The 144,179-nt window shown below is 40.3% G+C and overlaps 1 protein-coding gene across 3 annotated transcripts; it reads left to right on the forward strand.

The window, feature by feature from the left end:
• Positions 1–2,047: 2,047 nt before the first annotated feature.
• Positions 2,048–71,959, forward strand: cip2a (cellular inhibitor of PP2A). 3 transcript variants are annotated; one of them, XM_060833623.1, is made up of 22 exons: positions 2,048–2,157; positions 4,831–4,934; positions 16,343–16,490; positions 19,173–19,282; positions 20,079–20,173; positions 23,992–24,088; positions 28,308–28,430; positions 30,491–30,636; positions 32,070–32,145; positions 35,014–35,238; positions 36,295–36,454; positions 39,133–39,274; positions 40,430–40,529; positions 43,749–43,867; positions 55,383–55,563; positions 56,905–56,979; positions 59,352–59,462; positions 59,831–60,027; positions 61,254–61,367; positions 61,511–61,593; positions 67,346–67,485; positions 70,838–71,959. In XM_060833623.1, exons 2-22 carry the CDS (start codon positions 4,833–4,835, stop codon positions 71,006–71,008), a joined length of 2,715 nt encoding a protein of 904 aa, XP_060689606.1. In that variant the 5' UTR covers positions 2,048–2,157; positions 4,831–4,832; the 3' UTR covers positions 71,009–71,959. The 3 variants fall into 3 exon arrangements, with proteins under 3 accessions (XP_060689606.1, XP_060689607.1, XP_060689608.1); XM_060833624.1 differs by lacking the exon at positions 2,048–2,157 and adding an exon at positions 2,605–2,624; XM_060833625.1 differs by lacking the exons at positions 2,048–2,157; positions 4,831–4,934; positions 19,173–19,282 and having other exon boundaries at positions 16,419–16,490.
• Positions 71,960–144,179: the final 72,220 nt, after the last annotated feature.

Below are 144,179 nucleotides of genomic sequence, written 5' to 3' on the forward strand. Positions count from 1 at the left end.
CTTGTAATCCAAAAAGGGATAAGGTTCCTTATTTGATTTTTCCCAGAGATTTGATTTGAGTACACAATCACTTCAGCTATACCTAAGGAATTAAGAGATGCCATTCAAAACATAGCAATCTTGTCTGTTCTCTTTCCAGGTTCTACCTGACAGCTTCCTATCTCCACCAGTTTTCAGATCTTGGTCCAAACTCCATTCCCTGGCTACTTGCTCTCTCATTGCCCTGAAAGCAGTCTGTGATTAAGTTATGCAGTTCTCAAGTTTTCTGTCACATTGATGCCGAAATGAACTTTCGACCTCATATGAATGTCATCACTAAGTCTGCATAATCCACCTCTGTAACATCACCAACTTCGGTTATCTTGTTAAAAACACACACCATCATGTTTAGACTGCTTTAATCTAAAAATGAGTTAACAGAGTCTTACATGGATTAATGCATTTTTTGAGCAAAGTACAATATAAACTCATTGTACTCTGTTAACTCATTTTTTAGATTATAATCAGTCTAAACATTATGACACAGACAACAGAACACAGGGGGCTAACACCTTCAACATCTTATTTGGCTGACACCAATTGTTACAGTTAACCTGAGAATGTAACTTTTAAGTAAAAAATGAGGTCTGCAGATGCTGGAGATCACAGCTGCAAATGTGTTGCTGGTCAAAGCACAGCAGGTTAGGCAGCATCTCAGGAATAGAGAATTCTCTATTCCTGAGATGCTGCCTAACCTGCTGTGCTTTGACCAGCAACACATTTGCAATGTAACTTTTAAAAAAAGTTTTGTGATTTACATGTGAAAAAAGTGAAACTATTATGGTCATTCCAACAGATGAAAGACTTAACAAACAATTAAGGTATTTTTCAATGTATAATTTCAGTTACATCACACTGTAAACTTTTGCTATACATTCTGTGTCTTACAATCTTATACTCCACAACCACCTGATGAAGAAGCAGCACTCTGAAAGCTAGTGCTTCCAATTAAACCTGTTGGACAATAACCTGGTTTTGTGTGATTTTTAACTTTGTACAGCCCAGTCCAACACCGGCATCTCCAAATCATTTCGGTTATCTCGGTTCATCTGCCGCAGAAAATCCTCACTATTCTTTATTTCCCTCAACCTTGACGATTACTACACACTTCTGGCTTGCCTTGCATGTTTGACCATGCGTGTATTTAAGGTGATCCAAAAAGCTGTTATTCTTGAAAATTCCATTTCCCCGTCATCTCTGTACTTGCTGACCTACAGTGGCGTATGGTCAATTAATCTTGATTTCAAAATTGCATTCCCACCATAGCCTCACCGATCCCTTGCACTCCTAAAATTTCATACCACCTCAATATATCTGTGTTCAAATGACTGGCCTCTGAGCTACTCAATTTTATGTGCTGCATCATTAGTGGTTGTGGTTTGGGCTCTAAACTCTGAATTCCATTCCCAAACCTTTAGCAAAAACATATTTCCTTGACTTAAGTTTTGACAAGATGACTCAATATCCCCTAATGGGTGTGCTTTGTCTCATTGGTTCTGAGTATGTTTCATTATTTTAAGGTGCTGTAGAAATCTGTTGTAGTTGTTAAGCTGCCAGAGAATTCCCTACTCTCAGCTTTGACAAAGGGTCAGTTAGACTCAAAACGTCAGCTCTTTTCTCTCCTTACAAATGCTGCCAGACCTGCTGAGATTTTCCAGCATTTTCTCTTTTGGTTTCAGATTCCAGCCTCTGCAGTAATTTGCTTTTATCCCTAGTCTCAGAAGTGGAATCTCTGGACTGTGACATCAGAGCTGAAAATGTGTTGCTGGAAAAGCACAGCAGGTCAGGCAGCATTCAAGGAACAGGAGATTCAACGTTTCGGGCATAAGCCCTTCTGCCCGAAACGTCGAATCTCCGACTCCTTGGATGCTGCCTGACCTGCTGCGCTTTTCCAGCAACACATTTTCAGCTCTGATCTCCAGCATCTGCAGACCTCACTTTCTCGACTGTGACATCAGTGCCCTGACCACCACACAAAGGAGAGAGCGACTGCGCATGCGTTCAGCCCGAGAAGGCAGCAACATGGTGCGATTTGTAACGTAAGCGAGCGACATCGATTCGTCACCGCACAAATTTATTCTTGCAGCGTCTCCTGTGAAAACAAAAACATTCTTAAAGGTTAGAGATTCACTTACCCATTTTAACGTCGAATAGTGATCATACCAATGCTTGTACTTGCGGTTGTACAGCCTGTCGGATCGCTGCGGGTGAAAAGTCAAACCGTTGGAATATTGTAAACTGTCAGGCTCGAGGAGGGGTGGAGGTGATGAGTTTGGAAACACAATATTTACAAACTTTTTTTGTTCGTACCAACAAGTGCATTTATTAATTATTAGATCTGCTATGTAAATAGCTGTAGCAGTTTTGTTTGTGTGCTGGCATTTTGAGGGTTTACTACCATCCCTGATCTCGCGCAGCCCCCCTGTTTGGCAATAGAAGGTGCCGGTGATTTTAAACTTGGAGCGCGAGGTGTGACCGTTACCAGGAGCTGGTCGCGGGTCAGCGCTCCCGTTCTGCTGTTCCATCCCCTCCCTTCTAGTCACGTGCTGCATTTTCAGTGGATGATTTGGACATTGGAATACGGGGTAAAGTTTTAAAATTTACCGGCCGGATCAAACTTGGAATCCTGACAGGCAGTGTGGATGTTGACGGTCAATTCTCGCAGAACAATGTGAATAAGCTAATAGAGCGGCCAGATAGAACTTAACAAAGAGACATTTGAGAGGATATATTGCCTGAAGGGATAGGGAGAATTAATATAGATTTTAAAAATCTAGATTTATGCAGGGGGCTGGTTCCTATAAGTTCACCTTCCAGCTAGAGGCACGTTGAGAGGGTAGATTGTACAATTGAGTGTTTGATAATGTGACATATCAATAAAGTGACAAAGATCAAAATTCAAACTGAATAAAACAAGCAGGCAAATGGGCTGTTTAATTCATAGGAGGTTGAGAAGTGATCTGATAAAAGTTTGTAAAATAGTGAGAAGTATGGATAGAGTTAATGATAGTTGTCTTTTCCATAGGATGGGGGATTTCAAGACTAGGGGGCATATTTTTAAGGTGAGAGGAGAGAGATTTTAAAAAGACATGATGCAAATTTTTGACACAGGGTGGTCCATGTTTGGAATGAGCTTCCTGAAGAAGTGGTGGATGAGAGGACAGTTATGATGTTTAAAAGACATAGATACATTAATAGGAAAGGTTTGAAGGGATATAGGTCAGGAACAGGCAAGTATGACTAGATTAATTTGGGAATATGTTTGGCATAGATTGGTTGGATTGAAGGGTCTGTTTCTGTGCTCTATGATTCTATAAACTCCAGGACAAAATGCCAAAATTATATTTTTTTTCAAATAGCAAAGTTACAGCAATTATGTTAAATCACATTCTGGTTTAAGCAGAATTTAAAGTGATTGTGCTGTTCTGAGTGCCTGCAAAAATTGTGGACAAAAATTGTAAATTTGAATTGCATTCCATCATAATCCAGTATTGTAATTTACATCATAATGTCAAAAAGGTGGCTGCATACATTCTACTTCAAAAGGAAAATAGACATGAACAATATCGGAGTAAGATTCTGGAGGAGGGTCATGCCACAGGTGCTGCTAACCTTGCTGAGTTTCTCCAATTTCTGCTTTTATAGAATTTCCCGTATCTGCTGTTCTTTGTTTTGTTTTAAATAACGTATTCATGTTAATTTCTCAATGATCCTAATAGTCATTGTACACTGTGGCAGCAGCAACATCATACCTTGCTGTCATAGTGTACAATGACTATTAGGATTTGTATTTTGCTACTCTTCATTGATCGATCCCTTTTTGTTAAGAATTATTGACTGCGCTCTGATCATATTGTTCTCCTAATGGATTATTTCAGCTGTCTTAATATTTTATCTTGATTGCTTTACTTTGAAGTAGATTTTTCAATGCCACTGTGATGCTCGTCTTTGGTAATTAATGTAATTGAATATCAAAGAAGATACAGTATTCTTTCAACATGCAGGATTTTATCTGGCTTATGTTTTGTCATTTTAAATGATAATGATTTTAATGTCCTTTTATTTTTCTCTGACATTCATACATCAGAACAATTTTAAACTGAACTATTTGATTTTCTGCAGAACTGTTAAAACACTCATAATCTTAAGCTTGACAAATGGTGATATTAGTGCAGAAGCAGGGATAGGCCAGAACTCCAGATTAACGTCCAGATTTGGTTACCACATTTGGAAGTGTGTATAGAAATTTCGTAAAATGCATTCACGAATAAAAGAAAATTACATCAATATTATGTTGAAAAAGCGGGGTTTATTTTCTTTGGAGCAGAGGAGTTTGAGTTAATTTGATAGGTGTGTAAGATTATGACCAGTTTAAGTGAGGTGAATGAAAGCTATTTCCATTACTTGATGGCATTAGAACAAGGGGAGGTGGGTTTAAGATTTAGGGTAGGAGATGCAGGGAGCATGGAAGAAAAAATTTTTTCTTACTCTAAATGGTAATGACCAAGAAGGTGTTGGAAGTTGGGATAAATAATTCTAAAATGGGCATCTGAGGCTAATAAAGTTACAGGATGATGGCATGAGAGGAAAGGAACTCATTGAATTTCTCTGAAGAGAGTCAACAGGACTAAATTTGCTGAATGGCCTCCTGTGCTTTAATGTTGTTTTGAGATTTGTTGCTATAATGTATGTTTACATAGTGATGAAAACAAGTAGTGATTAGAGATTTTGATATTATCGCCACTAAAATTGTGAAATATGTCTGTTAAATTCCCTTTTCTTGTTACCTAGAAATGGAACCAACTTCTTCCATGAAATCTTTGTTACTGGCTATTACCCAGTACAAAAATGCGAGAACTGAAAGTAATGTTTTGCAACTAGAAAGACAATTAGGTGTAAGTACAACATTTTATGCGTGGAAGAAAAATTTAACTAATGTTCTGTATAGACATGAGATGTTTGTGTTATTTTTATATGCATGTGTGTGTGATCACCTTCAAATATACAAAACAAGAGTAGCAATGAGCCATTTAGTCCCTCAACCATGCTCCACCTTTCAGTAAAAGCATGGCTGAACTTTTTGTTGAATTTGACATTCCCATTTCCTCTGGTAACCTCTGATTCCCTTGTTTAATGAAAATCTGTCTACCTCTACCTCAAAATATTCAATTACTGCACTTCCACTACCTTGGGACCGAGTTCCAACGTCGGGTAGTTATGTTAGGGGATTTTAACTTTCTAACCATCGACTGGGATTGCCATAGTGTTAAAGGTTTAGATGGAGAGGAATTTCTTAAGTGTGTACAAGACAATTTTCTGATTCAGTATGTGGATGTACCTACTAGAAAAGGTTTAAAACTTGACCTACTCTTGGGAAATAAGGCGACTGAGGTGTCAGTGGGGGAGCACTTTGGGGCCAGCGACCATAATTGTATTTGTTTTAAAGTAGTGATGGAAAAGGATAGACCAGACCTAAAAGTTGAAGTCCTAAAATGGAGAAAGGCCAATTTTGACGGTATTTGGCAAGAACTTTCAAAAGCTGATTGGAGGCAGGTGTTTGCAGGTAAAGAGACGGCTGGAAAATGGGAAGTGTTCAGAAATGAGATAACAAGAATCCAGAGAAAATATATTCCTGTCAGGGTGAAAGGGAAGGCTGGTAGGCATAGGGAATGCTAGAATGCTAAAGAAACTGAGGGTTTGGTTAAGAAAAAGAAGGAAGCATATGTCAGGTATTGACAGGATAGATCAAGTGAATCCTTAGAAGAGTATAAAGAAAGTAGGAGTATACTTAAGAGGGAAATCAGGAGGACAAAACGTCGACATGAGGGAGCTTTGGCAAATAGAATTAAGGAGAATCCAAAGGGTTTTTACAAATATATTAAGGACAAAAGGGTAACTAGTGAGAGAATAGGGCCTCTCAAAGATCAGCAAGGTGGCCTTTGTGTGGAGCCACAGAAAATGGGAGCTATACTAAATGAATATTTTGCATCAGTATTTATTGTGGAACAGGATATGGAAGATATAGACTGTGGGGAAATAGATGGTGACATCTTGCAAAATGTCCAGATTACAGAGGAGGAAGTGCTGAATGTCTTGAAACGATTAAAAGTGGATAAATCCCCAGGACCTAATCAGGTGTACCCGAGAACTCTGTGGGAAGTTAGAGAAGGGATTGCTGGGCCTCTTGCAGAGATATTTGTATCACTGATAGTCACAAGTGAGGTGCCGAAAGACTGGAGGTTGGCAACCGTGGTGCCACTGTTTAGAAAGGGCAGTAAAGACAAGCCAGGGAACTACAGACCAATGAGCCTGACCTCGGTGATGGGCAAATTATTGGAGGAAATCCTGAGGGACAAGAATGTAAATGTATTTGGAAAGGCAAGGACTGATTCGGGATAGTCAACATGGCTTTGTGCGTGGGAAATCATGTCTCACAAACTTGATTGAGTTTTTTGAAGAAGTAATAAAGAAGATTGATGAGGGCAGAGCAGTAGATGTTATCTATATGGACTTAAGTAAGGTGTTCAACAAGGTTCCCCATAGGAGACTGATTAGCAAGGTTAAATCTCATGGAATACAGGGAGAACTAGCCATTTAGATACAGAACTGGCTCAAAGGTAGAAGACAGAGGGTGGTGGTGGAGGGTTGTTTTTCAGACTGGAGGCCTGTGACCAGTGGAGTGCCACAAGGATCGGTGCTGGGCCCTCTACACTTTGTCATTTGCATAAATGATTTGGATGCGAGCATAAGAGGTACAGTTGTTAAGTTTGCAGATGACACTAAAATTAGAGGTGTAGTGCACAGCGAAGAGAGTTATCTCAGATTCCAACAGGATCTGGACCAGATGGGCCAATGGGCTGAGAAGTGGCAAATGGAATTTAATTCAGATAAATGCAAGGTGCTGCATTTTGGGAAAGCAAATCTTATCAGGACTTATACACTTAATGGTAATGTCCTAAGTGGTGTTGCTGAACAAAGAGACCTTGGAGTGCAGGTTCATAGCTCCTTGAAAATGGAGTCGCAGGTAGATTGGATAGTGAAGACGGTGTTTAGTATGTTTTCCTTTATTGGTCAGAGTATAGAGTACAGGAATTGGGAGGTCATGTTGCGGATGTACAGGGCATTGGTTAGGCCACTGTTGGAATATTGTGTGCAGTTCTGGTCTCCTTCCTATCGGAAAGATGTTTTGAAACTTGAAAGGGTTCAGAAAAGATTTACAAGGATGTTGCCTCGGTTGGAGGATTTGAGCTACAGAAAGAGGCTGAACAGGCTGGGGTTGTTTTCCCTGGAGTGTCGGAGGCTGAGGGATGGCCTTATAGAGGTTTACAAAATTATGAGGGGCATGGATAGGATAAATAGACAAAGTCTTTTCCCTGGGGTTGGGATGTCCAGAACTAGAGGGCATAGATTTAGGGTGAGAGGAGAAAGATATAAAAGAGACCTAAGGGGAAACTTTTTCACGCAAAGAGTGGTACGTGTGTGGAATGAGCTGCCAGAGGATGCGGTGGAGGCTGGTACAATTGCAACGTTTAAGAGGTATGTGGATGGGTATATGAATATTTAGGGTTTGGAGGGATATGGGCCGGGTGCTGGCAGGTGGGACTAGATTGGGTTGGGATGTCTGGTCAGCGTGGACGGGTTGGACCGAAGCGTCTGTTTCCATGCTGTACATCTCTGTGACTCTGAAACAGAAAATTTCTCCTCATTTCAGTCCTAAATGATAGCCCCTAATTTTGTGTCCCTTATTCCCACCCTCGTCATTTTCACCTTCTGCTCAGATTTTTGAAAATAGGAGTTGGGACATCACGTTGAGGTTGTACAGGACCTTGGTGAGACTTGTCTTGGATTATTGTGCGCAGTTCTGGTCACCCTGTTATAAGAAGAATATTTTAAACTGGAGAGGGTTCAAAAAGACTTACCAGGATGTTTCTGGTATTGGAGGGTTTGAGTTATCGAAATAGGCCAAATAGGCCAGGCACCCCTTTCATTGTGCATAGGATGTTGAGAGATGACCTTATAAAATCATTAGGGGTTCAGGTAAGGTGGAAAGCAAACACCTTTTCCCTAAGGTTGTGGAGTTCAAAACAAGAAAGCATATTTTTAAGGTGAGAAGAGAAAGATATTAAAAGGACTTGAGGCGCAACATTTTTTACAGAGTGGAATGAACTGCAGAGTTGAATACAGGTCCAGTTAGAATGTTTAAAAAAATATTTTGGTAAGTACATGAATAGGAAGAATTTGGAGGGATATGGGTCAAATGCAGTCAAGCAGGCCAAATTTAGTTTGGGAACATGGATTAGTTCGAGTGAAAGGTCTGTTTCTATGCTGAATGACTCTATAAGATCATTCAGGATCTTTAAAAACTTGATCAAGTGACTCCTTTCTCCTCTAAACATCAGTAGGAATGTATCCAGCCTGTCCAATTTATCCTTATAAGACATCCTACTCGTTCTCTGTAACAATCATGTTAAGCTTTTTTTGAAAATCCCCAATACATTTAGATTGTGTCTTAAGGAGACAAAAACTGCATGCTGTATTTCAGTTGTGATCTCTCTAATGTTCAGTACAACTGAAGCATAATACCCTTCTGTAATTCCTTTCCTAATAAAGGATATTATCCCATTAGCCTAACATTTTGAGAACACTTGAACCCTCCTGCAACTTAGAATTTAAAACTAGTCTACTTTATTAATGTTTCTGCCAGATGAACAATTTCACATTTTCCCACATGAGAGTCCATCTGCCAGTTTTCTGCCCACTCAACCTATTTGTCTGAGAGAAGGCAAAATCAGATGTAATGGTGTTACAGTTAAATAAAGGTAATTATGAGGGCATGACAGGAACTGCCAAAAATAGACTGGAAGCAGAGCCTAGCGGGGAAGACAGTAGAGCAAAAATGGCACGAGTTTGTGGGTATAATTGAGGATACTGTACAGAGGATCATCCCCAAGAAAAGAAAGATTATCCGGGGAGGGATTAGACAGCCATGGCTGACAAAGGAAGTCAGGAAACGTATTAAAGAGAGAGAGATCTTATAAAGTGGCCAAGAGCAGTGGGAAATCAGAAGATTGGGAAGGCTACAAAATCAGACAGAGGATAACAAAGAGAGAAATAAAGAAGGAGAAGATCAAAAATGAAGGTAGGCTTGCCAGTACTATTAGAAATGATAGTAAAAGTTTCTTTCAATACATAAGAAACAAACGACAGGCAAAAGTAGACATTGGGCCACTTCAAACTGATGCTGGAAGCCTAGTGATGGGAGATAAGGAAATAGCAGGAGAACTTAACAAGTACTTTGCATCAGTCTTCACAGTGGAAGACATGAGTAATATCCCAACAATTAAAGGGATTCAGAGGGCTGAGTTGTGTATGGTTGCCATTACAAAAGAAAAAGTGCTAGAAAAGCTAAAAGGTCTTAAAATTGATAAATCTCCTGGCCCTGATAGGATACATCCTAGAGTTCTGAAAGAGGTGGCTGAGGAAATAGCGGAGGCATTGGCTGAGATCTTTCAAAAGTTACTGGAGTCAGGGAGAGTCCCGGATGATTGGAAGATCGCTATTGTAACCCCCTTGTTCAAGAAAGGATCAAGGCAAATGATGGAAAATTATAGGCCAATTAGCCTAACCTCGGTTGTTGGTAAAATTCTAGAATCCATCATTAAGGATGAGGTTTCTAAGTTCTTGGAAGAGCAGGGTCGAATTAGAACAAGTCAACATGGATTTAGTAAAGGGAGGTCGTGCCTGACAAACCTGTTGGAATCCTTTGAAGAGGTGACAAGTAGGTTAGACCAGGGAAGCCCAGTGGATGTGGTCTATCTAGACTTCCAAAAGGCCTTTGATAAGGTGCCACACGGGAGGCTGCTGAGCAAGGTGAGGGCCCATGGTGTTCGAGGTGAGCTACTGGTATGGATTGAGGATTGGCTGTCTGACAGAAGGCAGAGAGTTGGGATAAAAGGTTGTTTTTTCGGAATGGCAGCCGGTGACAAGCAGTGTCCCGATGGGTTCAGTGTTGGGGCCGCAGCTGTTCACATTATATATTAATGATCTGGATGAAGGGACTGGGAGCATTCTAGTGAAGTTTGCCGATGATACGAAGTTAGGTGGACAGGCAGGTAGTACTGAGAAAGTGGGGAGGTTGCAGAAGGATCTAGACAGTTTGAGAGAGTGGTCTAGGAAATGGCTGATGGAATTCAACGTGAGCAAATGTGAGGTCTTGCACTTTGGAAAAAAGAATAAAAGCATAGACTACTTTCTAAAAAGTGAGACAATTCATAACGCCAAAGTACAAAGGGATCTGGGAGTGCTAGTCGAGGATTCTCTAAAGGCAAGCATGCAGGTTGAGTCAGTGATTAAGAAAGTGGATGCAATGTTGTCATTTATCTCAGGAGGATTGGAATATAAAAGCACTGTTGTGCTACTGAGACTTTATAAAGCTCTGGTTAGGCCCCATTTGGAGTACTGTGTCCAGTTTTGGTCCCCACACCTCAGGAAGGACATACTGGCACTGGAACGTGTCCAGTGGAGATTCACACAGATAATCCCTGGAATGGTTGGTCTAACATACGAGGAACGGCTGAGGATCCTGGGATTGTATTCTTTGGAGTTTAGAAGATTGAGGGGAGACTTGATAGAAACTTACAAGATAATACATGGTTTGGAAAGGGTGGACGCTAGGAAATTATTTCCGTTAGGCGAGGAGACTAGGACCCGTGGACACAGCCTTACAATTAGAGGGGGTCAATCCAGAACAGAAATGCGGAGACATTCCTTCAGCCAGAGAGTGGTGGGCCTGTGGAATTCATTGCCACAGAATGCAGTGGAGGCCGGGACGCTAAATGTCTTCAAGGCAGAGATTGATAAATTCTTAATGTCACAAGAAATTAAGGGCTACAGTGAGAATGCTGGTAAGTGGAATTGAAATGCCCATCAGCCATGATTAAATGGCGGAGTGGATTCGATGGGCCGAATGGCCTTACTTCCACTCCTATGTCTTATGGTCTGCAACTTATGGCATCTTCACAATATACTCTCCTACCCATCTTTATGTCATCTGTGAATTTAACTGCCATGCTTTCACTCCCTCATCTGAGTCATTGATTTAATTGGAAAAAGTTGAAAACCCAGTATCGTCCCTTGAAAGACTCCCTTCATCACATCCTGCCAAACAGACAAGAGTCCAGATTTCATTCTGTTTTCTGCTGGCCAACCAATCTTCTCCCTATGCTAGTATGTTATCCCATGCACTATGCTCTTTTATTTCCTATAATAATATTTAGTGTGGCATTGTTATCATGAGACCCAAGGTGGGTTGCCTTAATTCGTTACAGTTACAGACAGGATATCCCAAACTGCTAAGCTCCCAGGTGATGAGGGAAGAACTGGCCCCCCTTCTTTATTCACCCAGCTGCTAAATTGGTTGCAGCAAGGTTGATTTAAAAAGAATTCCTTCCCTTGGTAGATAACTTATTTTTCTAGATAACATGAACCTATGTTTTAAGTAAATCCAATTTCACCAAACTTTCCTCCATTAACTAAAATGTGAATCTATTAAGTGTCAAACATGAGAGGAAATACTAATGCAACACACATTAGCAATAAATAGAAGATGGTTGTATAGATCTGTCTCTAAATTGTTTGGAAAGAGCAGTTAATGCAACACCATGGCCATTATTAGGTTGCATTGGTACTGTTTATACTAGCAGTTGTAGGCTGATTGAAATTCCTTTGTCTTAATTCTTTTATTTTGACTAGTTTGTAGTACTTAGTATGAGATAGTCTTCCTGTTTTTACCTGTGGTCCAGAAACACTTCTCAAACTGTGGCTTCCATAGCATAAAACTGTCCACATTGGCAGACTAATTATAATCATAATATAGAAGCTCGCTGTTAATCTCATTTTGTGTAAACCTAGAAGGAGAAACCACGAAAATGTTTACAAATGTTGGAAAAAAGGGGACTAGTCAATGACCTGAAAGGTATCTGGATTGATACATGAATAGGAAGGATTTAGAGAGATATGGGCGAAGTGCTGGCAAATAGGACTGGATTAGGTCAAGATATCTGGTTGGCATGACAAGTTGGGCTGAAGGCTCTGTTTCCGTGCTGATCATCTCAAGACTCTTTGACCTTACTATCACAAGTCATTCTTTGAGATTTATTTGATATCTCTAGGTATTGTGTTACATCAGTCTCGCTCAAAGTCTTTGCCACCCCAACACTGAATTTACACCTGTCATCACTGTCACTGTAGTACTCCTCTTTAAAAAGAACATAGAGTCATAGAGATGTACAGCACAGAAACGTTGATAAAGTACAGATTTGGGACCGGCCAGGGAATCCCTTGTGAATTCAATCTAAAAACCTCTCTTTGTTCGTCCTGGAGATTGTATTATTGGTAGTTTGGAATTTAAAAAAAAACACTTACAGACAGATTAGTTTAATTTTAGTCATCCTCTTTATTTACTAAGACCATCACTGTTATAACCTAACACTGATGCCTATAAGCCAGACTAACTGGGTTCTAATAACCCAGGACAGTAGGATATTCCTCTTCCTTCAACAGCCCTAGCAGGCTACTCTCTTGTACTACCACAAACAGGCTACCTTTAGACCAAAGCTTATAAGAGCTGTACTGTCATGAACAGACTTTCTTTGTACAAAAAGTTAACAAAAGCACTGCATGTTCTGAACTAGACAGATAACCATGAAGGACAATAATTTGGGTGCAAAGTTAATTGATACCGAGTTTTGTTTCAAGGTCAGAATCAAACACTGTTATTAATTTCACCAAAGGAACAGCAGGGAATGTTATCACTTGGTGTCCTGTTTATACAGATTCACTGATGTTAAGACAAATGTTCCTTAATTGCCTTACCCTCCCTGCCTGTCTATTTTCTAGTGTGCAGTAAATTTGTTCTATAGTTCAACATTACATTTTAGTCTAAATGTTTAAGGACAAGTTTTAAGGCTATAATCCAGATATTACTACCCTCGAGGATTTTTAAAAAATTCCTGCCGAACTTTCTATATTGTCCCTTCAGAATCTCATCTTTTTCCCTTACTATATTGTTGGTTCCAATGTGTACAATGATCTCCTATAAGATCCACAACAACCTGATGAAGGAGCAGCGCTCTGACAGCTAGTGCTTCCAAGTAAGCCCATTGGACTATAATCTGTGTGATTTTTAACTTTGTACACCGCAGTCCAACACTGACATTTCCAAATCATTCTCTCGGAATGTCATTGAAGATCAATTGTAGCATCATACTAGCAATTAATTGCCTGTAGAATGCATTTGAAGTTAAAAGATTGGTTCATTTGATTTCGGTTAACTTGCCCTCGTTGCTGCTCTTGTCTCCTTTCTCCACTCTTTCCACTCCTCCTTTGCTCCCACCCCACCCTTTCTCCACCTCTTCCACTAATCACCCTCTTACTCCCCTTCTCCCCCACTCTTTCTCCACCTCTTTCACTAATCTCCCTCTTACTCCCCTTCTCCCCCACATTCCTCCTTCACCTCAGTTGGGTAAAATGGTAGGGTCATAACTGTTTTTTCTTCTTTTTGGATTTTGCCCATATTCTAGGCAACACTCAAGGCTTTACAAATTGGACTTGTAGCTGTCTAGTTCGAGGAACTGGGTTGCACAGTTATCTGACAGCAAATGGCACATTTCACATTTTGCATGCTTTGTATTATGTTGTAGTGGTTCTGTTCGCCGAGCTGGAAGTTTTTGTTGCAAACGTTTCATCCCCTGGCTAGGAGACATCATCAGTGCTCTGGAGCCTCCTGCGAAGTGCTTCTTTGATGTTTCTTCCGGCATTTATAGTGGTCTGTCCTTGCCGCTTCCGGGTGTCAGTTTCAGCTGTCCGCTGTAGTGATTGGTATATCGGGTCCAGGTCGATGTGTCTGTTGATGGAGTTTGTGGATGAATGCCATGCCTCTAGGAATTCCCTGGCTGTTCTCTGTCTGAGTGTGTGGCTACTAGGGTATTTTACATGAGCAAAACTAATGTAGTTTATAAAATACCATGCAAGGACTATACAAAACACTATATAGGACAAACAGGAAGACCACTAACAATCCGCATACATGAACACCAACTAGCCACGAAACGACACGACCAGCTATCCCTAGTAGCCACACACTCGGACAACAAGCAACATGAATTCGACTGGGAAAACACTACTATCATAGGGCAAGCCAGACAGAGAACAGCCAGGGAATTCCTAGAGGCATGGCATTCATCCACAAACTCCATCAACAGACACATCGACCTGGACCCAATATACCAATCACTACAGCAGACAGCTGAAACTGACACCCGGAAGCGGCAAGGACAGACCACTATAAATGCAGGAAGAAACATCAAAGAAGCGCTTCGCAGGAGGCTCCAGAGCACTGATGATGTCTCCTAGCCAGGGGACGAAACGTTTGCAACAAAAACTTCCAGCTCAGCGAACAGAACCACTACAACAAGCACCCGAGCTACAAATCTTCGCACAAACTTTGTATTATGTCCTGTGAGGGGTAAAAGTTGATATATTGCTTAAGGATTTATATAGAATTGAGACCCATCATTTATGGTTGTCACAGGATAATGGAGTCAAATGCTAGCAAAATATCTAGAGTATCCATTTGGTACAACAGGGATTTGAATTTGTTTTCATTTGATTCTGGTAGTAGTACACATCGTGTCCTACATGGCTCAGGATTCCTTCTGATAAAATAATATCTTTCAACTGTAACATTGTCACGGAAGTGCATGATAGTTGTCTCGAAGTTATTGTTGCATTATTGCGTATTCTTACTCTTAAACTGGAGTGTTAGTGATCATTTGAAGGATGTCTAAATCCTGATGTTTTAATTGCAGTTTAACATGCTGTCATTTGCATATACAGAAGAACCTTGATTATCTGGTATTGGATTATACAAATTTCAGATAATCCGGCAAGATCACAAGGTCCTGATGCTTGGCTAAACTATGTAATCCAGCATTCAATTAACTGAATAAAATACTCCCCATGTGTATCCTTCAGATAATTGAAGTTCCTCTGTATTCCTCAATGAAAGATAGAACAGTGGAAGATTATAGCTTAAAAAAGCTGAAGAGCCAATAGAAAGTAAAGGGTACTATCCTAAAGGGTTTCCAGCAGCAAAGACACCTAGATGTGTTGTTCATAAGTCCTTAAAGGTAGCAGGCTAAGTGGAGAGCACAGTTAAAAAAAATCCAGTATCTTAAAATTTATCAATAGGAAATAGAGTACATTGAAAAGGGAGTTATAAAAATTCTGCACAAGACAATAGTTAGACCTCAATTGGAATTTTGTGTACAGTTCACTTGAAGGTTGTAAATGTTTTGAAGAGTGCAAAAGCTGTTTATGTGAAACAGTTCCAAGGATAAGAAACTTCAGATATCAGGATACCAGTTGGGAAGGGCAGTCACTTGGCCCAGCTTGGTGGTCTCTCAGCCTTGCGTTGCCTCAGCGTAGACTTCCGGTCTCGAAGTGATTTCCCCCTTGGCTAAGTACTTAAGAAAGACTGTAATGTTTGAACTTTTAACTTTATTTTCTACTTAAATTTAAGAATGTCTGCGATGTGTAACATTTAACCTTATTTTTTATGCTTTACATTATAATATAATTACAGCAATGTTTAACTCTGTTCTTTCTTTTAACCTTAAGATTCTGTATCTAGGTATTTGTACCCAAGATGGCGGCAAGTATGGCGACATTATACTTGAGTACATGTGACAGTAAATCAAATGAAAAGATTGGAAAAGCTAGGCCTGTTTTCCTTGGAGAAGAGAAGGCTATGGGGATGTTTAGTTTCTGTTAAATAGATATTTAATAATGATTTGCAAAATCATGAATGGCCTGGGCAGAGTAGAGATGGAAAAACTGTTGTCACTTATAAAAAAAATCAAGAGAGGGCTCAGTTTTAAGGTAATTTGGTGAAATAAATACAACGTAAGAGAAACATTATCCTTACAGCTCTGATTTGTACTGCACCTGGAAGTGAGTTGGAGGCAGATTCAGTTGAGGCATTCAAGTGAACATTGGATGATTGCTTAGATAATGCGTAAGGTTACAGGGATAAGGTAGGAGAATGACTCATGCTTATTCAGAAAGCTGGTGCAGACATGATATGCCAAATGGCCTCCTCTTGTGATTCTGAAAATGGCTACTGATTTAGAAGCTTCTAGACAAACAAATATGAAGTGCTGTCATGTATATTCAACATACAGTTCTTGACAATATTTATTTCTAATTCATATGTGTCAGTTATGAATTTGTTTTGTCTTTGTAGGTAATCTGTGGGACAAAAGCAGTAATGATATTTGCAACAAATCAAAGTTTGCCAAGTGAATGTCTGAATAGCCTTGTGGAACTTGTTGGTGATCCAAATGTAAAAGTGACACTGACTCTAAAGATTATTGGATTGCTAACGCAATTGGGTATGATTTTATTTTGCTTGATTAACTTGAATGCCCTGGTCAATTACAGCTATTTATGTTTGGGAAGATAAAAATATAATGTGGCATTCTTATAGACTTAATATTGTAATATCAGCATTTGAATAATTACTTTTTACACACAGTTGTATTTATACATGTAAGACAGAAACTGATTGTGCTTAGAACAAGAAGTAGGAACAGAAGGCCATTTGGCCTCTTGAACTGCTACACTATTCAAGATCTTAATAGATCTGATTTTTAACTTTAACTTCACGTTCCTGTCTGTACCCTCTACGTGCTTCTCTTGTTCTAACTCGACTTTGAATGTATTCAGTGACCGTCTCCATTGCTGTCTGGCTCATAAAATAAAAATAAGTCCTCGGGAATTAAATCACTGATTTTGGGCAATTGTGTTGAACAGGTATATAATACAAATTCTGTCACTTTTGAAAAAGTCAAGTTTAGAAAATAGTTTGTATTAATGGTTTGCAAGGTGGAAATGTTTCTACAAATGGTGAGACGTACATGGAGTAATGTGATTAACCATGATCAAAACAAAATTGACAGTGTGAAGGAAATAGAAGGGTAAAATTGCAACGATTTAAAACATTAGTTCAGATATGAAGCTGAAAAAAATGATATTAAACACCAAAATACTTGAAAGCCAATGCAAATAGTAATAAGTATAAAATAACTAGTGGAACGCGCAAAGTTGTTTTAGAACTTTTCTTGCAGGAGCTGCTCTGAATAGTTTTGAAAATAGCTTGTTAGTTTATGTACTTGTTGAGGAGAATTAGTCCTCCTATTCTGATGGGACTTCATCATTACTCCATTATTCATTCCCTGCCACTTCCAGCATGATACCACCATCAAACATGTCTTAGTCTCTGCATTCTTTCTGGGCCACCCTGGATCACTTCTCTATAACTGCAAACCCTCCATCACCATCATTTCACCTTCCCATACAATCACAGAAGATATAACACTTTTTTTTGTTTTCCATCTCCTCTTTTTCATCCACACTATCCAAGACCCTAAACCTTCCTTTTGAGATTTCTTCCCACTTATGTTGGTTATTCATCTATCACTGTATGTCCTTTCAACAACATCCAGGTTTGTAGCCTTAAATCATAGAATCCCTACATTGTGGAAACAAGCCCTTTGGCCCATCAAGTCCACACCAACCCTCCGAAGAGTAACCCACCCAGACCCATCCCCCTAACTCTATATTTACCCCTGACAAATGCACCTAACCTGCGCATCCCTGAACACTATAGGCAATTTAGCATGACCAACTCACCTAACCTGCACATCTTTGGATTGTGGGAGGAAACCCACGCAGACACGATGAGAATGTGCAAACTCCACACAGTCAGTCGTCCAAGGCTGGAATCAAACCCAGTTCCCTGGCACTGCAAGGCAACAGTGCTAACCACTGAGTCACCGTGCTGCCCCTTCATTAAGGGCATCCAATTCTTCTACACCTCCATCCTCCACTGGAATGGTGTGAGAGCTCTTTGCTTCTTCCTTAGATGGAATCCCAAATAATCCTACTCCTTTACCATCGCCACCACAACACCTTTTCCTCCTGGCTAAGCATGTTCACCTGCTAAACTATTTCTTTCATTTGTCTCCCTTCCTCCAAACAGAGGTTGTGTCTATGGGTATCTAACAGGGCCTAGGCTGTTACATTATTGGGGTCTATGGAATATTTATTGTTTCAGACATGTGAGCATGTTCCTACAACACACTCTTTTTTTTGTTACATCGCACACTGTATCAGTGTTACTTACTGTGCTCACCTGGAATGAGGACCATTCATTGTTTTGGTTCCATTTTTCATCATTCTCTCCCCATTCACCTATTCAGTCTCTGACTCTTACTTGACTTAACTGTCTTCATTTCCTGCAATAGGTTCTACAAATTTCATTCCAAGACTACGAATATCCACAGATATTTCAACTACATTTCCTCACCATTGCTTTCTGTGTGGATTACATTCCAATGTTTCAGTTTCCCAGTCTGTGATCTGATGATCCTACCTTCATTGGTGCTATTGATGTACCTGTCTTCCTTTTACAGCTAGCTTCCCCCAGCCCCACTTGTGGTTGATACAAAGGTGTCTGACCCATTTCACCTGCATATGTATTCTTCCTTTCCCCACACTCCCAGAACTGTGATATAGTTTTCTTTGTCCTCACTTTTCAATTTCACTAGCTTCATTACTTCATTATTCATTCTCTGCCACTTCCAGCATGATGCCCCATCAGATACATCTTGGCCTCTGTATCCTTTCTGTGACACGTTTCTATCATCCCTAAGCATCACCACCACCACTGCACCTTCCCATACAATCACAGGAGATTTTATTTTCCATCTCCTCTTCATTCTCATTGTCCAAGACTCTAAACATTCCTTCCAGATGAAACAATGATTTATTTGTATTTCTTTCAATCTAATCCATTATATGGAAGGGTCTGACCTCACCTTGGCATCAACCTAAGATGAGAATTTAAATCGTGATCATTCTTGTGAGTGTGATGACTCCTTGCAATATAAAGCATTTGGAAATTTAATACTATACAGTCATTGTATTGCACTTTGAAATTTCAACATGGAAATATTTCACATTGTTGCAACTGTCATTAGTAGCATTTTTTCAATGTTTCCCTTTTTTTGCAGCATCAGACAGTGAAAGCAGAGAGGTTTTGCACACATACAATCTTATCAGTGCACTTGCAACAGTAGTTCAGCATTACAGTACGACTCCAAATGAGCAGATTGTATTGCAGGTATGAATCAACAGTCCACTTTTTCTAGTTGCATGAGGTTCAGAGAGGAAAGATGTTTAATTATTAGAAATTTGGGGGAATATTTTTATGCCCATTTCGATTTCAGACTCAAATCATCTTGTTGAATGCCCTTTTTGATAGGCAGAAGTGGGTACTGCAGATGCTAGATTAGAGTGGTGCTGGTAAAGCACAGCAGTTCAGGCAGCATCCAAGGAGTAGGAAAATCGACTTTTCGGGCAAAAGCCCTTCATCAGGATTAGAGGATATTGCAGATGCTGGAGATTAGAGTCAAGATTAGAATGGTGCTGGAAATTCACAGCAGGTCAGGCAGCATCCGAGGAGCAGGAAAAATCAAATAGAGAGAGGAGGAGAACTTCTTCAAGATAGACATCCTTGGAAGAGGATTTTTGCTGCTCCTCAGATACTGCCTGACCTGCCATTTTTGATACTTCAGCATTACACAACAGCTCAGACTCCGCTTAACATTAAGTTTAAATTTTTAATCCTTAATCTGTCAAGTCGTGTAAAGCACAATAGTGAGGATTTTTTCAATCCTGGCCTATTGATGTTTTACTTTGCTTGTGATGAAGTTATTTTATTTGGTATGAAGAATTTGTCTGAAAACTAGTGTCACATAAATATAGTTAAGCCTTTACTAATGCAGCTCGATGACAATTTATTTTTGCTCTTGAAAATAATTCATGAAAATTTGAGCACCAAAGATTTTTTTACTTTTTCAATATCAGTATTGATTGCAGTTTTGAATTTTAATAAATTATTTGACCTTTTTTGACAGAGCCTGCAGCTTCTACAGAAAATGACGTACAATACCAGAGTTTTTCATTGTAGCGCAAATGTTGATGTACTGATTGCTTTCCTGATGAAACAAGTGTAAGTTTATAACTATTGTCCTAGTATTAACAACCTGAATGGACGTCACCATCATGTCTGTCTTATTGCTGACCATTTGCAATTGTTTCCTATTATGCACCCCCTCAAATTACCTGGCTTTTCAGTAACCTTTGCTTCAACAAATAAAACAGTATATACCCACCTCTCCCCTGTCCTTCGACCAATAATCTTTCCTATCATAATGTTTCCACCTTATCCAAGTAAATAGTTGTCAAACTTTCTTAAATCTCCACTAGACCGCTTTCTACCAGCTGAGAACATTGCTCCAACATCTTTAAATATGTTTCCATGATGCAGATACATGAAAAGACTTTTGTCAACCTGTGTTTAAATTCCTCCAATCGAAATTCCAATCAACTTAAGGTGCAAAGACTAATCTGGTCAACGTTGCTGAAACTCTTATGTTGTATTTATATTCCTTAACTTTTCACGTTCTCTACTACCTTTTCTGTATAGTTACTTTCTCACTGTTCCATGAAAATATGTGCTGTATACTAACAATTTCATATCCCACAGTCACTGTCACCTCCCATTTGTTTAGAGGTTTCAAGACTTGATTCTCTTCTATTCATTATTTATAGTTTGTGTCACTGAAGTTGCTAAGGATCAAACAATGGGTAAGCTTCTGTGTGCATCTATTGACAGCCAAAACCACCTGTTTTCTGCTATAAGGCGACCTTTGGATAACCTTCTGATTGTCAATCAATATTTAAATGAGTCAAAATTTCCTTTAACCTCATGTCAGCGAAAAATAAGGCAGAGATTTTATTATTCTACCATTATTTTCATGTCTCTCCTCTGATGCTCTGTCAAGTTGAATTCAGTGTTACTTTCTTGCTTAATGTTCAGACCATCACCAACATAGCATTTTCACCGCCCATAGTGTTGTCTGCCAACACTTGTGCATCTTCATGGCTGCTGAATCCATGTCTTCACTTTTGCAGTTGATACCAGCAAAGATCTTCGCACACATATCTGATTCATACCACAACATTTAGCCAATTCAGAACTCAGTGGTTTGTCTCCTCTACTATTATGCCACATGCACCTAACATTCCTGTTTAGTTTTGTGACATTTGAGGTGTGAAATGCTAAGTTTTCATTTTTTTTAAACCAAAGAAATAAAGATGTATTGTATATTATTTGAGTTTGCATTTCTTCAAGGAACCTGTTAAGGGTAAAAATTGTAAATAGAAATGGTTACAAACAAGAATAGGAAATGAATATGATGGGCTGTATTATCTAAGAATCAGGGAATTAGATGTCGGTTCATTTGTAATTTTTGTATTGTAAGAAAATTGTACTGCTGACTAAAAGGAGAGAATGTTGTAATTTTTGGCACTAGATAATCAAGCTCACAACAAAACAGTGATCCCTTTCAACTTCAGTAACAGCTAAATATAGACAAGTTATAATTACTCAATCGAGAAAGCTGATGTGTATCTTCTTATGGCTATTACCTGCTACTTAGATATACTAAGCATCACAAAAACTACAGTTGCTTATTTCTGTTTATTCAGGGAAGTGTTTGTAAACACATATGACTCAATTTAGTTGTCTTGTTAAGTTTGGGACATTAAATTTCAAATGGATAACTTTTTCATGTTAGAACAAATTGTACATAAAATACATCTAATACATCTAATTTCACAGTTTTCAACAAGCAGTAATAAACGACCATATTATGCTATCAATTGGTTAAAGATTTTAACTTGAGAGAGTTCTCAACATTTTTTTTTAAGTGCTAGTCAGTTTACAAGTAGCCACATATTAGGCTTCTTAACATGGTAAGAAACCATTGTGTTGGATTTCATTTTAAAATCATGGATAACAAATTGGCTAACAAATAGAAGATAGATAATTGGGAAAGGAGTATTTTCAGGATGCAGCCTGAGACTAGGGATCAGTGTCGAAGTGATAACTATTATAACTGACTTGGATAAGGAAAGTGAATTTGTAGTGAAGTTTGCAGATGAAGCAGAAATATGTATGATGGTAAGTGGTAAGGATGATACAGTGTCTGCAGAGGGACGCAGGCAGGCTAAGTGAGTGAGCAAAAACTTAACAAATTGAATATAATGTTGGAAAATGTAAGGTTATGGACTTTGACAGGAAAGCTTGCAGAGTGAGATATTATTTAAATTGAGAAAGAGAGCAATTTCGAAGTTCTTGTACATGAATCTCAAAAATGCTCGTGTCCAAGTTCAGCAGATAATTGAGAAGGCGGATGGAAGGTTCAAAGGGATAATAGAAAAGTAGGGGGACTTTACTTAAATTCTACAAGGCACTAGTCGCATCAAAGTTGGGGTACAAAGTTGAGATCCTTATATAAAGCGAGATATACTATTGGTGAAGCTGAGTGAAAGCCTTTAAAAGTAGAGGACCACTTAAAAATAAGCAGTAGAGGAGGAGATGATGAAATATGAGAGTAAGCTAGCCAGTAACGTAAAACATGATTTCAAGAGATTTTAGGTATAGAGAAGCTAAGAGAGGCAAGAGTGGATATTGAATCCTTAAGAATGAGGCTGAAGACATACTCATGGAAATAAAGAAATGAAGAAACTGAACATTTCTTGAAGGCCTTTGATAAGGTGAAACAGGAAGCTGCTAAATAAGAGTTCATGGCGTTAGGAGCTAGGTGCTGGCATGGATAGAGGATTGGCTGACTGGCAGAAAGTAGAGAGTGGTGATGAAGGAGTCCTTTTCAGGATGGCAGCTGGTGACGAGTGGAGTTCTGTAAGTGGTCAGTTTGGGACTGCAACTATTCACTTTATACAATAATGATCTGGATGAAGGAACTGAATGCATTGTTTCTAAGTTTTCAAATTATTAAGAATGTAATTGGAGGAACAGATAGTGTTGGGGAATCTCGTGGAAACTTGCTTAGTACTGAGATAGCATGAAAGTGAAGAATGTATTTCTACTAGTAGGAGAGATTAGAACCTGAGTGAAGGGATGACCCTTTAGAATTGAGCTGAGAAGGAATTTCTTCAGCCAGAGGGTGGTGAATCTGTAGAACTCATTGCCACAGAAGGCTGTGGAGGCCAAGTCATTGAATATATTAAGGATCGAGATATATTCTTGATTAGTAAGGGGATTGAGGTTATGGGAAGAAGGTAGGAGAAAGAGGTTGAGAAACATCAGTCATGATCAAATAGCAGAGGAGATTCAGTGGGCCAAATTGAATAATTATGCTCCTATATCACATGGTCTTACGGACATTGGGGGCAGTCAAGAGAAGGTTCACTAGGCTGCTACCACGTATAAAGAGGTTGTGTTAAGAGAGATTGAGTAGATTGGGCATGTGTGCACTGAAATTTAAAATCTTTCCGAATAAGGGAATTACGAGGGTAAAGAGGAACAACTTCTTTGAGGGTAATGAATTTAAGGATTCCTTACTGCGGAGGGCTGTCAAGGTTGAGATGGTCCAATTTTTAATAAAGGAATAGTGTTATGTGGATAAGGCAAGAGAGTGAAGCTGAAGGTTATCAAACAAACTATGATTTTACTGAATGGAAGAGCAGCCTCAATGGGCTGAATAGCTTACTACTTCCCCTCTATCCGATGGATTAAATTCTGTTTATCTAAGGCTGTCGGAATGCACTTAAGCAGACCAGGTGCTCTATAGCCGCGTGTCTACCAGCTATAATTTGTTAGTTATTTTTTAGGAGAATGACCAATCCATTTTTATTTGCAAGCTTGGCAATAAGCATTTTTTCACTTTAAAATGACATCTTGCTGTCTTTAGTGGAATAATTATAGAAGAGCTAATTTAATGTCAATTCTTTTCAATGTAGCCAAGCCCCAGAAGATCAGCTAACTATGCCATGTCTCGGACTGATGGCAAACCTGTGTCGTCACAATCTTTCTGTTCAAGCCCATGTAAAATCTTTGGTGAGAACTTTATTTGTTCCTTCAATCTAAATTTTCAGTTTTGGTTATAGGTACAGTGTCAAATTGAGCAGCTTTGGGACTGCGGTTTTGAAACTTGAAAAACCTTTTCAGAAAAGGTGTTGAATTCAAATTTGAGCACTTTAATCAAAGTCCAGAAAAACAAACTGATATGATTGCATAACCCTTAACATATAATATTGGTAATAATAATTAACTACTTGTGCATTGGATTTAACAACTTATTTATTCCTCCCTTATGTAAGCGTAGTCTGTTTAAAATGAGAACAAATCAATGGAATAAAATCTCTCTTTTTCACTGATCACCAGTATTTGGAAAATTGGTCTTGTGTCTGTGTACTAAACTAAAATAATTGTAGTAAGTTCTAACTTCGAGTCTGCTCAGAGATAAAACTTTCCTAATGAATTTAACAATCTCAAATGAAAGAATTGAGAGAACTTTTTGAATCACTAAAAACTTTGTTACGAGAGGAGGATATTTCAGCAAGGCCAGGATTAGTTACCCATTTCTAGCCCTTAAACAGAATGGGCTGCTAGATAGTTAAGTGTCAACCACATTGATGTGGGTCTAGAGTCACTTTTAGCTCAGACTGGATAAGGATGGCAAATAACGTTCACTGAACAACATGGGGTTTTACAATAATTGTTAACACTTTATTCCAGATTTAATTGTATTTAAATTCCACCTGCTGATGAGGTGGCATTTGAATTATTGTCCCAGATCATTAACCTAAGCCTCTGGACTACTAGTCCAGTTACTTTACCACTATTGCACAGCTGTCTTTGTATGGCAATTTTGTTTTTCTTGCTACACTTCAAAGCTTTGTTCTATCATCAGGATGGATGGTGTTTTGGCTGCCTTAGATTAGACTTCAAATGACAAACAATATAACCAGTGGCCAGCTTGTCTGATTGGAGGCAGCAACAGGAGAATAGTACAGATCCATTAATTGAATTTAAATTCCACCTGCTGCAATGGTAGGATTTGAATCGATGTCCTGAAAGCATTTAGAGCATTAACCTGGGCATCTGAATTACTTGTCCAGTGACATCACTTTTTGCCAGCATCTTCCCCTTATTGCAACACCAAGTCAAAACCTGAGTACAATACATGCTGTGCAATGCAACGTTCAATCATTTTATAAAATATTCATTTTGTTATTTGCTTTTTACATGTTTGCTCCCAATACTGTCCATTCGAAATAGCACAATTTAAATTGGTCAGAACATCTAGCTTAATTGTCTTCATCAGTTAGAGGACACTTCTTCCTTCGTTCAAGCATGATTGCAATTCAAAATGTAATTTTTTTTGGCTGTCTGTTGTCTTGAAAGGCACTCTAGAAATGCAAGATTTCATCATCACAGTGCTGCCAGACCTGCTGAGTTTCTCCAGTAGTTTAATTTTGCATCATGCAAGTCAATGCACAGTACCTTTTTGTTTCAGTAATGTCGTCTTTATTTTGTATCAATCCTCTATGCCCAACAGGATTTCAGCCATGAGGTAAAACACAAGGAAGGCTATTTGATAGCATTGATAACTTCTACTCCAATTCCCTATCCCACCATGTTGTCAGTATTTGAGCTGATGGCTAGAAATGTGAACTGTATAACAGGGTGCCTTCCTTAGTACTTTGTTTGTTGGTCATCTTCAACAGTCTGGCCAGGTTGCATTTCTTGATTATCTGAAAAACACCAAAGGTGCAAAAATAATCTTGTGGTAAGAGAAAAGGAGGGAAGTCACAGGTTCATTATGCTATCTACAGTTTATGTATCAGACAAAATGATGGGATGAGGAGAAAGTGAGATTTAGGAAGAAATATTAGACATGAGAATGTTGTTAGCTGCTTATACAGCTAGCCACGATTTCTGCTTTGGCATTTTCAATAATAAGGGTCACTGTATCCTCCATGAACAGCTTGAAGTTGTGTCCTCTCTGATTAATACCTGCAGCTTCTGACTGAACTTCATTTTATTTTTGTAAAGGCAAGTGATGTGTGTTAGTCAAGGATGTGATTATTGTCATCCTATTTGCAATGAATGCCACAATTGAGATGAGAGTGCAAGGTTTGCAATATAGCCAAATGTTTGTGAGTTATTAGGTTTGACGCTTGTTGGTGGGGGTTGCAGTAATTTGAGTAGTAGTTTATACTCTTGGATCAATGGACATGGCACTTGATAAATTCATTGTCTCTCATTTCTTGCATAAGATTATTAAACAACTTTTGTCACTGCTTCCTGTTCTTTCGGGCTAAAATCCTAGCATTGACTGACAACGCTGTCTGCTTTCACTGCTTTGCATCATGTTTATGTAGTGCCTTCTGTCCTCTGACAGGTGTAGTCTTGTATGACCTTAAGTGCAACTTATGAAAACCTGGTCGCTTGCATTCTTCAGAGTTTAAATATTCTTTTGTTTCAAAAGCAGAAATTAAGTGAAAGCCTCAGCAGGTCTGGCAGCTTCTGTGGAGAGAAAGCAGAGTTAATATTTCACGTTCAGTGATCCTTCAGAACTGATTGTAGCTAGGAAAAGTTTGTTATGTGTGCTAGAAAAGGGTGAGTGATGTCAGCCCCTAATAATCTCTATTAACAGATTTCCATTCTTCCTGGCTGACCTTTATCCACTTCATTGTCTGTTGAACTTTTTTTCTCCCGTTGGACTCAATGGATGGAAGGGTTGGCATACGTGATGGACTGGACTGTGTTCACAACTTTGTAGTTTCTTATGGTCCTGGGCAGAGCAGTTGCCACACCAAGCCATGATGCATCCGGGATAGTTTTGTCATCAATGAACCTTTAGATGGAGTTTGGTCAAAATTTGACCACACCGTCATGAGTGTTCAGGGAATATAGTAAGGGGCTGAGTACGCAGCCTTGTGAAGCAGTGATGTTGAGGATAGTTGTGGAAGAGGAGCTATTGCCTGCGCTCACTAATTAGGGTCTGTGGGTCAGGAAATTGAGCATCTCGAACAGAGGTGGGGAACCTTTTCATGTTGGAAGGCCGCATTATGTTAGTTGTAATCTAATAAGGCCGCATCCCAGAATCTTCAAAATTCACAGTCTGAGAGGAATATTTCGTTAAATTTTCTTTTACTCTCTGGTATTTAAGATACCATTCATTTTAAGATTAAAATAAAAATAATAAAGGACAAAAAAACATATGAATAAAAAATAAAGGATTTGTTCTGCAAAATTTGGATTCATTCGAACGGCCATACACACTGGCCTAGAAGGCCGCATGTGGCCTTGAGGCCGCAGGTTTCCCACCCCTGATCTAGGAGAATTGACCTATGTCTTGAAGTTTGGAGATTAGTTTAGTTGGAATTATAGTGTTGAAGGGGGAGCTGCAGTCAATTACTAGGAGCCTGATGTGGGTATCCTTGTTATCCAGATGTTCCATGAGTGAGCGTAAGGTCAGGGGCATGGTATCTGCAATGGACCTGTTGCCATGGTAGGCAAATTGTAAGGGATCAATTTGATAGATCTAGAGTTGATTTTAAGCCATGGCTAACTTGTCAAAGCACTTTGTAATTATGTTATCGAGGCATGTTGCATGAGTTTTCTTCGGTACTGTGATGATGGTGGTCGCCTTGAAGCAGGTGGGATCTGCAAATCATAGTAAAGAGAGGTTAACGATGCCAGCGAATACTTTTGCCAGTTGGTATACGCAGGATGTGAGCGCACAGCTGGGGACTCCATTGCGGCCAGTTGCTTTCTGTGGGTTCACTCAAAAAAAAAGCCGACTTGATGTCTGTAGCGGTGACTGAGGGAACAGGTGCATCCGAGGTTGTGGGGACAATTGGACATTGTTTCACTGGCCTTCTGTTCAAAATTAGCATAAAATGCATTGAGAGCATCAGGCAGGAATGTATTTTTGTCCATGATTCTATTCTGCTTCATTTTAAAAGGCTATTGCTTTCAGCTCTGGGCCTGGCACTCTGGAAAGATGTGAAGGCATTGTAGAGCATGTGAATTACGCTCATGAGAATTGTTTAAAAATTAGGGACTTGGATTGTAGAAATGAAAGTTGTTTGGAGATACTTATAACCTTGAGAGCTCTGGACAGAGCATTAGGAATGAATTGTTTCCATTTATTGGGATTTCGTAATCAGGAAAAACAAAGTTAACCTAATTAGTAAAAGAAGGTATTTGGGAAGCAGTTGATTACATATTCATTTGTCCTCACTTTTTTGTGTTATTTCCACAGAACCACTTAAAAGGATTTTATAGGTCTCTTATTAAATTCTTAGCTCATAGTAGTTTGACAGTGGTGGTTTTTGCACTTTCTATACTGGCAAGCCTAACCCTCAACGAAGAAGTTGGAGAAAAGGTAAGACCTGAAATATCTTCCATTGATTTTGTTCTTTATGGTGTGATACATTTCACTGCTTAACATTTTATCGCCCAAATTGAAAAATATTAGACTCCTCCTGTTTGCTGAAGCATATTTTCATCTTTTAAGACCATAAGATATAGGACTAGGCCATTCAATAAGATCATAGCTGATATGGTAATAGTCACATCATTATAACCACTAATTCCCTTAACGCTTAGAAACCCCTGCATCTCAGCTTTGAAAATACTTAATGACCAAGCCTTGAAAGCCCACTGCAGTAAAGATTCCACGGATTTGTTACTCTTTGAGGAGGAAAAAAAAGTCCTCCTCATCCACACTGTAAGTAATGTAATCTAATCTAATCTAATCTCTGTCTGAGCCTGAGATTATGCCCTTTGATCCTAACCTCTCCTTATGGGAGAAACAAACTGTATCTGCACCCTAAAAGTTCTTTGTATCAATAAGGTCTCCTTTCACTCTTCTATCTAAAAGTTTTGTTTGATAAGCCAAAGGATATAAATGTCAACAGCCTGTCTTTATAGTCCTCTCACGCGAGAGAGAGACACCTATAATGCTTAATTTGACATGATTCAATTGCCATAGTAATACAGAATGGAAACAGACACTGGTTCAAGTCGTTCATGCTGACCAGACATCCCAATCTGATCTAATCCAATTTGCCAGCACTTGGCACGTATCCCTCTTAAAACCTTCCTATTCGTATACATAAGAATCTATTAGCCTCTTCTTTGAGTTCATTCAACTGAGCTTAGATGCTTTTAGCATCAAGTGGCCTCTTCAGGGTTGAAAAGAACCACTTAGGTCAGGACATTTCAAGCTTAACTTTTTTTCTACCAAGTAACCTTTATTTTTAACTGTCTAAGCTATCTGCCTTCTTCAGGGCCAATTGTCTTACACATCTAATTTCAGCAAAGACTTCTGCAAATCCACAACTGAAGAGCATTTTTTGTTTATTCAATTGAAGTTTCCTCCAAACCACACAAAAATGCAAATTTGGATCCTTCATATATCTCAGTTTGAATTGCATAAGCTTAAAGTATCATGGCACAAATAACATGAGGAAGATGCAAGTGTTCATTTTATTGTGCTTTAAGGTAATAGAATTTTTCACGATACTTCACGAAAGTAATTAGATGAAGATCATAAAGAAAAGAAACCTGAGATTCAAAGGTTTTAAGAAGCATGACTTAAAATGGAATAAAGGGGCAGTTAGTCTCAGGGAAGTGTTTCCACAGTTTAAGACTTAGGTGGCTGAAGACATAACAGCTAATGTTGGAGTAGGTTGGGGTTAGTGTGACCTAGAGTATTCAGACCAGAGTTCCTAGAGAGTAGTACAGCTGGCGGATATTAGAGATATGGAGGAGGCAAGGACACGGAGAGATTTGAAAGAAATGAAATTTGAAAATCCTGCTCTTGATGGGCTGGGAGTTATAGTACCATGACAAGGGATCATTTGGTCTGAGATGGGATATCAGCAGTAGAGTTTAGGCGAACTTAAGATTTGTGGAGGGTAGAAAATAGGAGGCCAACCAGGAAATCATTTAGCTGCAGTCTGGAGAAATTACAATTTGATTTGATTTTACAAACAATGGACTTGGCAACAGGCAATTATGGAGAAAATAGGCCATAAGCTCAGATCCGGATCAGAGATGTCTTGAAAATTGCAAGTAGTGTGGTTTCAGCTTGAAAACGTGAGGAAGGAGACTAAAATTGGTGGGGGTCTGGTGGAGCAGTAGTGACTGAGCAATTTTAATCAAACATCAAGACCCAGTTGTACCTAAAGGTATTGCTGGATATTTGTGCATCATGAGCATGTAGTTAATAGGTGAGGAGGCAGAGTTTTAAAACATCCCAGAGATGCATATGTACCTCCTGACAGTCAGGAATACAACTTCCTCAAGTGTCCTTGGGGAACTGTTACATGTTTAGAAGCAGAGTAATCTATTCAAATTATTGTCAGTATGTTGGTTAATAGAATGAAATGTCAGCATATCCATTCACTGATTGTTTTCTATATTCTTTTTTTAATGTAGTTGTTTCATGCCAAGAACATCCACCAGACCTTTCAGCTTATATTTAATATTCTAGTAAATGGAGATGGAACATTAACCAGAAAATATACTGTAGATCTTTTGATGGATCTCCTCAAGAATCCTAAGATTGCAGATTTCCTCCAAAGGTAGTGTGTCTATACTGGCATTATACGAACATTGCATTTGTGAGCATCTAATCAGCAAGCAACTAATGCCACATGACAATAGTACAATTCCTCAATTTTATTAAATCATTAGGTATGAATATAATATTTCAACCCTAAAGTAGACGTTTTGACATTTAGTTATTTTGCTCTGCATTACATTTTTAAAAGATTTGAGACAATTGTGTGGGGAAAAAAGGAAAATCTAAGGAGTGTACTGATGGACTTTTCAGCTCTTCTCTGCTTTCAGCAATTATCAATTCTAACTCCTGAGATGTCTATCTGTTACCTCGCAATCAGTTTTAAATTGAATCTCACTCCAGAATTGAGAGTATATTCCAGGATATTCTGTGTGTAACTGATAGAGTACAGCTTTCGTCAGCTCTGATATTTTACAATTTACATGTTATAAAGAGGCTCTGTCAGCTTTTTCACGTGAATGTAAAAGATTTTTATTGACCAAGGAAGTGGCGCAGTCTCGCTTAGTATTCTGACTAATGTTTATCCTTCCAATATAGCTTCGTTAGTCATTTCTCATTCTACTGTTTATATAAATTTGCTCCTAAAATTGCCTGTGCAACATTGAGAAATCTGACATTCTTCAAAAGTAATCAATTGACTGGTGGCCTAGGGATGTGGAAAATGTTATATCAATACAAGTTTGCTCTTTGTATTTGACTGCAATTGTGGAAACTTATCAAGAGTGGAGATTATATTTGATTAAGTTAAAACTATTAAGCAACTTCAACAACCTTGGCATAATGATAGCACGCTCAACTCTTGAACCTAAAATTTTTTATTCATTCTTGGGATGAGGGCATTGCTGGCTGGGTCAGTATTTGTTGGCCATCCCTAATTGCCCAGAGAGCAGTTAAGAATTAATCACATTGCTGTGAGTCTGGAGCCACCACCTAGGCCAGACCATGTAAAGGTGGTAGTTTCCTTCTTTAAAGGACATTAATTTACCAGATGGGTTTTCCTGAAAATTGACAATAGATTCATTGTTATCATTAGCTTTTTTTTATTGAATTCAAATTCCACTCAATGATCAACAGTCAAGTGATAATACCAGAAATAAAAACTGAAATTGTTGGAAAAGCTCAGCAAGTCTAGCAGCATCTGTGGAGAGAATTCAGAGATAATGTTTCTGGTCGAGTGACCCTTCAGAACTGGTAGCTAGGAAAATATAGGGTTTACATTCAGAAGGTAGGGTATGGGGTAATTGGTAGTTGGAGATAGAGCCCAAAGAGAGAGAAGAGCAGTTAGATTGACAAAGGAGTGAATTTTGTTCTCTCGAACTCCAAATAACTGACAGTCTTCCTCTTGTAATTGTTTTACCAGCTAAGAGTTTAATTGATGAAGGATAAAGCCATCTTTTTACAAAGTAATTGTTTTTATTTCTCTTTCCTTATAAGGTATGAGCATTTTAAATCATGCCTGTGTCAAGTACTAGGTCTTTTGCGTGAGAAGGATTCTGATTCAGCAGCCAAGGTATGAGCTGTTTAATTTTCAATACATCACAAATGTAAGAATAAATGTTCTAATTTTTATTTAATTTAGAAAAATGTTTTGCAAATTGGTATTTATTATTATTGTTCAGTATATGCATCTAATACATTTATAGTAGACCACTGTACCTGTGAGGGTTACATTCCAGGACTTACCGCAGATGGGAGCAAACCCATTTATTTAAATGGGAAGCGTATGTTCCCGGCAGCCACCTGGTCTCTGGTGCTGGAACATTCCCTATAATATGTTCCGGCCGTGGTAAACCGCAGGTAAGTTAATCTGCGAAAAATTATTCCGTGGATATGGGGGTCATTCTGTACTTCTAATAATGTATTTTAGATAACATATAATTATTGGGAGGTGATGGCCTAATGGTATTACTGTTAAACTGTTAATCCAGAGATTTGGTATTGTCCTGGGGCTACTGTTTCAAATCCTGCATTGATAGATGTTGGAATTTGAATTCAATAAATATCTGGAATTAGTCTAATGATGACTGAAACTCTTTTTGATTGTTGGAAAAATCCATCTGGTTCACTAATGTCCTTTTTAAGGAAGGAAACTGCTATCATTTCTTGGTCTGGCCCATGTGACGCCAGACCCACAACAATGTGGTTGAATCAAAGCTGCCCTCTGGGCAGTAAGGGATGGACAATAAATCCTGACCTGTTCAGTGATGCCCAGGTCATGTGAATGAATATAAAGAATTATTTTGTAATTGACATAATTGCTTAAATTTTAAAAGTTTATCCTGACTTGAAGGCAGTAATGTATACAATAATTTTCCTCATTTTGTGTTCTTGTTTTCACCCCTCATTGCACTTTTGCGGTGCTGAAGGTATTCTATCTCTATTCAATTTCTCTAACACGACTACATCACTTGCATCTTACTCAGAACACTGCAAGCTGTGAGCTTATTTGCATTTTGAAGCCTCCATTCTTTCAAAATTTTATTTGCTTTCTGTGCTCATGTAATTTGACTGTCCTGATTTTCTCTTTGAAATATCAAACCCATCGCATTCTACCATGCCAATCTTTAATTCCTTTGAAGCCAGGGTAATTTGTATCTTTGGCTTCCTTTGCACCATCATTGATGCTACTCATTTAACCATTGCACACCTACCCTTTCCTATCAAATCATCCTGCTTTTTGACCTGTTTCCTGGCTTGCAGAAAATCTATTCTAAGGCACTTGCTCTTCTATTGGACTTTTTCTTTTGCCTTCACCCCATTTTACACATTCCATATCTTTAATGATCACTGGCCCCTTAATATATGCTTTAAGACATCTTGATGTGTATGAAAAAAATGTTACAGCATGACAATGATACTGCTTGTCACTTTGCAATTATATTAATCATTATAGCTTAATTTTTTGCACTTGTTAAAATCTTGCCCATTTGCCATTATTTCTGGACTTGCAAAAACTTTTATGCCTTCTACTTTTCTCTATTTTGCATGCAAATCACTCTAGTTATTGTTACTGGCAAGTTAAGGTCTAGAAATGAGCCATTGGATTTAGGAGGTTTTTCATGATATCCAACAAGTTTAGTTTTGAAAATTTTAAGTAAACCAGCATCTTCAGTATTATGGGGAGCGAGTTCCAGATTTCTACCATCCATTGCTAAGAAAAGATGCTGTATGATTTCACACCTAATTGCCTAATTCTGATTACAGCTTAATGCTTTGTATCCTATTCTCCAGATGGGATCTGACCAAGGGTACACTGTTGAAGGAAAACTATTAGCTATTCTGATTTGTTTGTCTCTGATTCAAAGTAAACTACTTTACTGTTACCTATAAAGATTTGTCACATTCTGAGTTTATATATACAATAAGCTTAATTTTAAGTTTGTGAATTTGATATATAAAAACTTTCTCTCTTTATTCTCTCTTTATTCTTTCTGTATTCAGAACTTACGCAATTAATTTTATTTAATTAGTGGATCCAATTTGATATTTCAACAAGGTGCAATTTCAAGTAATTACACAGTCTGTTATGTAGTCTGGACAACTTGGACTTTTTCTACAACAGGTGAAAGTGAGGACTGCAGATGCTGGAGATCAGTTGACAGTATGATGCTGGAAAACCACAGCCGGTCAGGCAGCATCCGAGGAGCAGGAGAATTGATGTTTTGCGCAAAAGCCCTTCATCAGGAATGAGGCTGTCAGCCGAGGGGGTGGAGAGAAAAGTGGGGGAGGTGGGTGGGGAGCTGAGGGAAAGGTAACTGAGTGCAATAGGTAGATGGAGGTGGGGGGGGTGGGGGGGGGGGGGTGAAGGTGATAGATCGGAGAGGAGGGTGGAGCGGTTAGGTGGGGAGGAAAGTGGACAGGTAGGGCAGGTCATGAGGGCAATGCTGAGTTGGAAGGTTGGAACTGGGATAAGGTGGGGGAGGGAAAATGAGGGATCTCAGGGTAAGGTGAGGGGAGGGGAAATAAGGAATCCCCCACCCCCCACCCCCACCCCTCCCCGACCTCCCTTACCCCAGTTCCACCCTTCCAACTTGGACAGGTCATGAGGGCGATGCCATCTTTCTTCCCACCTATCCGCTCCACTCTCCTCTCTGACCTATCACCATTACCCCATCTCCACCTATCTACCTGCTGTGCTTTTCCAGACCACACTCTCGACCCTTCTCTACAATAGGCAACCAATTTAAAGAGTGACTGTAATATAATGCAGCCAGACTGTATTTGGTCCTCAGGGATATGTATCTAAGAGTGAACAGATGAATACAAAGAAATGGAGGCTAAATTTAAATTAGTGGTATAATGATTCAATATCATCTTGAACCTTAAGAACCTTCTTTTATAAAAAGGTATAATTTCATGCCAATTTTCTCTCCCTCAGATTCTTGAATTGCTACTTGCCTTCTGTTCAGTGAGCAGCCTTAAGCGAATATTGTGTCATGCAATATTTGAAACTTCTGAGCAAAGAGTTACGGTAGCAAGCCTCACATCACATATTAAACCATCTGAACCAATTGTTACTCTTATCCATTGGTCAAGTCAACCACTGCAGAACCCTGAGAGATGTTCATTGCTGGCTCTAGTTTTATTGAAGGAGCTGTTTGAGGTACAGAATCTTTAAAACACCTGAATACAGAAGAACCTCAATTGTTCGGGATTTGATTATCTGAATATCGGATTATCTGGCAAGATCGTAAAGTACCGAAGCTTAGCCAAATTATGTTATCTGGCATTCGATTATGTGGAATTCGATTATCTAAACAAAATACTCCCCACCCATGTCCTTCGGATAACTGAGATTCCTCTGTATACGGTTGAAGGGGGGAGGTAGAGCTATTTAAAATATACTTATTATGGCCAATGACCAGTAAAGTATACATTGTTGGATGGTAAATATTTCATAATTCTAAGCAAGTATATATTCTATTAAAAATGACTGCAGTGTGAACTGTTGGTTAAAGATGGAATCATACGGGAAGAAAAGACATACATTTCGATGAAGGTGAAAGGTTGACCAGAAGATTGAGAAACCTTTAGAAGCAAGCAAAGAATGGCCAAACATACTTGCTCCACTTGTCCTACTTCATTCCTTAGCACCATATCTAGCAATGCCTCCTTCCCTCATAGTCCATTAACGTACTGATCAAGGAAGTTCTCCTGAGCACTTTTTGAAATTCTTTCTTCACTTTTCCCATTAGTCAAACATTATCCTAATAAATATTTGGTTCATTAAAGCCCCTGCTTTCACCATTCAGTGATTTCCCTGCAAATTTACTCTAGCTGTTTAATGACTTAAAGTTGATTCTAATGTTTATCACTATAATTCTTTTCATGTTGCACCTGCCCCACTGCTTTTGTGCTTTTTTTTTAACTTTTTGATCAAGTATTACTTGACTGGAAAAGGAAATTTCATCAGGTACAGTTAAACATTACGATTTTAGTCTTGGTGTTAAAGGAGCTAATAATCTCCTTACACTTATTTTGGGGTGTGATGTAATGGGGATTGTGTTTCGATATTTTCAATTAGACAGTTGAAAGCAGCAAAAATAAACTAGACTTCCTTTACATTCCAAAATGACTCTAGAATGGTGAAAATTTTAAGAAAGTTTATCCCAAGCTTAGTTTAATTCAGTGAATAACCTTATTGTCTGGAACACTGTAGGAAATGATGGATTGCACGCTTTGGACTACAGTTGCACCATTTGTGGAGCTGCTTTTCCCCGTCATTGAGGAGCAATTACAGACACCGAATCATGCTCAGGAGGACACATTAACAAAAAAATATTATGATAGAATTGCAAAAATTCTTGATGTTCTATCAGATATCCTTTTCTTGATAAAACAGTTATTTGAAGTGTAAACACTTAATGTCTTTCTCAATTTGTTTCATTCATTTCTGGTAATTGAAATTTGCCCTTATTAATTGTACACTGAGTGGTTTTCAGTCTGAGAAATTTCAATATTGAGATTTTCATCAATTCCTGATAAATAATATTCATTCTTTTCAGTTCCTCTTTACAAGTAAATTTACTTGCATACTGTGAGTCCTGAAAAGATGTGAACATCAAACTAATTCAAATAAATAATCATATGTGTATGTATTAAACTATGTTCAAATAGAAAGCAACAAATTAGTCAGTGCTCTGGACCAGACAAATAAGTAAAATAGGTAAAAACAATGATTGCAGATGCTGGAAACCAGATTCTGGATTAGTGGTGCTGGAAGAGGACAGCAGTTCAGGCAGCAACCGAGGAGCAGTAAATCGATGTTTCGGGCAAAAGCCCTTCATCAGGAATAAAGGCAGAGAGCCTGAAGCATAGAGAGATAAGCTAGAAGAGGGTGGGGTGGGGAGAAAGTAGCATAGAGTACAATAGATGAGTGGGGGAGGGGATGAAGGTGATAGGTCGGGGGCGAGGAGAGGGTGGAGAGGATAGGTGGAAAAGAAAATAGGCAGGTAGGACAAGTCATGGGGACAGTGCTGAGCTGGAAGTTTGGAACTAGGGTGAGGTGGGGGAAGGGAAAATGAGGAAATTGTTGAAGTCCACATTGATGCCCTGGGGTTGAAGTGTTCTGAGGCAGAAAATGAGGCGTTCTTCCTCCAGGCGTCTGGTGATGAGGGAGCAGAAGTGAAGGAGGCCCAGGACCTCCATGTCCTCGGCAGAGTGGGAAGGGGAGTTGAAATGTTGGGCCACAGGGCAGTGTGGTTGATTTCCTGGAGATGTTCCCTAAAGCGCTCTGCTAGGAGACGTCCTGTCTCCCCAGTGTAGAGGAGACTGCATTGGGAGCAATAGATACAATAAATGATGTTGGTGGATATGCAAGTAAAACTTTGGATGTGGAAGGCTCCTTTAGGGCCTTTGCTGCAGGTGAGGGAGGAGGTGTGGGTGTAGGTTTTGCAGTTCCTGCGGTGGCAGGGGAAGGTGCCAGGGTGGGAGGGTGGATTGTAGGGGGGCGTGGATTTGACCAGGTAGTCACGGAGGGAACGGTCTTTGTGGAAGGCGGAAAGGGGTGGGGAGGGAAATATATCCCTGGTGGTGGGGTCTTTATGGAGGTGGCGGAAATGTCGGCAGATGATTTGGTTTATGCAAAGGTTGGTAGGGTGGAAGGTGAGCACCAGGGGCGTTCTATCCTTGTTACGGTTGATGAGATAGGTTCTGAGGGCGGAGGTGCGAGATGTGGACGAGATGCATTGGAGGGCATCTTTAACCACGTGGGAAGGGAAATTGCGGTCTCTAAAGGAGGAGGCCATATGGTGTGTTCTGTGGTGATGACCTCAAAATGTGTTAAGAAAGTAGCCTAGACCCTAATTCTGTTTTATTTTAACAATAAATGTGAGTTACTGTGTTCCAGATGTAACTTGAGGGTCAAACTACTCTGTTAAGCAAAACACTATTTATTTAAACACTAGAATTAAAATACTACAGAAGAAAAGTAACTTGGGATAATCTAACTCTATTGGAAAACTTAACAGAATAATAGATTATTTTGCTACTAAACATTAACTGTTCCAGCACTATAACATCCCATAAATGCATCCCTGGCAAAATGCAAATTCAGAAAATAGAAATGTTTCACATGCAATTCCAGCAGCACAGGAGGAAGAACATCTAGAGAAAACTCAGTGCAGCAGCTGAGAGAGCTTCACTGCCTTTCAACTCTGCTGAGACCCCCAACAACAAAAGTTGCTGCAATAACCAAAATTCCCTGGTTCTGCTAGAGCTTGACACCACCCATTCAGGTTGTTTCTATTCCCAAGTTTTTTTTTAAAATGCCCGAATGCCTCTTAAACTGTTTACTCTAGTACTTGTAATGGGACTGCTCGGAACCTCTGCCTTAAGATCTTCTTTCAAATAAAAGGATAAAGTAACCTCTTAAAAGCCATAGCATTGTCACAAATTTGATGTGTAGATATTTTGATCTCATCAATTATATTATAATTAATGGTGCACACTTTGAACATGTTCCTTGACCTTTGTATCAGTTAACATATTGTGCCAGTGTGGATTTTGTTTTATAATTAAGCATGAATATTCTCGTGAGTTACACATATTGAAAGCAGTTCCTTCAGAACTTTAAGTGCTCATAAAGCATCATGTATGGAAAAATGATCAAGTTAATTTAAGGTTGAATAGCAGCCTAATTTCTTGATTCTAAAATTAGATATTTTTTGGGACATTTTTGTACTTTTGCCTGACTGCAGAACAAAATGACTTGAGAACCAGTTACAGACTTCTCAATTGGGAGAAAGTGAGATCTACAGAAGCTGGAGTACCAGAGTTGAAAAATGTGGTGCTGGAAAAACACAGCAGGCCAGGCAGCATCCGAGGAGCAGGAGAATCGACATTTCGGGCTTTCTCCTGCTCCTCGGATGCTGCCTGGCCTGCTGTGTTTTTCCAGCACCACATTTTTCAAATCGGAGACTTCACAATTGGTCATATAAAACATTCAATGAGGAAGAAGAAAACTAAAAATTTGTCCTTTTCCTTAATTATACCTTACTGCTGTGCGGAGATGATACAGTGAAGTTGCAGGTTGCTAAGGTTCTCACAGCCAGAAACTGTGTCTCCATTCTGGAATATCAGTTCATGTACAATAGGATGGAAATTGGTTACAGGAGCAATGTTGCAGATGTAGAACTATGGTAAGTAGTGGGAATGTCTGGCAGAGTTTTTTTGTGCTAAAATGTGACCAATATGTCAAAATATGAAATACAACAGCTATTTTAAATAAAAACTTGTAAAGATGTACAGTGCTTAATGTGGAGATATTTCTAAATAATTTTAAATACAACCAGAAATAATTTCTCCTTATGAATAGTGGCTTTCAGCACATTTTAATTGAATAGACTTTTACTAACTGGCACTGATTAAGCAAAATTATAGGAGTGGTTGGAGTGAGACTTGTTAGTCATATGAAAATTTGACATTGTTCGACAAGGAAAGATAATCCAATTTCTACATTGCATTTAATAAATGATACAGGAACAGCAAAGGTTCAGAAAGTATAAGAGGAATTAGTGCTGCACCTGTAAATAGAAGGATTTATTGATTAATTGTATTGACTTTAAAATCTTCAATTATGTGGCTTTACCACAAACTTTCAACAATCTTTTGCAGCTCTATCTTTCCCATTATATAATCCTGTTTTACTTGCTGTGGCATTTTATACATCTCCTGAGTAATGATGTGTAATGTTGAATTGTCTAGAGCTAAATGTTCAATATTCCCTGTTGAAAGCCTACTCAGAAAGCTGTTTTCTAGTTGTAGAGGAGCAAGTAGCCAGAAGGCACAGATTTAAAGTGACTTTTTACTTTGTGCTGGAATGAAGTAGCTTGGAAAACTGATAGAACCATTCTGTAGTTAGTTAATTTCAAATTCAAAATTAGCTAATGCTTGATTCGAAAAACCGTTGTAGGACTGTGGAGAAACCAGTGATGTAGGATTAATTGAATGGCTCTACCATTGAGCTAGCACAGGCATGAAGGCTGATTGGCCACCTTGTCTTGTACTGTTCTCATTCACAAAGAGCATTTTTTTGGATAGCCAAAGGTTAGTAGAGTAAGTAATCCTGTCATCTGCTTTTTGTTTTTTAAAAAAGGATCTTTAGATTGTAGAGATATGAATTGCCAAAGAGTGAATTTGTTGTTAATAGGTAGAAGAACTACACATGAAGGTTCATCGAATACTCCTTTGTATACTGGGAATGTAAATTGACGTTATACAAGTCTAGAATTAGGTTAAAAATGGACAATCTTTTTAAACATGCTTGTTTTCCTCCTTCTGCACTACCTTGACAGTAAAATAGGTGCAGATGTTGTCCTGAAGACTCTTAGCCTTATGAACAGACTGAAGCAGTTGGTACCAAACATGGAAGCCAGCTTTTATAAGATTTTGCAGGTAAAAGTGTTAAAAGATTTTTTTTTAAAATTCTGCTTTTACATTCAATACCTTCACTTTATTAAGTATTAGTCTTGAGCTATGTATACAGATGACCAGCAGTGTGCCTCAAGAATCATTGCTGATTCCGTGGGCTTTTTGTTATTTATATAAATGATTTGAATGTGAGTACAGGGGAGCCTTGATTATCCGAACGAGATGGGCAGGCAGTATTTCGTTCGGATAATCGATTATTCCGTTAATCGACTTAAATGCCTTTCCTCTGGGGCTCGGAGGTTTTGAAGTCTGCTCCCTGTTCAGGAAACTGCAGAAGCACACAGCGCGCGAGCCCCCACCCCCAACGCCGTCCTCAACACTGTCCAACACCGCCCCACCCCCCAATCCTATCCAACCCCTACTGCCCCCTACAACCCTGCCCCCTGCCTGCCCATCCCTGTCCAACCCCGCCCCCTTCCCCGTCCAACACTGCACCCCCCCCGACACAGGCCAACTCTGCCCCAATCCCTCCCCGCCCCCTCTCTGGGGCAGCCGGATTGGACACCAACAACAAGACTGCTGCTGCAGGTGCCTTTGTGGGGTAAGTCTCCAAATAGTGTGCACAGACACACGTATGCACACCCGCACGTACACGCATACACACAACTGTTTATTGCACCTTTATGACAGGTTCCACCTCTGCCTTGTACAGGACAACGTTGGTCAGATTATCTGGGAAAGGGGGTGGGGAGGGAGATTTAGGGTACACCCCTGTGTAGAACTCAAGGGAAAGTGTGGGGAGAGAGGGAGGGTGGGCGATCAGTCATTTGGAGACGGTGCCTGTTTAATCGCTGTAAACAAAAGATGTGATGACTGTTGGAAACATTTCTTTGATGCAATGTTTCTATCAGGACCTCGAGATCTCCTTCAGCTAGTCCAATTTTCGGATAATTGGTATTGGATAATCGAGGTTCCTCTGTATAGGAGGAATGGTTAGTAAGCTTGCAGATGGCACCCAATTTGGTGGTGTAGTGGATAGTGAAAAAGGTTATCTCAGAGTGCAGCGAGACCTTGATCAGATGAGGTCAGGAGTAGCAGATGGAGTTTAATTTAGATAAATGTTTGCTTTGCGTTTTGGTAAGCTAATTCAGGACAGGAATTATAAAGTTAATCGTAGGATTCTGATGAATGCTGCTGAACAGAGACTTTAGGCTACTGGTTTGTAGTTCCTTGGAGGTAGAGACAGGGTAGTGAAGAAAGTGGTTGGTAGGCTTGCCTTTAGTGGTCAGTGCATTTAGTGTAGGAGTTGGGATGTCATGTTGCAGCTGTACAGGAAATTAGGCGTTTTTTGAAATTATGTTCAGTTCTGGTCTCCTTAATATAACAAAAATATTAAACTTGACAGAATGCAGAAAAGATGTTGCCAGGATTGAGAATAGGCTGGGACTATTTTCCCTGGAACGTTGGAATCTGAGGGATTAACTTAGAGATTTATAAAATCATGAGGGACATGGTGGTGAATAGCCAAGGTCTTTTTTTCCCCCCTCCCCTAGGGTAGAGGAGTCCAAAATGAGAGGGCATAGGTTTTGGGTGAGAGGGCAAAGCTGTAAAAGAGACCAAAGGAACAAGTTTTTCACTCCGGGTGGTGTGTGGCATGAAATGAGCTGCCAGAGGATGTGGGTGGAGGCTGGTACAATTACAACATTTAAAAGGCATCTGGATGATTATAAGAATTGGAAGGAATTAGACCTTTATGGGTTGTGCTGGCAAATGGGACTCTATTAATTTAGGGTATCTGGTCAGCATGGGCAAATTGGATGGAAGGGTCTGTTTCTATGACTCTAAATAGAGCAGTTTTTTTGTGTAATGCTTCATACTACTTCAAGACTGCCATGACACACAAATAAGTTTAATATGTATTTCATAACAACACCTTTAAAACAAAAGAAGCCTTGGGTTGCTGAATTAGTTGGCCACTTCTTTTCTGAGAGGTTTTTTTATTGATTTAACAAGGTTTTTGGGCCAGGAGAATTTTTTTTGTAGTGAAGATCACCAGGTGTCAGTTTTGAGACACTTGATCCTCTTGATATGTATCAATGATCTAGATCCTGGTGAAGTGGTCACAATTTACAGATTGTATGAAACTTGTGAAAGCTGATAGTTTGGAACTTTAAAAGTCCAGGTTAAATTGCAGGCAAAGTGGCAGATGACATTTAATATGGAGAAATGTGACATGATTTATTTTGGTAGAAAAAGCATGGAGAGATTATATAAAATGAAGGGTTCAGGAGCTGGTGTGGAGGAGCTGAGACTCCTTTGTGTACATGTGTAAGTCGTCGAAGGCGGCACTGCAGGTTTGAGAGTGTTAAGAAATCATTACTTAACTGAAGCTTTATTAATGTGGCGTGGTGTACAAGGGGAAGAAAGGTATATTGAACTTACATAATGTGAGAGTTTGGCTTCAGCTAGAGTATTACATCCAGCTTTGGGTGCCACACTTCAGATATTTCCTAAAGACTTTGAAGACAATGCAGAAAGATTCATAAGAATTATTCAGTGGTGGTTAGTTTCTGTTTGAGTTAGGGTTTGGAGAAATCAGGTTTTTTTTTCTTTGGAGAGAAGCTGAGAGGAGCTAGTCAAAGACATGAAGATACTGTTTAGAGTATTTGGAGAGAACTCTTTCTTCTGAGTAAAAAGAAAGAAAGTAATCTAAAGCAAAATGAGGAAACTTATTGTGTAACATTTGATTATGGTCTGAATACACTGTCTGAGATCGGTAGAAGCATCTTAAGTTGGAGTATTCAAAAGGCACTTAGTTTGTTATCTGATAATCAAGACTATAGGATCAGAAGGACATGGTGAGGAAATGGCACGAGATTAATTTCACATTCCGAAAGCCGATACAGACATGATGGGCTGAATGACTGACTATTTCCTGTGCTGTAATATTCTGATCTATGAATTATCCAGCATTAATCTAGTTACAGATCTGGATCTTTCCTATTTTACTTTTGAAACTCTGTTTTCATAGTTAACCATCTGCTGTGATAATTCTTGTACATGCTGACTACCCCACTTTTGTAAAGGAATACTTTTTGTAAATTATTCATGATATGTAGTTTTCATAATCTTGAATCTTTGCCACCTTATTTTTGCTTGTTCAAGAGGAAAAGGAGAAAATTGTAAAGTTTAGCAACTATACACAAATTTTATGGTTATGCAATTTTTAAAATTCTTTTCCAGGATCAACGACTTGCTCCAGCTTTGTCATTTGCTTTGACATCTGAAAACAGAGAGCAAGTACAACTTGCATTAAAGATCCTGTTTGAGGCAGCATCTTTGCCTGATTTTCCTGCTATAATGTAAGTGTTACAAGTGTTGTTCGGGTTGTGTGATCGCCATGACCGTGCACCATCAGTTTGATACCCAATGCAAGTCGATAAAAATATAAATTGTAGAATTCACTTACATTGTAGTGGACTTTGCTGCAGCTGAAATGTTGGGCACTGGAATGGCATATAAAGAAGTTCAGGTGTGGATGCTCCTGACACTGAAGGATAAGTGTTCAGAAAGTAAGGGTAAAATAACAATTTCAGTTTTGTCTGATGTCATCTTGTGTGATGTTAAGCTAAAAGTCAATTTTTGTAGCTGATTGCAAATACTGTGTATGAAGTCACATGTCAGAGGAGTGGATTTAGGCATTGACTTTGTCCCAAGTGAGCTCTGAGTAAATTCTCAATGGCAGGTATGCAACACTTTGTTCTGAGACAAACTTGTGCTCTTTCCATGGTGTGTGAATGAGCCCTGTCAAATGCTGAGCTTGAGAGTTTACCAGGTGATGGTGGATTTCATCAACCTTAATGGTATTATTGGAGAGGATGCTTCCAAGATAGCAAAGTTCTATATTGAATGGAAGAGTCCGTTGTTAATGGTGACTGGAGTCGAAGTATGTGGTCGTGGATGGATTTTTACAAGAACTCCAACTCTTCAGACTTATTGTCAGACCACATTGCTTGAAGCTAGGATCAAGTGATCAATAAACAGCAATAGGAACACATTCATTGACAAATCAGAGTTCACTCAATACCCTTTCGGTACTCTTTGTGCAAACTTCGAGCATTTGCAAATTGAGTTTGCTGTCTCCTGAATTGAATATTTACTCCTGTGTTTGATAACCTGCTGCCTCAAGACAAATAGGCAATTAAGACTGTCTGCAGAAGTGAACGGGTTCATTGTTGTACAGAATGTTTCAAACAGACAGTTACATTCAGTGCTAACTAAGATAACTCTGATAAAGGAGGCTACTGACTTGAGGACTGCAGAAGTATAATCTGTGTTGGAGATGAAAGAATCTAAAGGATCCATAATGTCACATCAGAAACCTGAAATAGAGAAAATTGAATAAGAATCCAACATCAGAGCAATTCAGCAGAACTTCTAATGAGCTGCCAGACAAAGTAGTGGAGGTTGGTACAATTGCAACATTGAAAAGGCATCTTGATGGGTATATGAGTAGAAAAGGTTTAGATTGGCATTGCATAGCCTCACTCAGGACATATCCTGAACAAAGGAATTCTAGATCTGCCTACAGCAAAGCCCCAAAACAAAACCAAGCCTCGTCCAAACTACTTACATTTTCTCGAGGATCCGGGCTGGCCGGCCATTGTTGTTGCTGCTGGTATGTGAACTCGCTACAGCAAAAGCATTCCACTAGGCCTGAATTGAGTAAGAAAACTCTGACTGGAACTCATGAAGTTGCACGTGAGCCATATGTATTGTGGTTGTAATTAGATGAGGATTCCCAAAAGTATTCTATAATTAATATCCATATGGATGTGTACCAGTATGCAAGACTGCCTTTTTAGGTGTCATCAGCCTGTGCCATTTTCCAGTGGACGATGGAGAACATTTTAAAAGCCTACTACTGCCATTTTTCTGGATGATCTGCCAATAAGTGGAAAGTCCAATGCAATTAAAGAACTTGGCTATATAGTCAACAGGATTGTGTTATGTCCGATGGAAGATAAAGTGAGGGTGATCAAAGGGGCCCCAGCTCCCACGTCTATATCAGAGCTTAGGTCTTCTCTTGGGTTCATATGTAACTTGGCCTCCATCCTGGCATCCTTACATTTGTTTTTGAAAAATAATTCATCTTGGAAATTAAATTGTAGCTAAGATGTAGCGTTTAGAGAAGTGAAGAAACAGCTATTGTCATCTAAGGTGTTTGTGCACTATGACTCCAAGAGAGATGTGCTGACATGTGATGCTTCCCTGGAAGGTATTGGGCAGTGTTGGTTTACTTGTGGCCCAGCAGAGAAGAATGCGTGATGGCATATGCTTCCCAGACTTTGTCTAATTCCTAGTGAAGATATGTCCAGTGAGGGAAGGAAGGTTTGACCGTCCTCTTTGGTGAAAAAGTTCCACCAATGCCTTTTACAGGCGTTAATTTGAAATCATAACGGACCCCAAATTCCCCCACCTGCTAGGGCTACTTACAGAAGTTTGGGCTGTGCTACCCATAACATCTGATCTAATCAAGAGGTGTGCTCTTCTTCTGAGTGTGTAAAATTACAAGTTGGAATATTGTTCAGGAGGCCAAATGGCAATTGCAGTTGACTTGAACCGCCTTCCATTGGCGGATACACCATCGATGACCCAGCCACTGGAAGAGTCTATTTGCTTTTTTGAACTTTCTGGACACACATCCAATTGCTGCTGATTTGATATCAGACTGTGGATACAAAAAAATCTCTTCCTTGAAAACTAAAACAGTTGGTGGTGATGGGGGAAACAAAAAGACCATCACAACCAGAATTGAGATCTTTCTGGACCTGGAGATACCAGATCACCATAGAGGTTGGCAAATTATGGGGAGCAAGAGTGATTGTCCTGAGCAAAGTTCATTGCCAGATACTCTGTACTGCACCAGGCTCATTGGGGATTTCCAAACTGAAGCTGTTGGCAGGATGTTATGTCTGGTGGCAGGTTTGGATGCTGACATAGCCGTTTCGGTTGGGCAGTACCTAGAGTGCCGACAAGGACAAAACTTGCCACCAGTAACTCCCCAATATTCATGGGAATGTCTATGTTAAACGCTGGACTCTGTTACATGCTAATCTGGCAATCCAGAATTGGAAAGCATAGGTTTCGGGTGAGAGGGGAAAGATTTAAAGTGGACCTAAGGAGCAGCTTTTTTACACAAAAGATGGTGTGTGTATGCAATAAGCTGCCAGAGGAAATGATTGATGCTGGTACAATTAGAACACTTTAAAAGGCATCTGGATGGGAGCTTGAATAGGAAAGGTTTAAAGGGGATATAGACCAAGTGCTGGCAAATGCTAGATTAATTTACGATACCTGGTTAGCACGGATGAGTTGGACCGAAGGGTCTCTCTCCATGCTATACATCTGTACGACTCAATGACTATGCCAGTCCTCTTAGTCATTGTGGACATCCATTCAAAGTGGTTGGATCTGCATAGAGTTCATTACAACAATTGAAACATTGCGAGCATCTTTTGTAATACACAGACTTCTGGACTTGGGTCTGGCTTTGGCAGTGTAGAGTCCTGATGAAGGGCTTTTGCCTGAAATGCCGATTTTCCTGCTTCACGAATGCTACCTGACCAGCTGTGCTTTTCCAGCACCACTCTAATTCTGAAAGTGTTGGTCACAGATAATGGACCATCAGTTATCAGCAAAAAATTGAGTTTTTTCTAAAGTTGCATGGCATTTAGCCTGTAAGGACAATTCCATGCCTTCCAATATTCATTGGTCTGGCAGAAAGAGCAGCCCAAACTTTAAAGGCAAGCTTAAAGGAACAGCCTACACCATCACTCAATATCCAAACTGTCCCAGTTCCTTTTTGATTTTTGAACCAGTCCCGCAGTGATGCTAATCGGGAGAAGACTCAGCACCTGACTAAGCCTGAGCATCAAAAATCTGTGGGGGGGAGGGTGCAACGGCAGCAGGAAAACTAATGTCAGACACAAGACATTTCTAAGCATGAGAGGCAGTTTTGTTAAGGGAATGAAATTTGGTGGTGACACCATAAGAATGACCCTGCATGGGAAAAGATGGCTGATGTGAGGTCGGGTCTCATGATGTGTAAAGTTTAGATAAGCGGTCCTAAGCAAGCATGTGGACCATATGAAAGCAACAGCATCTCAAATGGGGCAGGACCATAACATACCTGGCCCCTCAGAACATCCAGGAAGGCTGTCAGAAACGGTGGGTTCTAACCCTCTACTTAGCATCGCAGAAACCTCTGAGGACAAGTTGGACACGACAGATATCGCAACTGTGACATTGTTACTGCTTGAAAATAAGCTTCGGCCGAGAAGCAGCCTACGGTCCGGCACATGCCACCAGTATCTGAGGCAGAGTCAGAGGAATCCGACTCGTGAAAACACACCTCCAGAAAAGCTACAGAGAAAAAGAACAGGCCTACATACCAAGACTTATAGGAGGAGGGATGTAGTGACTTGAAAAAGGTCAGCCAGGTGGTTATCATAGAATATGAGTTTCCTGATTGGGGCTGTTAACCTGGTCCAATCAGGGAGTCCTGGCTGACGCACAAACAGCATGTTGCATTGATTGTCACTGGCCACTCTGGTGTTTCCTTTCTTTCTGGTGATAGAATATAAATAAAGATACACATACTTATTGTTCTTCACTATGTCCTACACCTGACGCGCATGACTTGGTGCTGGGTAGAAATAAGCATTACCGCTGTTAGGCAGTGGTGTGGGGGAAAGAATAAAAAAGGGAGACCGAAAAAAGAAAGAAAAGTGTCAGAGGTTCTGTTCACTTGTAAAAAGAAGACCATGTCAGATTTTCTGCTCCCTCTAGGAGCCGGCTCCAAGCTAGCTGGGTCAGTGTCCTGTATTTATGCATGTGTAAATAAAGGGTAACTTGTTGACAGGGCATCGGCCTTCGTGGAGTTATTTCAAGGTACTTTGACAAGCGCCTTTTGCAAGTCCGAATGCAACATGTTGATTGGTTCCCATCTGTCCACTCTGTTTGAGACTTCCTTGAAAAACACTAATAGTCCGACACTCTTTCTTTCCTTTTCATAAAACCAGGCCTGACTCTGCTTGATTAGATTGTGATTTTCCAAATGTTCTGCTATTACCTTAAAAATTGACTTTAATACTTTTCCAACAATAGATGTTAAACTAATTCATCTAAAGTTACTCCGTTTTCAAATAGGGACATCACGTTAGCAGTTTTCTGATGTTCTGGTACTTCTCCAGAATCCAAAGATTTTTGAAAAATTGCAACCAATGGATCCACTACCTCTTTTAGGATCATAGGATGTAAACCATTGGGACCTTGAGCCCCTTTAGTTGTCTAATGTTGCTACTTCATTTCTCTGGTATTCTTTCGTATTAATGGAATGTTTGAAATATCTTCCACTATAAAGACTGATGCAAAATATCTTTTGAACTCCTCTACCATTTATTTCCTTGTTCCCCAGAACCATCTCCTAGAATAATTTTCTAAGGGGCCTATGTTTGCTTTGACCTCTCTCTTTTTGCATAGTTAACAATTGTTAGTTTTTATATTCATTGCTACTTTGTCCTAGTAGTTTGTTTTCTGCCTTTATTGCATTTGTTACTACCAGCCTCTAGGGCTATCATTGACTTTTGTGTCTTTAATGCTTTTTCTTTCAACTTAATACTGTCTTTAATGTTCTTGGTTGGCAGTAGTTGGTTTATCCCTCTCTCAGCAAAAATACATCCCAGTAAGGTGACTAGTTGTGAGTGTAATGAACTGCTTCCTTAAACGCCTACTGCCATTCCTGTTAATCTGTCTGTACAGTTTTCTTTAGCTACCTCTATCCTCATTTCATTGTAATTCCCTTTATTTAACTTACACAGTTGGTTCCAACTCAAGTTTCTCACTTTCAGGCTGAATGTTAAATCAGTCATGATATGATCACCACTTTTACTAGGATCATTTATCAAACCTTTCTTGTTACCTGTTACCAGATCCAAGCTAGCATGCTCCCTGGTTGGCTCCATCTCGCATTTCTCGAGGAATACCCTTTATGAATTTGTTGTTGCAGCTATTCTTTCCAACGTAACTAATCCAATCAACATGAAAATTAAAGTCTCCCACAATTATTGTTTTATTCTTTTTTCATGCTCTCAATTATTTGTTAATTTTGTAGCATTTTCCACAGGGTGGTTAGTGTTTGTGGTCTATACATTGGTAGAAGTAATGCCATCTTTTAGTTGTTTTTTAACCTCTCCCCAAATGGACTTTATCATCCAAGCCCAGATCATCTGTCACAGCTGTCCTCATTTCATCTGTTGTCAGCAGTGCTATGCCATCGCCTCTTCCATCCCTCCTGTCTTATTGAAAGGTTAAATATCCTTGAATGTTAAGTTCCCAGCTTTGATTTCCTTGTAATCATGTTTCTATAATGACTATGGGACAATTTTCATTACTGAGATTGTTACCTTTTTAGTTCTGTGTGTAATTTAGCCCTAAGTTCATATTCCCTCAGCAAAACCTCTTTCCTCTTTCTATCTATATCATTGGTACCTACATGCACTGTGACAACTGGATATTTCCTTTCCATTCCCAAGTCTTTCTGCAGCCCAAGCACCAGGCAGGCAGCACAGTCTTTGGGAATCTCAAACCTGACTACAGAAAAATGTTATTCCCTTGACTATGTTCCCCTGATCACAACTACTTTTTTCTTTGCTTCCCCCTTCTTGAACAGTTCCCTTTATCATGGTGCTATGGTTAGTTTGCTCATCCTCTCTATAGCTTCAATTCTCATCTGCAGATGAAGCAAAAATCACAAACCTGTTAGACACATCCAAGGGCTGAGGATCCTTCAGGGTGGTAAAAACAATGACTGCAGATGCTGGAAACCAGATTCTGGATTAGTGGTGCTGGAAGAACACTGCAGTTCAGGCAGCATCCAAGGAGCAGCGAAATCGACGTTTCAGGCTTTTGCCAAAAGCCTGAAACGTCGATTTCGCTGCTCCTTGGATGCTGCCTGAACTGCAGTGTTCTTCCAGCACCACTAATCCAGAATGAGGATCCTTCAGCACTACCTGCTGGAAACTTCTCTCTGCGTCGCTTGCAGTCTAATCCTTCCATTGCTGTGCACTGACCAAACTTGAGGTGGTCAATCTAAGGCTTTTGACTGCCTCCTGAAACACAATGTCCACATAACTCTTCCCCAAACTATGTTGCAGTGTTCGAAGCTCAGGCTCCAGCTCATCAAATCTGAGTCTAGAGTTCCTCAAGCAGGCAATTTTTATTTTACGAATGTAATTACTGTGAACTACAGTGTGGTTCACTATTTCCCACATCATGCAGGTACAATAAATTGCTTGGCCTATTTCATTTACTTATTTCTTAATTTATTGTTTTAAAAATTCTTACTGATCTTTTGGTTTGTAATCTGTGTAAATATTTCTGCCATTTGCACACAATCTGAAAGTAACCTATCCCAGTAGTCAAATTAGCAGCTATTACTTATCAATAAAACAGTTTTTCTGTGATGTTACTCTTTGACTTGTGCTCTGCCCCCAGCCCTAGGCTTCAGTTCATCCAGTTTTTAAAATAGAAACCTTGCAAACTGAGCTAATAAAAAAAACAAAAAGCACCTCTTGTCCTCTGCACCAAATTTCAATGCTGCTTCCAAAATCCCTGAAGTATTTACTTAGACTATGTTTCACTTGAAATGTGATCTCTCCTTCCTAACTATGTGAAGCATATATTGCTGAGAAGTAGACAGCAAATGGAGCTGGACCCAATACGTGACCTTCCTTGGTGCTGCTAGTGACAGGAAGGGAATTTGATATACAGGAGTACGCCATTCTGTACCTTGGGCCTTTATTTTTGTCATTATCAGATAGTGGCTAATCTAACTGTAATCTCAAATTTGCAGTTCTACTTACCTCTGATAACTGTTCCCTCTTGCTTACTAAGAATCTATGCACTTCTGCCTTAAAATTATTCAAAGACTTTGTTTTCAACACTTTTTTCAGGGAGACTTTTGCCTTCACACTGTTTTACATGGATAATCCCTTAACATTGATCCCTACTTCTAGATCCTTTTGTAAGAGAAAATGTTCTTCCCATATTCATCCTGTCAAGTCCTTTTGAGCTTTTATATAGTTCCATCAAGTCAAGCCACCTCTAACTCCACTAAACTTGAGTGGATGTAAGGCCAGCCTATTCAGCCTTTTCTTATGGAACAACCTGTTCATTCCATGTATTGACAAACCTTCTTTGAACTGTTTCCCATGCAGTTACTTCCTTAAATAATGTGACCAATACTGCACACTACTTCAGATGTGGTTGCACTAATACCCAGTATAACTGAAGTATAACCTGCTTCATTTTGTTGTCCTAGTAATAAATGATAACATTCCATTATCTTTCTTAATGCTTGCTGTGTCTTCTTAACAGCCCCTTGTAATTTATGCACTAGGGCACCCAGATTCTTCTGTAAAGGACATTGGTTAGGCCACTGTTCGAAAATTGCGTGCAATTCTGGTCTCCTTGCTATCGGAAAGATGTTGTGAAACTTGAAAGGGTTCAGAAAAGATTTACAAGGATATTGCCAGGGTTGGAGGATCTGAGCTACAGGGAGAGGCTGAACAGGCTGGGGCTGTTTTCCCTGGAGTGTCAGAGGCTGAGGGGTGACCTTATAGAGGTTTACCAAATTATGAAGGGCATGGATAGGATAAATAGACTCCCTGGCGTCAGGGAGTCCAGAACTAGAGGGCATAGATTTAGGGTGAGAGGGGAAATATAAAAAAGAGACCTAAGGGGCAACTTTTTCACACAGAGAATGGTATGTATATGGAATGAGCTGCCAGAGGAAGTGGTGGAGGCTGATACAATTGCAACATTTAAGAGGCATTTGGATGGATATGGGCCGGGTACTGGCAGGTGGGACTAGATTGGGTTGGGATATCTAGTCGGCATGGATGGATTAGACCGAAGGGTCTGTTTCCATGCTGTACATCTCTGTGACATTGCGATTAGATGTTTATTTTTGCTGCCAAAATGGAAAATTGCACATTTGTCATATTTTTGCCCACTCACTTAATTCTACCTCTAACTTTTATTAACTACTTTTATGTTCTCTTCATGATTTCCTTTTCTATCTTTCGTCATCAGCAAATTTGACAACTACACAAGTGACTTGAGAGATGGAGGCAATCTGTTAAGGTCCCAGAAATGATCCCTGTACAATACCAATTATTATATCTTCTCAACTTGCAGAAGCCATTATGATTTCTATCCTGTTAGCTGAACCATCTTCTGTGTCAATATGTTACCCCATATACCATGAGATTTTACTTTGTTCAATAACCTTTGGATGTGGCACTTTGAGTCAACTATCTTCTTCCCAATGTTCCCTAATCCATGACCCCCTTAGGCTTTAAGGGCTAGGACACAACAGTATTTCAGAAGCTGGAAATTAGAAGTTAAAAGACTGCTTGAAATATTCAGATCTGAAAGCATCTGTGGAGAGGAAAAGTGAGTTAATATTTCAGGTTGCTGGCATTTTGTCAACTGGAAGGTGGCTGTGGTTGGTCGGGCTCAGGAGCCTAAATAGAAACAAAATTTTGCTTTGTCTTTTAATGCACAAAAACTGTATTTTAGTTAAGAAGTCTGCACTGTGTTGCAAAATGCAATGGATGTGTAATGAGTCCTGCAGTGTAATCATTCACAATACCATCTATTGAACTAAGTTGAGGTGTGGGAAGAGCTTTAGGATTTATGGCTTTTGTGGTTTATCTGAAATAAATGATTTGGGTGCTTAAATGCTATTAATAAATGATCTTAAAATAGAATGCAAAAGCTGTTCCAAGATGAGTAACATCAAATTTAATTTCTTCCCCTGTAAATTTTGATTTTAAGTTTTAAAACTGTTGTAAGAGTAGGCAAAAGTAGACATTGGGCCACTTCAAACTGATGCTGGAAGCCTAGTGATGGGAGATAAGGAAATAGCTGGAGAAATTAACAAGTACTTTGCGTCAGTCTTCATAGTGGAAGACATGAGTAATATCCCAGCAATTAAAGAGAGTCAGGGGCTGAGTTGAGTATGGTTGCCATTACAAAAGAGAAAGTGCTAGGAAAGCTAAAAGGTCTTAACATTGATAAATCTCCTGGCTCTGATGGGCTACATGCTAGAGTTCTGAGGGAGGTGGCTGAGGAAATAGCGGAGGCGTTGGTTGAGATCTTTCAAAAGTCACTGGAGTTAGGGAAAGTCCCGGATGATTGGAAGATCACTGTTGTAACCCCCTTGTTCAAGAAAGGATCAAGACAAAAGATGGAAAATTATAGGCCAATTAGCTTAACCTCGGTAAAATTCTAGAATCCATCATTAAGGATGAGGTTTCTAAGTTCTTGGAAGAGCAGGGTCGGATTAGAACAAGTCAACATGGATTTAGTAAAGGGAGGTTGTGCCTGACAAACCTGTTGGAATCCTTTGAAGAGGTGACAAGTAGGTTAGACCAGGGAAACCCAGTGGATGTGGTCTATCTAGACTTCCAAAAGGCCTTTGATAAGGTGCCACACGGGAGGCTGCTGAGCAAGGTGAGGGCCCATGGTGTTCGAGGTGAGCTACTGGTATGGGTTGAGGATTGGCTGTCTGACAGAAGGCAGAGAGTTGGGATAAAAGGTTGTTTTTCGGAATGACAGCCAGTGACAAGCGGTGTTCCACAGGGTTCAGTGTTGGGGCCGCAGCTGTTCACATTATATATTAATGATCTGGATGAAGGGACTGGGGACATTCTAGCGAAGTTTGCCGATGATACGAAGTTAGGTGGACAGGCATGTACTACTGAGGAAGTGTGGAGGTTGCAGAAGGATCTAGACAGTTTGGGAGAGTGGTCTAGGAAATGGCTGATGGAATTCAATGTGAGCAAATGCAAGGTCTTGCACTTTGGAAAAAAGAATACAAGCATGGGCTACTTTCTAAATGGTGAGAAAATTCATAAAGCCAAAGTACAAAGGGATCTGGGAGTGCTAGTGGAGGATTCTCTAAAGGTAAACATGCAGGTTGAGTCCGTGATTAAGAAAGCGAATGCAATGTTGTCATTTATCTCAAGAGGGTTGGAATATAAAAGCACCGTTGTGCTACTGAGACTTTTTATAAAGCTCTGGTTAGGCCCCATTTGGAGTACTGTGTCCAGTTTTGGTCCCCACACCTCAGGAAGGACATACTGGCACTGGAGCGTGTCCAGCGGAGATTCACACGGATGATCCCTGGAATGGTTGGTCTAACAAACAAGGAACGGCTGAGGATCCTGGGATTGTATTCTTTGGAGTTTAGAAGATTAAGGGGAGATCTAATAGAAACTTACAAGCTAATACATGGCTTGGAAAGGGTGGACGATAGGAAATTGTTTCTGTTAGGCGAGGAGACTAGGACCCGTGGACACAGCCTTAGAATTAGAGGGGGTAAATTCAGAACAGAAATGCGGAGACATTTCTTCAGCCAGAGAGTGGTGGGCCTGTAGAATTCATTGCCGCGGAGTGCAGTGGAGGCTGGGATGCTAAATGTCTTCAAGGCAGAGATTGATAAATTCTTGATGTCTCAAGGAATTAAGGGCTATGGGGAGAATGCTGGTAAGTGGAGTTGAAATGCCCATCAGCTATGATTGAATCGGAGTGGACTCGATGGGCCGAATGGCCTTACTTCTAATCCTATGTTTTATGATCTTAAGATTTTGAGTGTTGGAACTTTTAATGTTGCAAATCCTATAAATTTTGTAACTGCTATAAAAATGTAAAATTTCTTACACTCCATCAGAATGAGAATGTATGCTGTTCTGAATATAGTGAAGAGTGAGAAGACATTTTGCATTCATACTGCTTTGTTCTTTTTAGGCTTGGAGAAAGCATTGCTGCCAATAATGCTTATAAACAGCAGAACACTGACCATGTAATGAAAAAAGTTCCAGTCCATCAGCATTCAGCAAGCTTTGTCCGATCAAAATGTTCAAGTACAACCGATGTTGCCAGGTCTAATATCCATGAGTTAATTGATAAATTGCAATTAGGAGTGGAGGTTTGTATTGAATGTTCTTGGACATATAACATATTTGTCATTGTCATTTACCTTTTAATATTGTGCTGAAATCTAGTTGATGCTAACTCTTTATTAGAGGGAGCTGGAGATGCTGTTGAGCCATGATGTATCTCATGTAATCTTTCTGTTTAGTCATGGGATATGGATATCACTGTAAGATCAGCATTTATTACTAGCTCGTAAATGTTGTTGAGAAGAAGTGAGTAACTACCATCTTGAATTGGTGCAGCCTATTTGGAAATAGGAAAGGAACGCCATGATTTTGACCCTCTGATCAAGAAAGAACATTGATATATTTCTGAGTCATGATGAGTTGTGACGTGGCGGACATAGTGTTCCTGTATACCTGCTGTCTTTGCCCTTCTAGCTGGTAGAAAAAAAGTACACAGCACTGTATTTTGTAAATTATATCTTGTAAATAGAGCCATGTTGTGCGTGATGGTGGAGTAAATATTCAAAATGATGTTGGGATGTTAGTCAAGTGGGCTGTTTTATCCTAGATGGAGCCTCTTGACTGTCAGAATTGTGTGGAAAAATTGAAAATGGTTTAATCGTGTTTCTTGAAATTGTGTATACAGTAAACCTTTTATTAACTGGCACCTATGGGAGCAGGAGTGTGCCAATTGATCAAATATTCCAATACATTCACATAATCACTAAAATCACTAAATAATAAAAACATAATACAAGGTGTATACACTTTACTGTTATACTTTACTTACAGTATAGGTCACAAATAATAATGCAGCTTTGCTTTAAATAATACCTATCGACAGAGGGCCTTCTTATTTAGACCCTCAACTGATTTACTCTGATATCATGGCAGCTCACATATTTGAGGAGATATGGACTCAAAATTGAATTAATTGTTGATCTTTGTGTGGTCATTCAATTGAACAAGAGGTGTATTTACATTGAGTTAATTAGTATAAAAGAACTATCATAATTGGACAAATTAATACAATAAACTTCATGGTATCTGAGGTGCATAATTTTGCCAGTTTATCAAATGTGCCTTTAATAAGGTGCTAGTTAAAGCAAAGTTTGTTGTATTGAAAACTGGCCTCAAAGCGTAAGTACTAAACTTATCTGCCATGTGGTTATAATGTAGTACCAAAAACGCAAATTGTTGGTGAAACTCAGCAACATCTGATTGACAAACCAGAGATAAAGTTTCAAGTCTGGTCGCTCTTCATCAGAACTCTCTTATAATTTAAGTTTTGTTGACAGTTGTTTTGTGTAAACTATGGATATTTATAAACTGGTTTGGCTGAGCCAAAAATCTTAAATTTTTTGTGTTTTTTATTTGGCTGAATAAAGGTGAAGGAACAAGTTAAGGATGTGAGATTGTCAGATGTGATGGATGTGTATGAACAGAAACTTTCATCTCTCGCTGTAAGTAACAATTAAAAGTTGGTAATTCTACATGCTACATGTTACAGAAACAGAAATCATGTATTGCACAATGAGGCCTTATTTTAAAAGTTAGAAAACCACTTCTAAAGATCTGAGGATATTTTAAAACTTTCTCTCATTTGTGCAGTTTCTTCTGCAGGATGTTTTCTGACAACAGAAATCCAGATTGTGAAGGGATTGTTGAATTGTTCTTTAGTTTGATGCAGCAGTTGCACTGTAGTAGCAGATAACATCAGTGGCTTATTTTTAGCACTTCAAGACTGAAGTAGTGTCCTTTTTATTGTATAATGTAACATTTTTAAAATCCGCCTAATAACCTATCATTACTCAAATACTAAGGCCCACAAAGCAAGTGTAATGCTAGGGGATTAAGAACCAACAGCAGATGAAAAAATAAATGATTTAAGTGAGTTAAAAACAAATTTATAATGGAATTAATTGTTAAGAAATATAAAGACTAATAACAAGACCTACTGGTATATAAAAAGAAAGTAGCTAAGTGTGGGCCTCTTGCAGGATGCAACTGGGGAATTGATCATGGGGATCGTGGAAATGGCAACTTACTTAAACCAATATTTACATTAATCTTCATGGTTTAGGGCACTATAACACCCCAAAAGTAACAGATAAACAAGGTGCTAATGGGAGAATAGACCTTCTAACAGTCTCTCATAAGCAGGTGGGATTAAACAAAGGCCTTCTGATCCAGAGATAGGGGCACTGCTACTGCCACAAGAACCCTTTTTTATGTTACTTTTATTCCCTTTATCCTCCTCCACTAAATCACACGTGTTTCTGAATCAGTTATCAATTTACACTCAAAGCCCATTGGGGCAGTGCAATGATAACAAATGCACTTAGACATGTATATTTTCAGTTGATATTTTTAAAATGTGACAGTAGATATGTTTAAAATTTTATTCTAAATGTCAGTGGAAATGGATGGTGAACCTCAATTAAATCTATCCCATCCAACCTGCCCTTCCAGTCAGCCAATTAAGCTTAAGAGAAGGTCTCTACAACACATAAAATTTACAGTTGCCGCAGCAAAAAACTGGGAATATGAAGGATTGTGCAGATAAAAATGGCTGAAAGATTATAAATTTAGAACATTAATTGGAGGTAAACTTCATAAGAATGCTTATGGTTGAAAATAAGGTACTAGTGCAGTCTGGCTAAGGGTAGAGAAGGAACATTCAGGAAAAGAATTACTTTCTGTTATTGAGCAACATTGATGAAACAGCTTGGCTTGAACTATTTACAGTTCAACAACCAACTTAAATCAGTTGGCTGAATGGTTAAATAGATAATGAGGCCAGCACGGTGGCTCCGTGTTAGCAATGCTGTCTCTCAGCTCCAGGGACTCTAGTTCGAGTCCAACCTCGGGTGATTATGTGACGTTTGCACATTTTCCCAGTGTCTGCATGGGTTTCCTTCGGGTGTTCTGCTTTCCTCCTGCAGTCCAAATATGTGCAGGTTAGGTGAATAGGCCATGTTAAATTGCCCATAGTGTAGGTTAGGTGCATTAGTCAGTGGTAGATATAGAGGAGGGGAATAGGTCTGGGTGGTTTAATCTTCAGAAGGTCAGTGTGGACTTGTTGGGCCGAATAGCCTGTTTCCTCTTAGTAGGGATTCTAATTCTAACATTAGTCAATCCACTTTACACAAGCCCAAAATTGTGAGGTTTTGCCACCGTTATGTAATATCTCAATTTGTTTTTTCTGATTTATGGGTGAAATTGCTCAAAATGTATCTATTTTTGAAGTGAGACCGCTTCTTTCCTATTTGAAACTGATGGTTGAAAGATATGAAATAGAAGGGAAGCAATTTCCTTTTTTCATTTTCAATTCCCTCCTGCTTATGAGACTGTTAGGTCTAGTCTCCCATTAGCACCCTTGTTTATCTGTTACTTTTAGGGTGTTATAGTCCCTAAACCATGAAGAATGAGGTAAATATAGGTTTAAATAAGTTGCCATTTTTCTATTCCCCATTGCAGTGCAACATACTTATTTTGGGGGATAATTTTGGACATGGTTGCCTACAGTTTATCTGTAATTTATTTTCTTTTGTGTTGCTTGCACTTGGAGATTGGAGGATGCATCAAAGGCCACTTGTGTCTCCTGTTTCTATAACATTATAAAGTGATAACGTTCATGTTGAAGTGGCTGTTCCATTATTTATTCATTTGCATTCCTCCCTTCACTGTGATTGGGCATGACAACAGAGTGCATATATGCATTTGATTTACAGATTTTAGAACACTGCAGACTTTTTTTTTCCCTGAAATGTGTTTCAATATTTACAATGTTTAGCATGAGTGTAATTTAAGATCAAACTTTTATTTTGCTTAGTCCAAAGAAAATCGTTTACAGGACTTATTGGAAGCCAAGGCATTGGCCCTAGCACAGGCGGATCGTTTGATTGCCCAGTACCGCTGTCAGAGAGCCCATGCAGAAGCCGAGGTATTTTGAATTCAGTTTTTTTCATCTGTTCTCTTAAATTGCACAATTCGGATTTGTTCATTGTAAAAGTTTTGTCAAAAGTAGACTAATTCTCGAGCTTGCAATTTTTCTAGTTTAATGAATTTATGAAGTATAGCAAGATAAGGCACAGATTGGTGGTTTAGCTATGCTAATAGCTATGAAATGGAAAGTAAAAAGGTAATCAAATAGATGTTAGTACTATAGAAATCTCTAATGTCTGAAGTTCTTTTATTCTATGGAAATGAACAACAACGATCAATCATTAAATATTTTTATAAATATTTTATAGTTAATTAATTATATAATATTTAGTCTGAATTATTACATATCATGAATTATTGTTGTAGGCACGACAGTTAGCTTCACTTCTAATGGATGCAGAGAGAAAAAATGAAGAACTTGATGGAGTACTGAAGACCCAACTGTTGGAATCTGACCGTGCCAAGGCTGATATTGAAGAACTTTATCAGCATAATTGTAAATTGCAGGCTATTTCTGAAGAGCATGAGTCTTTAAAGGTTACCTCTAAAGGTCTTGCTCAAAAGTAAGGTTTAGTGATTTCTGATATTGTTTCGTGCAGTAATCCTTAGCTGCCTTCGGTGTAGATGTAATAAGCCAAATGATTTGCAATATAATAATTCTGTGAAATGAATTACAGCAGTAGCATCCGTGTTCATAGACAACAATTAATCTGCTCTTTTATGGTAGCACAGAACATTAGCACAAATGAGTTTTTATTGTATTTAACGAAAGTCATAGAGTCCAAGAATTCAATACAAGGGTTCTTCAAAGTAATATCCTAGGTCCAGCTGCATCAAGGACCTCTCTCCATCAAGGACCTCTCTCCATCATGAGGTCAGAACTGGCGATGTTGCTGATGAATGCACCCTTGCGACTCCTCAGGTACTGAAGCTGTTTGTGTCCAAATGCAGCAAGACCTGGACAACATCCTGGCTTTGACTGTTAACCGCTCATAACTGATTTTTACCACTCAAATGTAATACAATGACTATCTGCAACAGGAGAAAACCCCAAGCCATCTCCCTATAATATTCAGTGGCATTACAATCACTGAACCCCTCCACTTTAAGTGTTCCGTGGATTATAATTGAACAGAAGCTGAATTGAACCAGCCATATATATCCTGAGTGCAACAATTGAAATTCTGTGGTGTGTAACTCGGTTTCATCTGCGAGGCTCAAGTCAGGAGTGTGATGAATACCCCTTATTTACATGGATGGGTGCAGCTCCAACAGCATTCCCTTCACCATTGATTCAGTGGCACCTGTGTATACCATTCAACATGTGCTGCAACTCACCAAATTTCCTTTGATAGCACCTACTAATCCCATGACCTTCACCACCTAGTAGGTGAAAGGCAACAGGTGCATGGGAGCACCACCACCTGCAAGATCCACTCCAGGCCTCACACCATCCTAACTTGCAATTATATCACCATTCTTTCACTTTATCAAAATCCTGCAAAAGCCTTCATGGTAGCACTTCCGGTGTTTTTATGCCCCAAGGATTGTAGCAGTTTAAGAGACCAGTTGAACCACATCTCCTTTTGAAGGAAATTAGGGATCTCCAATAAATGCTGGCTGAGCTGACAAGCTGACATAGTCCACATCCCATAAACAAATAAAAATAAATACACTTCAGTAACTCTAATTATGCCTAACAAGGTGTATTTTTCACTGAATAACTTCTTGAAAATATGTACCATAAATCCAGTTCCAGATTTGTATGTTTACATAAATTTCATTTTAGTCTTGAGACAGTCGAAAGGCAACTTGAAGAACTACAGACTGAACACAATTCCTTAAGTAAACAAAGTGAATTGCTCAAAAAGCACATTGATACCCTTAAACAACAAAATGATAGGTAAGTCCATATTCTTACCTTTTGAGATCTACTCACAGTTCTGAATTCAGTAACAATGGCTTTAAGTCATGCATTTATCAAATGTTTTTTTTAATTAGGAAAACCACAAAACAGCTTGTCATTTCATTTTTTTTGAATCTTAGATGCCTTGCTCAATTGGCAGAGATGGAAGCGCAGAAAAACGATTTGTGCATTCAGTTAAAGGAAAAGGATGCTAAATTATTGGGTACGTCTTTTGGTACATCTGTTATTAATGATAGTGTTGTCTCTATTCATTGTTTGAACAGAAACATTGAATTGTGCAAATATGCTTGAAGTGGCTGATCTCAGGAGTACAATGTAATTAGCCTCATTTATGATGTAGTTCAGCTGAAGAGGGTACTGCAGATGCTGGAGATCAGAGTCAAGATTAGAGTGGTGCTGGAAAAGCACAGCAGGTCAGGCAGCATCTGAGGAGCAAGAAAATTGACATTCGGGCAAAAGCTCTTCATCAGGAATGAGGCTGGGAGCCTTGTGGGTGGAGAGATAAATGGATGGGGGGTGGGGCTGGGGAGAAGGTAGCTGAGAGTGCAATAGGTGGATGAAGGTGTTAGGTCAGAGTGGAGGGTGAAACGGATAGGTGGGAAAGAAGATTGACAGGTGGGACAGGTCATGAGAACAGTGCTGAGCTGGAAGATTGGAACTGAGGTAAGGTGGAGGGAGGGGAAATGAGGAAAATGGTGAAGTCCACATTGATGCCATGGGGTTGAAGGGTCCCAGAATGGAAAATGAGGTGTCCTACTTCCGGCATCATGTGGTGAAGGAGTGGCAGTAGGGGGGGCTCAGGACCTGTATGCCCTCAGCAGAGTGAGAGGGGGAGTTGCAATGTTAGGCCTAGGGGTGGTTGGGTTAATTGGTGTGGGTGTCCTGGAGATATTCTCTGAAGTGCTCATCGAGAAGGCATTCGGTCTCCCCAGTGTAGAAAGCAACAGATACAACAAATGTTGTGTGGAAGTGCAGGTAAAACTATGGTGGATGTGGAAGGCTCTTCTGGGGCCTTGGACTAAGGTGAGGGGGGAGGTTGTGGGTGCAGGTTTTACAATTCCTGCGGTGGCAGGGGAGAGTGCCAGGTTGGGAGGGTGGGTTGTTGGGGGCATGGACATAACCAGGTAGTCACGGAGGGAACGGTCTTTGCGGAAAGGGGTGGAGAGGGAAACATATCTCTGGTGGTGGAGGAAATGTCAAACCGGTGTAAAGGAGTAACCATGGGCACCCGTATGGACCCCAGCTATGCCTCTCTCCTTTATTGGCTACGTAGAACAGTCCATCTTCCGTAATTACACCAGCACCACTCCCCACCTCTTCCTCCGCTTCGGTGCCACCTCGTGCTCCCGCAAGGAGGTTGAGCAGTTCATCAACTTCACCAACACGTTCCGCCCCAACCTTAAATTCACCTGGACCATCTTTGACACCTCTCTCCACCCTGGTCCTCACTTTCCACCCTACCAACCTTTGCATTAACCACATCATCTGCTGACATTTCCGCCACCTCCAAGTGGACCCCACCACCTGAGATATATTTCCCTCCCCACTGCTTTCCACAAAGACCGTTCCCTCCGTGACTACCTGATCAAGTCCACACCCCTACCCTCAACAACCCACCCTCCCATCCTGGCACCATCCTCTGCCACTGCAGGAATTTCAAAACCTGCGACCACACCTCCTCCCTCACCACCTTCCAAGGCCCCAAGGGAGCCTTCCACATCCATCAAAGTTTCACCTGCACATCCACCAATGTCATCTATTGTATCCGTTGCTCCCGATGCGTGGGGGAAACTGGACGCCTCCTTGCAGAGCACTTCAGGGAACATTTCTGGGACACCTATACCAATCATCCCCACCGCCCTGTGGCCCAACGTTTTAACTCCCCCTCCCACTCTGCCGAGGACATGCAGGTCCTGAACCTCTTCCACTGCGAGTCCCTCGCCACCTGACGCCTGGAGGAAGAACGCCTCATCTTCTGCCTCTGAACACTTCAACCCCAGGGCATCAAAGTGGACTTCACCAGTTTCTTCATTTCCCTTCCCCCAATTCCATTCTTCCAGCTCAGTACTGTCCTCATGACTTGTCCTAACTGCCAATCTCCCTTCTCACCTTATCCGTTCCATCTCTCTTGTTCTCACGTGATCTGCCATTATGCTCAATCCATTTTTAACTAACAATAGTCTCCATTAACAGTTATTCTTCTAGTCTGATGATTATCCACTGCTTTGTCTATCCAACTGTTCTTGTCTCTCTTTGGGCTCCATCTCCACATAGCATTTACTCCTTACTCCCTCCCTCATTTTATAAGGATGTTGCCAGGGTTAAAGGATTTGAGCTATAGGGAGAGGTTGAATAGGCTGGGGCTGTTTTCCCTGGAGCATTGGAGGCTGAGGGTTGATCTAATAGAGGTTTATAAAATCATGAGGGGCATGGATGGGATCAACAGACAAGATCTTTTCCCTGGGATGGGGGAGTGCAGAACTAGAGGGCATAGGTTTCGGATGAAAGAAGAAAGATATAAAAGAGACCTAACGGCAACTTTTTCCAGCAGAGGGTGGTATTTATATGGAATGAGCTGCCAGAGAAAGTGGTGGAGGCTAGTACAATTGCAGCATTTAAAAAGCATCTGGATGGGTACATGAATAGGAAAGGTTTGGAGGGAATTGGGTCGTGTGCTGGTAGGTGGGACTAGATTGGATTGGGATATCCGGTCAGCATGGGCGAGTTGGACCGAAGGGTCTGTTTTCAAACTGTACATCTCTACGACTCAAACGACATCCTACCCAGGCAGACTCTTTCATTATTGAAAAGAAAACCCTTTACATTAGTTGAAACCTATTCATTCTTTTGAATGGGCATTTAAAGAGCATTTCAAGATTATCCCCCCTGAGCAAACTATTGCTGTGTGCCTTTAGAGTCAACCACTTATGACTAGTGATTTGACGCTCAGACCCACAAATTTTGGGACATCCTGCACTTTATCCTTTTGCCTTCAAGAATAGCCACTGGCCAGGGTTTTATTTTACAATGCCAATCTGTGGAGAGATACTCTTTTCTGTCTCGTTTCCTGAAGAGCATAAGCGTGTTTTGGGGCTATATATATGGATAAACGTTTATACATTTGTTTTACAAGTTCACATTGAGCACAATTTAGCACATTGGCAAGTCTGGATGGCTGTGGACATAGTTGCATGATTCAATGCTAGCTTAAACAATTCTGACTAACATCCAAGAATAGCTTTTCTTATTCATTCATGGGATGTGGGCATGTCGGCTGGGCTAGCATTTGTTGCCAGTCCCTAGTTAACCTTGAGAGGTGGTGATGAGTTGGCACCTTCAATTGCTTTAGTCTATTTGATTTAACTAGATAGAAGCTGAAAATGTGTTGCTGGTTAAAGCACAGCAGGTTAGGCAGCATCCAAGGAACAGGAAATTCGATGTTTCAGGCACAAGCCCTCCATCAGGAATGAGGAGAGTGTGCCAGGCAGGCTAAGATAAAAGGTAGGGAGGAGGGACTTGGGGGAGGGGCGATGGAGATGTGATAGGTGGAAGGAGGTCAAGGTGAGGGTGATAGGCCGGAGTGGGGGGGGGGCGGAGAGGTCAGGAAGAAGATTGCAGGTTAGGAGGGCGGTGCTGAGTTGAGGGAACCGACTGAGACAAGGTGGGGGGAGGGGAAATGAGGAAACTGGAGAAATCGGAGTTCATTCCTTGTGGTTGGAGGGTTCCCAGGCAGAAGATGAGGCGCTCCTCCTCCAGCTGTCGTGTTGTTATGTTCTGCCGGTGGAGGAGTCCAAGGACCTGCATGTCCTCGGTGGAGTGGGAGGGAGAGTTAAAATGTTGAGCCACGGGGTGGTTGGGTTGGTTGGTCCGGGTGTCCCAGAGGTTTTCTCTGAAGCGTTCTGCAAGTAAGCGGCTCGTCTCCCCAATATAGAGGAGGCCACGTCGGGTGCAGCGGATGCAATAGATGATGTGTGTGGAGGTACAGGTGAACTTGTGGCGGATATGGAAGGATCCCTTGGGGCCTTGGAGGGAAGTGAGGGAGGAGGTGTGGGCGCAAGTTTTACATTTCCTGCGGTTGCAGGGGAAGGTGCCGGGAGTGGAGGTTGGGTTGGTGGGGGGTGTGGACCTGACGAGGGAGTCAAGAAGGGAGTGGTCTTTGCGGAACGCGGGGAGGGGAGGGAAATATATCCCTGGTGGTGGGGTCCGTTTGGAGGTGGCGGAAATGACGGCGGATGATACGCTGTATGCGGAGGTTGGTGGTGTGGTAGGTGAGAACCAGTGGGGTTCTGTCTTGGTGGCGGTTGGAGGAGCGGGGCTCAAGGGCGGAGGAGCGGGAAGTGGAGGAGATGCGGTGGAGGGCATCGTCGATCACGTCTGGGGGAATCTGCGGTTCTTGAAGAAGGAGGCCATCTGGGCTGTGCGGTGTTGGAACTGGTCCTCCTGGGAGCAGATGCGGCGGAGACGAAGGAATTGGGAATATGGGATGGAGTTTTTACAGGGGGCAGGGTGGGACGAGGTGTAGTCCAGGTAGCTGTGGGAGTCAGTCGGTTTATAGTAGATGTCTGTGTTGAGTCGGTCGCCCGAGATAGAAATGGAAAGGTCTAGGAAGGGGAGGGAGGAGTCTGAGACAGTCCAGGTGAATTTGAGGTCGGGATGGAAGGTGTTAGTAAAGTTGATGAACTGTTCAACCTCCTCGTGGGAGCACGAGGCAGCGCCGATTCAGTCATCGATGTAGCGGAGGAAAATGTGGGGGGTGGTGCCAGTGTAGTTGCGGAAGATGGACTGTTCCACATATCCTACGAAGAGACAGGCATAGCTGGGGCCCATGCGGGTGCCCATGGCAACTCCTTTTAGTTTGGAGGAAGTGGGAGGATTGAAAAGAGAAGTTATTCAGGGTGAGGACCAGTTCAGTCAGTCGAAGGAGGGTGTCAGTGGAAGGGTACTGGTTGGTGCGGCGGGAAAGGAAGAAGCGGAGGGCTTTAGCGGGAAAGTAAGAAGCGGAGACGGGCCGCTTACTTGCAGAACGCTTCAGAGAACACCTCTAGGACGCCCGGACCAACCAACCCAACCACCCCGTGGCTCAACACTTTAACTCTCCCTCCCACTCCACCGAGGACATGCAGGTCCTTGGACTCCTCCACCAGCAGAACATAACAACACGACGGCTGGAGGAGGAGCGCCTCATCTTCCGCCTGGGAACCCTCCAACCACAAGGAATGAACTCCGATTTCTCCAGTTTCCTCATTTCCCCTCCCCCCACCTTGTCTCAGTCGGTTCCCTCAACTCAGCACCGCCCTCCTAACCTGCAATCTTCTTCCTGACCTCTCCGCCCCCACCCCACTCCGGCCTATCACCCTCACCTTGACCTCCTTCCACCTATCACATCTCCATCGCCCCTCCTCCCTACCTTTTATCTTAGCCTGCCTGGCACACTCTCCTCATTCCTGATGAAGGGCTTGTGCCCAAAACGTCGAATTTCCTGTTCCTTGGATGCTGCCTAACCTGCTGTGCTTTAACCAGCAACACATTTTCAGCTGTGATCTCCAGCATCTGCAGACCTCATTTTTTACCCGAAGATTTTAACTAGATAGAACCCTAATGCTGCTGGGTAATTGGAGAAATTGTTCATGGAGAGACTGAGTGGACTAGAGGATAGAATAGTATTGGGGTACTAATATTGAATTAAGAAACAACCATTTATGAATGCATAGCTTTAGGAAAGAAGACACCATTAAAGAGGAGTTCAAATATAAGGTTCCATTTAATCATTTCTTCAATTTGCATCCTGATGGAAAGGAAAATCTCAAGCACTGGGTTAATTCAGCACCTTGTTATAGGAGAAACTGCTTCACAGTGGGAGAATGGCATCAAATACAAAAAAGCGCAATTGATTATAATATTTGCACTCTGCATATTAATTTCAAACACTAACTCATTTTTCCTATGATTGACAGGTTTGGAACAAAAGCTCAAGGTACAGCAAGAAAAAACAAAGATATCGGAGAAGGAAAAAGAGAATCTAGAAGAAGCTATTGGCGTTCTCCAAAAGGAGCTTAGCAAGACAGAGGTAGCCAGGAAAGAACTCAGTATTAAGGTAATTGATATCTTTAGAATAGTTATTCAGTCTGCCTTTCAGACGATTAGAGAATTGCATGTAATGATCATGATTACTGGTTTGGACATAGTCAAACGACCCCAAGTTATAGTTCAACAAATTTATTTGAAAGTGCTGCTCCTTAGTCAGATGAAGTGGACTTCTGACTTTGTCCACCCCAGTTCAACACTGGCATCTCCACATCGTAACTAATTTGGAGTTATTGTATGATTCTGGAGAATACAGAGTTATTCCAATGATGTCTGACTATTTGATATTGGAAGTAAACTTCTGATCACGGGATACATCTCCATTTGCAGGCGAGACCAGTATAGCAGAGTCTAGCCTGAGAGAATATCAAGCTGCTTTACTGCTTTGTAACTGAAATCTAATTAGGGATGCAAAATGGCTGCTTTGAACAATGGTATATCCAAAAAGAGGAGAACATATCCTAACCACTGCCTTGAACACAGCTGGAATAATTTGATAAGCTCTGTTTCAACTCTTTTGGATAGCTGTCTCTTTCCAAGTTTGAGCACGTACCCTAATTTTATGTAAATTAACACTCATACTTAACAGCTTTAATAATGGTTGAATGAAATTGAGAAATCTCCTTTAAAGAATGTGTCCTTCTAAAAGTACTATGTTGCTTGAGAAATGGCAGATGATGTTTGAATGCCCTTGTCCTTCCAAATGATAGCGTTTGGAAGAAGACAACAGAAACTTTGGGGAAGTTTCTACAGTTGTTGTGGTTCTGCTCGCCGAGCTGGAAGTTTTTGCTGCAAACGTTTCGTTCCCTGGCTAGGGAACATCATCAGTGCTGTTGGAGCCTCGTGTGAAGCGCTGCTTTGATGTTTCTTCCGGTATTTATATTGGTTTGTTCTTGCCGCTTCCGGGTGTCAGTTTCAGCTGCAGTGATTTGTATGTGGGGTCCAGGTCGATGTGTCTGTTGATGGATGTTCTTGCCGTTTCCGGGTGTCAGTTTCAGCTGTAGTGGTTTGTATATGGTGTCCAGGTCAATGTGTCTGTTGATGGAGTTTGGGGATGAATGCCATGCTTCTAGGAATTCTCTGGCTGTTCTCTGTCTGGCTTGTCCTATGATAGTGGTGTTTTCCCAGTCAAATTCATGTTGCTGGTTGTCTGAGTGTATGGCTACTAGAGATAGCTGGTGCGTGTTTTATATGGTCTCCACTGCTGTCACTATGCATCTGTGTCGGAGGGAATGGGTCTTGAAGCTTGTGTATAGGGTGTCCATCAAGAAGGTCACTTTGTCTAAGATGGTCTTGAGCTTCTTCATAGAATCTCGAGTGTGAAAGCAGGCCATTCAGTCTGTCGAATCCATACCAATCCTCCAAAAAGAATCCCATTCAGAACGAATTGATTTCACTTAATTACTATTTAGCTTTCTGGAAAAGAAATACATTTCTAACATTTTGCATATAGTCAAGCATTCTCTGTTGAACTTACTTTAAAACCAAAACACTACAAGACATTGCGCAATGTTTCATTCTGTTTTCAGTTTGTAGTAATATTCTGAAACTCATGACTAATTTGAATACATTTATTGGTTTGGAATTTCTGCTGGGTTACACTTTTTTTTTTCCCCAATGCAATTGAACAAACATGCAAAAGATCAAGGAATTTCAAATGCATTTGCTGAGGTATGACGTTTAAGAGCAAAGATGCTGGAACTATATAAAATGTTGATTAGACTACAGCTAGAGTATTATGTGTAGTTCGTTCTGGGGTCTGCATTATAGTGATTGCATTGAAAAGGCTGCAGAGAAGATTTACCAGGATTGTTTTTTACATCCAGTATGAGGGTGTTGCTGCTAGGCCAGCATTTATTGCCAATCCCAAATTGCCCAGAGGGCAGTTAAGAATCAACCATATTACTGTGGCTCTGGAGTTACATGTAGGCCAGACCAGATAAGGATGGCAGTTTCCTTCCCTAAAAGAAGTTAGTGAACCAGATGGATTTTTCTGACAATGAACTCATGGTCATTATTAGACTCTTGATTCCAGAATTTTATTGAATTCAAATTCCACCATCTGCCACGGAGGGATTCGAACCTGGGTCCAAGAATATTATCTGGTTCTCTGGGTTAATGTCCAGCAAAAGTACCACTAGTCCATTGCCTCCCCATATGTTGCGTGGGTTGGAGATTTTTATTGTGAAGAAAGATTGGACAGACTGTGCTTGTTTTCCTTGGAGCAGAGGAGACTGCGGGGTGACATGATTGAGATTTATGAAATTAGAAGCAAAAATGGTAGACAGGAAAAAACATTCCCTCTTGGTGGAGGGATTGATGATTGAAGGACTAAATTTAAGGCATCAGGCAGAAGGTTTAGAAGAGATGGGAGGAGATGTCTTTTTTTTCCCATGAAGAGGGTGGTGGGAACTGGGAACTCACTGTCTGCAAAGGCTGTAAAAGTAGCAACTCTCATAACATTTAAGAAATATTTAGATGTACACTTGCAATGCCAAGGCATTCGAGGCTATGGAATGAGATGGGATTAGTATAGTTATGTACTTGCTTTTGATGGGTGCAGATTTGATGGGCTGAAAAATATTTTATGTAGAACTTTATGACTGGAATTCCAATGCGTATAGAGTTCTATAGTTCACAAAGCTATGTAGCAGATAAAAGTAATCATTATTGATAGTTTCTGTCCATTTCTTCTTTGGGCCTTAGGGCAGACTCTTAAATTTTTTTTATTTCTATTTTTATTTACAAGGCTGGTCATAACTTTCAAATACGAAAAGCAGTGTTTAACTAAGAAAGTCTCCTGTGCATCAGTGAAACTCCTGAATAATCTTTTGTTTTATTTATAGTCATATCCGTTGGACCAGACCAATTTCTGTTGTCAACCCATTTTTGGCTGTGAGAATAAAACTGCAACAGGTTACTACATTACTTTAAAAAAAATCCTTGACACATTTCTTACCAAACAAAATTCCAAAGCTTTGTCTGGTTCATGGCAGATTTTACATTTGGCAACGAGCAAATGAACATGAACGGACAGTTAAATAAACAAAAATTGCTTCCAGAAACTAGTGTAATTCTGAGCTCAACTTGCACTTTGGGTGCTGATATGTCTAAAGCACCAAGTCTAAATAAGGGACTTGTTGAAAGTATTAAAGTTGTTCAGTTTAATGAAATTGAATGCAAGAGTTTGATGTAAAGGTACTTTTGAGCTTAACAATTTCTATTTATTTGAAACTATTTTCTGTTATCGTTCGCCATTCCTATCCCCCACCCCCACCAGTTAGTTTTGTTTCACATGAATAAACTGTGTTCTACAGATCTGTCTATTATAATAAATGTTAACTTTGTGTCTCGCCCTGCAGTTGTCAACTCTGGAAGTGCAGAAATCCCAGGTAGAAACACAATTGCAACAAAAAGAAGCCCTTGTCCAAGCCCAGCAGGATGAACTCAACAAGCACTCTCAAATGATAGCAATGATTCATAGTCTGAGCAGTAGCAAACTACAATCAAATACAGTAAATCTCAGTCTCTAGCAATGTTTCTTCTCATTTTTAATGCTGAGAGAAATGGCTAATGTTTGCTTGCAGTCCTTGTATCTGATGCATTTAATATTCACCCTATAGGATTAAAATTGTAATTTACTTTTAAGAAAGAATTTGTAACCATTTATATTTAAAAAGAGTTTGCTTCAGATTTGAGCGTTTCAAGTTGCTACTTGTTTTGAATTGTACTGTTTTAAGCACAATTGGTAACAAGGACTTGGCAAACCAGGAAATTGCAGTCTTTAAATATGATGTGAAGATTCTAAACTGTATTTTTGACTGCATTATTATGTCAGCCTCTGGTCATAATCTGACTGACTGTGTAAATAGTTCAAGACAAAATTTGTGCTATTTGGCTAGTACTGTTTCTTTTGGTTAGATATGACTTCAGAATCAGAAATTATCTGTTTCATATTTGGGCAAGTTTATGCTAGAATTCTCTAGTTATATTAATACCAGGCTTGAATTAGTTTTTCAGTGTACTGTCCTGGATTCTGATGCCAAATGCTATATTATTGCAGAAGCAATCCATTTTATCTTAATTGCTAAGAATATCTTAATTGTACTATTTAGCAGTCTGTGCACGATGCAAATGTATGGAAATTTTATATGTTTTTCAATGTTTTTATAAATTTCCTTGATTAAATTGGGAAAGCACTGCTTTGAATTTAAGAAAGATTACCTTACTTATTTTGTATTAAAATAATCAACATTATTTTACTAAAAGTACATAAAATAATTGGACTTGCACATTTCTATCACCTGTTTGATTCCTGCTCGCTTTTGTAATGAATTTTGATACTGTCATGAACCTGTCATTTTTAGATGTACTGTCTCCTTTTCAGTGGTTGTGTACAGCCATATAGTTGTTAATCTTTAGTTTTCTTCCTTTCCCCACAGAGAAAGTAACATTTTTTTAAAAATAAAAATGTACTTGAAATTAAATGCAAACTATAATTCATACCAAACTTCAGTGTTGGAATTCTTTTTCTTCCTTAGAAGACTGATCCAGGAAAAGCTGTTGTTATTGTTCTAATGCATTGTCATTGCAATTAATGCATTTATTGACTGCACTTTCTGAAATTCCCATCTGGTCATCCATTACTTCCACCCTCAATCATCCTTATGTAATTTTGCACCTTTCTCTGAAACACCAACCTGCAGGTGTATGCATGCCACTGTAGTCACTCAACTACAATCTTTCCTCATTGTGGGAAATAAGAGCAGAAGAAGCAAGGATGGCATTCAAGTTATTTTGCACCTTGGCACAACAGAAGAGAAGAGGCATTGGAGTTTGATAGTTTTGACTGCATGCCCATTGAAATAGTGAGGTAAAGAATGTCAGATTGTGTTTTATACATAACTTGTCTTTCCAGTACTCATTCCTTTTTTTTCCCCATACAGCCTTCAGGCAAGCAGCATCACTTTTTTTGGAGGTCTCAGAGGTGTAATCCTCCAATGATCAAAGTTCTTTTTAAAAACATAGATTTTTGTTTTAAAGTTAAGAATTTCTGGTATGATCCATATGATATGAACCCAGGCCTCTGGTCCAGAGATAGGACATTTATGGGTGGCACAGTGGTTAGCACTGCTGCCTCATAGCGCCAGAGACCCAGGTTCAATTCCCACCTCAGGCGACTCTGTGTGGAATTTGCACATTCTCCCCGTGTCTGCGTGGGTTTCCTCCGGGTGCTCCAGTTTCCACCCACAGTCCAAAAAATGTGCAGGTTAGGTGAATTGGCCATGCTAAATTGCCCGTAGTGTTAGGTGAAGGGGTAAATGTAGGGGAATGAGTCTGGGCGAGTCAATGTGGACGTGTTGGGCCAAAGGGCCTGTTTCCACACTAAGTAATCTAATCTACTGTACCACAATACCTTACTCTTTTTAGGGTGGCAGGGGACTGAGAACAGAAGAGAAAACAAGTAGGCAGCATGGTGGAGACTAAGAACTATGAAGGTAACATTAATAAAGGGAAGAATAGGCAGAGAGCAGGTGAGTGCAAAAGAAGTGGTGGCCTGAAATGCATCTACTTCACAGGAGGCTCCCAATTACTGAGGATGTCACCTAGACAGGGGACAAAACATTTGCAACACAAATTCCCAGCTCAGCGAACAGAACCACAACAGAAATTGAAGTCACATGGTGTGCAGGGTGTTCTAGCTAGGTGGATAAAGAACTGGTTGAGCAACCGAGATAGAGAGTAGTAGTTGAAGGGAGTTTCTCGAAATGGAGAAAGGTGACCAGTGGTGTTCCACATGGATCAGTATTGGGGCCACTGTTGTTTGTAATATACATAAATTATCTGGAAGAGGGCACTGTTGGTGTGATCAGCAAGTTTGCTGATGACACAAAGATTGGTGGAGGAGCAGGAAGCATGAGGGACTGTCAGACAATACAGGAGGATATAGATAGACTGGAGAGATTGGGTGGAAAGTGGCAGATGGCTTTCAATCCAGACAAATGTGAGGTGAATCAATTAGGCAAGTCTAACTCTTGAGTGAATTATACAATGAATGGAAGAGCCTTGGGAAAAGTTGATGGGCAGAGTGATCTGGGAGTGCAGGTCCGTTGTACCCTGAAGGCTGCTGCACAGGTGGATAGAGTGGTCAAGAAGGCATATAGTATGATTGCCTTTATTAGACAGGGTATTGAGTATAAGAGCTGGCAAGTCACTATATTTTCCTTCTCAAATGCCAGGGTAAATGGAATTGCCAATCGCACAATTGCACATATTCCTCTCCAATCCGGAGATAGGGTGGATCTTAATATTTTGCCTCCACAGTACCACCATAGATCTGCTCTGGGAACATTCAGTGCTGAGTAGTTCCCTCCCTTGTCCATTTTGGTGACATTCTTAATCTCTGTACATAATTTCAGCTCCCCCAAATCTCTGGACCAATTTGTACCTTGTCTATGCACACACGACATGTGATTTCCGACTGCGGCTGAAAACGTTAGGGGAGCTTTTGAATCTTTCTTCTCCAAGGGAGGGAACATCAGAGATAGGGAGGTACAATTCCTATCATTCCATGCAGTTTTATCCTGATACAGGGCTATCATACATTTCATGCCCTTCCTGTCTCGATTCTACCTGAGCAGAAAGGGAACCACCTGGGCCACTGGTCTACCGGAGTCACAGGCATAGCAATTGTTCAGACTTTTTACAGTATACTTTACCCATTCAACCCAGGCATTTGCATCCTCATATCCAGTTTCTATTTCAATGGTCTATTTTACGTCCTTTACCTCAATAATTTTTACTACTTTAAGGTCATCAGGAGGGGTGAAAGCATGTACCTTATTATCCAGTAGTTCTGCTCGTTTTCCGTGTCCTATGCTAATTTGAAAACAACAGCCCGAGAAATCTTTCCCGTTTGTTTTCATTTCTATCCCAAATGTTTCATTTAATTGTATCTCATAGGTGCCCCCCCCCCCAACAGAATTGCTTCATTCCATGTGGTTTTCTTTATCGTTAAGTATATTGGGTTACACTTTTTATTGGGACAGTTGAGAGCTTGTCGGAAGGGGCCCGGTGTACTGTGACGAGACTATTATACTAAGTACCATCCCCATTGGACTTAAGATGTATCCCTGAGCTGCGGTACTGTCTCTGATTATCTACATCCCCACAATTTACTAAACTGCATGCATCAGCGTCTTTTACTTGTGGATTATCAGACTCAGGTACTGTTAATAATACATATGAAAATGATATTTGACAAAATCCCAAAACTAAGAGAGCTAGTATCATAACTCTAAGCATCCCCAGCATTCTAAAAATCATGCTGAAGCACAAAAAAAACTTAATATGCAATCCTACAGAAATAATCCCGCGCTCGCATCGCCACTGTATAATCAGTTACTCAAAGTCCCTTTAGCCTGAGTTTCAGTGGGTCTTGCATTGATTCGGCTGTCCAATTTCTCCCTCAACTGGAGATTCCACTGGCCCTTTGATGCGAGTGTAGTGAGTCCAGCCTTTCTCCACTGTCCTAATTGCCGTGTCGATAGTCAAAAGAGCCTGGTACTGCCCTTCCGGTCCGGCTGCAATTTAGTCTCTGTCCATGATTTTACTAAAACCCAATCTCCTGGCCAGATGGGATGAACGGTGAATTCAAGGGGTGGAGTATGTGCCAATAAACCCTGTTTCCTGAGGAAAGACAAAGAGGAGGACAAGCCCAGTATATACTTCTTCAAGAACAAGTCTTTAGTTTCGGGAATTGGCAATTCTCCATTCGTTCCCAGATAAGGTAATCCAAATAAGATTTCACAGGGGGATAGTCCCAAATCTTTCCTTGGGGCCGTTCATAAACATTTGGTCCAAGGGAGCCTGGTTTCTATTATCAATTTAGAGAGCTGTCGTTTGAGTGTTTGGTTCATTCTCTCAACCCTTCCTGATGATGGTGGCTGCCGTGGAATATGGAACTCCCAGGAAATTCCCAACCCTTTCATTACCCCCTGTAAAACTTTAGAGGTAAAGTGAGTTCCTTGGTCGGAATCTATGCGGTTCACTAGCCCATATCAGGGAATTATGTGCTCTAATATTGCACAGTGGCAGTAGCTAGGGGGTATGCCTCAACCCAACCAGATAGATGATCTACTATGACCAGCATATATTTTAGTCTTCTTACTCTGGGTAACTCAGTATAATCTACTTGTATACTCTGGAAGGGTCTCAATCCCGGGTCTCTTCCTCTGGGGGTCTGTTTTCTCAAGACTTTCTTATTTACCTTTCTGCATATTATACATCCCTCACATATTTGTTTAGCAATTGTATATATTTCTTTACATCCATATTCCCTAAGAACTAAATCACACATTGCTTGTACTCCCCAATGGCTGCCTTGATGTGGACAGCCATAATTTCTCGCATCATCATTTTGTTTAACATTTCCCTTCCATTAGGTAACATTGATGCATGTCTGCTGATTTTGCAACCCCTAAATCTTTCAATTCTTTTTCCTCTCTTTCAGTAAATATAGGAACTTCCCGAGGATCTGGGACAGTAGGTATTAGGGAATGAATCACCACTTCTGGTGGGTTCAGGGCTGCTTACTTAGCCACTTCATCAGCTAATCTATTCCCCTTAACTTCTGGTTCATTTTCTTTCTGATGACCATTTACATGCACTACTGCTAATTCTCGGGGGAGTAATAGGGACTCCAAGTCCTGTTTAATCAACTCCTCATGTGCTAATTCCTTCCCCCGGCTATTGATCAGTCCTCTCCCCTGCCATACCTTTCCAAAAGTGTGCACAACACCAAATGGATATTTAGAGTCAGTGTATACTGTTCCCTCTTTATTTTCTAACGCCCTAAGGGCTCTTTTCAATGCATAGAGTTTGCAGGTCTGAGCTGACCACCCATTTGGCACCCTTCCTGCCTCTACCACCCGACCTTTCGTCCCGTCTATGACTGCATACCATTATGTCTTTTCCCTTCAATCACCTGGGATGATCCGTCTATAAAAAGTTGGGCTCCTGCATGAAGCGGAACATCTCCCAGGTCCATGTGGACCTTAGTTTGGTATTCTATAATGTCAAGGCAGTCGTGCCCTGGATTCTGAGGAGATTCTCCTTCCCCTTTCCAAAGAAAGGCAGCTGGATTTAAACAATTGTCCATGACCAACACTAGATCATCCTTTTCTATTAATATTGCCTCATATTTCAGAATCCGCGAATCTGTCAACCATCACCCAGCTTTTTGGTTTAGGATTGTTCTCATTTGGTGTAGGGTGCTTACTATTAGGGCTCCCTCAAATGTAAGCTTTCTGTTTTCCTCCACCAACAGTGCAGTGGCAGCCACGGCCTGCGCACACTCAGGTCACCCTCAGGATACTGGATCCAATAGCTTCGAAAGATATGCTACTGGCTGTTTCATTCCTCCCCACCTCTGGGTTAATACTCCCAAAGCCGCTCCCTTATCTACGGTAGCAATGAGGTGGAAAGGTTTATCTAGAGAAGATAAGACTAACACAGGGGTATGGATCAGATCTCTTTTGAGTTCCTCAACTAGTTATTTTTCCTCATCATCCCAACTTAGACACTTTGGTTCCTCCTCTAATAGTTTGAGATATAATTTATTAGTCTTTTGAGCATAAGAATCAATCCACAATCTGCAATATTCCATTAGACCCAAAATTTACATAACTCCCGTTTAGTCCTAGGCAGCGGCATCCCCACTATTCCCTCTATTTGTTCCGGGCTTATCTTTCGCTTTCCCTCACTAACTAAATGTCCCAGGTATTTCACTTCTCGCTCCACATATTGTAGTTTGTGTTTAGATACTCGCAGTCCCTGCTGACCCAGGAAATTAAATAATTTGTTAGTAGCTTCTCTTACTCTTTCTCTTCTTTTTCCTGTTACTAAGAGGTCGTCTACATACTGTAACAGGGCAGTCCCCTTGGGGCTGCTAAATTTCTCCAATATTTGTTCTAACATCTGTCCAAATAAATTTGGGGATTCCGTAAAACCCCTGGGGGAGCATGGTCCACCGGTGTTGCTGTTTCCATCCTGTCTTGAGATCTTCCCATTCAAAGGCAAACAAATTCCTACCTTCCTCTGCTAAGGGACAAGCCCAAAAGGCATCCTTTAAATCTATTGCACTAAACCATTTGTGGTCATGAGGGATCTTACTTAATAACATATAGGGATTAGGCACCACTGGGTGCCTGATCTGTACTATTCAATTCAATGTTCTCCAATCCTGCACCAATCGATAAGTTCCATCGGACTTCCGCACTGGTAGGATTGGAGTATTATAAGGAGACATACATGGTTCCAATAGTCCATCTCTAATCAGTCCCTCAATTGCTGGCTGCAGTCCTCATTTACCTTCTAGGGAAATGGGATATTGTCGCTCACAGACAACGTCCCCTTTCCTTTTTAAACATATTTCTAGGGGAGGGATCTACGATTCCCTTCTCTTGCCCATACAATAGGGTCTATCGCTCTCTCCACATCCTCTGTCAACATTGCCATTTGTACAACTAATTCTTTTTCCTGAATTCCAATCTCTAGTCCTAAAAGGATAATTAAATCTCTCCCTTGTAAGTTACTTCCTATATCAGAGATATACAACAGTTCCCCTGTGACCCTATCCTTAGGACCTTCTATCATCATAGGTTCAAATACTGGAACAGTAAACCTTCCCCTTTTACCTCGGAAACAGTAATTGACCATCTTCACATTCCTACTTTCTTTGGTTTATAATTCAGCGATGACCGTGCTGCCCTCGCCCCACCGTATCTACTAGAAAGACTACCTCTTCCCTACAGGGTCCCACCTTCAAGTTTATCAAGGGTTCCTGGTGGGTCCCCGGGGACAGGAACCCCGACACCCCTATTCTTCATCAAAATTCATAAGCGGAATTGCCCTTTCTTTCCTTTGTATATTAGGACATTCCCACTTAAAGTGCCTTTCTTTCCGCAATAATAGCATCCTGCCTGTGGAGACTTCCATCTCTGCCCCTGTCACCCGAACCCTTTATCAAATGCTTCCCCTTGTTCTTTCCCTCTCCCTCTTCCTCTCTGTCCTACATGCTACCACCCGCTGCTCCGGTTGCTCTATATTGGTTCCATTCTTTTCTTAACTACCTCATCAACCGTAGCTACCATCATTTTTGCCTTCTGTTTTTGTCTCTCATCCTGTCTCTTTACAAACACTTTCTGTGCCTCTCTTAACAATTCATCTAATGGCTTTTCGCTCAATCCTTCTATCTTCTGTATCTTTCTCTGTATGTCTGGCCATGCCTTTGTCTGTATGTCTGGCCATGTCACAAAATGTACTTTCAAAAGACCCTGTGCCACTAGGTCCTCAGGGTTCATTCCAGAGTATTTCTGCATTGAGTCTCTCAATCTTTGCAAGAAAGCTGAGGGAGTCTCATCTTTCTCCTGTCTAACTTCAAAGGCTTTAGTCAAATTCTGCGACTTTGGAACTGCGTCTGTTATTCCTTTTAGAATCAGGTCTTTCAATTCCCTCATTTCTTCTCTATGCTCCGGGTTTTGATTTTCCCACTGGGGGTCTCTGAGGGGAAACTTCGTCTCTCCCTGTCCAGCATCTCCATCCCCAATGGGATGTTCCCTCTCCCATATTGTCATGGCTGCTCCTCGTATAAGTCCCCTTTCTTCCCCAGTAATTAGTATATTCAAAATAGACATTATCTCAGCCCACGTATATAGACTGGGCCCCAAAAATTGATCAATTTGTTCAGACAACCCTACCGGATCCTCAACCAGGACCTTCATCTCCTTTTTAAATGTTCTGACCTCCCCACTGGTGAGGGGGCACTTACAAACCCAATCTCTTTGTCTCCTATTGGTACATCCTGAATGGGATAAGTCTTTATGTTCTTCCCCTTTTTTTGTTTTGTCTATCCCCCTTAGGCTTTGGTTTAGATACTCCGGAGGCCTCCTCTACATCTACTTTATCTTCCTTTCTCTTGTTGAGGAATGAAGGTCAGGAACAACAACATCCCCGTCCACTGCCCCTTCGTCCTCCTCTTGTGGGTCATCTGATCCCTGTCCCTGTCTGTCTGTCTCTCCTTCTCCCCCATTTTCACCTAATCTGATGTTATGGTATGGGGGAGGCAAGCAGCCAAAGGGGCAGAGGGGGAAACCCTTGTCTTTACTACCATCATTCCCAAACTGTCCTTCCAACAGGATGCATAGTCCACCTCTTCTTGACTAAAAGGTTGTTTTTCATTCACATACAAATTTAAATACTGACATACCCAATCCTCGTCCGAACCATACTTTGGCCAGAAGGCAGCCAGACAAAGGATTGGTTCTTTGGTCCAAACTAAACAACAATATTTAATCATTTTCTTTTTATTTTTTGCCTTTGTACAACTGTTACTTGTCCATTCCCGCAACATCCTCCCCAACGGACTTTCAGAAGGAATGTTACCAGGGACATTTTCTTCCTTTACTTCGTCGCATTTTGACTTACTCTGCCTACTCCCCATTTCTCGGGGCCCTCGCTAGTCCCTCAGTGATTGAATACCCCTTTTCCCGGCCACCAAGGCAATACTTAAAAGTCAGTTTTCTTACCTTGGTCTATGCACAGAGTTACCTGGCCCCTTTTCGCCGTATTTTCTATCGACCTCCTTTCACTGTCTGATTCAGATGTCTCTCTTGTGGGATGCGTACCAGTCGCCCAAGGGAGCAGACCAAACCGGGACACGAGCTCGCTCCTCAATTGGGAACAGGACGCGTCTTCCCAGTGTCCAGGGCCAGCCACTCCCCCCAGTGATGGAAGAATATCCCGGACAGCCCCCAATTGTGAGAAACGAAGCTCACTCACTTCAATAATTTCAGTCCAAGACAAGATCTGAAGCAATCAGTATATTTACTATACACATGCAAGCGTGGTGCCTGGAATAGGGCACGCAGAGTTTAGCAAGTACATATCTTAAATATAGGATTCACTACTCCAAACCTGGTACCCATTACTATTGTTTATCTCTTGCCTTATCCAGCCTTGTGCATAACAAAGTACAAGTTTTACTTGGCCATTTCACCACATCCTGCTGTGGTCCATTGTTAGGTTTATCCTCCTTCACTACTATCTACTTCCCCCACTTGTGACATTTCCTCCCTTTCCCCAACCATATTGATCCTTATGACCTTTTAATTGGGGTTTGTTTTTGTGTTTTTGCAGAAGTGGGAAACAGATGCTTACAACTACTGCTTGTGCAAGCATATCTGGCTTAACCTACATCCTCACAGTGCCTTATCTATTTATCTGCTATTGTTTGCATGCACATTTTAGCTAGTACAAAAACAATTATATATTTCCTCTATTATATTATATAGTTTTCATTCTTGTTGACTCAGCTCTTGGTTGAAACAATTATACACTGGTGTGAGTGCTTTTACCTTGCATAAGTAATTATGATTGCAGAAGTAACACTACGTTACCTACATCCCAATTAGTGAGATAGTTGATTCATTGGATTTAATTTTCCAAAGCTCATTTGATTTGGAGAAGGTTCCTTTAGAGCGGAAAATACCTAATGCAACACCTTTATTCAAAAAAGGAGGGAGCCAGAAAGCAGGAAACTACAGACTAATTAGTTTAACATCTGACACAGGGCAAACATTAAATACTATTACTAAAGATATTATAATGTAGCACTTGGATAAGTTCATGGTAATTTGGCAGAGTCAACATGATTTAATCAAAGGGAAATTGTTTAACCAATTTATTGATTGTGAAGATGACATAGAAACCTATAAAGGGATGTAGATAAATTAAGTAAGTGGGCAAAGATCTCGCAAATCTAGTAGAAAAGTGTGAAGATGTCAGAGCTGATGAAGAGCCACCTGGACTCAAAACATTAGCTTGCTCTCTCTCCATGGGTGCTGCCTGACCTGCTGTGATCTTCATCATATTTTGTTTCCAGTAATAGATTGTTATGTTTTATTGTGAAGAAAATTGAATGCAAGAGTAGGGAGGTTATGCTTCAGCTACATAAGATATTGGCGAGACCGTATCTGGAGTGCTGTATACAATACTGAGCATTGTATTAACTGTTCATGTGTTAGAAGTAGTTAAGAAAAGGTTACTAGACCAATATTGGAAGGAGCAAATTGAAAAGAAGTTACATAGGATAACCCTATACCCTCTGGGGTTTAGAAGAATCAGAGGCGGCCTAATTGAAACGTATAAAATGCTGAGGAGCTTGATTAGGTAGATGGTGAAAGGATGCTTCCTCTTGTGGGAGAATCTAGGAGCAGGAGTCATAGATTTTAAAAAAAAAGAGGCACCGAATTAAGTCAGATGAAAAAAACAAATTATTCTCAGAAGATTGAGTTTGAAAAAGTCCCTTCCTCAAAAGGCATGGATTCAAAATCTATAAATATTTTTAAGACTCAGGTAGACAGATTCTTGATTACCAAATAGATGTAAGATTATTGGATGTAGAATAGAGTAGAATATGCTTTTTTGTCACTTGTACTCCAATACAAAAGTGCAGGAGTACAATAAAAAGTATTTACAATGGCGTCATCTTAGTGTCAAATAACAAGTAGATTTAACAAGTTAAGTCCACTAATGACTTGCATTTATGGTTCAACTGCATTTGTGTGACTATCTTGGAGAAATTAGCCCAATAAAGCAAACAAGATTGGGTGAAATTGACAAGTTGTTTATTACACTTGATATTGCTGGAAGAGAAATTGACTAGGCTGACACAGAACTGACAGTACAAGTAGATCAAGGGTTCTCTTCCTTGAGCTGAGGATGAAGGCAGGTTTTATAGGAATCTTGTACAATAAGTTTAATTAAAATGGGGAAAGATGCAATGTATTTGGAAATCGGAAGAATGATCTGATTGTCGATACAATGTAATATCCTGACAGTATCAATGGGTTGTTGATAGGATCAGGAGATTCCAATTCTCTTTGCAGGGAGTCGAGAATGTCTCTTTTGAACCAGTAAGGTGCTTCCATTGTTCCTGTCCTGGGAATGAGTTGCCTGGTGGTGCCTCTCTGTCTGACCTGTTCTTTGTTTGGCTTTGGTATTGCTGTGTTATGAGACTGCCCTCGGGGTTTTGGAACAGCTGTGTTGGCCTGGTATTGTCAGTGTGTTTGGGAAATGTATTCCCTTGTCTGCGAGTGCTGTCTGGTTTCACTCGTCAGCCTGTTTGGTCACTGCTGAGGCATTATGGGAGCTTCTGCTAAAGTTTGGCCACATTTGATTTCCTACGTTCTGTGTGGATCTACTATGGGTAGGCAGGATGGCAGATATTTTCCCACACTACCATACTATGGTTTAAAAAGGTGTTACCTTCATAGTACTGACAAAATTAAGTAGATGATTTTAACCACAAATAACAATAATCATTCAGCTCAGTGCAGTTACAACAGCAGATATTCCGACACAATGTTGGTTTCTTGGTCTTTCCTCTTCATTTCAGTTTCTGTTTTTAAATGCAACAATCAGAATAATCATTAAGAGGATGATAAACCCAAATATTCCTGCAGCTGCGACCAATCCAATACGTTGCCGAGTCCTTGGAATTTCATTGTGAGTTCCTGGGTCTGAAATTTGAACAAAGTGAACCTTATCAAACTTCATATAATTCACACATAAAATATATTTGTAAATTTAAAACTAGACATAAACATAAACAGAGAATTTAAATAAAAATTCAACTGCAAATGTTGGAAATATAATGAAAATGGAAACTAAGTTAGGTGAGGTGATCATTGCATTAATGATATAGAAGTAACTAAAGAACGGTTAACATATCCCACCACTAATATTGCTGCGTGGTGGAAATGTCACTGGTGTAATAATTTAGACCTTGGGCTTATGCTCTGGGTTTATGGGTTCAAAACATGTTGTGGCAGCTGATGGAATTTAAATTAAGTTAATGAAAATGAAATCTGGATTGAAAGCTAATGATGGTGCATTTAACTATTGTTGATTGTTGTAAAAACCTATCTAGTTCATTAATACCCCTTAGGAAAGGAAATCTGTTGTCCTTATTTGGTTTGGCCTAAATGTGCCTCCTGACCCACAATGATGTGGTTGGCTTTAATTGCCCTTTGATAGCCTAATAATCCACACTGTTTAAGAGCAATTAGAGATGGGCAACAGATACTGGTCATGGCAGAGACATCCATATCCCAAATAAAGAATAAAATAAGTCAATAAAGTTGGTAAAATGTTAGACCAAATAACCATGGGAAGCAATACATGTGTAAAGTATATCTTTGAGTACTGTGATCAGTTCTGTCCTGTGAGGAACATTCACATACTAAAACAATGAAGACAAGACTTTGAGGGTGATTTCAAGACTGCTGATTTCCCTTTCCTTGATATTAATCCAGATGGCAATATTTGTTATCAGAATCAAAGAAACGATCTCTCTAACACAATTGACTGAGAGATGATCTTAATACATGAAATGATATAAAAAAGATAATTCTGGAAAATAATTTCAAACTGAATTGTGAGAGTAAAACTAGGATAACGATGTGACAATTGAGTAAAAAGCTCTTTTAGGGCAAAGATCAGAATATTCTTCAAATGCCCCTGTAGTGGGCAATGAATACATAGAATAGAAGATTGATATAATTATCATCAATTATAAACCTTTAATTAAACAATATTTATCTGATTATATAATTACATAACACATGGACCTTAACATCAACAAGACGTTGTTTATAATGGTTTCCTGCAAATTGACAGCATATAATAAAATGCACGATAAAGCGCTTTGTGAAAATATAGGGCAGGAATTTAGTTGTCAAAATATTCTCACTAGGATATCTGGCCTTATCTGTATGTATCTCCTAGTTTACTGAACACACTATAATACTGTAAAAAGAGTATTTATAACAGCACTATGTGATTGTATATGTGTCCATCAGAGGGTGCTGATCAAAAGGTTATACTTTTCAATTTTAAAAATTCTTGATGAATGCTATATTTTGAGTCAAAAATATAAGAATAATGGTTACATATGAACATGTTATTAAATTTCTTCACCTTTATTTTAACAAAAGCGCTGAACCATTTTAAATGAATAGAGATAGTTTTGGCCAAGTTTTTGGTTGTTTGCCTTGCTCTCATATATTTGAATTTTTTGCTCTTCCACTTATTTTTCATTTTATATTGTTCCTGTGAATCACTTCGGAATGTTTTACTAAGCTAAATACAGGTTTTTTTAAAAAGAAGTTTCTTTATTGCCTGTATGACAAATTTTACCCCTATATATTTCATTGGTTTAAGAATATGTTAACTCTTTAGAGTCCAGATTGAGGATTAAATATTTTCAGTCTTAAATATGGACAACCTTACTATGACACCATGTTCAAAACTAAATTTAAAGTATAAAGATAAAATCTAAGCTTTGAAGTACTTTCACATTCAATTGTGAATATTGGTGGACAATTAAACAATTAACTGGAAGAGGAGGCAACTCCACAAATATCCCCACCATCACTGGATAGGGAAGCCCAGCAACATCAGTGCTAAAGACAAAGCTTGTATGCATCCTCAGCTAGACGTGCCAAATGGAAGATCCATCTCAGCTTTCTCCTCAAGTCCCTAGCATCACAGATGTCAGTCCAGCCAATCTGATGATCTTCCACATGATATCAAGAAGAGGCTGAAGGCACTGGGTACTGCAAAGGTTATGGCCCTAATAATGTTCCACCATTGGACTGAAAACTTTGCTTCAGATTTGCTGTACCAGTGGCCAAGCTCTTCCATTATGGACACAAAACTGGCATCTACCCGACACTGTAGAAAATTGTCCAGGTGTATCCTGTCTACAAATAATAGGGCAACTCCAACCCAGCCAATTACCATCCTTTCAGTTTACTCTCAATCATCACCAAAGTGAAGGAAGGGGTCATTGACAGTGCTGTCAAGCAGCACTTGACCAGCAACAACCTGCCCACTCATGCTTAGTGTGGGTTCCAGCAGGGCCACACAATTCATGACCTCAGAACAGCTTTGGTCCAAACATGGACTAAAGAGATGAATTCCAGACGTGAGGTGAGAGTGTCTGCCCTTGGCATCAAGACAGCATTTGACTCAGTGCGGTATGAGAGAGTGGTAGAAAACTAGAATCAACGGGATTCTCCGCTAGCTGGAATCAATCCAAGTCAAAAGAAAACTGTGGTTGCAAATTGACCATCACAGTCTCAGGACATTACTGCAGGAATTACTCATGGCTGTGTCTTAGGCCCAGCCAGATCTTTTCTCAATAACATTCACTTTATCATAACATAGAAGTTGAGATGAGCACTGATGATTGCACAATGTTCAGCACTATTATCAATTCCACAGATACTCAAGCAATCTGCACATGGACCTGGACAACATCACAGGTTTGGATGATAAGTGGCAAGGAACATTCATGCTACACAAGTGCTACTTTTAACATCCTGGGGGGATAAACTGGTCCGACAATGCAAGTATTTGGTGACAAAAGCAGATCACAGGCTAAGAAATCTGGGGCAGTTCATGCCCCTGCTTATCTCCCCAGTGCTTGCCTACCATCTACAAAGCAATACAGTCTACTTGCTTGCGTGTGTCCAACTCCAACAACACTCAGGAAGCTCAATACCATCTAAGACAAAGCAACTTGCTCAAGAGTCACCCATTCACCGCAGTTGCCTACCACCTACAAGAGGCAATTCACCTAGGCTGCATCAACAGCACTTTCCAAATCTGCAACCTCAGCTACTGAGAAGGACATGGCCAGCAGATGCATGGGAACACCATAAACTGCAGCTTCCACTCCAAATAACTCACCCATTCTAACTTGGAACTATGAGACAGAGTAAAAGAAAGAGATGGACAACTTAATGGTATGCTGTAGAGGCAAGAATCTCTCCTCAAAGTCAGCAAAATGAAGGAGATAGACATTGACTTCAAAAAAGAGACAAGATTAGAGTGGTGCTGGAAATGCTCAGCAGATCAGGCAGCATCTGAGGAGCAGGAAAATCGATGTTGCGGGCAGGAGCCCTTAGGAAACTCCTGCTCGAAACGTCGATTTTCCTGTTCCTCCGATACTGCCTGACCTACTGAGCATTTCCAGCACCACTCTAATCTTGATTCTAATCTCTAGCATCTGCAGTCCTCACTTTCACCTATCGATTTCAGGAAGTGGAGTGTAAGACACACCTGTGACTGTATCAGTGATGCTGAGATGGAGGTAGTCGAGAGCTTCAAGTTCCTACAAGTAAATATCATCAATGGTTTATTCTAATCAATCCATGTCAATGCTACAGTGAAGGCAGCACATCAATGTCTTTACATCCTTAAAAGCTGAAGGAAATTTGGTATGTCCACAATGATTTTTATCAATTTTTATAAATGCACCATAGAAGGCATCTATCCAGATGCATCAAAGCTTGATTTGGCAATTGCTCTGCCAGGACTGAAAAACTATTCCAGAGAGTTGTGAACACAGCCAAATCCATCATGAAAACCAGCCTTCCTTCTATTGACTCCATCTACATTTCCCGCTGCCTCGGAAAGCAACCAACATAGTCAAAAACCCATCCCACCCTCATTATATCAGACAGAGATACAAACATTTGAAAACAGCACCCATAGATTTAAGAACAGCGCCTTATCTGTTGTTATCACACTTATGAATGGACCCCTTATATATTAGAGTTGACCTTTCTCTGCACCGTCTCTGCAGCTCTAACACTATATCTGCATTCTGTTCTGTTACCCTGATGTATTTATGTAAAGTATGATTGGTCTGATTAGCACACAAAACAGTACTTTTCACTGTACCTTTGTTCATACGACAATAATAATTCAAATCAACAACCACATTGAGGTCTTACTTTTTTTGGCTAAATGTCAGATTTGTCCAGTCTCACAGGGTTTCTGTCGATGGGGTCCAGTGAGATGTCTTGCTGTATCTTATTAAAGTTACCTCATTAACTGTCTACCCTGGCCTAGTGTTATCCCACTCACCTAATTCTAGCCCAATTCAACCACCTGCAGCAGCGGATATCTGCTGCAAGTCCAGCATCTTTGACACCATACCATTCTTAAAAGGCTGCTGTGCACCCAGACAGGCATTGGTCATCATGCCTTGCCTCTTACCGGCAAGTAATATCACAGCAGCTACAAAGCCATGCTACTCAAAGGGAAGCCATGGCCAGTGATATTACCACTGGACTACTAATCCAGAAACTTAGATAAGGGTTTTGGGGATCCGGATTCAAATCCTGACATGACAGGTGGTGAAATTTGAACTAATTTAAAAGAATTTGGGATTAAGTGTCTAATGATGACTATGAAACCACTGTTAATTGTTGAGGAAACCTCCTTTAGGAAAGGAAACTACCATCCTTATCTGGTCTGGTCTACATGTGATTCCAGACCGACAGTGATGGGCAGTTAGGTATGGGCAATTAATGCTGAGTTATCCACTAATGCCCACATCCCGTGAGTGAATAAAACAAGTTTCCCTCACCCATAAGATCCCATTCTCTCATCCTGGTGTAATTTGACCAGCAGGCAATTTTGTTTTAATTGCCTTTATCTATGTTTAGTCACCTTACCCTGCCATCAGCACCCATTGTCCACCCACATCTTGTCATTATCCAACAGGAGAACATCACATACAGAAACCAGTTGAATAAATCCAAAGTGATCTTTAATGTGCAAAAGCGAACATAAACAAAATGAACGGAGGCTGCTGGTCATCCCCACAATGCAAACCAAATGGAGTTGATGACTAACAAATTCCATGATGGTCTGCTGCATCTAGCTCTCATTTCCTGAAACTGAGTGACAGTCAGGCCCTGTCTGTCTTGTAGTGCCTGAAACAACTTAACTGTATCATGCACAAGGACAGCTTCCTCCTCCCCAGTGTCCTTATCCTTCTCCTAAGAAGACTGCTCCCATACTCTCAGTTCCATATCATTCAATCGTATGGAGCATTGCACACCAGGAGGTGTGAGACAATCTTTCTGGACTATCCCAAAGGACCCTTTGCCCAGACCACTCCAAGTAGCAGAACCACGTCTTTAGCAGCCCCTATCGTCTGCTCTACCATTGCCCTGGTCAAACCATGGATAACATTTTCTCTGTGCTTTTCTTCATTTGGGGGCCATACAATGCTGTCAAGAACAATGATCACAGTGAGTAGCTCTTGTTCCCCAGTAATCTGCCTTGTAAGGCTGCTGGATGCCCAAGTGCAACAGGCCCCTGAGAGTGCTCCATGATGTAGGAGATATGGCAGCTGCCAGGATGGTACACCTCCAGGAAATGGTGGTGGTAGTCTCAGAGTCACCAGAACCTCAATGGGATGGTTACCCTTCCTGTTGATAAATTTCTCAGTGTTGTGATATGGCCATCTCAGTGTCATGTGCGAATAGTCAATGGCACCCTGCACCTGGAGGGGGGCAGGTCTGTTCCTGAATCCTACTGCCTGGGCTGCAGCACTGACCTCAGCAATGGAAAACAAAATGTACCTTGCACAGATGATATTGGTCTGTCCTGATACATTTGTGGGAACATGACTAAGAGATTCTACACAGCTACCTATTGCTCCCAGAAGGTTTAATGCAGCTGCTACATTCACAGTCACAATGAGAGGATGATCCTTTATTTCTGTAGCACTTGTCCCACTCCAACATCTGTCATCATTCCATCACAGTGTTTTGGGACAGAGGGAGTCTGCATTGACACTGCGTTTTGTTCATCCCAAGGAAGTGAAATTGGGGGGTGAGAAACTTGGGAGCTTCTCTTTAGCACTCTAAGTCTTTGGCACTTTGAGAGTCCCTTTGACTGTGACCTATCCCTGAGTGGGGTGCTCCTCACCCTCCATTGGGACCTGCTTCTGCTCCTGGACTTGTCGGTGGCCTTGGTCTTGTTGCATTTGTTTTCACTTTTTTTAGGAAGGCAGCCACAGAGATCAACATTCCATCAGCACTGAGCACATGCCATTTGATGGAAATGACTAAAATAGGGAACATAAGAAACAAAGCAGTTTCTGCATAGCCTGCAGATGAGAACTGCACACACTCCTCCACACAGTGAGACATGCTACACCCTGATAACAAGGGCAATGTCTCCATCATTCTTTCTGCTTTAGCCTCAAAATAAGCATCAACTTGAAAAAGGTAATGCACTAACTGAGTAACCAATACATCACATCGAAAGGCAAGTGCTTTGATATTGTGTCAAAACTTTTCAGCTTATACTTATCAGGACATTTTACAAGAATACTAATTAAAGGGAAGAACCAACATTAATATTTGTGAGAGGAGAGTGCTGATTTTTTGACACATGGTCTCTGATTTATAGAGATGTTGCCATGGAGTATGAACCAATTAATGACAATGAACTTGCTTTGTTTAAATTTTGAACCAGTCAGATTTAAACTTTAATCAAGTTATTGCCCTGAGAAATGAGCCAGTCAAAACTGTCAACTCTGTAAGTTGAAACAGAGATGGTGAGTGTGCATGTTCTTTCTACAGGTAGTTCTCCCATAATGCCATGGTTGCGTTCTAGCGAAACCTTGCTTAATAGAAAATCACTTAATATAAATAATGGGACATATGGGGTTGGGACAGACCAGCAAACAAAAATGCTCACAATAGCTCAAAAATCACCCAAAAGTCTAACACAAAGTGTGGCACATCCTTAATGAAGATTTAATTCATATTTATCAATGAAATAAAAGTAAATTTAACACAGTACATTTAAAAGTAGTGTTAATGCAGGGACAGAAGGTCATCATGGTGCATAAGATAAACTCCGTCATCCCTATTAAGTGAGCTATATTATATGTTCTCTCCTTACGTTCAAAACTCTTTATAACAGCTAGCCTCTCTTCCAGTGTTTCAGCCTTTCTTTTGTGATCAGCATCTGCAATTTTATCACCAAGATGCTTCTTGCTAACATTCTTGTCACTGTGCCCCTCAATGATTTTATAGAAAGAGATAATCTAGGAGTAGTGTACCTTTCACATGTGTACATTTCAATGTAACTCTCTCAGAAAGCTGCTCTGTCAGCAGCTGACATCAGTGCATGTGCAGAATAGCACAAAGATCAGCACTGACATTGGCGCATGCGCAGAATGAAGCACATGAAAAGATCACCATTGGAATCATGCTATTGCAAACAGAGGTATGTATTCTTGAAAATACCATCCCTTAATTCCTCAGTGAAGTTATAAGCAAATCACGCTGCCAGAATGCACATTAGCTAAAGATGCCAATAGTCCTTTATTACTAAAGAGATTGAGTTTATAAGCAGGCAAGTTATGCTGCAACTGCATAGCATGATGGTGAGGCCACACCTGGAGTACTGCACCCAGTTTTGGTCCCCTTACTTGAGAAAAGATGTACCAGCACTAGAGGGAGTGCAAAGAAGGTTCACTAGATTGATTCCAGGGTTGAGAGGGTTGGTTTATGAGGAGAGACTGAGGAGACTGGGATTATATTCATTGGAATTTAGAAGAAATGAGGGGGGAATCTTATCAAAACATATCAAATTATGAAGGGAATAGATAAGATAGATGTAGAGAGGGTGTTTCCACTGGCGGATGAAACTGGGACAAGAAGGCACAGCCTCAAAATTAAGTGAAGCAGATTTAGGACTGAATTGAGAAGGAACTTCTTCACTCAAAGGGTTGTGAATCTGTGGAATTCCCTGATTAGTGAAGTAGTTGAAACTATTTCAGTAAATTTTCCTAAAACTAAGATAGTTTTTTTTAACAATAAAGGAATTAAGGGTTAGGGTGAAAGGTCAGATAAGTGGAGCTGAGGCCATGAAAAGACCAGCCATAATCTTATTGAATGGTGGAGCAAGATCGAGGGGCCAGATGGCGTACTCCTGCTCCGGGTTCCTATGTTCTTACGTTCACCCTCATGTATCAGTATCTCTATAACATCTTGCAGCCTTGTAAAATTCCTTCCATCTTCCTCATTCCTCTGATACTGGCCTCTTGTTCATCTCCTTCCCCATTCCATTAGAAACAAATTTCTGGAATTTCTTAAATCCTTCTCTTTATTGATTGTCCACTTATTCTTTCAGGCCTTTCTTAAAATCCTCAATTTAGACCAAACGACTTGTCACTTCTTCTTTAGTTTGGCACTTGTTGCCATTTGAAGTGGGAGTTTTGCATTTTTCTTGTTAAATATTTGTTATTATTGAATCATGAAGTCTGCACTGTCAAGTCAACTGAAAGTTATTTGTAAGGGATGAAAGTTTGTTCATTGTTGCAATAATGGATGTGCAACCCAGCCTTCTGAAAATTGATCTTAATTTTGTTCTCGCTTTAAGAAATATGCATGTAAAAGAAAGGGATCTTGTTACCAACTATCATGTTTAAATCATTTTTCCAGTAGAATTTCCCCACAAATTAAATTGAAAATATCACTCCATTCATTCATCTGTCTGAACATATTGTTTAATTTTCATTGTATCTAGTTTAATTTTTTTTTGGTTTTACATCCTGTCCAATAATTATATTTTACATTATAATAGCACCTGGCAGTAGATGTTGTTTGGCCTGTTTGTCTGGTATTGTGATCCAATATTACATGAGCTAAAATTGCACGAAAATCATGTTTAAAGAATCTGCCAGGGCACTAGCTGTAAATTTAATATGCAACGATATACAAAGCACTACATTCTCTCCAATGGAAGTCAGATTGGAGGTCTCCTTTTATTTTCGACCCAACATCTGTCAATGCTGCTTCATTTTTCTCTTTCCTCTATATATACTTTGGGGACTTAATATTCAGTTTGGAGGTTGCTCAGGAGATAACGAAATAGTTTTGCTTCTGAGTTCATTTATCTCTTACTATGAATGTGACAGCTCTCATTAAAAATAGATTTAGACAGTAAGTGAACAATCAGAGACAAGTCCAAGATGGAGATTCAGATACTGTGAGTTGGTGACTGGTCTCGAAGGCCTTGCACCTTTTATGAATTGCCAGAAGGATTGGGAGACCTACAGTTCTTTGACCCTTTCTCAATGTAATGCTTTGCCCAATCAGAAATTATTTGACAACTAATCAGCACCCTTCTCAGTTGTAATATAAACAGTTATGATTGTTTAAAGTTTGGCATCCTTACATTTGTCCTAATTAGCACAAGGTGAAAACAAGAGATGGTGACATTTAACACATGCTTCTCTTCTGAGCAATATTCAGATATATTTGTCATCTAATTCAAACCTAATTCAGGATTATATAAATATCATAAGATGGAGGCAAGTAATGATGAAGGCTTGGAAACCAAATATTAGCAAAAATAATTCTAACAATTATATTCATTTCATACAAACAAGTAAAAAAATCCATTCAGGCAGAAGTGAGTACTGCAGATGTTGGGGATTAGAGGAGTGATGAAGGGCTTTTGCCCGAAACGTTGGTTTTCCTGTTCCTCAGATGCTGCCTGACCTGCTGTGTTTTTCCCATCTTGAAAAAAACCCATTCAGTCTGGTTCCTTGCAAAGATCCAAGAAATTACCCCTCTTCCATTTCCTCTTCTTCAAATCACTCAACAACACTAGTACAGTGACAACTTAAAGATCTGAAAGGCAAGAATGTTTAATTTGGCCTTCCATCCTTTTTAGGAGGGAATTGGGTTCAAATGTAGCACAGACATAAGAAGAAGGACTTTCTCAATCTGTCACTTGTAATGCTCATATTCAAAATGAATTTAGTAAATTCAAAATGTTAGTAATCTCAACACAGTTCCAGGAATGTCCAACTCTGTGGCTAACAACTGTTAGTACTATGATCCAGAATACTAAAAGAAGCAATAAGAAATTGCAATTTTTTTTTAACATGGAGCTTGCATATTACAAAACACAGGTGAGTTAATTGAATCAAATATTATAATATAATTCGATCTGTAACCATAAAATATTGATAGCTTACCTATCCTTAGAATGTAGGTGAACACTTTCATTGCATCTTTGGTGCTGATTTCACAGGTATATTCTCCCTCATTAAGTGGAGTTACATTTTGCAGTTCAAGGGATGAAAGTTTCTCAATATTTGACATTCCAGATTGGGTTGTCAAACAGTTTGTATGTACATTGCCATATTGCTGCGTTGACTCACAAATCTCTAATGAAGGAGATGTTTCTGTTTTTCTAAATCTCCATTTAATTATGACATTTTGATCATCATTGATGAAATCATCACAAGTAATTACAATAGTTTCACTCTCGGTTCTGTTCAATCTGCCTTAAAAAGCAAACAAACATAATGTCATTTTACATCTTACCATTTTTTATACTCCAAAAATTGAAGAATTTGTTATGTAATGGTTCAGAATAATTGTGCCATAACATTAGGGCAGCACTTTCCTGCACATTGCAGATGCAATTACAATGATGCAAGAGTTGCAGTCTTGTATCTGCATACTGTACTGTTAAAAAAAAATTCAAACAAGTGGTATAGCAAACAATTTACAAGTTAGAAGGGAAAAGGTAACAAGGAAATAGCACAGTTCCAGCAACAGTAATTGGTTCCCTTAGTGATAAAGCCGGAAGCCTTCCATTAAAGGCTGCAATTCTTGCGTCTCTATGATTCCAACAGAGTGTGGGCCAAGGTATATGGGCAACAGTTCCTAACATCTTTTTTTAAATGTATTCTTTCATGGGATCTTGGTAGCACTAACAAGATCAGCATTTGTTACCTATTCTTAATTGCACTTGAACTGAGTGACTGGCTGTGTCATTTCAAAGTCAACCACATTGCTGTGCATCTGGAGTCGGTTAGGTAAGACCAGATAAGGATGTCAGATTTTCTTCCCTATTGGGAACCATTTGATTATAGCAACAGCAAGTGATTATAGTTTCATCGTCTACATTCCTAAGAACTGGCTTTCAATTCCAGATTGATTGATTAAATTTAAATTCCACCAACTACCATGGTGATGTTTGAACCTGTGTCCCAGAACATTTACCTGGCCTCAGGATTATTAGGACCAATCACATCGTCACTGCACCACTGTCGTCTCAAGGTCACACCTTGTTGTAAAACATTCAGGAAACAAAGAAAGGAGGGATAAATGCCAAATAAGGCAAAATGGCTGATCTTACCCATGCAAAATGCACTACGTCTGACTCAAACAAAGCTGTTATGTTTGGCTTTTGAGAATTTAGATGTTGTGTGTGTTCGTTGTGCATTGATATTGGAACATGCTCAAATCACGTTAGGAAGTAAATTTACTGCTATGGGCCTTAAAGGCTTCCAGGAACTTAAAGGTACACTAATCCTTTGAAAATGCATTAAAATGTTTGATAGCAATGTAAGGAATATGAGAGTCCTCTGCATCAATGTTGATAATATTATGTCTTGCTATAGGATGTGAATCCATTGGAGAATTGGAGGACGTACCATTTATTTCTATATCTGCATGGTGTGCAGAGTATTACAGGAAGTGCTAAGACAACAATGACAAGAGGAAGTGAAGACATTACACAGGTATTCCAGCCACTTTATATTCTTTGACACCTCAAGTTCAGAATGCAGCTTAGACAAGGTAACAAGAGTTGAAGTATTAAAGTGCACAGCCCAGCTGTAGTATTTATGTACTACTTAAAAAAAAACGACACTACTAGTGTTACAAACCTAATAAAAATAGCAGAAAACACTGAAATAACACAGTAATTATTCAACATCTGTGAAGAGACTAGGCATTTTAAGTGTGACAAATGCTTTCACGCTCCAGTTGGAGAATTTTAGTCTAGATCTCCTGTTGGAAAACTGATTGAATCAAGTATCAACCACATTTTACATCTCGTCAGTCAATGGAGAGTATTGTTGGCTTGAATCTATGTCCAGATGATCCTATTGGTTTTCCATTGGGCAAGGAATGATAAAGTTGCTAACTGTATATTTAGTTTTGTTCCTATCTAACACGCAACTAGAATTGTTGATGAAGCACAAAGGGATGGGACTAAAGTCATGAACCATGGATCTCAGTTTCTTATTGTGTAACAGTCTGAAATTAAGTGTATAGATGGCGCAATGCAGAAGATCATTGGTTACGGTTAGTTAAGGTTTTTCCACTGTTATTCAATCCACCATTTCTCTGAAATGAAAAAATTTGCATCTTGGATTGGTCTGCTTTTAAACTAAGGCTTTGTTAGTCCCACTCCCCTTTACCATCAACTCAGTTGGTCATCTTTACCAGCCTTATGCTACCAGGAATCTGGATGTCAGCATGGCTAAGTAATTGCAACTCTTTCTTCACACTGTATACTTTATAATAGTAAAATACAGAGTGTTGCTTCTCTCTTGGTCTCCTTCCCAGACTCTTAAGTTGGAAATAAAATTAAAAACTTTAATGCTTTACTCTCAATTTAAAGTATCATTTTAACTTGATTTGAGCAAACTAAAATCACTTTGCTACATCTCCATGAACTGACTTCGTATTCATGGATAACATAATGCAAAGAACAACAGGAAGGTTCTTCAAACTTTACCCCAGGCATATAGAAAGAAAAGTATAGCACCATCTTCACTTATGGTAACAAAAAGAAAGGTATGAACCACAGAAAATAATGCAATTATAGGTGTTGTTTAATCATCAATGTTTATCCAATTCAAATACTACCACAATTCTGTAATATTGTATATGTGTGCAAAATAAAATTTGTGAGTATTTTTAAGGATTATTTAATAATTGTTACCTTTCATTTTCCAGGTTGCAGTCCATGACTGCTGCATTCGTTCATTCGTGATATTACATTTGTAGGTTATGTCTGATGTTGGATTAATCTTCAACATGCTCTGAACATTGAAAAGACCATCTGGATCAGTAGCCACTTCCAAACTTGCATCTTGAGTTAAGTCATTCTCGTTATTATCTTGCCATGTTACTAACGGTTTTGGATAACCACCAAATGAAGAACAGGCAATATAGGTAACATTGGTTGCATGGGATAGCATATTTGGGTTTTCTAATGTTACATTCTTCCAATGAGCTGAAAAGAAATAGTAATTAATTGATTCCATATTAATACAACTTAAATTACATTTATTACCATTCATCATATTGTAATGGGAGTGAAAATCTGGACAAATGTAAAATGCTCTGCTGATTCATTATCGCACACCATAAATTGTATCACAAAGTTAAAATACCCCCAGTTCTGTGAAAGTACTTCTGTACAAAGAAATAATTGTATGCAAAATTGATATAAAGTACTATATTAACTTGCAAAAGCAAAATATCTTTCAAGTCATTTCATAGAGTGCAAGAACAACAGTCCTGTGAGCAACATTAGAACTCACGGAATGGAAGAGCCAATGGCAACATGGATTTAAAATTGGCTGACTGACAGGAAACAAAGTTTAGTGGTGATCACTTGTTTTTAGACACAGGAAATATTTATAGTGGCATTCCCCATAGATCAATGTTAGGACCCCAGCTGTTCTTGATATGTATTAATAAACCATGCCTTGACATGTAGGGCATAACTTCAAAATTTGCAGATGATACAACAGTTGGAAATATTGTGATCTCTGAGGTGGGTAGTGTAGATGGGCTATTGGAATGGACAGATAAGTGACAGATGAAATTTATTACAGAGAAGGGTGAAGTGATTCAGTTTGGGAGGAAGAGTGAAAAGAGACAGCATTAAATAAAAGGCACAGTTCTAAAGAAGCAGAGGAAAGGAGGTGAATCAAATCATTAAAGGTGACAGGAGAGATTGAGAGTATGGTTAATAATGCATGCAGCACCCAGTGCTTTATCCATGGTGGCATTGAATAGAAAAGCAAACAAGTTATTTTAGATTCGTATTAAATGCTCAAGTCGTCTCAATTGGAGTCCAGCTTGTTACATCATACTTAGGAAGGATGTAAGTCATTAAACTGTATAGAGAAAAATTCCCAGGAATGGAGGCAGGGATGAGGAAGTTAAGTTACATAGAAAAAAATGGAGTCATTAGCGCAGTTCCCTTGGGAGAATAGAAGATGGAGAAGAAATTTGTTAGAGTTATTGAAATCATGATGAGTCTTAACAGAGTAGATACAGAGAATTTGCACCAGTTAGTAGAAGGATTGAGAATCAGAAGGCATAGAATCAGTGGTTAGCACTGCTGCCTCACAATACCAGGGATCCGGGTTCAATTCCCGCCTCAAGCAACTGTCTGTGTGGAGTTTGCACAATCTCCCAGGGTGGGTTTTCTCCGGGTGCTCCAGTTTCTTCCCACAGTCCAAAGATCTGCAGGTTAGGTGAACTGGTCATGCTAAATTGCCCGTAGTGTTAGGTGCATTAGTCAGAGGGAAATGGGTCTGGGTGGGTTACTCTTCGAAGGGTCGGTGTGGACTTGTTGGGCCGAAGGGCCTGTTTCCACACTGTAGGGAATCTAATCTAATCTAAAAAATAAAGCAATAGTGATAAGAAGAAAACCTTTTTCGCAAAGTGAATGATTAAGATATGAAATGCACTGTCTGAGGACGTGGTGGAGGTGGGGTCAAATAAGGATTTCAAGCATGAACTAGATCGTTATCTGAAGGGGAAAGTCTTTACAGGACTATGGGAAGAAGGCAGGAAAGTGGCACTGATGAGTTGTCCTTCACAGATCCAGCATGATGCAATGGGTTGAATGGCCTTATTTTTGTGTAACTGTTGTATAACATTGTGGATAACAGAAACCAAGAAAAAAGAAGAGACTAGTTAGGAGCATTGCAAAGTTTGCTTGCAGTGATGGATTTCAAGGAGGTTTTCAAAGTAAGATTGATAAGTGGTGAAACACAGGGTAGGGAGAGTAAATCTACCCGACATTTATTTTAATGTTTCTCATTATATTATGTACTGAAAGAATATGTAGTATTGCTAAATATAAGTAAATACGTTTTTAATACGTGTCTGGAAATCTTCAATTCTAAACAAAGTTTCATCACTGTGGAACAAGTCTGAGTCATCACTCTAGTTGAAAAAAATTACCTTTAAAATTGTTTTGAAGTATTGGGTTACCAAAGCTTAACAGTCAAATGTACTAATGATACAAAGTTTCCTCGACATTACTGTGAGCAAATTAGAATCCCTATCGTCTTTGGCTCATCAGGTTGGCACCAACCCTCTGAAGACCATTTCATATAGACCCAGCCCCCTACCCTATTCCCATATTTCCCATGGCTAATACACCTAATCTACACATCCCTGGACACAACAAGGCAATTTACTATGCCCAACCCACATAATTTGTACATTTGTGAACTGTGGGAGGAAACCCATGCAGACATGGGGAGAATTGTGCAACCTCCACACAGACAGTCACCTCGGGCTGTAATCAAACCCAGATTTCTGGTGCTGTGAGACTGCACTGAGCCATCACATTGCCATGGTAAGAAATATAGGAACATAGGCGCAAGAATGGGCCATTCAACTTTATTAAGACTGCTATACCATTTAATAGGTCATGACTGCTCATTCACTTTGATGCCATTTACTCACACTATCTCTATATCCTTTTATGCCAATAGCATTTAGAAACCTTTAATCTCTGCTTTAAACATACTCAATGATTGAACTTCCACAGCTCTCTTGGGTAGAGACTTCAAATAATTCACAACCTTCCGTGTAAAGAAAATTCTTCTCATTTCAATCCCAAGTGGCTTCCTTACTATTTTGAAATTGTGTACTTTGGGTCTCAACAGCTTAACTAGGGGAAGCAAATCACCTGCATCTTTTCTTCTGTCTCTTTAAGCATTTAATAGGTTTCAGTGAGATTGCCTCTCATTCTTCAACACTCAATCTCCCCAATTCTCTTCATTGGACAGTCTCATTATCCTGGGAACAAGTTTGGCAAAACTCCCTCTACACACTCCCTCTATATGGCAATATCTTTCCTATGATAAGGAGACTGAAGCTGCAACATGTAACTCTGGTGCAATCTAACAAGGTTCTATACAATTCAAGCAAGACTTTGTTACTTCTGTACTCAGTCTTTTAGCAGTAAAGGCTAATTTACCATTTGCCTTTTACCAATGTATAAATTGCTTGCTGCATGTCCATATAAGTTTTCAGTGATTTATTGACAAAGACAACCGGAAGTGGCAGATTCAAGCCACTACAAATGCCGGAGGAAAGATCGCAGAAGCGCTTCACGGGAGGCTCTCAAGCACTGAGGATGTCACCTAGACAGGGGGCAAAACGTCTGCAACACAAATTCCCAGCTTGGCGAACAGAACCACAACAATGAATATACTATTGTCAAGATTGTCGAAGATACAAAGAATAGGTAGGAAGGCAAGCAGTGAAGATGAATCTACAGAGGGTAAGTGGGCAAAACCTTGGCACATAGATATAATGCGGGAAAATGTGAGGCCATGCAATTTGACAGGAGAAGTAGAGGAGCTGAATATTGTGCAAATAGAGAAAACTATAGAAAGCTGCAGTTCAGAGGGATTTGAGTATCTTTGTACATAGATGAGTAAATTTCAGCAGATAATAGCAAAGGCAAGTAGATTGTTGCAACAGAAGGTTGTTTGTATGAGGAGAGATTGATTAGTTTGAGCTTGTAAACATTGAAGTTTAGAAAAATGAGAGACAACCTGATTGAAACATAATGACAGTTATATTAGATACTGAGAGGCTGTTTCCCACTGTGACAGTGACTAAGACCAGATAGCAAAATCTCAAAGCAAGAGGTGGCCCAGTTAGGACAAAGATAAGGAAGACTTAAATCTCTCAGAAGGTAGTGAATGTGCAGAATTCTTTACTGAAGAAGGCTATAGATGTTGGGCCATTAAGCAATGAGGAGAAAGTGAGGACTGCAGATGCTGGAGACCAGAGTTGAAAAATGTGGTGCTGAAAAAACACAGCAGGCCAGGCAGCATCCGAGGAGCAGGAGAATCGATTCCTGGCCTGCTGTGTTTTTCCAGCACCACATTTTTCAACTCATTAAGCAATGATCACTTTAAGCTGTGCAGTCATTTGGCCATGCAGCTGCTTTGAGGTTCTGTACACTCTAATCAGTCTGCTGTGTCAACGCAGTGATTTCTGGTTTCAGAAATCAATGTTATGCATAGATCTTGGAGACCTGTCTGTCAAAAGAGAAATGATAGGGAGTTTTATTGTTAAATATATTCAAGGATGGGATAAACAGATTTTTAGTCAGCAAAGGAATCAAGGCTTATAGGGAACAGGCAGGAAAATGTAGATGAAGATTATCAGATCAGCCATGTTATCATTGAATGGCAGAGAAAATACTATGGGCTGCATAACCCCTCTATACTTTTATGTCTTGTAGTCCTTTATTCAGATAGGGAGGGGGCAGAATGAAACTACAGGCCAGTTAGCTTAACAGCTTTCATTAAAAAAAATCAGATGCTATCACTAAAAAAGTTATAACAGGGCACTTAGATATAATCATTCAGCATGGCTTTGTGGAAGGAAAATCACATTTGATTAGTCATTTGGTGTTCTTTACATGAAGAATGTACATGTATTATGGTTGAAGTGGAACCAGTGTATCTATGTTACTTAGATTTCCAGAAGGCATTTGACAAAGTGTCACATTAAAGTTTGTTATGAAATATAAATGGTCATTGGGTAGGCAGTAATACATAAGCATGAATAGAAAATTAGCGGTTAACAAGAAGCAGAGATTATGCATAAATGAGTCTTTCTCAAGTTGTAAGATGTAATGAGTGGTGTGCCAGAGGGATCAGTACTTCAATTACTTGTAAGTTATATAAATAACTTGAATGAAAGGAGGATAATTAAGTTTATTAATAACAGGAAGCTGGATGGAATGTAAATTGTAAGAAAATATAAGCATGTCACAAAAAAGGTGTAGGTTAATTGAATGAGTGACAATCCACCAATTGGATTGTAATATATGGAAATGTAAAATTCTCAATTTTGGCAGGAAGAATAAAAAAGAAATATATTACTTCAATTATGAGAAATTACAAAGCTCTGAGATGCAGAGATCTGGATGTCTTAGCACATGCATCACAGAAGATTGGTATGCAGGTACAGCAAGTAATCAGAGAAGATAACAAATGTTCTAAGTTATTATGATTGATATTGATATGAAACTAGGGATATTATGCTTCAGTTGTGCAGGGTACTGATGGGGCAACATCTGGAGTACACTGTACAATATTGGTCCCCTTTATAAGTAAGAATCTAAATACATTGGAGCAGTAGAGGGAAAGTGTACCAGCATAATAACTTGAATGGTGGCTGATCTTTTGAGGAAAGATTAGGCAGGCTATGCTTGTACCTTCAGGAGTTTCAAAGTGTCACAGGGCAGCCTGATTAAAATAAAAGGTCGTAAAATCTTGACAGGGCACCTGTGGATAGAATGCTTTCTTTTATGTGAGAATCTAGAATTAGGAGACACTATTTGAAACTAAGGCGCTGCCTATTTAAAACGCAGATTAGATGAACATTAGATGAACATTTTTCTCTTGGAAGGTTGTAAGTCTTTGTAACTCACTATCTAAAAAGAGGTAGAAGCAGAAACTTTGAAAAATTTGAATGCGGAGGGAGATAGATTCTTGGTAAGCAAAGGGTTGAAAGGTACAGCAGTTCAGGCAGCATCCGAGGAGCAGTAAAATCGACGTTTCGGGCAAAAGCCCTTCATTCTTGATGGGTTTCGATTTTACTGCTCCTCGGATGCTGCTTGAACTGCTGTGCTTTTCCAGCACCACTAATCCAGAATCTGATTTCCAGCATCTGCAGTCATTGTTTTTAACCAAGGGTTGAAAGATTATCAGGGATAGGAATGTGGATTTGAGGTTACAGCCAGATCAGCTATGATTCTATTAAATAGCAGAGCAGGCTCGAGGGGCCAAATGGCCTACTCCACGTTTCTGTGTATTTACACATATGTTTGGACAAATAAAACCCACACCTTCCATAGCCATCAAATCTTGGAGTGGAACTCACAGTCTAAACTTCTGTCTCAGAAGCAAGGAAATGCCATTGCACAGCAAACACTCTGGATAGTGCTGTACTTTCACAGTGCATTAAAGTTTATAACCTTAAAAGGATTGTGAAATCTCAGGCTTAGTAAATTTGCTGACTGTTTGTTAAAAATGAAATTGATTTCCTAACTTTTTTTCTTAGTTTGTAGAGCAATAGATTAATTCTCCTCTCAGGACTCAATAGCTTGTCTACCCCTTTGGTGGAACAATGTTGATTAACTCCAGAAAAAAAAAATTAAAAGAATGAATACAGCCATAGCTCAAATAAATAACATTAACGCCAGTTTTAATATAAAAAAAAGGAGGCTTTCAATGATGGAATTTGAGGTGAGACTTAGTTATAGAAGCTTCTTGCCCCTTTCTCTTTCTACTAAAAAATTGGGAGATGACTCTGTTTGGATGATTAGTTTTGAATGAGCTAAAACTTTATTCTTTCTGTTCAGTTGTGACAAAACCATTTGATTTATTTGAACTTCACCATTATTTCCAATTCATTTACTGCCCAGCCTCAATGTCAAGAACTTGCACTCTCTTCCATAAAACAAATGTGAAAAATGGTGCCTACAAGGCTAACCCCTTAACACTCACATTTCTTATCAAGTTTTTATTTTATAATTTCTCAGGATCCTTATCAGTCTCTTAGGCAGTGCATCCTAAAGTAAGACCCATAAATCAGCATAGCCATGGCCATAAATGGAACTTATACATTCACATTAAAGTTTATTAATGGCACATATCTTTTGAGATATTTCCAATTTGATCAGTACTGAACTGAACTATGACACCTATCAAATGAGGATATCGTTGAGATATGGATCTCAGGTGGATATTTTTGTTGTGCAATGACAGAGGGTTAATGAATAATCTTGCTCTAAAGGATACTTTAGAAAAGAGTAAACTTCATATGATGGAATTTTAGATTAAGAGTGAGAGCGAAGTAGTTCAATCAGAAATAGGTTCATCAATCGATTCAAAGGGAAATATGAAGATATATTGGGAGTCCAAAACTAGGCAGAGTTTTAAGGTGAGAGGGGTCAGATTTAAAAGAGATCGAAGGAACAACGTTTTCATGCAGAGGGTGGTGTATCTATAGAATAAGCTGCCAGAAGAAGTGATGGAGGCTGGTACAATTACAACATTTAAAAGGCATCTGGATGGGTAAATGAATAGGAAGGGTTTAGAGGGATATTGGCCCAAATGCTGGCAGTTGGGACAAGATTAATTTAGGATAACTGGTTCCCATGGAAGAGTTGGACTGAAGGGTCTGTTTCCATGCTATATAGTTCTATGACTATATGGGAGGAGAATAATAGGGAATAAGGAAAACAAAACTAAACAAATCCTTTGAATATTTTTAAGGCAGTAATCAATAAATTCTTGGTAAGCAAGGGGTGAAAGGTTATCACGGATAGGAATGTGGATTTGAGCTTACAATGAGATCAGCTATGATCTTATTAAATAGCAGAGCAGGCTTGAGAAACCAAATGGGTTACTCCATGTTCGTATGTATTTACATATATATTTGGGCAAATTAAATACACAATCTTACAATTTTTTAACTAGGTATTAGTTTCTTTGAGTTTCATGGATTGTTTCTCTTTAAAAGGCCTAGCAAGTTTAATAGGTGCATCGTATCAAATGCACCTCGCTAATTGTATGATCCACTCCTATGTTGCTCCACTTGTCTGAATCTAGCACCATTCTATCACTCGCAATACTTAGAACAACTCATTGCTGCAAGGATATCATGCAACGGACTGACATTCTGGAGCCAGCACCATCTTTAAAAGAACTTTGAGTACCAGCCAAGTACCATAGGTCAAGAGTTGTCTTGCATGGGTTCCTGATATTTGCCTCAATATGGTAGATAAGGAAAACTGGTGTCAAGAGTGTGGTGCTGGAAAAACACAGCAAGCCAGGCAGCTGGAAAGGGACAAGGGAAACTGGTGCCCCACTTTACAGGCTATGCAAGTTATCCTACTTTATAAGGAAAAAAAGAGACAGAATATTTCTTAAATAATAAGAGACTAGAAGAGTGAGCTTTAAAGACACTTGCGTATCCTTGCTCATGAGTCTCCGAAAGTCACCATGCAAGTACATGAACAATTAACAAGACAAGTAATATGTTAGCTGAAAATGTGTTGCTGGTTAAAGCACAGCAGGTCAGGCAGCATCCAAGGAATAGGAAATTCGACATTTCGGGCATAAGCCCTTCATCAGGATGCCCTAAACGTTGAATTTCCTGTTCCTTGGATGCTGCCTAACCTGCTGTGCTTTAACCAGCAACACATTTTCAGCTGTGATCTCCAGCATCTGCAGACCTCATTTTTTTACCCGAAGTAATATGTTACCTTTCATTACATGAGGCTTTGAGTAGAGAAGTAAAATTGTTTTGCTACAAATATAGAAGGGCTTGGTGAAATCATGGTATATTGTGTCATTTTGTGAATATTGGTTTTATTAGCTACTTGCCAGAGAGTGAAACAGAAGTTAAACCATTTAAACCTGGGATTAGAAGGATTGTCCTGCGAGGAAAGATTAAATGGACTGGGCTTACATTCTCTGCAGGTTTGAAGCACGAGAAATTCTCATTCAAATATAGAAAGTTATTACAGGAATAAACAGAGTAGGTGATGGAAAACCATTTCCCCTGGCTGTGGAGTCTGCAACCAGGGGACATAATCTCAGAATATGGGCTGGCCATTTAGGACTGAGAGGTGGAGGATTATTTTCATTCAGAAGACGGTGAATCTTTGGAATTTTCTCCCTCACTGGCTGTGGAGGCTCAATCATTGAATATATAGAATTGTGGATGTTAAACATTATGAAGTACAGGGATGGCAACTGAAAGTTGTATTAAAGTAGAAGATAAGCCAAAACCTCAGTGGATGGTGGAGTCAGTTTATGAAGCAGAATATCCAGTTCCTATTTGTTATGTCTTATACAAATGAAGTTGAGGTAAAGATCAGTGCTGGTCTAATTGAATAGTGTTGACTGATGTCCTCCCATTTCCATCTTTTTAAGTAAGTATTATTTAACAGTTTAATTTTGACATTATACTTTAAATTTACTTCTTTAAATTCTTGTTAAGTGTTAAACATTTTCACATTGTGTTAGTTCCAAGTTGCAACTCAATTCATAGAAGACATTTTCAATGGAAAATTACATATTTCTGACCAGCCACTTGTAGCGAGACATCAGTTTCTTGTTTCCCTCCAGGCGTACTGACATAGCATTGGTACTCTCCTTCGTCATTCTTGTTAAGTTTTGAAAGCTGAAGGGATGCATTTCCCCTCATTATCTCATTCTTAAAAAGCTTTGTTCTTCCTCTGTAGTCTTCATCTTGGTTCGATAGCTGATCGCTTTCTCGATAAAAGCTGTGAATTACAATGGTGCCAGAGTGCAAAATGCGCATCCAGTGAAGAACTACTCCACCTATAGGTGATGGTTGGAATTTACATGGCAAAATGACTTCCTTGGAAATGATAGCCATGATGCTCCCATCTAAAAGGAAAGAGATCAAGATTTGGGTTTTTTTTGGTGAAAAGAATATGCTTGAAATTTATGATCCAAATTTCAAAAACGGATCATGTCAATTAACCATGAAGTGAATGTTCACCGGCAGTGAGCATCACAATTTAGAGGGTGCTATTGGAAAAGATTAAGATAACAAAGGTTCTATGCCTAAACCTAGAATTATGGCATGTAAAATTGATTTTTATTATTCCAGGAAAGCATAGATAACCTCTGGTTTCCTAACTTTACTGCAAAATTATTTTCCCAAACTTCTTTCCTCTATTTCTCCGCTTCTATATCAAAAAAAAATGCAAAGCTCTTGGATTTCTTTGTTATTAAAATTGAGATCATTCAATTAATTGCCTAATTAATGGCTCCCTGAAACCATTTACATCTCCTCCCTGCTAAACCCTATTTAGGACATATTGTCTTGCCTGATATAGTGTGAAATGATAAGAAATCGACATATGAATGCCCTTTTGGAATAGACAGCCTGTCAGTTCCATTTAATGAAAACTAATCTTGACAAAGGTGTAGCTTCTTTTCTTTTGAAATAAGGGTGTGACAAAATGCTAATATCTACCCTTCTAATTCCATTTTCCATAACCTTAATATTCTTCTTTTTTAAAACACGATCTAGTTCTCTATTAAAGAATTTTATCAGAGTTGTTATTCTAACACCCCTCCAGATGTGCTAGTAACTAAAGAACAATGGATCCATGATTTTGAAACATACACTTCCCACCCTCGGTGAATATTCAGTAAGAATTGTGGTCAAGCAGTGCTGATAATTCTAATTTTAATGCATTGTGTAAAAAGATTCTGCTATTTTCCACTTTATTACAGTAATTTCTCCTTTATTTTTATGTGTTTATAGTTAATTGAACCCTCAGTAATTTTATAGCATAAGGCAATATGTAAATATAACATATCAGAAAAAAGGTTGTCACCTGTAGTCACAGCCTGCAGTTGCAAAATTCCAAAAACATAAAAACAGACTATTCCACATAACATTGTTGTGCTTCTATGAGTTTTCAATAGGGTGTGTTTAAATATATTTCCAAACATAATGTTGCGAGTAGAATCTTATGTCATTCTCAGTGAACAGGTCAGGTCATTCCTTCAGAATCATCATTCAACTGTTAAAAAAAGACAAATTATGAAAAAGATCACTGAAAAAATACTTCCATAGCACATAAGTTGCGCAATATTCAAGGACATTGTGACTGTTGATTAGTTTATCACCAGCACTCGACCCCCACAGGAGACGTCTTCTCCAGTGTCTAGAATGAGTGGATTCTCTTTCTTTAAAGCAATGAATTCAGATATGTTATAACACACTCAAGAGTAGCTGGGGCATCAGCCCAGATCTATTCACTGGGGTCTTTTCACTTTAGAGAATGAATTTTATCTGTCATTACCTGGTTTGGCTTACAGACCAAAACAGCAATGTGATCGACTCTTAATTGTCCTCCAGGCAAATAGGAAAGGGTAATAATTGCTGGCCTCACCAGTGATGCCCATATCCCATAAATAAATCAACAAGGTCAGGAGGGCAGGTTTAATATATGTGTGACTTAGATCAAGATATGACTTGGAGATGCCGGTGTTGGACTGGGGTGTACAAAGTTAAAAATCACACAACACCAGGCTATAGTCCAACAGGTTTAATTGGAAGTACATTAGCTTTTGGAGCGCCGGTCCTTCATCAGGTGATTGTGATGAAGGAGCGTCACTCCGAAAGCTAGTGTGCTTCCAATTAAACCTGTTGGACTATAACCTGGTGTTGTGTGATTTTTAATTTAGATCAAGATAGGAAGTTGACAGTCTGGGCTGGCCACTAAACCACCAGGTGTGATGAAATGAACATAACGCATTTTGAAACATTCACAGAAAATGTCATTCTTGATGGGAGCTAGGAAGGAAAAAAAGGGGGAAGGGAGGGAATACCGCAGAGAGGATACAAATGATGAGAGGGAAACAGGATTGCATCTTCATAGCATTTTCATGACCACTACCTGTAATTTATATCCAGTCATGTACTGTTTACGTTTCATCACTGTTTTGATGTAAGTTAAGGCATTATGTTTCTGTGAGAGGGCAAAACTCCTGCCTGGTAGAATCCAAATAGATTTGTGAAAGAGATGTGCATAGATATGGAAGGTAACGATATGTTTCAGATCTTTGGAGAAGGAAAGACTGTAAGTAAGAAAGATAATTGCAGATGAATATTGTGCAGGAGGCTGATGATCGATGTTTTGAAACTGAAGCGAGAGAACCGATCACTGACGCCAAAAGTGGAAGTTAGTGTTAAGGAATTTACTGGGAACATTGTTGACTAAGCAAGCGAGGAGTCTCATGGAAAACTCAACTTGGAGTGTTCACTGAAAGCAAAGAAAAAGAAGATATAAGGAGATGAAAGAAAAGGAAAGGTTTTTCGCTTAAATAATGGCTTTCATGATCTGAGGGTATTTCAAAACGGTTATGTACTTTCTTTAAGCAAAGTGAAATCACGATTGTAAGATAGGAAATCAGATGGATCAGAAGCTAAATATATGGCATGGTTTGTGTGAGTGTTTTGGCAGGACCCTTCTGGAGGTGGGATGTATTTGACATGAACAAGGAAGGTGAAGGAAACAGTAGCGGCAACCAATTGGGTGATCTTTAATGATGTAAGAAACCCATAAATTCATTTTAAAGTCTGTTAAATGTGAGATTGGAAGGCTTAGATAGAGTCATAGAGGTGTATAGCATGGAAACAGACCCTTCGGTCCAACCCAATCTAGTCCCACCTGCCAGCACTCGGCCCATATCCCTCCAAACCCTTCCTATTCATATACCCATCCAAATGCCTCTTAAATGTTGCAATTGTACCAGCCTCCACCACATCCTCTGGCAGCTCATTCCATACACGTACCACTCTCTGCATGAAAAGGTTTCCCCTTAGGTCTCTTTTATATCTTTCTCCTCTCACCCTAAACCTATGCCCTCTAGTTCTGGACTCCCTGACCCCAGGGAAAAGACTTTGTCTATTTATCCGTGCGCCTCATAATTTTGTAAACCTTAGCCTTGGACGCTCCAGGGAAAACAGCCCCAGCCTGTTCAGCCTCTCTTTACAGCTCAAATCCTCCAACCATGGCAGCATTCTTGTAAATCTTTTCTGAACCCTTTCAAGTTTCACAATATCTTTCCGATAGGAAGGAGACAAGAATTGCATGCAATATTCCAACAATGGCCTAACCAATGTCCTGTACAGCCACAACATGACCTCCCAACTCCTGTACTCAGTACTCTGACCAATAAAGGAAAGCCTACCAAATGGCTTCTTCACTATCCTATCTACCTGCGACTCCACTTTCAAGGAGTTATGAACCTGCACTCCAAGGTCTCTTTGTTCAGCAACACTCCCTAGGACCTTACCATTAAGTGTATAAGTCCTGCTAAGATTTGCTTTCCCAAAATGCAGCACCTCACATTTATCTGAATTGAACTCCATCTGCCACTTCTCAGCCTATTGGCCCATCTGGTCCACATCCAGTTGTAATCTGAGGTAACCCTCTTCACTGTTCACTACACCTCCAATTTTGGTATCATCTGCAAACTTACTAACTGTACCTCTTATGCTCGCATCCAAATCATTTATGTAAATGACAAAAAGTAGAGGACACAGCACCGATCTTTATGGCACCATAAGACCATAAGACATAGGAGTGGAAGTAAGGCCATTCGGCCCATCGAGCCCACTCCACCATTCAATCATGGCTGATGGGCATTTCAACTCCACTTACCCGCATTTTCCCCATAGCCCTTAATTCCTTGAGACATCAAGAATTTATCAATCTCTGCCTTGAAGACATTTAGCGTCCCAGCCTCCACTGCAATCTGTGGCAATGAATTCCACAGGCCCACCACTCTCTGGCTGAAGAAATGTCTCCGCATTTCTGTTCTGAATTGACCCCCTCTAAGTCTAAGGCTGTGTCCACGGGTCCTAGTCTCCTCACCTAATGGAAACAATTTCTTAGCATCCACCCTTTCCAAGCCATGTATTATCTTGTAAGTTTCTATTAGATCTCCCCTTAATCTTCTAAACTCCAATGAATACAATCCCAGGATCCTCAGCCGTTCCTCGTATGTTAGACCTACCATTCCAGGGATCATCCGTATGAATCTCTGCTGGACATGCTCCAGTGCCAGTATGTCCTTCCTGAGGTGCGGGGACCAAAACTGGACACAGTACTCCAAATGGGGCCTAACCAGAGCTTTATAAACTCTCAGTAGCACAATGGTGCTTTTATATTCCAACCCTCTTCTGAGAAATGACAACATTGCATTCGCTTTCTTAATCACGGACTCAACCTGCATGTTTGCCTTTAGAGAATCCTCGACTAGTACTCCCAGATCCCTTTGTACTTTGGCTTTATGAATTTCTCACTGTTTAGAAAGTAGTCCATGCTTGTATTCTTTTTTCCAAAGTGCACGACCTTGCATTTGCTCACATTGAATTCCATCAGCTATTTCCTGGACCACTCTCCCAAACTTTCTAGATCCTTCTGTAGCCTCCCCACTTCCTCAGTACTACCTGCCTGTCCACCTAACTTCATATCATTGGCAAACTTCGCTAGAATGCTCCCACTTCTCTCTTTCCCACCGCACCAACCAGTACCCTTCCACTGACACCCTCCTTCGACTGATTGAACTGGTCCTCACCCTGAACAACCTCTCTTTCTAATCCTCCCACTTCCTCCAAACCATAGGAGTAGCCACGGGCACCCGCATGGGCCCCAGCTATGCCTGCCTCTTCATAGGATATGTGGAACAGTCCATCCTCTGCAGCTACACTGGCACCACCACCCACCTTTTCCTCTGCTACATCGATGACTGTATCGGCGCTGCCTCGTGCTCCCACGAGGTGGTTGAACAGTTCATCCACTTTACCAATACTTTCCACCCCAACCTCAAATTTACCTGGACCTCTCAGACTCCTCCCTCCCCTTCCTAGACCATTCCATTTCTATCTCGGGTGACCGAATCAATATGGACATTTACTATAAACTGACCGACTCCCACAGCTACCTAGATTACACTCCTCCTACCCTGTCCCCTGTAAAAACGCTATCCCGTACTCCCAATTCCTTTGTCTCTGCCGCATCTGCTCCAGGAGGGCCAGTTCTGCACCTCCACACACATCATTTTCTGCATCTACTGCACCCGATGTGGCCTCCTCTATATTGGGGAGACAGGCCGCCTACTTGCGGAACGTTTCAGGGAACACCTCTGGGACACCATGACCAACCAACCCAACCACCCCGTGGCTCAACACTTCAATTCCCCCTCCCACTCCGCCAAGGACATGCAGGTCCTTGGACTCCTCCATTGCCAGGCCATTGCAACACGACGGCTGGAGGAAGAGTGCCTCATCTTCCGTCTAGAAACCCTCCAACCACAAAGAATGAACTCAGAGTTCTCCAGTTTCCTAATTTCCCCTCCCCCCACCTTGTCTCAGTCAAATCCCTCGAACTCAGCACCGCCTTCCTAACCTGCAATCTTCTTCCTGACCTCTCCGCCCCCACCCCCACTCTGGCCTATCACCCTCACCTTGACTTCCTTCCACTATCGCATTTCCAATGCCCCTCCCCCAAGTCCCTCCTCCCTACCTTTTATCTTAGCCTGCTGGACACACTTTCCTCATTCCTCAAGAAGGGCCCATGCCCGAAACGTCGACTTTCCTGCTCCTTGGATGCTGCCTGACCTGCTGCGCTTTTCCAGCAACATATTTTCAGCTCCGGTGTACAAGAACACCCAGATCTCTTTGTACTGCCCCTTTACTTAACAAGACTCCACTTAGGTAGTAACGCCTTACTGAAGTCCATATAGATCACATCTACTGCTCTGCCCTCATCAAAAAATTCAATCAAGTTTGTGAGACATGATTTCACGCACAAAGTCATGTTGACTATCCTGAATCAATCCTTGCCTTTCCAAATACATGTACATCCTGTCCCTCAGGATCCCCTCCAACAACTTGCCCACCACTGAGGTCAGGCTCACCGGTCTACAGTTCCCTGGCTTATCCTTATCATCCTTCTTAAACAGTGGCAGTGTATATGGCAATCAATTGATGGTATGTTTGCCACTCAGAATGATCTGACTCTATTGGGTAATATCAGGAAAGCAGAATAAGGTTTAACAGCACTTATGAGTGGACAACACCCTGTCACAGATAGTGAAGCCAGTTGTGCAGCAGATACATTCAGTGTTTTAATGTATGGTCTTTCAGTTATAATCTCCCAAAATGAATTTAAAACTGGACTCTAAAATCAACAGAATGGAGAATAGGAAATTAGTTTATGGTTTAAGGAAGAATCCTGCGCAGGACACCAGGTGAATTCTTTATTCTTCTTCATAAAACCCTATGTTATAGGAGCAGAATTAGGTCATTTGATCCAGTAAATTTTCTCCACCATTTGATCATGGCAGATATGTTTCTCAACACTGTTTGATTAGATTAGACTTACAGTGTGGAAACAGGCCCTCCGGCCCAACAAGTCCACACCGACCCGCCGAAGCGCAACCCACCCATACCCCTACATTTACCCCTTACCTAACACTACGGGCAATTTAGCATGGCCAATTCACCTGAGCCGCACATCTTTGGACTGTGGGAGGAAACCGGAGCACCCGGAGGAAACCCACGCAGACACGGGGAGAACGTGCAAACTCCACACAGTCAGTCGCCTGAGTCGGGAATTGAACCCGGGTCTACAGGCGCTGTGAGGCAGCAGTGCTAACCACTGTGCCACCGTGCCGCCCACTGTTCTCCTGCCTTTTCCCTGTTACCTTTGATCCATTTACTAATCAAGAACCTATCTATTATCTATCTTAAGTACACTCAATGACTTGAATAGAAAGATTATCCAATCTTTTATGTCCACCTGAACAACCCATGTGCCCTTGAATTAGTTTCATTCAAAAGACTGAAACTTAAATTTTGAAGCATTCTGCTAATTTGTGTCATATTTTAATAATTATTTTTTGCCTTACTGGGGAAATGTTGGAAGTATTAGCAAACTGAAAGTGGAATTGCAGAATCCCCATGTGACCCCTGAGGAATGTGCTGATCCATAAGGGTGTGTTGTTTGTGTGAACTCACCTGTAACTCCACAAGAGTTGCATGCCAGTGTCATGAACTGTGCAGCATCAGTGTCAAGAAAGTCTTGGGGAAGTTGCAGCTTCTGAAGAAATCCCGTGACTGGAATCTGATATGTTGGACAAGATTCAAAAGAAAGGAACAAGAAGAACTGAAAACAAAACTGAGCACATTTATGGGCTGAATTTTACCTCAAATATACTGTGTCAGTTTTGATGCATTTCATGAAGTTTTTTGTGAACTCACCTTATTAACTATGCACCATGCCACTATGGCACCCTACTAATTGTATTTTCCCACTCCTCACAGACAGAAGTACGCAGCCACTGGTGAGATCTTTTTCAGCTCTAGCAGAGCTTGAGATATTTCTTTGTCCAAATGTTACACCAGAACTTTTCTCCTTTTGTGTCACGTACACTAAATTGTTTGCATCCTTTCATATTTCACCAACATTACAATTTCTTGCTCCTATTACCAGTGTGCTCTCCATAAATCCAACTGTTAACCTGAGCATCAAGTAATTAGGTAAATGGGCTGAATTAGGTCAGTTATAGGTTAGAAATACAAAGTTGCAAAGCCTATTTCTCAGTCACAATCTAAGTGTGGATGGGTCCAATCAATTTTTGATTTACTAATGGGATGTGAACATCACTGGCTGGGCCATTTATTGTCCACTCCTCGTTGCCCTTGAGAGGCTGTGTCCTTGAACAGATGTTGTTCATTTGCTGTAGGTAAATCCACAATGACATTAAGGAGGGGGATTCAGGATTTTAACCCAATACAGCATATAGCACTGGTGTGCTCAATCTGTACCACATGCCATTTTGGTTGGCCCATCTGCTGCCTGTGATTTAGTTATCTCACATTTCTAATGGAATTAAAGAACAGTAATATCATTCTTATTTTTGCAGAAGTGTCAGTACATCATTCTCACCCATTCCATGGTACCATAATGTTGCAAAATTGATGTGTATAAAATTGTAAAATGGGAAAAGCATTTTTAAGATGGTGTCTTTTTCTATGCTTATTAGAGATTTTAAAAAATGGATGTCTGTGAACAGCACTTTAAGGTTTGCAGGAACAGAGAGCAGTTGAATTGAAACATTTTGTATCAAAAGGCTAAGTAGTAGTTTTTATCAAGACAACAGGTTTTAAATTTAGCCAAACAATTTAAATCAGGCACTTAGCTACCAAAAAACCTATTAAATTTAAATCTGATGGTTTTGACAACATAGGACCAATCCTCTTGTAAGAAATTGATATTTCATCAGAGGTATATAAGAAGGAGGCAATTGGACAGAGCCCCAGGCCTAACAGCTCTCAGCTCTTAAAAAGAGACTAAATTCTATTTTGAGAGACTAAATTCTATTGTTTTGTTATATAAGTGGGTCTTGTCTTTATTGTAACAGCATACCATTATTCGGGAACAGTTAAGAGTTAGAGGGGAATTGTTTGGTCTGTTAATAATTTAGTTAATTTGTTCACTGTTAGAGTTAGATAAATAAAGTGGATTATAAAGTGAGTGTCAGGGATTTCTTTTACTTAACCATCAGAAATTGCTGAACAAAAAATGGATTACACCCCTTCTCACACTCCTTTTAACAGATTAGAAGATGAGGCACTCCCCTTTGGTAGCTTCAGTTTTAGTTCATGGTGGGGGGAGGGGTAGGTAGTCAACCTCTGCTTAATAACAAACTCCATAAACTCGGAGTGAACTATGCCCTACAGTTGCTACTAGGCCTTGCAACCGATGGCACAATACCACATTGTATTTGTAGTGACTGTAACAAGGTCAGCCAGGAATGAGTTCCCTGATTGGCACTGTTAATCTGATCCAATTAGGAAGCCGTGGTTGACAGATGAAAACAGGACTGTCAGATATCCTGCTTACTGTAACAGCTGGCTCTGAGGAAGCTAGATCAGTGACAAGGACTCTCCACTTGTAAATAAAGGTGATGGGATGTTGGCCTCTGTGAAATTATTTCGGTACTCACTGAAAATGAGTATCGTTCCCTAATGTATAAATGTGACAGTGACTATAGACATGGTTCTGAGAATCTTTCTGGGTGCACCAAAGCAGACTACATGAGTTTTTGAATCTAACCATGAGGCATATTGTTCATGCAAATCAGGAATGTGTGTTCCTATTGCAGATCACTGCAAAGTTGACAACATCATCTGATATGCGATGATCAGTCTTTAAAGTGAGTGCTGCAGATTGCCGACAAAATACACGCTTGTGCTTAACTGAATGTTAAATTCGAAGGAACAAGAGGGATCTTTCAAAAGCAGTTTGAGTCCCTATTTTGCATAGAGGCCCCCATCCACAACCATAAAACTGTAGGAACAGAAGTAGGCCATTTACCCGTGAGACATTGTATTATAGGTCTCTTTACTAACCCACTCACAAGCACTTGACATTTACTCATTCGTAACTCCTTTACTAATCCACTCACAACTGAACACCACGTTCCTGTTTCATTCATTCATAACTCCCACTATAACACGGTTTCATTCATTCAAAAAGCCACAGTTTTATAGTACATTTTTACTACTGCAAGATAGATTAAAATGAAAACATTACTTCCAACCCATTACTGCTTCTTCGCACCTTTGATGCTTATCAGGCCTATTTCTACATCAAAATCTGCCTCTGAATAGATGTCAATATCGTAAATAATACCGTCCCCATAAAGTCTCTACAAAACATCATCATATAAATCAGCCCTTCCCAACTGTCTCTCAGATCTGAATAGATTACAGAACACCAAACAGTTTCCCCAATTAGTATGTACCCTTTTACTGGGGTCGAGAGTTTGTTGCTGGAAAAGCACACAGGCCAGGCAGCATCTGAGGAGCAAGAGAATCAACATTTTGGGCAAAAGCCCTTCATCAGGAGAGATAAATGGGAGGGAGATGAGGCTCACCACCCCCTCAGCCCACAGTTTCATTCCTGATGAAGGGCTTTTGCCCAAAACATCGATTCTCCTGCTCCTTGGACACTGCCTGACCTGCTGTGCTTTTCCAGCACCACACTCTGGACTCTAATCTCCAGCATCTGCAGTACTCACTTGTGCCTTTTAACTGGGTCCTATCCCTTTAAGAAATTAACTGTCAAAACAGCATTTATGTGAAATTGCATGAATGAATGAAACTCAGACCAGCAAATAGTAAACAAATCTCACAACCCAGCGGCAGTAATCAGTTTAATATCCTTTATTCTTTTATTAAGTAAAGGTATAATTTCTGACTTATTTAGAACATATGGGCCTAGTGTTTTTACTAACTTAAAAGACAAACGACAAACACCTCTTAATTTTGCAAGCAGACCATACAGACACTCTTAATCCCATCAGAAGTAGCAGGCAGCACTCAATACACTTCAACCCACCTCCGGTCTCAAACCTTTGTATACTATGAATAAAGCATTGCAACACCATAATGCTGGAATTTTAATACATGTAAGAACTCTGTGTAAACAGGCTACTATAAAAACTGTATTTCTGGATTCTATTGCCGCCTCAAACTTGTGCTACTGTGATTACTGAATAAAAGAGGCTATTATCGCCAATCCCTGATTTCAGTCATTGTTTGAACATGATCCCACAAGTCCATTAAGACTGCTCCACCATTCAATGAAATCATGGCTGATCTGACAATCCTTAATTCCACTTTCCTGTTTCTTCCCTACAACCCATTACTGACCAAACCACTGTCTATCCCTGTGTTGAATACACTTAATGAATAGGAAAAAGTGAGGACTGCAGGTGTTGGAGATGTCAGAGTCAAAAAGGGTGATACTGGAAAAGCATAACAGGTCAGGCAACATCCAAGGACCAAGAGAGTCGACATTTTGGGCATAATGACTGAGCCTCAACAACACTCTTGTGTGAAATTCTTTACCACAATCAGTGCACTCCTCCTTTTCTCTGTTTCGTACATTATACTGAGATTATGCCCTAGACTATCCCACTTTTCATATCTACCCTGTCAATTCACCTAGCAATTTTGTATATTCAATAAGGTCCCATCTAATTTCTCACATACCAACAAGTATAGGCCCAAACTACTCAGCCTCTTCTTATAAGCCAGTCTGCCCATACCCAGAGTACCTGCCTTTGTTAGGTAAGGTTAAGTAATCCAGTTGAATTATGATCAGTGCTTTGCAGAGTTTAGCCAGCATCACCTTGGTTTGATATCCATTTGCCTTTGAAATAAAGGCTAATATTCCATTTATCTTCATTATTACCTTCTGAACTTGTTTGCTCACTTCTTGAGGTTTATTCATGAAGATTCCTAAATCCCTCTAATTTGTAACTTTCTGCGGTTTTTTTTCATTTAAATCACACAAGTGCCTCTGTTCTTCTTGCCAAAATGCATAATCTCACATTTGCTAATATTATTTATTGTGTGCTCTTGCCTACTTGCTGAACCTGTCTGTAGCCCTCTGGGGGCTCTATTGTGACGTCCTCGCTATTTGTTTTCCATTATGTGCTATTTCGCAAACTTGGCAATAGTGCACCTGGTTTCCTCTTACGAGTCATAATAAAGTTTAACACTTTTAAGGCCCCAGCACTGACCCCTCTGGCATGTTACTGGTTAAATGTTGTAATCCTGAAAATGCTCCTGTTATCCTAATTAGCTGTCTTGTATTAGGCAAATCTTGATCCAAAGTAATGTACTAGTATTCCAAATCCACACTAGCGTACAACTATTCTGAATCCACATCTCTGCCCCACAGCACCAACCCCTCACGTCCTTTGTGCAGCCAATTCACTCCTTCAAAAACTCCTCACCATCTTTTGCCCACTTGCACCATCTCTAAGAGCTGTGCCATCCACTTTTGTCTCCCTCAATCCCTCCTTTTCTATCTAGGAGAAGACAGCCCATCACAGAGCAGAGAGATCCACCAAGCCCCGATGGGTGCAGTTGTGCCGGACATTAGGCTCTGGATCCCTGATGAAGAGAGAACCTGGCTAATGCTGGAGAGCTCAAGGACTGCTTCTGTGGGGATGCAGAGGCATCCATGTTCTGCTAAATGAGTAAGGGCTACTTGTTATTCCACTACAACTCTCACATTAACTTAACTGTCAGCATCATCTATTGCGCATGACTGCCATCCACTGGCTGCAATATCAGTCTCTCTCAGGTATAGCCCACATGCCTACCATGACTATGGTGGAATGCCCAGCTCTCCCAGAAGTCACGTCTTTAGCCTCTGAGGATGAGAAGTATTCAGGCTGCCTCCTGTATTTCCTATCAGCTCAGATACTGACACCTCAGTGGGAATGTTAGGCTTAGAGAGTGTGGGAGCTCAAACTGGTGAGCATCTCACTGTGGCAAATCCTCAGCTTTCCAAGGAAGAAAAAGACCCAGGTAAGTGGAACTTGGAGGGTAATCAGAGATCAGGCATAGCCCAGACACAAGATAACCCAGGGGCTTTAGCAATCACTACCGTTTTAGGCCCTCCCTCCGCATACAACATCCCTACTCCTTCGCAGCCTCTGTGTCCAAAAGAGCTAGAGTGATTGACTTGTTCAGTGATGCCTGTGATTGGGAGATGCAAAACACAGACGAGGGGTAATGCCATAAGGTGGCTAGGGAAATGGGAACCCGCCGTACATGGGTCTGTGTGCAATTGTTGTTCCTTTAAATGCCCTCACATCAGTGGGTACTATAGGCGAGTACTCTCATGGGTCAAGTTACTTACCCTGCACACTCTGAGTGTTATCATAGACATTTTCATCCATAATACATACTTTTGTTTTCCAGCATGATGGAAAGTGGCAGTGAATGTTTCTCAGTCAGTAGCTTATAGACTCTGCCTCAAGATGTTGGTGAATCCCCAAACATCCAAACGCGTTTCCTCGCAGCATTTTCTGTGAATCCTACAGGCTTCACATTTCCCCAGATCCGCAGACAACCCTTCGACATGTGCCTCGACCTGGCCACCTTTCTGCCCAGCCCTTGACATATGAGGTGCCCATAGGAGAAAGTGAGGACTGCAAATGCTGGAGATCAGAGCTGAAAATGTGTTGCTGGAAAAGCGCAGCAGGTCAAGCAGTATCCAAGGAGCTGGAGAATCGACGTTTCGGGCATGAGCCCTTCTTCAGGAATGAGGTATGATCATTCACTGCAATCCACCACTGCTCCACATGAAGCCAGAGTACTGTTGACTGAGGATAGGCCAAAACCCCATCCTCTCACCACACCACCCAAACACACACCCACCCTACACCCACCCCCCCACCTCCACAGATACTCCTGACATTGAGCTAAGCCTTGGCAGATTCGATTCTGCCACAATGCCATATAGCCCATCTCACATAACCCATATTGGGTTTCACCCAATCTTTTCTCGGTCAGTGAAATTAAAGCGCTCCGAAAGCTAGTGTGTTTCAAGTAAACCTGTTGGACTATAACCTGGTGTTGTGTGATTTCAAACAGTGAAATTAAAAGAAGTCTTGCTTATATCTATGACAATTCAGTAAATTGTGTGCCTGTGGACATCAGACATGCACAGTATCAGGTTTGACAAAAATCATTAAATCAAACAGTATAGCTGTCGTATGAACCTTCATATTAAATCAAAGTCCAGCACTAAAGATCAAGTCACAGCATAACTTTAACTTTGTTACAGATTTTGTAATGTTTAGAACAAGCTTACTTACATTTTCCAGACTTCTTTCAGTCCACTTTGTCCTGTAGTTTCTTTTACATTTTAGTCCATTTCTATTACTCACTAAACTTTAACATTAAACCAATTTGAAGAGCAACTAGTTACAAAATAATTCACCTTTGGAACAATCCACGCCCATCACAATGCAAGTTGACGCAGCTGTTTTACTCACACTGGGAGGTATAACATACCTCTATAGCAACAAAGTTAAAAATCACACAACAACTAGGTTATAGTCCAACAGGTTTAATTGGAAGCACACTAGCTTTCGGAACGCCGCTCCTTCATCAGGTGGTTGTGGAGGACACAATTTTAAAACACAGAATTTATAGCAAAAGTTTACAGTGTGATGTAATTGAAATTATACATCGAAAAATACCTTGATTGTTTGTTGAGCCTTTCATCTGTTTGAATACCATGATAGCTTCACTTCTTTCATGTGTAAATCACAAAAGTTTTTTAAAATGTCTATGCCATAATGTTTAGACTGATTCTAATCTAAAAAGTGAGATAACTGAGTCTTACATGAACTCATGCAGTTTTTGAGCAAAGTATAATGTAACTCTGCAAGTACACCCCATGAATACATAGGTATATGTGTGCATGTGGGTCTTTGTGTGTGTGGGTGTGTGTCTGGGTTGGGGGATTGTGAGTGTGAGAGAGTGCATATGTGAGTGTAGAGTGTCTTAAGTCTGTGAGGGGGTGCATGTGTGTGTCTGGGGTGACACACACACACACTCCTACAGCCACACACACATGCACCCCCTCACAGACTTAAGACACTCTACACTCACGTACACACAGATATATACACTCTCTCACACTCACAACCCCCTAGCCCAGTCAGACAGACACATACATATGCGCACACAAACATACGTACACACACACACATACACACACACACATACATACACACACACACACACACACACACACACATATTATACGTTTGTGGGGTGAATTTGTACTTGCAGAGTTACATTGTACTTTGCTCAAAAATTGCATGAATTCACGCAAGACTCAGTTATCTCACTTTTCAGATTAGAATCAGTCCGAACATTATGACACAGACAGAGAACACGGGGGCTAACACCTTCAACGTATTGTCTAGCTAACACCAATTGTTACAGTTATCCTGAGAATGCAACTTTTAAAAATAAGTCTTGTCATTTACACATGAAAGAAGTGAAGCTATCTTGGTATTCGAACAGATGAAAGACTCAACAATCAAGATATTTTTCAATGTATAATTTCAGTTACATCACACTGTAAACTTTTGCTATTAATTCTATGTCTTAAAATTGTGTCCTTCACAATCACCTGATGAAGGACCAGCCTTCCGAAAACTAGTATGCTTCCAATTAAACCTGTTGGACTTTAACCTGGTGTGTGAGTTTTAATTTTGTGCACCCCAGTCCAACACTGGCATCTCCAGATCTATAGCAACAGTTTATTTGAATGTGAAACACAAGAGAGGTGGTGACGTGATCTTATCGTCACTAGCAACAATTCAGGTATTGCTCCAGGCAATATCTTAAATCTAGCAGATATTGGAAACTGAATCTGATATATCTACTGTTAAAAGTCTATTGTAATCATGAAAACATTGTTGATTGGCCAAGTGGGACATAACCAATAATACTAATAAATTTATGGGAATTCAACTTTGAAACTTTGAAGAAGGCAAGTCGGATCAGTAAGTGTCATTCAAGAAGTTTTTTTTGTTGTCGTACAGTTCTCCTGGCTAACTGATCTCATTTCAGGAAAGAAATCTTACCTAATCTGGATGAACAAAGGACAAAGGGAACAAAAGAGAAGTACAGCAAAGGAACAGGCCCTTCGGCCCTTCAAGCCTGTGCCAATCATCATGCCCTAACTAAACTGAAAAACAAGCTTTCTGCCCTTATTTGTTCTGTAACCCTCGATTTCCTTCCTATTCATGCAACCATCCAGATGTCTCATAAATGTCACCAAAGTGCCTGCTTCCACCACCTCTTCTGGCAGTGCGTTCTGGGCTCCTACTACTCTCTGCGTGAAAAACATCCCTTTCACATCTCCCTTAAACTCTTCCCCTCTCACCTTAAACCTGAGCCCCCTTATAATTGAAACTTCAGCCCTTGGAAAAAGCCTCTGACTATCCAGCCCATCTATGCCCCTCATAATTTTGTAGACTTCTATCAGGTCTCCTCTCAGCCACCATCACTCCAATGAAAACAATCCCAGGCTTTTTAACCTTTCCTCATAACAATGTCCTCAAGACCAGACAACATCCTGGTGAACCTTCTCTGCACTCTCACCAGAGCTTCCACATCCTTCCGATAGAGTAGTGACCAAAACTGCACACAATATTCCAAATGCGGCCTAACAAGGGTTTAATATAGCTGCAGCCTGGTTTGCCAACTCTTGTACTCCATGCCCCAGCCGATGAAGCATGCCATATGCCATCTTAATCACCTTGACCACCTGTGTTGCCAGTATTAGGGAACTGTGGTGCATGTTAATGTTCTTAAAGGTTCTGCCATTTACAATAAAATTCACACCTAAATTTGATCACTGCACATATGTCTGAATTAAACTCCATCTGCTATTTCTGTGCCCAAGTCGCCAATCCAGCCATATCCTGTTGTATCCTCTCACAATCCTCAGCACAATCAGCAACTCCACCAATCTTTGTGTCATCTGCAAACTTATTAATCAGACCACCCACATTTTCCTCCATGTACTTTTTATACACTATCAACAACAGAGGACCTAAGAATGACCTCTGTGGAACGTCACCAGTCTCTATTCTGAAAAACACCCTTTTCAGGGAACGTTTCTGGGAACACTTTTGGGACACCCGCCCAACCAACCCGACTGCCCCATGGCTGAACACTTTAACTCCCCTTCCCACTCCGCCAAGGACATGCAGATCCTTGGCTTCATCCATTGCCAGACCCTGGTCACATGCCTCATCTTCCACCTAGGAACCCGCCAACCACACGGGATGAATGTAGATATCTCCAGCTTCCTCATTTCTCCTCCCCCCACCTTATCTCAGTCTCAACCCCCGGATCCAGCACCGCCCTCTTGACCTGCAATCTTCTTCCCAACCTCTCCACCCCCACCCCTCTCCGTCCTATCACCCTCACCTCCTTCCACCTATCATATTCCCAGCACCCCTCCCCCAAATTCCTCCCCCACCTCCTTTTATCTCAGCCCACTTGGCACACCAGCCTCATTCCTGAAGAAGAGCTTATGCCCGAAACGTCGATTTTCCTGCTCCTCGGATGCTGTCTGGCCTGCTGCGCTTTTCCAGCACCACACTTTTCAACTCTGGTCTCTAGCATTTGCAGTCTTCACTTTCTCCTAGTTGATCTTCCACTTCTACCCTCTGTTTCTGTGATCAGTGCAAAAGATAACCATCTAGCCAGCCCACCCTGAATCCCATGTAACTTTAGTTTTGTACAGAGAGATGCAACTTCTAATGCACAGCAATACAGTTGACTCTTAACTGCCCTCTGAAATGGTTCACTAATTCAATTCAAACTATTACAAAAGCTAAAGAAAAGAGGAAGGACTGAGGGTAGCAAGGGTGTAAAATCTGTTCTGAGTGGGAATCTTTCAATATCCATCCCCAAGTCTGGCATGACAGCACCTCTACTGACTGAGCTGGTATAGTACTAAAGGACATAGCTGCTCGACTAGATCTACAGCAGGTGGTGAGGGAACCAACAAGTGGAAAAAACATACTTCACCACATCCTCACCAACCTGATGTCGATGCAACTGTTCGTAACAGTATTGGTAAGAAGAACCACCACATGACCCTTGTGGAGATAAAGTCCCACCTTTATATTGAGAATACACTCCACCATGTTGCCTGATTTAAATGGGATAGCTTTGAAACAGGTCCAGCAACTCAAGACTGGGTATCCATGAGGTGCTCTGTGTGATCAGCAGCAACAGAACTGTATTCAAACACAATCTGCACCTCACAAATTGACATTTCCCCCATTCTGTCAATACCCATCAAACAGGGGATTAAATCGATGTCAGTGAAGAGGGCAGAAGGGCATGTCAGGACCAGCACCAGGCATATCTGAAAATGAACTGTCAACCTGGTGAAGCTACCAAACAGGACTACTCGCATGCCAAACAGCAGAAGCAGCAAGTGATTGACAGACCTAAATGATTCCAAACCAATGGATCAACCATAGGCTCTGCAGAGCTGCCTCATCCAGTTGTGAATGGTGGTGAAAACTTAAACAACTCAGTGGAGGAGGAGGCATCACAAGTATCCCCATCGTTATCGATGGGTGACCAGAGTACATCAGTGCAAAAGATAAGACAGAAACATTCACTTCTTCAGCTGAAGTGCCAAGTGGATGATCCACCTTGGCCTCCTCCAGAAGTGGCCAACATCACAGATACCAGTTTTCTGCTAATTTAATTCACTCCACATGATATAAAGAAGAGGCTATGTGCACTGCATATTGGAAATCCTGTGGGCACCAACAATAATTCTTGTTATTCTTTTGCAGAATAAAGGCATCATAAAAAAGGCCAGTATTTTTTGTCTATTATAAATTGCCCATGGTCTGATTGGCTTCCTAGGCTACTTCAGAGGGATAGTTAGGAGACAATAACATTGCTGTGGTCTGGAGTCACATGTGGGTCAGACCAGATAAGGATAGCAGATTTTCCACCTCTTAAAGTGAATCAAATGTTTTAATGAAAATTGACAATCATTTTGTAGTCATAATTTTAATTAATCTTTGTTCCAGATGTATTAATTGCACTCAAATTTCATTATCTTCAATGGTGGGATGTGAATGCATGTGCCTAGACTACTCAGATTAGTTCTTAGTTCATTGACAATACTGCATCACCGACACCGTCATCAGCAGCAACATCTCCCCCGTCTCCAAATATTCTGACAATGGTATTCTGTCTTCTGTTCCAGAACATGCCAAGTCCCAAATCAAACTGTTCCACTACATCATTGGCAGTTACCAAATAATATGCAAAATTGCCCAGTTATTTCTTGTCTGAGCTGAAAATGTTTGCTGGTTAAAGCGCAGCAGGTCAGGCAGCATCCAAGGAACAGGAAATTCGACGTTTCGGGCAAAAGCCCTTCATCAGGAATGAGAAAAGTGTGTCCAGCAGGCTAAGATAAAAGGTAGGGAGGAGGTACTTGGGGGAGGGGCGATGGAGATGTGATAGGTGGAAGGACATCAAGGTGAGGGTGATAGGCCGGAGTGGGGTGGAGGCGGAGAGGTCAGGAAGAAAATTGGAGGTTAGGAGGGCGGTGCTCATCTTCCGCCGGGGAACCCTCCAACCTCAAGGGATGAACTCAGATTTCTCCAGTTTCCTCATTTCCCCTCCCCCCACCTTGTCTCAGTCGATTCCCTCGAACTCAGCACCACCCTCCTAACCTGCAATTTTCTTCCTGACCTCTCCGCCCCCACCCCACTCCGGCCTATCACCCTCACCTTGACCTCCTTCCACCTATCACATCTCCATCGCCCCTCCCCCAAGTCCCTCCTCCCTACCTTTTATCTTAGCCTGCTGGACACACTTTCCTCATTCCTGATGTAGGGCTTTTGCCCGAAACGTCGAATTTCCTGTTCCTTGGATGCTGCCTGACCTGCTGTGCTTTAACCAGCAACACATTTTCAGCTCTGATCTCCAGCATCTGCAGACCTCACATTTTACGCAGTTATTTCTTGTACATAAAATGTAGGTCAAATCCACTGTGGTCAATTATTTCAATGTCAGTCTACGCTCGATCATCAGTAAAATGATGGAAAGTGTTACCGATAGTGCTATCAAGCAGTACTTGCTCAGCAATAGCCGGCTCACTGATGCTCAGTTATGGTTCTGCTAAGGCCATTCAGTTCCTGTCCTCATTAAAGTGTTGGTTCAAGCATGGACAAAAAAAAAGCTGAATTCCAGAGTTGAGGTGAGAGTGACTTCCCTTGATACCAAGGTGTATTTAATTAAAAGTCAGAAGTCACATGACACTGGGTTATTGGCCAACAGATTTATTTGAAATCTCCAAGTTTTCAGATGCTGCTCCTTCATCAGGTGAATGAAGGGGCAGCACTTGGAAAGCTTGTGATTTCAAATAAATCTGTTGGACTATAACCTGGTATCATGTGACTTCTAACTTTGTTCACCCCGGTTCAATACTAGCACCTCCCTATCTTAATTAACTGTGGCATCAAGAAGCCCTAGAAAAACTGGAATCAATGGGAATCAAAGAGAAACCCTTCTGTTGATTGGAGTCATACCTGGCACAAAGGAAGATAGTTGTTGTTGACTATCTTCCTGAGATAGTGCATCATCTCAGCTCCAGGACATCTTTGTATATGTTCTTCAAAGTAGTGTCCTGGGCGCAACCAAAGGGGCTACAATTTTAAGATGAAAGGCCCAGGAGGTTTAAAGGGTATTTGAGGAAAATGTTTTTTTCACCCAGACAGTGGTGGGGGTCTGAAATGCACTGCCTGGATAGGTAAAATTGGAAACCCTACAACCTTTGAAAAGTACATGTTGAGCATTTGAAATATCATACCATTCAAAGCGATGAACTTAGTGCTGAAAATTAGGACTAGTGTAGATTTAGTTTAGCTTTGGTGGTACAGACTTGACGGACCAAAGGGCCTCTTCTATACTCTATGATCCCATGAATGTAAAAGCGCATGGGCTCTCACAACACCATGCATCCCTCTCACTAATCTGCCAACTCGTATCATGAAGGGTGGAACACGAAGGGCTGGACACCTCATCATGCATGAGGCAAAATGTCAGCTTCCTCCCAATGGAGCAAAAGCTGGCAATCTGTTTGGTGATGGATTATGATTTCTGTTGATAAACATCAAGAACCTATTCTATTACATTTGCATTCTGACTGGAACACAAGACTGTCAGTTTAAACTATATCTTTGTACCAGGTCTACAGAAAATGAGAAACTTGTGCCATCAGATTATGACTGTTTGAAGGTGGCATTCAGAAGGTGAAGTGATCTTCTTGATGGACTTAGAGTCAGTAAGAGTTGTTTTTCTTGTAAGGAAACTTTGTTGTACCAAGTGAGAGGAGACTGAGCTGTTGCACGGAATGGTGGATATCCAGGGAGGTTGGAATATGACTGTTTGAGAAAAAGTGTGTGGATATTGCCCAGTAAAGCTGGGGCATGACTGTCCAAGGAAGGAGGGAAGTCAGGTCATAACAGCCCTAAGAAGGGTAGTGAAGGACAGAGGAAAGGAGCCGGATCATACAGGGGGAGTTCAATCTCTACTGAATGCAAATCAAGGTTGACAGAGGGGAGATCAATGGTGCCTGAGGGAAGGTCAAAGGTGAGATCGGGAAAATCAAGGAGAAGAAGAGTCAAGGAGAAATGAGGAGGTCAAAGGGCAGATCCAGGCTGATGACTCGCAGCTCCCAGTCCAAGTGTTTGTGGCCAGGGGTAAAGCTGCTACAGCAGGGAAGGGAGACCATGTCATAGAGTGGATTGGTGACAGTGTGGTGGGTGGAGACTAGCTGTGATTGACACACAACAGTGCCCTCCCTATTGGTCCATATCCACCAAGTCAAAAACGAAGGCCAAATGGAACATGCTGACCAGGTCTTTACCAGCCTTCTGTTTGCAGTTCACTTCAGATCTCATGCACCCTGTATGTTTTGATGCAGTGGCAGAGAAGAGGGCAACCAGAGAATGTCATAGGGCCTGCTGCAGCAATGTCCAGAAAGCCACTAACAGGCCATATGAAAGGTCAGGCAGCTCAAGGTGCTGACAACCATGGTGCCAGTCCAGTCATACATCAGGTTGAAAGAACTATAATTAAAGTCACAAAGCTAACTTTAACAAAAATGAAAACAAAATAGAACCTGCTCCTTACTGTCAATTGTTTCTTATTTAAGAGTGAGGAGACAACCTGAAGGTGATGCAGGGTTATTGGTGTGAGAAGAGAGTGGGCAATGAGTGTGAGTGAGAGAGGCTGTTCAATGTAATGGAAGGGAATGTCAGCATGAGCCCTAGTGAGAGGCGGGTGCAGTCACTGAGATGGAGTGACTGTGAGGGAGCAGAAAGCAGGATGCAGAACCTATCCTGAAGGATGAGTGAAGATCAATTACACTCTTTGACATTGCAGTCCTGTTCTCTTCACCCTTGATATGGTACTAACCAGGCTGTGTTGGGTGGCAAGGACCTCTTCTGATGGTTCTCCAGGAGAGGACAGCTTTTCATAGCCCCACCTCTTACAGGACCCTGTTAGAGAAACACATTGGCACTTTCCCCTTCTCAGTGATCTCCCCCTGCAGTATCCACAAAGGAACAGTGCCACTGCCAATGTTAGCACTTCTCCAGGTGTATTGTGGGCTTTCAAAGAAGGCACTGGCAAATGTTGGTCTTGTGGTGGATGTCTGCTGTGTTGATTGGGAGCAGCTTATGGTAAGCTGGGGTGAAAATTCGACACCATTGGACAAGCATCAGCAATTATTTCAGTAAGTTTGTTAAGATAATAGGAAGAAAACTTACTGGGTCTCATGGCAAGATTCTGTCCAAAAAAAATTAACTCAACTCGTATTTAACCAAAACATCATGAGATTTGACCCATTGTGATGACCTTCAAATTTACACTTATTTAATTCTTTGTATTCATATTGTTAATTGCATTTTAAACTTAATGTCACAAAAAAATCTCTTTTAATTTGTCTTGAGTTTATTAAATGGGGCATGGTTGCTACTACTTTGGGTGATAACGTAAAATGGGTGATTACAATTTGGAAACCAATTTATATCTCTGCTGAATGTTATTGTTTCACCTTCTGCTTACCAAGGACTTCCTATGCTGAGTGCAAGAGTCTGTGTATAATTAGTGATAGAACATGGACAGCTATAAGTCTTAACAAGAAGAGGCACTTGTTTGAGGTAACAAGGTATAGTTTATTGAAATAACAAACAGTAAAATTAACATTTAAAATTTAAGCACAATTGCAACTATCACAAGCCAAATGTGTTGTTTTTGGTATCCATCAGAATCTCATGGAAGACTATCTGTTTTTATACCAAAGCCCGAGACATCAACAGGTGGGTTGGAACTCAATGCAACTCAATATTTACTCTTCCAGAACCATTACTTTATACAATAGTTGCTTCCATTGATTTTTGGTTAGCCAATCCTACATTGGAGTCCCCAAACAATATTTTGGCCCTCATTCATAAATGCAAAAGCGTAAAATTAATATGAGATGTAAGTAAAAACCCAACAGTATTTTATCATTTTCCTTTACGGTGACAAGTGCACTATTGGTTGAAAATCTGTCTGTGTTCCCTATCCTCTATATTGGAGTTTAGCAGACCTGTTAGCACACAGACAGTGGAGCTTATATGGCTGAATTTCTAAATCAATGCCTCTTGAGACCTAAAGGAAATATATACAATTACAAACAGGCCTGGGTTGTGAATGAGTTCTGTTCTTGAGTGCACTCACAAGACCACTTTCTAGTCAAGTCAGAACACAATATATGACATGATAAAGGAGCTATTCATAAATACAGAAAATATTCAAATATCAGAACTTTATAATGACACTGTTATATAGGGATTGCATTCATAAGTACCAACGCTCATAAGTCAGATGTTCATAAATTGGGGACTTTCCGTGTACATCTTATTCCTTATATTTAAGTTTGGAGAAAATATGCTTATCTTTGACCTTTTAATGTGATTCCCTCCATTGTACAGAGACTGACATTAACTCATTAATCTGGATATAAGACTTAAAATTAGCATCTGAATTGAAGATAGTATATTTCAAGAGGTATCAAAAACTGAAAAGCACAGAAGTTATGCTGAACTGTATTGAAAGTGGGTTATATAATATTAGTATGGGTTGTATATGGCATTTAATGTAAAAGATAAGAAATGAACTAAAGATCATAGAATTCCTCCAGTGTGGAAACAGGCCATTTGCCCAAAAGATCCACGCCAACCCTCCAAAGACCATCCTACCCAGAACTATCCCCCTATCCTATATTTCCTATGGCTATTGCACCTCACCTGCACATCCCTGGACACTATGGTCAATTTAACATGGTCAATTCGTCCAACTTGCACATCATTGGATTGTGGGAGGAAACTGGAGCACCCAGTGTGAACCCACGCAGACACAGGAAGAATGTGCAAACTCCACACAGTCACTTGAGGGTAGAATTGAACCTGGGTTCCTGGCACTATGAGGCAGCAGTGTTAATCACTGAGTCACCATGCCACCTTTAATGATCTCAACAGCATTGCAAGATTTTAATTATTCAGAAAAGAGAAAGGTCAAGGGGTGAGCTAATAGATGTCTTGAAAATAATTAGTTAATTGCACAGTCATTAAATGTTAGAAATTTACTTTGGCCAAATTTTCAGCATGGAGATCACAATGCTTGAATCATTACCTGCCTACACCCCTGCACATCAAGGCTGAGCTAATGCTGTGTTTACTTTCCACCTCTTCTGCATGAATTTTATATTGGCTCATTCAACTCCCGCATTGAATCCCTGTCTGTTAAACTATCTACAGCCTCTGAGCACAACACAGCATCCTGCCAATATTGTGTGCAACTTGCATGATCCAGACAGTTTGCTCTTTTCAAATGTTCACTGCCTATTAAATGGAGGCTGCTCACATAGAACCATAAGAAATGAGACCACGATTTGGCTATTTGGCGCCTTGAGGCTGCTCTGCCTTTCAGTGGAATCATGGCTGATCTTGACTTTAAAACAATTTTCCTGCACTAAGCCTGTAAGTCGTGATGTTTTTAGCATGTGGGAATTTGTTGATCTCAGTCTAGAACATACTTAATAACAGAGGCTAAAAACTGACTGTGGCAGAGAATTCTAAATATGCACAGCCCTGTGAATGATAAAGCTTGTTATAATTGTTAGCAGGCCTCTGTCAAGACAAGGTGGATAGCCTATGCTCAAGGGTTCCTGACACGGGCAGCCTCTAATATAAGTCATGGCCCTGCTCGGGTGGGTCAGAGTCAGGATCCTCTCCACATTAAGGGGATATGAAAATGGGTGTTACAATTATTACTGTCGGTGCAGGTGGAGAAGTGCCCTGAGAGAGTAAGTAGACAGCAAAGAGGGCATACAGAGTTCATGCTGTAATGGGATTAGTGTGAGCAAGAACGAGCAAGGAAGATATTGCAGGTAATAGTGAAAGTGGTAGTGCATGAGCTGCAGTGGAAGGTGGGAGCAGCAACAGAGTGAGTGTAGGATATTGCAGAGAAGGTGTTGTCATTTATGCTAATAGTGTGGTGAAGGACATCAAACTTCTTCCTACAATGCTGGGAATTCCTCCACAAAGCTAAGATTGCTTTAACTTGGTTTGCAACCTCAGACATGACCTGCGTTTTTTTCTCTACTGTTTACCCTGGGGAGGAGGAAGGACCCCATCCAGTAGGACTTCCAAGATCCTGCCTGCAAAGCAGGACATCAATGCCCCCCTGTCTGTCATGTCTGGGGCAATTGTCAGCAATCATGCTTGGCAGATCACAATTGATAGTTCCTGTCCTGGTGCATAATGGGCTTTTAAAGATGGCGGCTGTGTAAGGGATGCCAGTGAATTCTGGGATATTCTCTGAGTGGCGAGTTGTTCTGGATATTGCATGTACTAATACAGGACAGAAACTGGACATGAGAGATGTTGTGTGTGCAAGGTAGGCAATTAATTAGGAGGGTTTAGTAAAATACAGCAAATAAACTCATTAGATTTTACAGCAAGAAACGCTGCAGAAAATAGAATGGCAAATGAACATAACCAAGAAAAAAAACCCATAAAATTCAGCTCATAGATACATTTTATGGGAGACTACATAACTACATCAAGGAGAAGGATTTGTGGATAATGTTAAGTAATGAAAGCTAAAAAGACACTTGAGAGGAATATAAATGCTGATTGTCTCAAGTAACCTCAATTTATGCATATGTTCTATTCTATGAACTTCTATGATCAATAACTGTTCACAACTTTGCATATCTGTTAACATTTGATTAAGATGAACCAGATGAGTCATCTCTTGGTTTATGTAGGTGATGTCCTCTTTGTAGCTTATTAGAGAGAGGTAGTTTTGACTTAACCCTGTTATTTCTGCAGCACATTTACCTTTGATTTTTGTCTTGCACAACATACATTCAGCACAGAAATTTTATTCAGTTCTTGTAGGACAAAGAGACAGTTTTTGTCTTACAAAGATTGCACCAAGAGTAAATAGGTGGAAGTAGTGGTAAATTGAGACTTAGTAAAGTGACATGAATTTGAGATGATCTCTAGGGGAATCAATTTTGGCAGAGATGTCCAACTCGAAGACAGTGGCCACATACAGTCCATGAAAACTTGCAATTTGCTGCTTAAAGTACAATGCAGAAGCTCCAGTACCCTTTTGTTCAATTAGGGCATCTGTCCCACTTCTCTGGGCCTGCTACCACCTCCATTTCTCATCTTTTGGATGTAGCAATAGCATAGAGCAAAGCAAAGCAATCCAATTAAATAGGCTATCCCAGTGAGCAGGAAGGAGCAGATAGCAGCAAATAAAAACTGAAAGAACCGTGGATACTGTAAATCAGAAACAAAAACAGCAGGTCTGGCAACGTCTGTGGGGATAAATCAGAATTAACGTTTTGGGTCTGGTGACACTTCCTCAGAACTCAGATAGCAGCCGTTCCAGTAGGGGAAGGGCTACTACAGTCAGGTAGGAAAGCAGCAGCGGACAGCACTTCCCCAACAGTCACATTCGCAATTCAATTTGGTCAAAACTGTGGATGGCAATAAACTTTTTCAGGTAATAATTGTCCAGAGCTTAATGTAATTCCACATGATATAGACGTACATGGGATTCAATGACATGTATAGAATTATCAAGAGGAACGGATGACAGTGGATTGATAGCTCCTCAATTTCTATAATTTTGAGACTCCACAAATATAACAGTTAGGAGGAGAGACAGAGCACAGACCTAAGTCTCCAATTGAGCTGTAATGTTTTAAATCAACATATTTTGTTTTACAAAACTGGAAGGTTTTGCCACTTTTAATTTGATGGTTTAAAGCATTGCAGCTCAATTGGAGACTTAGGTCTGTGCTCTGTCTCTCCTCCTCACTGTTATATTTGTGGAGTCTCAATGCTATAGTCTATTAGTGAAGTTTTATTAGGTGACATCACCTTTAGGAATTTCTAGAACTGCACAAAATGGTTGAATAGCTTTGTTAACACTCCTACAAGAAACCTATAGGAACCTCGAAACCTGTTGACTAATGTCATAGACAACCTTTTAAAACATTGTCAGTTCATATATCACAAGGGTATTGGCCAAGTAGTGAATAAACAACATTATCATCGTTGGGTGGCTGCTCTCTTGCATGTGGTTCACTTTCAGGCATGTCTGCTTTCTTTGACGATGAAGCATTTTTTTCTGCAGTAAAACAAACAGGAAATCTTTTAGAGAAGTTTAATAATTAAAACAAATCGAAGATTGCAACAGGAAAATAAAGTCAACTGCTGTATGTCAAGCTTGCTTCAAAACAGAAGGAGGTCAAATTTAATATGTCGATGGTATTGTTTACTGAATAGCAAACATAGAAGAAGAAATATGCAGTTTCAGATATGCTGTAAACACACAATAAATAACTGCTTTTCAAACATAACTTCACACCAACCTTTTACCCTTTGAGCACTAATGAGAAAGTGGAAAAAGGATTCCCAGGCTCATTGTCAACTAGTTGAATCAGATCATAAAAGCTCCTTTCATGGCCAAGTCCTTGCATGAGACTGATGGAGAAGGCCATTCGACCCTACAAGCCTGCTCCACTATTCAATATGATTGTGGGTGATCATTGAGAGCAATACCCTAATCCTTCCTTTCCCTATATCCCTTGATCCCTTTAACCATAAGAGCTATAGTTACCTCCTTCTTGAAATCACAATGTTTTGGCCTCAACCAGTTTCCATGGTAGTGAATTCCACAGGCTCACCACTCTCTAGGTGAAGAAATGTTTCTACCTTCTCCCACTTTCAGACACTACCACTACACCATAAGATCTCACAATTAAAGAAAACGTTCTGCTAGGAGGCAACTGATGGCAACTAGATAATTCTGTGTTTTAATGATAATGGTCGAGGGATAGATGTTAGTCAAACCTCTAAAAGAAGCCCCGAGCTTTTCTTTACAAAAAGTATAAAGATTTTGAATAATTTATGAAGTTGTTCATTTAGAGAAGGATCCCTGATGGTCCTCTAAGCAGACTGCCTTTTGGGAAAAGGCCAGACCAGCAAGGCCTGTGTCTTTGGGAGACAACTGAATTGATACAGATGAGATCCTGAGAGGACTTGACCAAGTGGATGTTGAAAGCATGTCTCCTCTTATAGAGCCATAGTGATGGAGTCAAAAAGCATGGAAACAGACTCTTCAATCCAACCGGTCCATGCCGATCATAATCCCAACCTAAACTATTCCCACCTGCCTGCACTTGGCCCATATCCCTCCAAACCTTTCTTATTCATGAAGTTATCTAAATGTCTTTTAAACATTGTAACTGTACCCATATCCACCACTTCTTCTGGAAGTTCATTCCACACATAAACCACTCTCTGTGGTAAAGGAAAGTGTCCCTTGTGTCTTTTTTAAATCTTTCTTCTCTCACCTTAAAATATGTCCCTAATCTTGAAATCCCCCACCCTTAGGAAAAGACACCTGCCATTCACCTTATCTACATCCTGCATGATCCTATAAAGCTCCATCAGGTCACCTCTATGCTCCGATGAAAAAGTCGCAACCTATCCAGCTACTCCTTATAACTCAAACTCTCCCTGTCTGACAGATTTCTGGTAAATCTTTTCTGACCCCACTTCAGCTTAACAATATCCTTCCTAAAAAATGGTGACCAGAACTAGACACAGTATTCCAAAACAACCATCACTAATGACTTGTACAACCTAAACATGACATCCTAACTCCTATTATCAAAGGTCTGAGCAATGAAGGCAAGTATGCTAAATGTTTTCTTAACCACCCTGTATAGGTGTAATATGAATTTCAGAGTTATGCACTGAACCTCTAGGTCTCTCTGTTCTATAACACTACTCAAGCTCTATTTTGAATTGTCTAATTCCTGCCCATGTTTGTTTTACCAAAATGCAATACCTCATGTTTCTCCAAATTAAACTCCATTTGCTACTCCTCAGTCCATTGACCCAACTGAGCACATGTGGGAGAATCTTAGAAATAGGGTCATAGTTTTAAAATGATGGAGTGCTCGTTTAAAACAGAAATGGGGACATTTATTTTTCTCTCAGATAGTTGTGAGTCTTTGGAATTCTCTTCCTAAAAAAGTAATGGATGCAAAATCTTTAAACACTTTAAAGGCAGAAATTGATAGACTTTTGATTAACAAGCGGGGGGAAAGATTATCAGGGATACCCAAGAATGTAGGGTTGAGGTTAAATTCAGATCAGTCACAATCTTATTAAATGGTGGAGAAGCCTCAAAGGGGTGAGTGACCTATTCGTGTTCCTTGTTCATGTATAACTGCTGCCTCACCCACCTCAAAATGCATTGATTTAAACATGTCTGAAGCATAAAGCTGGGCCTTTTGGATAGTAGGAATAATTAATACCCTTTGAAGTGGCTGAGTAAATCATTCAAATGTCTTTAATATTGAAACAATGCTCTAAAATGTAACAATGCTCCAAGATGTTTGCCAGAAATGTAAAAAGAAAGAATCCTTGTTCAAACGAAATGGTATTGGAAGGGGCCATTAAATTTCATTCAAGGAATTGAGTAATAAAGAGGGCTTTAAAGGAGGACTTGTAAATTGGAGAGCTTTAATCAAAGAAATTATAAACATTGGGGTTTAGCAGCAGAAGATAAAACTTTCAATTGTAAGAAAATGAAGGGAAAATGAAGAGGCTAGGATCAGAGGAAAGGTGAGATCAGTGATTGAAGAAGTTGGATTGAAGAAGGGACAGAGATAGGAAAGGGCAATGTCATACGGGATTTAAAGACAAGAGATTCTGTGGCTATGATCGGACAAATAAGAATAGAACTAAATGAGGATAGTCATACTTTACAGGACCAAAATATAGCAGTTGTTGGAAATGAGAAATGAAAACAGGAAATGCTGGACACATTCAGGAGGTTTCAGCAGTCTCTATACTGATAGAAACAGATTTAATGGACTGAATTTGGTACAAGTAGCAGAGGTCCCAGCAAGTGCCACAGGAATTGAGATCAAAAACAGAAGGTAACCCTACAGCTGAACCTAGACGAGCAGATTACCAGCAACAACACGTCATTCCAAAACAATTTAGGATTAAAATAAGGTTAGATTTAAGTCTGAGAACCATGACCACTTACTTGAAATTGAACGTGTACAAAGTACTGCAACAACCACACACGCAATCGATACAATTAAACCGCTAACTATTAGTAATATCCACAATTGTCTGTTACTCGCAGAATCTGTTGAGAATTATGGAGGACACGCATTACAAACTATGTTGAGTAACATACCGTAAAGCAGAACTTAAGAGTTTACCCATTTTGTTCTAATATAATTAAATGGAGATATTAGAGTGGATGTACAAAAGCTGAATCAAAGAGATAACTTTAAAGGAAAATCTTTTAAAAAAGGCAGAGGAGCAGAAGTTGAGAGATGGAATTACAGATATTGAAGCATACGATTAGGAGCAAAAGTAGGACACACGGACCCAAGAGGTTGCTCTGAAACTCAATAAGACAAGACTGATCTGACAAGACAAGACCCAAAGATCTTGCTTAAGAAGAATCTATGCCTTAAAAATAATCAAGGACTCTTTGTCCACCACCTTTTCAGGATGAGAGTTAGATTAGATTAGATTACTTACAGTGTGGAAACAGGCCTTTCGGCCCAACAAGTCCACACCGACCCGCCAAAGCGCAACCCACCCATACCCCTACATTTACCCCTTACCTAACACTATGGGCAATTTAGCATGGCCAATTCACCTAACCCACACATCTTTGGACTGTGGAAGGAAACCGGAGCACCTGGAGGAAACCCACGCAGACACGGGGAGAACGTGCAAACTCCACACAGTCAGTCGCCTGAGTCGGGAACTGAACCCGGGTCTCAGGCGCTCCGTGACCCTCTGTGAGCAAAATAAATTCTTCTTACTCTGGCTTAAATGGATCCCTTGTTCTACATTCTCTTGCAAGAGGAAACATTCTAACCACATGCAGTCAGGTAAAACCCACCATCTGTGGTTATCTAAAAAATGGTTAAAGATAGTATCAAACTTCAAAAAAAATGTTTATATAATTGCACACGAGTGGGTGGCAAGTCGGGGGGTTTAAATAGCAACAAAGACTGACTAAATGTATAATGGAAAGTCTAGTACGAGGGCAAGACAGCTGGAAACATAAAATGAGATAATAATGTGTTAAAAAAAGTTTCTGTAGAAAGTGCATCTGAGGAATTTATAATAGGAAATAAGCAGATAGAAGATTAATTGAACAGGTAATTTTCATTAGCATACAGATCTGGATCATGCTGTGTGGAGGACAATAGCAAATATTGCAGATGGTACTCAACTTGGAAGAATTATAAACTGTGAGGAGGACAGTGTGAAGGTCCAAAAGGACACTGACAAGTTGGTATGGTGGGTGGATAGGGGTGGATGATGTTCAATGCAAAAAGTGTGGGGTATTGAACTTTGGTAAGACAAGCATTGAAAGACAATATAAAATATGCTGACAATTCTAAGGAGGGGCTGTAGGAGCACAGGGGCATGGGTGTATATATGCACATATCATAGAAAGTGGCAGAACAGGCAAGAGAGCAGTCAATAATGCAACCAGAATCCTCAGCTTTATTAAAAGGGATATAGAGTAGAATGTAATGTTGAACTTGTATAAGACATTTGTTAGAGCTCAGCTGGAGTGTTGTGAACAATTGTGGGTGCCACAACATAGGAAGGATGGGGACACATAGGAAAGAATGCAGAAGTGGTTTACAATAATGCTTCCAGGAATGAGGAACTTCAGTTTTGAGGATAGCTTGAAGAAGTTGGAATTTTTCTCCTTGGAGAGAAGGCTAAGAGGAGCTATAGTGGAGGTTTTCAACATCATGAGTGAACTAGGTAGATTTGATTTGGAGAAATTGTACCCCCTCATAAAAGGATCAAGAACAAGAAGCCATGGATCTAAACAGATCTGTAAAGCAAGCAAGAATGAAGTGAGGAAAAGCTTTAAACTCAGTGAGAAATTAGGGTATGGAATACACTGCCTGGGAGTATGGTGGAGAAAGGTTTAATGTGGTCAGCCAAGGGGGTTTCAGATGATTATTTGGACAAAAGTCATATGCAAGAGTGTAGGGACAAAGCAGGATATTTGCTGTAGATAACTTTGCTAATTTAATGAGCCACTGCAGGAATGATGGGCTGCATGGTCTCCTCTTGTGCTATAATATTTCAGTGATTCTGCAAATTCCTTCATAAGTGAAATCCATGAGGCTCAAGGACCTTTAATTGAACAAGGAGAGAATCTAAGACAAGGATCTTCAATGCAGCAAACTATCAATCTTTTAAATCCAAAAATGTGGCATTCTGGAAGAATAGTGCAACCTCCAGATACCAAAGCTTGCAAACTCAGAGCCTTGAAAGGTAGCAATAGGGTAGTGGTAAATGTAATTATACACACAAATATATAAAAACTAATCAAGCTTCAAGTAAAAAGCTTGAAGAGAAATGTTCTACATAATCTGAAATGGACTGAAAACATTAATACTGAAGAGTGCTATGAGCACCTCCCACTACGGTGTTATTTGAACTTGTAGACACAATGGATTGTGATCACGAAGGAGTGAGATCTACACCAGCTCCTCCTCCAAATCTCTGTAACAATGTCTGTCATATCAATGTAACCTACAATAAACTAATTTTGTTAACTAGAAGAGATGCTTATGATGAGACCAGGAAGTGGTTTTCATTTACCATACTAGACCAAGTAGGCCCTGTTGTTTCCTACAGATAAAGAGAATATTGGCAACCTCCTTCAACATGAGAGGAGCTCTTATAGCATGTTGAATTGGCATACCCAACAGCTAAAGTCACCACAATCCCACTCTCCCATTAGAGAGAGCAGACTGGTGTTAGTTTAAACTTAGGGTCATCACTCCTCAGGTGAGGGGTGAGGTTGAAAAGGTCCAGCAAATGAACCTGCCCTGTTGGTGTAACTCTGCATCACAAACCAGTTGTCCAATCAATCCCTATACCCATTCCACATAGTATTGACTGTCGACAAAGTTGTCTGATAACTTAGTGGTAGTCGATGAGCCAAGCTAAGCGGGTGTAGAACAAAGCCAGGTGTCATCTGCTTAGTGAAAATGAACAGTTTGCTTTCCTATGATGATGCCAAGAGATGGTGTAGTTAAGAAATAGCTGCAGGATCAGCTTTGCTTGACAGGGGTAATAATGTGGAAATGTGAAGAGTAGTTATTGCAGTCAATCCTCTGAATCTGATAAGAGGCATTTCGATACTATGACAATGTGGAGATGTAGGGCATTAAGGGTCAGATAAATGATTATGGGTTTCAAACGTAGCTTGCTGGGAATGGGCATGGATTCAGGAGGTTGACAACTTAACAGGTTTTCAGAGGAAAAGGCAGTTCACTGGAAATGGTGCGGCTCTGATTTGCAAGGTTAATGGTCTCAGGGCTTTCAGTTTGTGGAGAGAGACTTTCTGGAAAATGGGCCAGAACATTAAGAGGGTGAATCACAGAATCCATACAGTGTGGAAACAGGCTCTTCAGCCCAACATGTCCACAATGAACCACCGAACAGTAACCCACCCAAACCCCTTCCCCTACTCTATATTTACCCCTGACTAATGCACCTAATCTTCACAACCCCGAACATTATGGGCAATTTAGCACAGCCAATTCGCCTTACCTGCACATCTTTGGACTGTGGAAGGAAACCGCAGCATCTGGAGGAAATCCAAGCAGAACAGGGAGAATATGCAAACTCCACACAGGCGGTAGTCTGGGGCTGGAATCGAACCTGGGTCCCTGACACTATGAGGCAGCAGTGCTAACCACTGAACCACTGAATTATTAACAATATTGGCTGAAGTGGGGTTCAGGAGAGGAAGCTGTGTGTTCAGTACTTTATGAGGAATAGAGGACAATGGGAATCTTGTCTGCAAGATGAACGCAGAGGCAGTCAGAGGAAGGTTGGGTAGGAAACTCAAAAAAAGATGCAATTTCAAAACTCACACTGGGAATTACTTTGGTGGAAGTTTGCCCCATTGGCTCGTAAAAGAGAGAGATGGGACAGAGCTGTTGATAGGTTTAGCTTGATTTTAGTGACCAGGTTCCGGATGAGGGAAAGTAATTGTTGGCGACTAGGATATTAAAGGTAGAGCGAGGGTATAATTGAGTGAATCAGTAGCTGCAGACATATTGTTGCAAATCAAGTAGCAAAGACTAGATAGGTGGCATTTGGAAAGTACAGTTGGAAATGAATTGTCTAAGTGGACAGTGAGAATGGCAATTTTTAGACACGGAAGGCTGATATAGGTGGAGAACAATTCAAGGAGTGATACCAGAACCACATTCATGTAGTAACATTACTCAAGTCATAAAAGTCAAAAGAAAATTAGAATCACAATTCAAACTACTGCCAGTTTGCAAAGTCCAGAGATTTTGCCAACAAATCAATGACTGAAAATGTTTCTTACCTTGGTTACAAACAGAAATCTTTTCAGTGGTGGATACAGACAGTGTTGGGTGGTTCACCTGACAGGAATATATTCCACTTTCATTCCGCTCAAATACAGAAAGATTCAGGAAACTTGTGGTGGAGAATGAGCCATCACTGTTAGTGTGGAGAGTCTCATTCTTAATGCCATTGGTGATTAGCTGTCCATCTTTAAACCAGGACACTTGAATGTCATCAGGGTAGAATTCCTGTGATGTGCAGATTAACTCTCTCCCTTGATTAGGGTAAGGCTGAGCCCTTTCAATTAACTGGACAGTTGGCCGAGCTGAAAGTTAATTGTAACATGTTATTAGACCTCTATACTTCAGTCTGCTTGTCAGTTTGCATTGAATAGTTTCAAGGACTTATTGATGATCCACAGTGAGAAATTTTGAACTGTCAACTATGTGTGTATCAGATAAATAAAAGGCTAGTAATTGCAAATCAGAGGGGCTGGCATCATGGATCAGTTGATGCCTTAAGACTCACTAGGAAGCATTTTCAGGTGAGCTTGTAATTTGGTAAGCAGTCTACCTGCCTGAAACGAGCAAGAGGTGGGAACGAAGGAGACCTTTCAGTGCATCAAACCATTCCAGTTCCCTGTAAAAACAATTCAGCTTGTCCCATATCATCATCCTTTTCCCATAGTTCTGCAGTTTTTTTTCCCTCCTGGCACTCATACAATGCCATTTTGAAAGCCAGAGGCAAACCTGCCTCCACCACACCACCATCCATACAATGGATATGAAATATTGATGGCAAACTGCCAAAAAGAACTCCTTATGTGACCTTTTGCTCAACATTTTAAATCAATATTATCTTGTTTGTGACCCATTTGCCAATGGAAATTATTTCCCTTTATCTATCATAACTAGATTCCTCATGTTTTTGGCCACCTCCATCAAATCCCCATTCAATCTTCTTAATGATTGTTTGGTGATATATAAAATGCAAGCTGATCTATGGGTTCTATTGGCAAGGTGAGCATGTGTTGCCCATCTCTAATTGTACTGGAGAAGCTGGCTTTGAGCAGTCCATGTGGTGTTGATGGCACACCCATTATGCTGTTAAGAAGGAGATCCAGGAATTTGACAATGAAGAAATGATGGTATAGCTCCAGTCAGGATTGTCCTGGGCTCGGAAGGAAACTGACCTATGGCAGATGAACTATAGAATCCCTACAGTGTGGAACAGGCCTTCTGCCCAACAAGTCCACAGCCATCCTCTGAAGATTAACCTACCCAGACCCATTCACCTACTACTCTACATTTACCCAGATTAAACCACCTAAACCTGAATACTGTGGGCAATTTAGCATGGCCAATTCAACTAACCTGCTCATCTTTGGATTGTGGGAGGAAACTGGAGTACTGGAAGAAAACCACGCAGACATGGGGAGAGTGTGTAAACTCCACACAGACAGTTGCCCGAGGTGGGAGTTGAACCCAGGTCACAGGTTTACTGCAGCAACAGTGTTAACTACTGAACCACTGTGCCGCCCTAAGTAGCAAAAGGGTGGGAATGGAGACATTTCAGTCCATCTAGAACTGTTTCCATGCATCTTGGGACAGTAATAGCCTAGTGATATTGTCACTAGACTATGAATCCAAAGATAATGTCTCAGAGACATGGGTTCAAACCCAACCATAGCAGATGATGGGATTTGATTTTGATTAAGAGTCTAATGACCATGTCGCAACTACTGATTGTCAGGAACACTCATTTGGTTCTTTAGGAAAGAAAACTGCCATCCTGTCGTGGTTTGGCCCACATGCAACTCCACACCCAATATGGTCTTGGCTCTTGTCACTGCATTCTTTATATGGCTGATCCAGTTCAGTTTCTGATGAATGATAACCCCCAGGATGTTGACGGTAGGGGATTCAGTGATGGTAATATCATGGAATAATAAGGGGAGATGGTTAGATTCTCTCTTGTCGGAGATTTCCTGACACTTGTACAACTCAAATCTTTCTTAACAGCCCAATCTGAATGTTATGCATTAGGACATGGGCTGCTTCAGTATCTGAGGAGTTGAGGATGGTACACTTAGTTGCATAGTTATACAGAAGTTGAATATTTCTGAAAATAGAGAAATCTCACCAAAACTTTTTATCTTGCTCTGATCAGGGCAAAAATAAGAATGACATACTTCAACCTTTGTGACAAGAGAGAAGAGTATAGATTGGTTGGCAAATCAACTCTTTTTGGTTAAGTCATAGCTATAGAGAAAGTAATGGGGGACTCTAGGCTCTTTGTGCTCCCAGATTTTCATAAAATGCACAAGGCTTAATAGTATTCCTTTTGTTTGTGGAGTCTATTAGATGTAATTTTGTGAAAAAAAGTTGCTGAAACCCTCCTCTGAGCTTTTGTTACCTGTCAGCTTAAATATTCCAATGTGCTAGGAGGATGTTTCCTGCCATGGGAGAATGAAGGACTAAAGGGTACAGTTTAAAAATAAGGAAGTCTCAAATTAAGATGGAAGTGTAAAGGAATTTCTTCTCTCAGAAGGCTGTTAGGTTTGGAAACCAACACAATGAATGCTGAAGAAACTGGCAGCATCTTTGGAAAGAAACAGTTAATGTTTCAAGGTCGACATGACTCTTCTTCAGTGTTTGGAATTCTTTTCTCTGGAAAACAATGGAGACTGAATAACTGACTTTACTCAAGGCTGAATAATTGAGGTTATTATCAAATCAGGTATAGTCTGAATGTGGAGAAGAATCAATGTGCCAAATGGCTCCTATTTCTAAAGATTTTTTGAAGTTTGTCTTGATTAGCCTCTTACCTTGTCCCCTGCATAAATTTTGCCTTATCCCTTAGTCAGTTGTTCTAATATAGATCCAGTTGCTCTCACCCATTCCCCATGCCCTTTGAATTCTATTGGCTCCCAGTGCAGAATGTTCTTAATTTTGAAATTCTCAGCCCTGTTTCAAATCCCTGTAAAACTTTATCTTTCTATCCATGTAATCTCCACCACACTCAAGATATCTGTGTTCCTCTAATTCTGGCCCATTCTGCATTCCCAGATTTTAACACTACAAACTTGTTTTCTGACCCTTTAGATAAGAAGGCCTGAAGTTCTGTAATTCCATACACCCCTCTCTTCCTTTAAGACTTTCCTTTACAGCTAAACTCTGATCATGTTTTTGCTTATCTATCCTAATACCTACTATGTGTAAAATTTGCTTTGGAAGTTCTCTTTTGAAGTGGCTCGAGCTGTTTAAGATGCTACATAAACACACATTGTTATTGGAGTTACTGCGATATGTAGAGAATTGCTGTTGGTGATGTATAAACCTCACAATCAACCTCTACTTCTGAACCAGGCAACCAGGGTTAAAGCCTCACCCACTCAAGAGTTGCACAGTAACATGTCTGAACAGGTTAATTAGAAAACATTTGAGAACTGAGGAATGATAAAACTGCTGTGTTTTTTGAATTGTAGATATAAAACACACCTTGTACTATAATGCGTGTACCTTTGCCAGTTGCTGATTTTGAAGGAGGTGGGATTTCAAAATTAACCTGACAGAAGTAAATATCAGAGTCGTTTAAATGAAGATTGTAGATTATTAAGGATGAGGATTTTGTTGAAGCGTTCTTCGTAATGTTAGCACGTTCTGTGCAATGTA

Source organism: Hemiscyllium ocellatum, chromosome 12 (assembly GCF_020745735.1).
Source record: "Hemiscyllium ocellatum isolate sHemOce1 chromosome 12, sHemOce1.pat.X.cur, whole genome shotgun sequence".
Lineage (NCBI taxonomy): Eukaryota > Metazoa > Chordata > Chondrichthyes > Orectolobiformes > Hemiscylliidae > Hemiscyllium > Hemiscyllium ocellatum.

Coding starts and splice junctions, on each gene's coding strand:
- cip2a (XM_060833623.1), top strand. CDS start 4,833: ATGGAACCAACTTCTTCCATGAAATCTTTGTTACTGGCTATTACCCAG. Junction 16,491..19,172: donor TGGATTGCTAACGCAATTGG/GTATGATTTTAT, acceptor CTTTTTTTGCAG/CATCAGACAGTGAAAGCAGA. Junction 43,868..55,382: donor CCTGATTTTCCTGCTATAAT/GTAAGTGTTACA, acceptor TGTTCTTTTTAG/GCTTGGAGAAAGCATTGCTG.